At 41.9% G+C, this 112,927-nt stretch overlaps 3 protein-coding genes and 1 pseudogene across 4 annotated transcripts; 2 read left to right on the top strand and 2 right to left on the bottom strand.

Moving 5' to 3' along the window:
• Positions 1–4,659: 4,659 nt before the first annotated feature.
• On the bottom strand, positions 4,660–28,064 carry EWSR1 (EWS RNA binding protein 1). 2 transcript variants are annotated; one of them, XM_075276593.1, is made up of 17 exons: positions 27,958–28,064; positions 24,347–24,383; positions 24,189–24,240; positions 23,937–24,063; positions 18,555–18,741; positions 17,361–17,528; positions 15,735–16,033; positions 14,905–15,082; positions 12,791–12,828; positions 12,115–12,147; positions 11,390–11,508; positions 9,813–9,942; positions 9,434–9,556; positions 9,198–9,330; positions 8,297–8,394; positions 5,363–5,606; positions 4,660–5,276 (listed from the first exon to the last, which is right to left on the bottom strand). In XM_075276593.1, the coding sequence occupies exons 1-17, from the start codon at positions 28,052–28,054 to the stop codon at positions 5,237–5,239; spliced, it is 2,103 nt and encodes a 700-aa protein (XP_075132694.1). In that variant the 5' UTR covers positions 28,055–28,064; the 3' UTR covers positions 4,660–5,236. The 2 variants fall into 2 exon arrangements, with proteins under 2 accessions (XP_075132694.1, XP_075132695.1); XM_075276594.1 differs by having other exon boundaries at positions 12,791–12,825; positions 27,958–28,063.
• A 4-nt stretch (positions 28,065–28,068) lies between these two features.
• RHBDD3 (rhomboid domain containing 3) lies at positions 28,069–45,810 on the top strand. The gene is made up of 6 exons (XM_075276613.1): positions 28,069–28,195; positions 32,735–32,892; positions 33,660–34,043; positions 35,727–35,892; positions 36,001–36,246; positions 44,991–45,810. Exons 2-6 carry the CDS (start codon positions 32,757–32,759, stop codon positions 45,193–45,195), a joined length of 1,137 nt encoding a protein of 378 aa, XP_075132714.1. The 5' UTR covers positions 28,069–28,195; positions 32,735–32,756; the 3' UTR covers positions 45,196–45,810.
• Positions 45,811–51,612: 5,802 nt separating this feature from the next.
• EMID1 (EMI domain containing 1) lies at positions 51,613–111,755 on the bottom strand. Its single transcript, XM_075276610.1, has 16 exons — positions 111,184–111,755; positions 104,578–104,691; positions 102,272–102,375; positions 87,894–87,983; positions 75,315–75,376; positions 75,121–75,235; positions 74,017–74,061; positions 73,492–73,581; positions 66,315–66,434; positions 64,915–64,992; positions 64,530–64,582; positions 62,619–62,672; positions 62,496–62,540; positions 61,837–61,881; positions 56,910–56,994; positions 51,613–51,879 (listed from the first exon to the last, which is right to left on the bottom strand). The coding sequence occupies exons 1-16, from the start codon at positions 111,339–111,341 to the stop codon at positions 51,746–51,748; spliced, it is 1,392 nt and encodes a 463-aa protein (XP_075132711.1). The 5' UTR covers positions 111,342–111,755; the 3' UTR covers positions 51,613–51,745.
• LOC142189581 (stromal cell-derived factor 2-like protein 1 pseudogene) lies at positions 82,433–84,144 on the top strand (annotated as a pseudogene).
• Positions 111,756–112,927: the final 1,172 nt, after the last annotated feature.

Raw genomic sequence — 112,927 nt, 5'->3', positions numbered from 1 at the left:
TCCCCTCCAAAGCCAAATAGCGCTCTTTCCATTCCAAGCCTCCCCATGTTCCCACACAGCAGGTTATGACCACATATGGGGTATTGCCGTGTTGATGAGCAAAAAAGGTTACACTTTAAGGGTAGTCTGGTCTCTGGCCACAGCACTTTCACCTCTAAACACCAATTCATTTCAGCTGGATATTAATACAGGCCGTGCGGTTTTGCGGTTGCTGCACAGCCTGTAATGATACACATGTAAAATTAATCCGTGTTTTATTTGCACAGAAGTGAAACACCATTTGTCAGGGATGAGATACAACTGTAGACACATCTAAGGTACGCTGTGTTACCATCCTAAGGGTGCATGCACACTGAGTAACGCCGGGCGTGTATGAGAGCCGTACACGCCGGCATTACAGCAGACTGCCGAACACTTCCCATTCACTTCAATGGGAGCGCTCGTAACAGCGGCGTTTACGAGCGCTCCCATTGAAGTGAATGGGAAGTGTTCGGCAGCCCTGCTGTAACGCCGGCGTGTACGGCTCTCATACACGCCCGGCGTTACGTAGTGTGCATGCACCCTTAGTCTGCATGCACATGGAGTTTCTGTGTGCGGATTCTAACGTGACTGGTAAAAAGGAACCCATTGAAGTCAGTGGGAGGCTTTTTTCACCCCGTCAGAATCCGCGCACATCAACTTTGTGTGCATGCAGCCTAATAATGGTTACACAGGTGAAATGCATAGCAACTTACTACTCATTACTGCAATTAAAATCTGTCTGCAGTTCTTAACACCTTTCCAACGGCAGATATCAGATATTTGAATATGGCAATTTATAATAGATCCCAAATATATTTTTTATTAGCCAGAGAAAGGAGCAGTTAATGAAAGAGAAGATGGACCGTCCTCCTTGCGGAAGATGAAGGAAGATACCGCGCTCGCCCAAATGAGGTGAAAAGACTATTTCGCACAACGCGTTTCGAGCAAAAGTGCTCTTTTTCAAGCGCATACAATTTACCGCGTTGTGCGAAATAAAGTCTTTTTACTTCATTTGGGCGAGCGCGGTATCTTCCTTCATCTTCCGCAAGGAGAACGGTCTATCTTCTCTTTCATTGTCTTGACGTCCTGTGGCATTTCTTCCAGCAGCTGCCCGCACCGAATTGTTGTACCTTTTTTCTACACGCCTTAGGGTTGTTGTGTTCCACACAACCCAGTCAGGTGAGCGGCCATTTCTCTGCTCACCTTGCTCTTTCCCTGTTACTACTACACATTGGTCGGCTCGGTGCCTCTTTTTTTTGGATTTAAAGGAGCAGTTAAGTCAGTTACAGACAATGGTAATAAGCACCTGGTCTTCAGTTCTGTTCAGGTATGTTTTTTTGCTTAAAATACTTTGTCCGGGATGGGTGAACAACTTGTGCTGATCTCATTTGTATCCACCATGGGACTTGAACGATGGAGAACTTGCCCCGCTCTCTAAAACAGCAGTTACATGTTCTCCGTGCAGGACATTTCTCTCTGCGAATTTTTGGCAGAATTTGCGACGGAGACACAGATGTGAACAAAGCCTGAAGTCATCTGGTCAGCAGACTATAGTTGGGAGTTACTGAAAGGAAGTTTGGTAAGTGCAGGCGTCTGCTCTTACACACAGGATCTTTTCCATTCATACAGCCTAGCCTGTTGACAGACTGCTTATCAGCTCCTGTTACAGATTCTAGACCAGGGGTAGGGAACATACGGCTCTCCAGTTGTTGTAAAACTACAACTCCCAGCATGCATACTTGCTCTGCTGTTCTTGCAACTCCCAGGGAAGTGAATGGAGCATGATGGGAGTTGTAGTTTCACAGCAGCTGGAGAGCCGAAGGTTCCCTACCCCTGTTCTAGACACTTCAACCCCCTAAGAATAAACTTGCCAGTATTATACACTCACCGGCCACTTTATTAGGTACACCATGCTAGTAACGGGTTGGACCCCCTTTTGCCTTCAGAACTGCCTCAATTCTTCGTGGCATAGATTCAACAAGGTGCTGGAAGCATTCCTCAGAGATTTTGGTCCATATTGACATGATGGCATCACACAGTTGCCGCAGATTTGTCGGCTGCACATCCATGATGCGAATCTCCCGTTCCACCACATCCCAAAGATGCTCTATTGGATTGAGATCTGGTGACTGTGGAGGCCATTGGAGTACAGTGAACTCATTGTCATGCTCAAGAAACCAGTCTGAGATGATTCCAGCTTTATGACATGGCATTGCATTATCCTGCTGAAAGTAGCCATCAGATGTTGGGTACATTGTGGTCATTAAGGGATGGACATGGTCAGCAACAATACTCAGGCTTTGGCGTTGCAACGATGCTCAATTGGTACCAAGGGGCCCAAAGAGTGCCAAGAAAATATTCCCCACACCATGACACCACCACCACCAGCCTGAACCGTTGATACAAGGCAGGATGGATCCATGCTTTCATGTTGTTGACACCAAATTCTGACCCTACCATCCGAATGTCGCAGCAGAAATCGAGACTCATCAGACCAGGCAACGTTTTTCCAATCTTCAATTGTCCAATTTCGATGAGCTTGTGCAAATTGTAGCCTCAGTTTCCTGTTCTTAGCTGAAAGGAGTGGCACCCGGTGTGGTCTTCTGCTGCTCTAGCCCATCTGCCTCAAAGTTCGACGTACTGTGTGTTCAGAGATGCTCTTCTGGCTACCTTGGTTGTAACGGGTGGCTATTTGAGTCACTGTTGCCTTTCTATCAGCTCGAACCAGTCTGGCCATTCTCCTCTGACCTCTGGCATCAACAACGCATTTCCGCCCACAGAACTGCCGCTCACTGGATGTTTTTTCTTTTTCGGACCATTCTCTGTAAACCCTAGAGATGGTTGTGCGTGAAAATCCCAGTAGATCAGCAGTTTCTGAAATACTCAGACCAGCCCTTCTGGCACCAACAACCATGCCACGTTCAAAGGCACTCAAATCACCTTTCTTCCCCATACTGATGCTCGGTTTGAACTGCAGGAGATTGTCTTGACCATGTCTACATGCACTGAGTTGCCGCCATGTGATTGGCTGATTAGAAATTAAGTGTTAACGAGCAGTTGGACAGGTGTACCTAATAAAGTGGCCGGTGAGTGTATATGCTAGGGCTAGGTGATCATGACCCATCCCAATTCATTGAACAATTTTAGGACACTTCCCTTTTTACATGTCACTGAATTTTTCCTAACAGTTATTCACATATGAGCAATCTGTATTGGTCATGGTACAGTTAGTGACATATCCTTTAGCCAATGGCGGCGTGCGACAGCATGACAAGATACCGTATATACTTGAGTATAAGCCGACCCAAATATAAGCTGAGGCCCCTAATTTTACCACAAAAAAAACTGTGAAAACGTATTGACTCAAGTATAAGCAAGGGGGGGAATGCAGCAGCTACTGGAAAATTTTAAAAATTAAAAGTCGGAGTTTTTGGGTGCAGTAGTTGCCAGGAAAGGGGAGGGGGTGTTTTGGTCGTCTGTCGGCCCCTTCCCTGAGCTTGAGGACTGTCCCCCCCCCCCCCCCACTTGGAATTCAGCTGGCTGAGTATAGAGTATCTGCAGTGCTCCTATTAACCCCTTCCCAACGGAATAGTAGATACCCTATATTCAGTAGACCGGGCACTTTCAGACACCGGGATACCTAATGTGTATGTGTTTCACAGTCATTTTCTACTTTTATATGTATTCTAGGGAAAGGAGGGATTTACTATAATATATATATTTTTTATAACCTTGTTTTACTATTTTATGCGAGATTCTATACATTACTATTGTGGCTGGTCATAGACCCCCCCTCCCCCCAATTTTTTTTGTTGTTGTTGCTTGACTCGAGTATAAGCCGAGTAGGGCAAAAACTGTGCTCAAAAACTCTGCTTATATTGGAGTATATACAGTAATTAAAATAAATTAAGATTACAGCAGACATTCGCTTTTGGATATTTTGCAATTCATTACCTAACCCTACTACATGCACCAGCCCATGTGCAGTAGACCTACAAGATGTCTAAAGCCATGATGATATAGACCATTAACTTTTTCTACATATAAGCTATTAAATAAAAAAAGATAAAATATAAATATATTATGCTCAGCCTATCACTTGACAGGACAGGTCATATACCAAAAGGGATCAGGATGCAGATCATTGAAGAACCCATGTAGTTTTGAAATGGGAACAGTGAAGTCCTCCCCGGCTGAAATTACAGATTCAGTTTTGCAGCAATGGATCCACCAATGTGTTTGCTTATAAAACAGCCTGCTTGTGCGACTCAAATGTAAGGTGTGAATGTAAAGCCCCATAACCAGAAAAGGTTAATGCATTGACATATTCCTTCTTAATTTAGTCTCTTAATTCTGCCATGTGTTGAATGAGCATTCCTGAAATCCTCTAGGATTAAGAGGATTATGCTTCTTTAGTTAATCATGGGCAATAATCAGAACAAACTGACTGCGGTTATTTCTAGCCATTCAATACTATGAAAAGGTAAATCACGCTATAAAAACTACGCTAGACATGTCGCTCTCCATGTCAAGATAACAGAAAGACAATAGTCCTGTTGGCTTTACATAACATGTGATATTCTTCATTGATTTGCTTCTAATATATGGTGGTTTATTCCACCAAGACCAAAAACCATATCTTAGACACTGTTTTACAGAGTTTTATTATTGTAATGTGGGAGTCAACAACCGGTACAAGCCAAAGTATAAAATTCACGACATTCCCCCATTAATTCTTGCAAAAAAAAGAAAGGAAAAAAAAAGCAAACATATCAATCATACTTAAACCCTGATCTTTCCAAATGCTTGAAGGGGAAACAAGCCTGACCGTGGCCCACAAAAATGGGCCATGTATGCTGGAACAAACTGAGAAATCAGAGATATTATTGTCACAATAAATCATCATAACCACTCTCTTCAACCTTATCTCATCACGAGTTGTACATGCTGACATATCCACTTCTGTAAAACTTAGTATATTTTACAGACACAGAGCCTGGAATTATGGGTTTACAGGAAGAAAAAAAAAAAAAACATTGGTACTACCATTAAACTTCCATTTTAATATCTCCACAAATTGTGAATACTACAGACAAAGTATAGTCATAATGTAACAATGGAAGGTCTCCATGCTAGCATTATAAATATGGAATTATAAATTTAAAACATTTCTGGCTTAAAAAATAAATCTGGTAGTAAAGGAGGCCTTAAACTGCTAGTAGGGTCTGTCCCTGCGCTCCTGGCGGTGATCACTCCTAGTAAAAAGAAAACATGTTTTGTAAAACAAATTCTTTTTTAAAAAAAATTTTTTGTTAATAAAATATCAAAAACACACACTTACTTGTCCAATTTGCCTGGACCACCACGTCTACCACCACCCCCTCTTCCACCCATGGGTTCCATAAGAGGACCTGGAGGTCCAGGTGGGCCACCTCTTCTTCCTCCACCAAAACCTCTGTCCATTCCACGGCCTCTAAAGCCTCCTCTGTCTCCTCCACGGCCACCTCTGAACATTCCAGGGCCACCACGGTCCATAAGTCCTCTGCCTCCCCTCATTCCTGGTCCTCCTCTACTTCGTTCACCGCCTGAAGGTGGAAGGTGCAAGAGTTAGAGAAGGGAAACAAAAACACAACTACTAAAGTAAAACAGGATAAAGAGTGCAGACGAACATGTGCAGCAAGTATTCTATACCATCTGTAGCATACACCATATCCCAAATTACTACACAAATGATATTTTTCTCTGATTTTCCTAAATGTTTGATGCAACTGACAGTCAGTATAATGTTCAAATCTTCAACTGTAAAAATATAAAGTCAATTTTGGGGGACAAACCTCCCAATGAATTTTTTTTACCAAATTAAAAAATTTAAATCCACTGCTACAAGTTTTCAAACATTGTTAAAGGCTGTAAAGAATAGAAGGTGATCATTTGTTGAAATAACATAAATCACTTTACTGAAATCAAGAGCTATTTTAATCAAAACCATCTTGAGTCATGTTACATGTTAACATAGGACCTCCTCTTTGATATCACCTTCAGAATTTTTTTTATCCATTCAACTTGTGAGTTTTTGGATAGTTTCTGGTTGAATATATTTGCAGGATGTTGGAATAACCTCTCAGAGTTGCTCTTTTGATGTGAACTGCCTACCACCCACAGATCTTTTACTTGAGGATATACCAAAGGTTCTTATTAGGACTGAGGTCAAGGGAGGATGGTGGCCAGCCCATGAGTTTCTCTCCTCCTATGCCCATAGCAGCCAAGGTATTCTTTGTTACACAAGCTGGTGCATGGTCTTGCATGAAGATTATTTTCCTACAAAAAGCATGGCTTTTCTTTTTGTACTATGGAAGAAAGTGGTCAGAAACTCTATATACTTTGCAGAGGTCATTTCTACACCTTCATGGAACCCTAAAAGGACCTACTAGCTCTCCTCGCCATGATTACGCCCCAAAACATGACTCTGTCACCTGCTTGCAGACGTAGCAGGCTTGTTAGGACATGGTGGCTATCCAAAAACCAACCGCTACTCCATGGGTGCTCACACTTCTTCAGCATGTGAGCTACTTCCTAAACTGATTAAGGCAAAAGATCTACTACCCACTTCTTGTGGGCGGGGCCAGGTCTGTGAGCGTGGCATGTCGGTGGGGGCGGGGCCGGCTTGTGGGCAGGGCCGGCACAGCGTGAATGCAGGCGACAGTGTTCTGTGGCCGCCCAGGGATCCCAGGTGTTTGCTTTTTCACAGCGCAGGCTAAGAGTTATCTCTGGACACTGGCAGGCTGGGGCTGCGGCAGCCCCGCCTGCCACTGACCAGAGAGGACTCTCAGCCTGCACTGTCAAGAAGCAGCACCCCAGCTCCCTCCATCCCTAAGAGCGGGGAGCGCCTCATTTCCCGGAGCTGCTGCTGCCCGGCCTGCAAGTGTCTGGAGTGCTTGTTCACAGCGCAGGCTGAGACTCGACTCTCAGCCTGCGCTGTAAACAAGCAGACACCGGGGATCCCTGGCTGCATCCCGCGATCAACCCATACGTCCTTCGCGATCGACTGGTAGATTGCGATCGACGTATTGGGCACCCCTGCACTACTCCATCTGGACCATCCAAGTTCGCACTCCAAGACAGTTTCAAAATTAGTCATCTTGTATGTCTGTGCCCATTGCAACCATTTCTGCTTGCGAGCACTGTATAGACGTGGCTGAATAGTAGGTTTGTGCACAACTACAAGCCTCTGGAGGATCCTATGGGTCCGTGGGACTCCAGAGGCACCAGCAGCTTCAAATGCTGTTTTGTCTTGGGATTTTAGGAGCTGTTCTCAATACAATGAATTTGTCTGGCAGAAACAGTCCTCCTTGTGCCTTTATCAGCCAGTCTGTGCTTTGAATTGGCCACAAATCTCTTCACAGTACGATGATCACGCTTAAGTTTTTGTGAAATATCTAATAATTTCATGCTTTACAGCAGCAGAGGGGTCATTTTTCTTTCCAATATTGCTTGAAAGCTGTGGTCTGCTCAGTAATTTAAAACGTCCTTCTTAGGCTAAGGTTCCACGTTGTAGAACGCTAGGGAAGCCAAAGTCATCACTTTTATCATTGTATTTCTATCCGCAGTATTATTCCCTTATTAAAGGGGTTTTCTGAACAAAATTATTATTTTTTTTTTTAAAAGGAGTTATCAATGGGTTAAACGTGCAACCATATACTTTTAGCAGTGTTTTGAGTGATTTCTAGGTGTTTGTGGTATGTTCTGCATTTGTTTAGATGTGTGCCTTCCTACTTTGTAACTTCCTGTGTACCAGTCACTGCGACACCCCCCCCATCCTCTCTCACTGTCTTATATCCCCCTTCTTGTCTCCTTAGCTAAACTACACTAAGCTATCCTGCCCTAGCCATGCTAAGCTAGCTATCCTGCCTACTGAGAGCATGCCCAACAGTTGAAACGTGAATACGAAACAGGAAAATATCCATATAGTTATGCATAAAACAGATTACAAAATCAAGATTCTGGGCAAGCAGATACACCAGGATCTGAGCAAGTATATAAATTTATAGTTTGGCAAAAGTGTAATGTGCTCAGTAAGTCAAGACTATTGTCAACTAATGTCTACGGCTAGCAATAAGTGCAAATTCAGGATTCTTATCAGCAAGCAACATGTGCTTCCAGCAGGAGGAAACAAAACAGGAAAATGTTCATTAAATCAAAGTGGATATGAAGTGGTTTGCTAGGAAAAGATTTCTGTTCTGTTAAGCTTGTAAGAAACAGTTTAGAGTCAGACTACCTGGGGGTGGGAATGGAGGAGGAATGAAGCCTTCAGGTTTAGGTGCCTTGCATTGGTTACACTCTGTTCGCCAAGCAAAATTCTGGTTTCCACATCCCCTAAAGAGAAAAATTAGGAACGGATTAGATTTTTTGCCCCACACACCTAATTTTTCCTTAGGTAGAGTGGTTGTGGCATGACCATCATTCCAATTAAATTTTTCATTTATTTCTGTTTAAGCACACAGACCCAAGGGAAGCCGCCTAGGTTATGATGAGGCATGCACTTAGTCATAAGTCAATCACAAAATAACAATGGCAGTTATCAAAACTGGTTTGGAAGATGTTGGCCTTGATATATGAGGCCCACAGTCCATCACATTGTCCTTTGTTCCTTCCACCATATGCAATACACTAAGGTGGTGAAGCATTTCTTTTCCCTGGTCAAGGTTACTGCTGATACTTTCTCTACTGTACTGCTGAGGATGGTACAAGTGCAGCAGACTAAAAGAAGAGGTCCTATATTTGGTGAATTTGTAAATACAATAAAATTTTTTTTTTTTTTTTTTTAATAAAAAAGATAAATTCTTGTTACTCAGCAAAAGGGAGGAGGAAAAATGACGCTTAGACCTAAAGTATTGTATGCCCCATGAACTGTATATAATGCTACCATATGCTCTTATAGTTACTAAACTTTGTAAGCATAGACTACACATGCCACTTGTAATTGCTATAGATAGTTCCTAGCACACATAAAATAAATAAAGTAAAACAACGTTAGATAGAATACCTGCAATGAATAAAGAAAACACAAATTAACAGATTGCTAATATCCAAATGTAAGACAATTAATTCACAGTACATGCAACATATACAAGATTAGTGGGAAAACCCCTTTCAACAGATCAAGTTTACAGACTTACGGATTTGGACACTGCCAGTCTCCAGCTCTGTGTTGTACATTAGGGCCAACTGGACTACCCCTCGGTGCCCGTGGCCCTCTAGGCATGAATCCACCACGCTCACCACCTCTTCCACCCATTCGCCCCATGGGACCTACAGATTTAGACACAGATTAGGCACTTAAGACAACAGAAGATGTATCCTTTTATCCAAGCATTAATCGAAAAAGAGATGACTCTGGCAAGTCCTAACTTACCACCTCTAAGGAGTGGAGGCTGACCACGACCATCACGAGGCAACAATCCACCTCTCATGTTACCTAGAAGGGACTTCTTCCGAGCCAAGGACACTTTCAACTTGTTCCCCTGAAATTCTTTTCCTGTATTAAATTTAAAAAACAAAACCCCACATATGTTAAGGTCACAAGCAAATTTTCAATCAGCAGTTATATTGTCCCATAGGTAAGACTCTAACCCATGAAGCATTTATGGTATATCCTACAATATGCCATAAATGCTAGATAGGAAACCATCTGGAGTTCGTATGACAATGCTTTTAAAATTACTTCATACTGTATGAACAATGAAGAACCATTATCGTATACTATGTACAAATTAAATATGATAGATACAAACCATCGTAGAGCTCCACAGCCGTCTTAGCTGAAGGTGGATCCTCAAATGAAACTGTTCCATCACCCTTTGGTTTGCCAGTCTCCTTATCTGTAAATATATTCACTAAAGGTTGTCCTGTTCTTTTGTTTATCTACAAAAGAGAAATAAGGGAATATATGTTGATTGAAAGAGTCCATAACACAAGAATGTCATCTGTAAATATAGCTTAAGAAACTGGGAAGGAAAGTGAAATTTTAACAGTGACTTTCAAGTGCTAAATCCTAAAACATGGTCTCCTGTCAGGCACACACATCTATTACTTCAACAATCACTGCATGCTAAAAGGAAATGTCTGTTAACTCAGTAAGGACCTATTAACATTACATTTCACTATCCATTCCCCTATTGGAGGAACCAAACTTTCAGGCAATTTGTATCATTAGTATATTTTGTAATATACTTTAACAAATTGTGTCCTTTCAATGAAATGCTACACTTTTTCCCCTCTCTCTTGAGTCTGTATCGAGAGCGGTTTCTGCCTCTCTCTGAATATTATCGTGTAAATGAGGAAAGTGAAGGGTATCTTGAAATAGTTATATCTATTGAACATTATAAAACGTATAAATTTGCTTTTGGGGTCACCTGAATAAAGAGATTGCAGTTGTATCTAAGTTATTCTGTTTTCAACAAATGACATCTCAGGAAAGAATATAGATAGCACTGCAAAGCATTTTATAGCACCGAGATATCTGTTTGAAGTGACCCTCCTCTCCCCTCATTTTCTCTACACCCCCATACACAGTAACATTCAGTGAGAAGCAGAAACGGCTCTCAATACAGAAAAATCACAAAATGTATTAAAGGGCACAAATACAATACTGCCAGAAAATGAGGTGACCAAATGTTTAGCTATGATATATAGATAATATATATAGATATATATATATATATATATCAATTTTTGAGCCGTAGTACAGCCTACGGCAAATAATGGTGCACACAATTTTAAAATCTCAGCACTTATCTGTTGCATCTTCCACTTTGAGCTTTAGAAACAGTCCCCTAACTGGTGATGTAATCCACAGACAGACCGATTCACATAACCAGCCAGGAAGCATGTTGTGGAGCATAATAGAACAAAAGATGCAGCAGATTAGTGCACACCGATAAGAATGGTATAAGCACCTCTTTCCGGGGTGGCGCTTAGTTACGCCAAAATATTTTACCCTTCCTTTTCTGCAAAACAGTAGAATTCATATAAAAGTTCTAATCAGCTCACTATGCTTACAGATGCCAATCTGCTACCTGGATGCGCAGAATACAGCTTGAGCCCACTGTCCAAATCCACAAGTATTAAGATTTTTATCTTTTCTTGTGATTTCTAAATAAGCATTCCAACTTTATTTAAAATGCATCAGGTTGGTGTGTGGATGTATCTCTTACATATCTTCAATAAAGTTGGAACAATTTTTTAAATCGATCCTTGCATCCACTGAATTTCTTACCTACTTGTGAAATAATTTATGCTTCTTTTTGTTGCCAAAAACAATCTTATTTTACATCTATAAAGAGTGCAATGCTCAGTAATGACTACTCACCTTCACATCACCACACTCTTTGAAAAAGTCTACTATCTCTTCAACCGTCACATTATCGTTGAGGCCCTGCACATAGATTGTGTTGTTTTCTTGCTCCTCTTCAGGCTCCATAGGGGGAGCTAAAATATAATTTTTATTTTATTATAAATTTAGCAAACACATTAATTCAAATCTTAGAATGCCTCACTTTAAAATAAAGAGGACGTTCATTCACATAGAAAAACTTTCCAGTACGGAGACAAGTGACTGTGGGGTTAAACTGTAAATAAAGGTTAAAACAACTTGATTTTATGGCTACACGTGTGTCAATAATGAAAGTTTAATAATAATAATCATCAAACTATTAAATTGAAGCTCCTTCCTCTGGAGTCCTGTATTTCATTATTCTTTCCCTTCCTTATTTATTGAGAGGTTTACGCCAATTCTCACTGACTGCCTTGTGTGTGTAATGCAAAGGAGGGGGATGTCACATCTAACAGTTAGCTCTTGGGTATTATATAACATAGAAACATGCTTCTGGTGTCCTACTAATAAAAACACTAGTACTCCAGAGAGGATATTAGTTGAAAATAGTGTCAGTATTGGGATATTTGTACGCAGAGCAACCTTTCTCAATCCCAACTGTGTTTTCAACCAGTGTTAATATAAGTAGAACGACAAACGGTGCCAGAAAAATCTAAAAGTTGTTTCAAAGTTTTGCTACATTCATTTTACAATGTACTTACCAAAATCAAGTTCAGGTCCATCATCCAGGAGTCCTGGCAGATGAAAGTACAAAAAGAAATCACTTAACAAGAATATGCAGTCTGTACACTACACAAACATTCACATTAACGCTACAAGATACCAATGTAAGAAAGGGGCTTCAAAGGCACACAAATGGTGGGCAGGGGGGTCATAAGAACCAACTCTGGCAGATTGGTACTTTATTAATACCTTAGATTTCATAGGGATGAAAACACCCATAAACCATTAAAAAAAAAGTGCTGCAGAGTTACCGCAACCTACTGCTAAAAAGAGTATGGCAGCAGTAAAGGTGCAAGCGTTTAAGTGTTGCCATGGATCCTTAACACTTAAAACCAAGAATCTGTAAGAAAGTTTGTGTGCCCAAGTGTTTGTGTAGTCATTTTCGGTTTCCCGTGTTAAACACAATTCTGTATCCATCTGTGTAGCTTGCTACTGTGTAAACCACATAAACCATGTATACCCCTCAGTAATGCCGGCCAGAACCTTTTGCACATAAGAAATTTTACACCATGGTTTTAATGTGACCAAAAATAAAAGTAAATTAAGCTTAGATATTAAAAAATAAATTTAAAAAATAAAAATCATAAAAAAAGGGGGGGGAAGGGACATTGTTCTGTGTGTTACACTACCCATTTGTAATACTCAAAAACTTACCACCAGGCTTACTGAAGCCAGCTCGCTCTCCACCGCTGCTGGGAGAATAAAGGTGAAGATATGAAGGCCTTTTCCCTTTAAAGAGCCATAAAGCATTCTGGGCCTCGAAGGGGGTTCAAGGGTACAGAGCCGGCAGTGGCTTAACATGTCCGTACAAATCATCTGACTCAGCGCAGCACTAATCTTCTAAGTTTGTTTGTACAGTTTGAGAAATCTTTCCTATACACTTATACACTTCTAAGCCTTAATAACCAACCGTATTAAGCGTGCAATGCTCAAGACTGTAAGACATAATACTACTGCAATATGCTGAATTTACCCATGACAGAATTATTTCTACGGTACTCCAGCACCTGGGGTCATAAAGAAAACTACAATGGCACACAGTATAGCAGGATATCTTAGGATGCTAGTAGAATCAGCAATAGTAAACTTTGGTCACTGACTACATACAAGGTTGTTATGGTAGTTCCTGCCAAGCTAACATTTACAAATACACCATAACAACCTATCAGAAGCATTGCACCTTTAACACAATTTATTTGATCTTTATTATAAACATAAGTTGATAAGTTCTGCCCTTAAAACCTTACAATAAAGATTTTATACAGATCTAAAATAATATTGTACAGAATTTATTTCAACCTCGTACCATACAACTCCTTTACTCTACTTACTATACAAGATTTACATGCTACTATATTTACACTGTGTTACACTGTATTCTGATTTAACTATTGGTCAAAATTAGATATTTCCTCTCCATTTAGACATCGAGTCCCACTTTTCATTATGCTGCCGGCTGAGTGGGTACTTTTTAGAACTGAAGTGTATACAACGCTTTCACTTTGTAACCTGTGGCATATAAATTTGACAAAGCATGTTAAAATAAGGGATTTTCATGTGCATCCAAGTAAAGCAATACATATCCAAACAATCAAAGCAATACATATGATATTAATTTGGGGGCGAAGCATGTTACCTACCTTGTGATAGCTCTGAAAAACCTGCCTACTGTTAAGCAACATTTTTTCCCCCCACCATCCAAATTGTATAAATTTACTGAACATTAAAATGCTCAGTACCGCAAGTTATTCTTATTACTCCACACCAAGACAATAGTCATATGCATTAGTCTTCATTTTTTTTTAGATGGAGTATACCTTACTGAAGGGGCAGGTTTTCCAGACCATAGTAACAAAACAGGTACATCAATATGCCAATATTAAACAAACTGCAAGGAAAATAAAGAGGGCAGCACAATGAAGCTGAACAGCTCCACAAATTGTTTTTCTGCTGACTAAAGCTGCACAAAACAATACAGTGTACCCTTGCTTTAGTACAGAATACCAAGGCAGTGTGGGTAGATAAAAAATAAGATAAAGCAAATGTGGAAGTACAAAACTGGAGAGCTCTGTGCAGCTTTATAGGAAATGAATATGCATACTTACTCAAACCCTCCTCCTACTATTACTGGAGTGTAAGGGATGTGAAAAGACTGATGTGGGTGGCGCCCAAACACATGAATTATAACCCAATGAGTGTCATGGGCCAGAAAACCCAGATACCCCTAATAGTGCTGCTCTGAAAGGTAAAAAACAGAACCATTAATATTGCAGTAACTATCAAACATCCATTATGCACGGTTGCCTATAAGACTCTTCAGAACAGCACACTGGGGCCATCAATGTAGAGATACTGCATTAAAATAAAAACATTTACCTGATAAGTAATGTCAGAACTTTAACAGATGTAAATCCTGGGTTGACGATGGTTCGTAAAAAAGCACATTGTTTCAGAAAACACAGGCCACAGAAAGAAAAAACCCATATTCAACACGGACTACAGGTTACAGAAAAGCGGCAGCTTAATTTGTGTTTCTGCTTTACTGTGCAACCATTAAAATCAATCAATTCAAATGCAACTGAAAGCTGGGAAAAGGCCCAGCAACCATACCTCGACTAGCTCAAGGTGGCTAACAAAGCCATATATCATTAGCTACTTCTGCTGCACTCAAGGTCTAGTGAGTTTTGAAAAGAGACCTAAAAATTTTTTGTAATTCTCTGTAGGAAGAATAGTTAACATTAGTGAATGTATTCCAGATATAATCTTACCCCATGCCTCCACGGCCTCCCCTACCACCACGGCTCATGCCACCTCTGTCAAACATGCCCCGACCTCTGCCACGGGAATCTGAACCTCCAGAGTTGCGCCCTTCAGAGCCAGAGAAGCCTTGGTGGGGCTCCTGACTATATGGTCCTTTGCTGCTTGAGTGATCTTGACGGTAACTGCCTAAAAAGGGCAGAAAATGACTCAAAATGTGACAAGCTTTAAAGACATATTTTAACAGACTTAAGGTAAGCAGGACTGTTTACATCTCATTCCCTTTTAAGTAAATAGGGCTGAGCGGCAATGCCAAGCAGTCTCTGGATGGTGCCAATGTGGTTGGTATTCACTGAGGAAACCACAGTATTCATCTTAACAGAACTTGAAAACAACTAATTGGTGAAGATCCCAGTTTTCAGAACTCTTCTGATCTTCAACTGATGACCTCTCTTAGGCTAATGCCCCGCACTGGTTTCGGAAATTGCAGCATACCCACTGCGCTTATTTTTCCAAACAGTGGAGATAGGATTTGCTAGAATCCCATCCACTTTGCTGTGAGTGTAAAACACTGCAGCGTTTATGCTGCATAAACCCCCAGCCTCTAGGTTAGATAATCAATCTTATAAGGCCAGAAAACTCATTTAACCTACAGTCTGACAGTCACCAGATTATAATAAAAGGTGCTCCACAATAGTTACATCTTTAAAAGTACAATTCTTCAAAAAGACAGGCGACAGGCAATCTAACAAATTTTTAATACAGCTACAACTGAGTTAGCATTTTTCACATGAGGAAAGAAGGAAGGGAAAAAAAAAAAAACCAAAACCCCCACACTCACTCTGCTGACCATAACCACTGCTCGGCTGACCATATTGACTTGGGGGCTGGCTGCCATAGCTTGAAGTTGGAGGTGGGTAGCTTGTAGGGGGAGGTTGCTGCTGCTGCTGTTGTTGCTGCTGCTGCTGTTGATAGCTGCTTTGCTGACCATAGCCACTCTGCTGCTGCCCATAACTTCCTGGTTGGCTATAGTTGCTCTGTGTATAGGAGCCCTGTTGTCCATAGCTACTTTGCTGAGTATAGGAGCTGGGTTGAGAGTATGAGCTCTGTTCATAGCTCGAAGGCTGGGATGTTGAATAGCTAAAGACAAAATTTGCATTTAATACAGAAACTGCAACAATGCTGTTAAAGCATACCTCCAGTTATAAAGAACTTTTCATAAAAGAATAGAACATTTAAATATAAAAAAAAAAACCCTTTGTAATATATCTTATTGAGATCAGCTTCCCCCTACACTTATTAAGCTGTTCGCCTGCCCCTTATCTTCAGTCTGACTGTTTGTTTACATTATATCCCTCTCCATATTCAGCCTCACACAACTCTATATAGAAGGGGGAACTGCCAGTTGGTCATTTAATTTGTTTCGTTCTGCCCACTCCTAACTTTTGTGCCATTTTTGCTTTTTTAAATCTTTGTTGTAACAGCAGCAATTATTTGAATGTCTTTTTTCCTTATAGACTACTTTAAAGAAAGTAACTGCCTGAAAAATGAAGAGAACACTTCTTTAACAAAGATATATTACAAAGTTTCATATATCAGCCTGTACTATTCATTTATGAATAAGTTAAATGATGGACTTCACACAAGCTGGTGCATTCTTCTATCAATTAATTTATGAATATTTAGAACTGGAGTTACACTTTAAATATAAAAGCATACTTCAAATTCAGAGGACCTTTCACCACTCGGGGTACATGTGGTTTTAAATACCGCTGGAAAACTGACAGTGCGCTGAATTCAGCGCACTGTCGGCTTTCATGATCTGTGCACCATGTGAAGAGCTATCGGTGCCGGTACTGTAGCTCTTTACAGTCAGAAGGGAGTTCCTGACAGTCAGTCAGAAACACCCTTCCTCACAGTAGCGTCTATAGCGCTGCACTGTGAGAGTGGTGAGGAACGCCCCCTCCCCTCCTGATATTACTCGTCCATAGATGAGTACTGGAGGGTGCGTTCCTCCCCCTCTCACAGTACAGCGCTATAGGTGCTGCTGTGAAGAAGGATGTTCCTAACTGACTGTCGAACGCCCTTCTGAGCTAAATTCAGCGCACCATCGGCTTTCTAGCAGTGTATTAAACTGCATGTGCCCCAACTCATGAAAGGTCTTCTTTTTAAACAGTTATAAAGCCAAAAAATCTCTATAAAGGTCATAATAAAACAAAGAATGTTTGCTCGAGAATGGGGACAGTCACTAGGGAAATATTTTATTTAAATGCAGGCTGTTTTCTCCACTATATGGTTACATATAAGATTAAACTAAGGTTACAAGGTGTGATCAGAAAAGCTTTCAGCCGTTCTTGCTTGCCAAAGCACAATTTTATTTCATTTTACAAGTAAATATATACTCAGACATGCAACTCTGAAGTTACACCTCTGACACATTGAATGGTTATTGAAGAAAAGAGAATACCTTGTTGGTGGGTAAGATGGAGGGGCATTCACTTGCTGCATTGGGTAGCTTGATGGAACTTGGGGATAACTATAGCTGCTTTGACTATAGCCCATGTTGGTCTGAGCATAGGAAACTGAACTTTGAGGAGGCTGAGTGGTGTCTGCTGGTTTGCTTCCATCTTGAGGTCTAGAAGAAGATAGAAGATTAGCAAAAAAAAACACATAAGTAAAGCCATTAAGCTTTGCCTCTACTAGAAAAACCTTGGACTGCTTTGTAAACTATCTAAAAGCAGAGTCTATTGCAATAGCTCTGGACACCCATATGATAATATTGGATACAAGACCTAGAAAGGACAAGATACATGGAAGTGTGGAGGGAAATATAGAGGCATTTTTAAGACAATTTAAAGTGGATCTTTTACACACACAAAAAGTGCGTATGTATAGGCTAAATAGCAGGAATTATCAATATAAAACACTTCTGAATATATATATTATATATATATATATATGCAGTTTAAATTCGGCACCATTTATTTTCATATAATAAGTGACGTCATTTGCAAGCTCACTAAAGTTAGAGGACCTTTCTTTTCCTCAGGCACATGTTTTATATACTGCTAAAACGCAGACAGTGCATGGAATTCCGCACACTGTCAACTTTCCCATTATGTGCTCCAGTGGAAGAGATATCGGTGCAATTACCGAAAGCTCTTCACTGTCATAAGGGCGTTACTGACAGTCTAGCTGGGAAGGCCCCTCTTGATAGTATAGTCCGCACCGCTAAATTTGTCATGAATTTTACTATTTTAATTTTTGCCATGATCTACCATTTTTGGGCTATTCTGTAAGAAAACCCAAAAGTAAATGGCTAAACTGGGTTTAAAAAAAAAAAAAAAAAAAAAAAAAAATATTTTCACTACTTTCTATTTTTTTTTTTCTATTAAAGGATACCATCACAATGTACAGTTTGTCCCACAAACAATAAGTTCTTATCAGTAAACAGAAAAATAAGTTGTGGCTTTAGAAAGATATGGAGTAAAGAATAAACTGCTCACTGCAGTAAAGGATTAAAGAAAGGAAAGAACTGGAGGTATTAGTGGTTCTGAAAGCTCCTCTATGGGAACTAGTCAAACAGTCTAATACAGGTCTCCATACTTGATAGCTTACTATATGTAAAAGCAGTAAAATCAAGCTTTAGTCCTGCCATTACCTTGCAGGAGCAGTAGTAGCAGGCTGTTGTCCATAGGAAGGGTAAGTAGGCTGAGAACTGTAAGCAGATGGTGCAGCATATGAAGCTTGGGTAGTTGAAGTGGTCGCAGTGCTGCTATCATAGCCTGTTGTTCCATAGCCTTGGATTGGCTGACTATATGCCTGAGGTGCTGCTGGAGCAGTGTAACCTAGGGTGAAAGGGAAGAAAAAAGAAGATACAAGAAAACAATGGAAATTTCTTATTTCTGCAGAAACCAAGAAAAATAAAGTAATCAATTAAAGTAGTTCGGTACTGGATAGCAAGACAAGTTGTGCAGCTACATTCTAAAGCAGACATATTACACTGGACATTACATTTCAAAGGGAAATCTCAAGTGGGGCATTCAGAACGAGTAAGGACTCCATTTATGGTTTTAAAAGGATATGTATTTTTTTATTTTATTTGGTACATTCATTAAGAGCAGTCAGCACTGCCAATATTTTTATGACAATTTCACACACTGCATAAATACGGAAAACAATAATGCAGTGTTAACCAGAGTCATTACAGACAAGTGGCAGACTTTGAACCCCATCTCCCTATAATTGTGGCAGTCAGGCTTTGCTTAGAAAAATGGCAATGAGCAACCAAGCGGAAAAAGCATCTGCCTTTACTCACCTCCTAGCAGCCCTCTCTTCCAAGAGCTGCACCCATATCTCCACTACATTGCCAGCCTACAACTGTGTTACCAATGAAAACTACATGTCCCAGGTACACCTTGCCCCATGTGCTTTACTGGTGTGGTATGGGTCTTACCACAAGAGGGTATAAAGTGTTTCTTCTGCTGCCCTATCAAAAGGCTCTCAGAGGCCACTTTTGGGTAGGGCATGATAAATCACACACCTCAGAAAACGTAAGCTTACATTTTCTACATCAATTATACCATATATCAAGCGTAATTTAAATAAAACCTACAGGGTCGATGGCATCAAACAATGTCCCTGTATGCCCTCACCAGACCACCTTCTTGGAAAAGTGGTGACACAAATTAAATTTTTTTCCCCAAAAAAGGTATTTGTGCAAACAAAAAAAAAAACAAAAAAAAACCCACACTACTTATACAAAAGTATGCCAGTCTCCAGGCGTCCAAAGTCTGATAAATCTATCTTATTCTGACCAATTAACACACTGAGAAGGGGCATATCACTGAACTGAAAGAAGTACAACGATCATTTTGACAAGTAGCCCATCATCTAGGCCTTTTTGTTAGAGAGAATCGTTTGATTCCGAGCTGCAATAGGTAGGCCAAACTTTTTTTTCCTTTTTTTTAAATGTAGATTGTGAGCCTCATATAGGGATCACAATCTACATTTTATTTTTTTCCATTTAAGCATGTTCTTGTAGATTGGGAGGAAATTCATACAAACACAGGGAGAACATACAAACTCCTTGCAGATGATGATCCTAGCAAGATTTGCACCCAGGACTCCAGCGCTGCAAGGCTGCAGTACTAATCAATGAGCCAATGTTGCCCCAGGTAGGCCAAACTTGATAAATAGTTGACAGTCATGGACACTCAGACACTCATTAGAGAGGACCTTTCACATCATCGGCATATGTGGTTTAATACACCGCTAGAAAGCCGACAGTGCGCTGAATTCAGCGCACTGTCGGCTTTCCCATTCTGTGCCCTGGTGAAGAGCCATCGGTGCCGGTACCGTAGCTCTTCAGTGTCAGAAGGGCGTTTCTGACAGTCTGTCAGGAACGCCCCTCCTCACAGTAGCGTCTATTGCGCTGAACTGTGAGGGGGGGGGGGGGGGGGTTGTGTTCCTTACAGCCCCCTCCCCCGCCGTACTAGTCTATGGACAGAACCTGTATACCTAGAAACACAGTCGTGTCTCACCTTTCATCCAGGCTAGCAGAAACCTACCAGGGCACTAGGGCATCCTTTCAATTGTGCAGTTTTCCCAATAAATTGATATTTCGCTCTAATTCTGTAATTACACATATCACTACATTCACACATATAAAGTTTCAGATCTATTCCAACAACTCCTTAGAGAGCTACTTTTTTTTGTCAATGAGTATCAAAATTTAAGATGACTGCATCCATTAAAAACAGGACAAAATAAAAGTAAAATTAAGCACTTGCAATTATGGTAAATGAAGACTGCCAAGTGAGCCTGAAATGACGTGAGAAGATAAAAAGAAAGATGAGCTGTAATTTCTAGAATTTATACATGCAAATTGCAAACCTGTGCTGGGCCCCTCTACTGCAGGCACAAATCAAAACAAAGCATAAAAGGACACATCAGACCAACTTAACAACTATAGGAGTCAAACAATAGTGATGCCAGGTTTTCTGAGCTGCTCAACTTTCATTTTTAGAACCTTCCATGCATGGAACAGAAAGCTCAATTACAACAAAACAGTAGACAACACAAAACAAGACTGTTCACATCCGCAAGACTTCTTTTCCTTCACCTTTCCAATGTGTGTTTTGTAAAGCATAGTAAATTAGTGTGTGTGTATATGTGTGTGTACACACACCCCCCCCCCCCAAATTAAACCCTATATAACTATAGGTAGGCTAGGCATTAAGGGGGCTCTATCAGCAAAATCATGCTGATAGAGCCCCACATATGCGTGAACAGCCTTTAAACTACACCCCCCCCCCCCCGTTTTAAAATAAAACCCTACAACAGAATGTGATAAACTTACCCATTGTGCATGGTGGGCGGGCATTCAGGGTCCGCCATCTTCTTCATCCACGCCTCCTCTTAATGCGATGTCCTCGGGTCCCGTCTTCCTCCAGCGCTCGCAAACTGACATTGCTAAAAAAAAAAAAAAAAAAAAAATGGCCTGGGCGTATGCACAGTAGCCGTAGTAGAAGCGGCATGCTACTGCACATGCGCCCAGGCCATTTTTTTTTTTTTTTTTTAGCAATGTCAGTTTGCGAGTGCCGGAGGAAGACGGGACCCGAGGACATCGCAGGAAGAGGAGGCGTGGATGAAGAACACGGCGGACCCTGAATGCCCGCCCACCGGCATTCAAAACGGGGGGTAGTTTAATATAACATTTACGGTGCTTGAATAGCCTTTTTAAAGGCTATTCAAGCGTATGTGGGGCTCTATCAGCATGATTTTGCTGATAGAGCCCCTTTAAAAATGATAACCAAGACAGTAGTGTGAAGAATACCTAAGGGGAATATTCATAACAGTTGGAAGGGCTTACAATTACTAAAATTTATGCCAAAAATTGGGGTAAGTTATAAATCAAATCTATGCCCTAGCTAGCTAAGGTTTCTGACCCAAAGCAGAAAAGCTAATCAATGATGTAAATACTAAATCTGCTATTGCTAATGCTTTCACCGGTGTTCAGTACCTGTACTCTTGTCCATTTCTTGTTTATACAAAACACTGCAGATCCAATAATAAAATGCACCTTCAAAGACCTTTACACTGAGTATTGTGTCACCAAAGGACTATATAAAGATACACCAAATCCTGCTAATTGGAAAAGGTAAAGTGGACCTGCTAACCTGACAGAAGAGGGAACCAGGGGTAGGTGCAAGGATGGGGTGTTTAAAGGGAGCAGATTTGTCCCACAAACATTAAGACCTCATATGGCTCAGAGTGGAGAAATAAAAAAGTTATTTAAATATGCCGTCGGCAGGAAGGGGTTAATGTCAGTTCAGACCAGTGCTATATGATATGTATATTTATCCTTTCCCATTTGGGCTTTATATATTCCTCTTCATTGCCAGTCTATATATATTCGTACTACTGTGAAATTTAACCAACAATTTCTTCATGTGTATACATATGATGGTCACCTTATCGGACATTGTATTTTTAATGCAGTTGCAAATATTACTATACATTATGTGTGATTCTATGTAATACTGTTTTGTATACAATTAATTATATTGTAACCCCCCACCCCATTTATTCCATTAATTTCATTCTTTCAGCTTGATGAAGGCCAACGCATAGAATCGCATGGCTTTCAATAACATTGCTATGCTGACGACACCCAAATATATCTCTCTGGATCAGACATTACCTCTTTGTTGTCCAGAGTTCCAGATTGTTTAGTGGCCGTAGCCTCCTTTCTCTCCTCCCACTGTCTCAAACTCAACATGGAGAAAAAGGAGTTCATCAACTTTGCCCCACCCCATATGGCCCCTCCACGTGACCCATCTATCAAAGTTAACGGAACCACACTTACTCCTGTCCCACGGGCCCGATGCCTTGGGATAACCCTGGACTCCGACCTATCCTTCAAGTCGCACATTCAAACCCTCAACACTTCCTGCCGCCTCCAACTCAAGAACATCCATCAAATCCGCTTCTTCCTTCCCCCACAAACTACTAAGATACTAGTCCATGCCCTCAATCTCCCGCTTAGATTACTGCTACACCCTTCAACATGCACAGCGAACACCCTCTCCCCCCTCCAGTCCACCCTAAACTGTGCTGCTCACTTAATTTACCTCGTCCCCATTCCTCATCGGCTACTCCCCTCTGCCAATCCCTTCACTGGGTACCCACTGCCCAGCATATTGAGTTCAAGCTACTAACGTTAACATACAAAGCCATCCACAACCTGTCCCCTCCATATATCTCTAACCTAATCTACCGCTACGTGCCCACACGTAACCTCAGATGCTCCAAAGACCTCCTACTCCGCTCTCATCCGCTCCTCACACAATCATCTTCAAGATTTCTTCCGCGCATCCCCCACACTCTGGAATTCCTTACTAAGACACATAAGACTGACCCCCAAAATCACAGGCTTCAAGAAGGCCCTGAAGATTTACCTATTCAGGAAGGCCTACAACCTCCAATAACACTACTGTCACCACACTGCCATCTGAACAGTCTCTCCCCTCACCTTCTGTCTCTATTCCTCTTCCCTCAGACTGTAAGCCCTTGTGGGCAGGGCCCTCTATCCCACTATGCCAGTCGGTCATTGTTAGTATTATTTCTGTTTGTATATTTTGTGGACTGTATATAAACACCCAAATGTAAAGCACCATGGAATTAATGGTGCTATATAAACAAATAATAATAATGGGGTGAGTTCCCATAATGTTAACGTTGCACCTCACAACAAACTGTTAATACTTTTTGCAGAAGAAAAGTGGAGTGGAGTCACAATTTTATATATGGTTTCACTTTGGGAGTTGGCCAGTTCCTCTGTGAACATGCACCCGGACTATTTTTGAGTTAAAATTAGTCAAATCCAGATTGGAATCTTTTTTCCAGTTTTGGGCTGCCCCTTTATCATTCCAATTGAAGATTTCATATGTAAAATAGAATCCAACTAACAAGGGTTGCTTCCTGAAGTTGAACAAGTACAGTATGGATTGTGTAAAATTTGACATACGAGAGTCCTTACCTGCAGGAGGTTGCCCATAAGCAGTAGCATATGCTGACTGGCCATACGAGGCAGTGGTTTGCGCCTGTGTGTAGCTAGAATCACTAGGTTGTCCATAGGTGCCATAACTCTGCTGACCATAGCTTGCCTGTAGAACATTATTCAGATAACTAATTTACCTTGGAGTTTTTACAATGCATTTAACACTTATATTATGAAAAGTAAAATGTTAAGTTTTCATTCTCATGCTATGGAACTCAATATAATTTATACCTGAGCAGTCTGTGTGTAACCTTGAGTTGGCTGGGCAGTATAAGCACCATAGCTGAAAGAAAAAGAAAAGAAAAATCAACATGGATAATGCTGTACATTAATGTCAACTTGCAGATATGGATCACAAGCCGTAAACACAGAAAAAGACAGGCACTTACCTCTGCTGGGCACCAGCCTGGCTATAGGTGCTATAATCTGCAAGGGAAAAAAAAGCAACAACCTGATGAGAAAGGGGCAGCCATGTTGATTCAGATATTAAACACTAAAAAAATTTCTAATGTAATTTATGCAGCCTTGTAGATTTTTTTTTCAAGTTAAAATGTTCAATTAGAAATGTAAAAGCCACAAAAAAAAAAAAAAAAAAAAAAAAAATTATATATATATATATATATATATATATATATATTTATTATATTACACACGCTTGGGTATATCGCTAAACATATTTTCATACTTCTGATACCTTGTAACATTTTTTGCAACCATCTCTATCTCTTGTATAAACCAGTGTTCAGCAAGACATAACTAAATGTATCCTGCATTCCCCAAGAATGTCTCCCATTTATGTGCTGGAAAGACCAAGGATGAGGTCAAAATCAAACTTCAAACTAGAAATGTTTGATATAATAGATGGTTCTTTAGAAATGTTCCTGGGGACAGATGTCCCAGTACAAAGTCTGAACACAAACCACACTCAAAATGAAGAAACACTGTAGCAGAGTTATACTTTTTTTTTTCTTTTAATATTATATTTAATGTTGACTGCTTTTTCAATCTGAGTCTTGTAGGCAGTAAATTGGTAAGAAAACTAAACTCAGTACCTTGTCAAAGTGATTCTCTAGTTTCCAAATATGTCTGTTATTGAGCTTTGGAGTCCCAGTTTCATACAAGTTGCAGTTTTATTCATATGTAAATGATGGTTAAAGCGCTTTGCATGGAAACCCAGAGACCAAAGCCCAGACATACTAAGGCATACCACAAAGCACTTTTCCCCTTACCTAGATAGAAATAACACATGAAAATGGGGTTCCAAAGCTGAATCTAGGTATACTGAAACTCTAGAATCACCTCTACAAAGCAAACACTGTGCAATTTACAGTAACAGAAAAATGGATGAAATTAAAGGGGTTTCCGCCCTCAGACAAATGTTACTGTTTGTATGATGAAAACTTATACAGAAAGTATATTGAAATATTGTAAATTACAGTTTTCTAGATCTGTTTGCATTCTGTTTACTATCTGTGGATTAAAAAAAAACAAAACAAAAAACAATAGTCCACGGCCACGCGAAATACAGCCCACAGCCACGTGACATACGGTCATGTGATGAGTACACAGGTGCCGCTCATTACAGTCACAGCACAGTAATCAGACATCTGCCTGGTAACGAGCTGTGCACCTGTGTGCCTATCACATGACCATGGACTGATTTTTAGCCACAGAATGAATGACAGTAAGCAGAGATCTAGAAAACGGTGAGCAATTGATCGAGAAAGTATGTTGGAAAATTGTACAACTTTTTCTTATACAAACAATAACCTTTGTCTCTAAATATTAATCTGAAACTGAACCATCATTTAATAGTTAATTTAGCAAATATAAAATGAAAAGATTTTCTAGAATCATCTGGTGACAGTCCATTTTCTTGATCTGACGAGTAGGTGCCAATGGATGTGACCATTCAGGCGTTCTAAGTATCTGAAACCTAGCCATGATCTCCTTATTGTGACCGGGTTATCGGTTCATACATGAAGTTTCCTTGCCCGATAATGTAGCCACAAAAAGGAAGTCATGGCCAAACGTCAAACTATAGAAAGTCTCTGTATACACAGTTGTAATTATTGGCAACTGATAAAGGTAACAGGCTACCACCATTACCTCTACAAATTTAAATATATTTATGGGAAATCCCCTTAAGGCCACACAATGCAGAAACAATAATTGGCTGTTAAGGAAACATAACTATGGGGGAACAAATTGTTATGTGTGGTCTTTTAAAGACAGTTCAGCAGGTAAATTAGGTAAAAAGGCCTTTTTGGGGTGTTTCTTATCTACTCCAGGCTTCGCTGTCAGGTAGATTATCTTCCCCAACTCCTGCGCACCTATTCACTCAGGGTCCAAGTGACTATAACCTCCGAACCACCATATTCCCTTTACATGTTCAGCCTTATTATGCAGCATGTGACTATCTGCTTCACTAGTGAAAACTACATTTCCCAGGTGCACCTTACTCTGTGCCCTCCCTAACTGTCACACTGGCCATCCCTCCTAACAGCTAACAGACGTTATTCATGCACTGCACATGCTCCATCATTAGGATGGCACTTGCAAGGTTATATAGCCTTGATCTAATAAGCAGCTATAAGGAGGAAAAAGAGAAACTGAGCGTGCCCATCCTGGATCAAGATGGATCCCAGTGGCAACAGTTACCAAAAGAGAAAGGAGATTTGTTTAGGTTTTTTCCAGTGACATAAAATTTGCAACATCTCATTGTCCCAATAAATATTTTTATTAGAACTATTGTTGTCAGAATACCACTTTAATAAATTTCATTCTTGCACTGTACAAAAAAAAAAAACCCTGCAGCAGTCCAATGTGCTTTATCCACCATAACCAATAAAGGTGCAATGTTTCAGCTGCTCAATGCAGTCAATATGAAGCTAGATAATAGCTACATTGAGTAACTAAAGCAATGCAACTTTGTTAGATATGAACAAATGAACCATTTTGGAAGAGATCATTGGAGTGCTGCTTTACTTTGCTGTCTTACTGATGGGACTTCCAAGTTCCTGGAGGATGTACATCCCTTTTACCCTTGAGAGGTTTTCCTATAGTCCTGTTTCTACCTGTAGAGATGTGTGTGTGTGATCTCATATAATATAGATAGATATGTAGATAGTTGGGTGCTGAAGTGGACTTTCTTCTCTCTCATAAATACACCCCCCCACTAACATCTGCAATCCGGAGTTTACTCTCCACATTTTTGGGGGTAGAAACCTTGCAGGCCCTATTATAGTCTATGGAGTACATGAGTTTCTGGGTGTTTTTTTTTTTTTTTTAAAAAAAAGCAGATTGGGTTTTATGAGTTTCAAAGACTGCAGGTGTGGACCTAGTTTAAGGTAGGAAAACGGAGAGAGGGGCTGATGGGGTTTATAAGCTCAGTACTAAATGAGCACCTGGAAGGGAATGGTTACCTTACAGAGTCTACATAGGACACATAGATATTACCGGTATCCCAGGGGTATCCCTACTGTGACTGACTCCAGTAAAGATCAGCCCGTGCATCCCTAGCCTGAAATGGCTGATAACATGGAGTAATCGAGTACATAGTAGATGAGGTTGGATGAAGACATCAGTCCATCCTATAACCCTACAATCCCCTATAGTGGTGATCCAGGCTGCTACACAAGGGACGTTACTTTACAGTTTGGAGCGTGGTAACAAATTACGCGGGTACCGGCCACACACACAGATACACACACACACAATATTACATAAGATTCATTCATTGCGACACAACCAGCATCGTCTCCCAGCATACGAGCAACAAGTCGCGGTCCCAGAAGGGAAACCGCGTGTATTTGGGTGGAAGCTACGACCTATCTGACTGAGGCCTATAAGGAAACAGGCAGCCCGTGTGCTCAGTCTCCAGCCGGTAGAGCAGTGAAATAAATAGAAAAAGCACAAGAGAGCAGACACTACTATAAACAGCCAGCGCCAGCCTGACCTACAATGCAATCACGCTGGAAACGCACAGCCCGTTACTCACCGGTGGAAGCCATTTTGTGTACTCTAACCACCTCAACGTCCGTGTGGGGAAAAGCAAGGTACGCATGCGCTGTACTGACCGACCTGGGCAGTACCATTCTTTGCCGGGGTAAAGCTAGATCCGGGGACCTGGCTTTGCGTCACTTTCTGGCAAACAGTGTATAGTTCTATCGTGTATTACCGGGAAACAAAAGGATAACAGGTAGTTGGAGTCCAAGTGTACATGTAGCAACCAGAAGGTAAGCGTCTCGTCTTGCTCAGCACCCCTGGTGTACGATAGTGGTGTGATCCCTTAGACTCATCTACTGTAGGCAGAGGGGAATAGAGACACATCTAGAAAGTTGTGTTGTGGCTTTCATTTTTTGCCGCCCAATGTATTTATTATTTGCTAATTATTTCTGTGTAAGAAATGTTGTGAATATGACGGCGAGCTGTTCCCTCTGTGCAGTATCCTGCCTGGTTATTGTCTGGACACAGTGAAGGCATAGATTAGAGAACATATTCCTTGCACTCTATACTTACAGTAGAGATGATATACCGACGACAGGATAGAGGGAGAACAGTTATCTCACAACATTTGTAGCTAACATTCCCGTTTTTATAAAACCTACATTACCGTTTTAGTCCAGATGAGACCCCAAATTTAATGTAGGCTCCATGACTCTAACCCTATAAAACTCATATGCCAATATTCACCCTGTAATAGATACTCCATCATACTGGCCCCAGGCGAGAGCCCAATATTCATGTCCAGTCTATGTACTATGTCATGAAATGCGTTACCTCAGAGTTGTCCTAGGGATGTTACAGACTGCACGCTAAAGTCATTGTGAGGTCATTTTCACACGTGTATACAAAAAAATATTATACCTTGACCATGTAACCTATCAGTTTGATAGGCCCCAAGTCAATGGCTTAGTGTTCCCACACCCTCTGCATTATAGTTTTCTCAGACTATGGACTCTGCTAGCACCACCGAGGTTGAAAAGCAAGATCTGTACAAAGAATTCACTAGCCAGTGTTACTGCCAGGACAAATTGCTCCAGTATTTCAGCACCAGAGCTGCTTGCATCTACAGCACCCCATCCACCTCAAGTCACAGTTCTACCTCCCCAATTGAAGCCATGCCTGCCTGTTAGTGGTACTGGTTAGCGCCTGTTTGGCAATGAGCTAATCCTATGTCTACCAACTTGTTGGAATTCCTGGTAACCCCTTGGAGAATCTTTGAGAAACCTGGCCATATCTTCTCTAGTGCATTCTTCCTGCTATGTCTAAATCAAGGTACCATGACCAGTATTCTATCTGGTTCTGCAGCCTTACCACCCTTGATGACCTGTTTATCCTGCTATCCATATTGACCGGTGTTTTAAGGAATGTATTAAGAAATCTTGCCTGGCCCTATGGTTCCAAAAGTCTGCTAACCACGGGATCTTCATCTCTAGAGGAGCCCATACAACAGGAGCAACTAAAGCTATCAGAGGAGGAACAAAGACACAGCTTACAGCTGTACCTGCACTACGGTAGAAAGGCATAGTGGGAGGATTTATGCACCAGATTTCTGGCATAGAGGGATAAAGTTGTGCCACATTTTTGGTGTAAGTTCCTTTCTTGTGGCAAACGTATGCCACAACCCTCATTCTGCGCCTTATTTGCCACATAGTGTAAATGTGAGCGGATCACTTCAGCCTGACATATTATAACCAGAGCCTCTTCATAAATCAACCATGCCCTTCACTTGGTCCTTTATAACGATTGGTGTATATAACGTCAGTTTTAAATATTTCCCACTATATCCGGAATTGTACTATCAAATCAGGAAACTCTAATGCGTAGGGTTAGTAGGAGTGATAATCCTAGCAGGAAAAGACCTCTCCAAAATGCTTGTTCCAGCAACTTTGACCTACGGAAACATTTGATTTTCTTAACAGGCCTTGGACTCCAGTTCTGCTGATAATTTTATACATCAGGCCTTTGTTACCCTTTTCCCTATTCTTACAGTGTGTCTAGAGAAACTCCTGACTTCCAGCAATGTAAAGCCAATTCCTGAGTCCATATAGTATATTATATATCTTCAGGTAGGTTTGCTTATGGAGATCTCCTTCTTTGTCTTGCCAGAGTTTATCAGTCCTCTGCCCCTGGGATTACTGGGGTTACACCTGCACGCCTGCAGTCATCAACTGGTACACTGGCTAAGTCATCTGATGAGTATCTCAATACCGTTCCAGCTGACCACAGTTCTTCCATCATCAAAATCGCTAGCTACCTTCTTTGTTTGGAAATAAGATGGAGGGTCTCTGTGCTATCAAGTGCCTTTTGCATTTCTACATTTCTCCTTGATAGTGCCCATATCTGTACTAAGAAGGGAATTAAAGCTGATAACTGAACATCCCAGGTTGAGTCAAAAGTAACTTTTCAAAAACTAAAAAAAGTTGTGCCTTGGGGCACAACTCACTGTACAAAGTGTAGTGGTGGGTTTCAGTATTGCAGCACTGCAAATGGTACCGTAAGTGAACAGCATGGCTTCTGGCATGTAAAAAATACTGGGAGCTGTTCCTCAACAGCTGACCTGTGGGGGTCCCTGGTGTCAGACCCTCGCAGGTCTAATATTGATGACCTACCCTAGGGAGAGTCAGAATATGGTGAGGAAATTTTGCAGCATGCTATGGAGCATTTGCTCAAGCAGCTTTGTTTGGACCAAGCTCCCTTAAACAGTCCAAAGATGCAGGACATTGGCTGGGAGCATACGGCAAGGTTTATATTTTCTTAAAGGGCTCATGAAGTGACCAATACAGTCACAATAATCCATGCCACACCTAAAACACAGTGCCTATAATGTTTAAAGAAAGAATAATGTTTTAATGTTTCTAAAAAAAAAACATAGTGTCTAGGAAGTACAATGCAGTGGACAGAGGGAGAACACTAGCAAGCATAGCCAGAAAACTGGAGGAGACTGAAATACATGAGCTATGTGATCATATTGTGGATTTTATTTTTTTTTCTATAGATTTTTCAGTTTTAACTGCAGTGTGATTTAAATAGGATGAAATAATAAGAGAATGTTAAAGGGAAACACGTCATAAGGTTTGGGGACACTTTGCCATCAACATGTCCTTATATCAATGTGGTTTTGTGTTGACACCTGTTACCCCTACAGATCAGCAGTTGGAAGAGACTGCAGCATCAAAAGGCCTCTTCACTGAATACCAAACACAGTGCTGTAGATTGCATAGGAGCTGTGCTTGGTATTATAGCTCAGTCCCATTCACTTGAATGGGACTGAGCTGCAGCTGTACCACGTGACTGCTAAATGTGACATCATCACAGTGTGTATTAATTGTGCAGCTCATCTTGGTACAGACAAAAAGAAGTACAGATCATGTAGTACTGCCCTGTACTGTAGAGAGCTGCTAATAGTCAGCCGATTGGTACCTGCATGTCACTAAAATAGGGGTTTTACCAGTGAAATGACCGTGCTGAGTTGTTGGAACATTCAGCCATGCGTTTTATGTTGAGTTACAGAAAATACAACTGTATACCATTGTATGTTGAAAATATTGTATCCTGAGACCATTGTAGCTTCAGGGAAATCTGTATAAGACTTTATTTACACATTGTAGGTTTTTTTGCATCAGTGATTCTGAGCCAATACCAAGAGTGCAGTCTACACAAATGTAAGTTATAACAGAAATATTTGTACCTGCTCTGTGTTTTCAGCCTGCGTACAACTACTCACCAAAATACTAATGTGTGAAAGAGGTCTAATGATTAAAGGGGCTCTATCATTGGGAAAAGTCATTTTTAACTAAGCACATCGTTTCATAGCCTTTAGAAAGGCTATTCTACACATATTCATACGTTTTGTATGTAAATTGCCTCAGTGGTTTTTGAATGAGCTTGTTTTTATTCATTTGCTAATTAACCTCTCGGTGCACCCCGGAAGTCTCATTGTGCACTCCTATTTGCTATTCTTTCTTATGTATGTGTACAGCACAGGCTGCTGATGACTTCCTGCTTCCTGTTTGCACACGCAGATAGGAGAGAATAGCAGAGAGCAGTGCTGCTGGGAACTTCCTGTGCTGGCTGGAAGCTAATTAGCATATGAATAAAAATGGACTTATTAAAAAACCACTGAGGCAATTTACATACAAAAGGTAGGTGTGGGATAGCCTTTCTAAAGTATGTGCTTAGTTAAAAATGACTTTTCCCAATGATAGAGCCCCTTTAAGGAGGGTGTCCCTGATAATATAATATAATTTTTTAAATTAGGCTAGGGAAAGGTGAAAAAAAAACTCAAACCATACTCACCTGTACGTGGATGCTCTGATGTCTCCCACTGCGGTCCAGTCCTGCTGTTCTGTTATCTTCTTTTTTCAGAAGTCCTCGCCGGCTGTGATGTCCCGTGTCACTTTCCTTAGGCTGCTGGTTGCTCTCAGCAGTCATGTGATCACTCATGCCAATCAGTGGCCTAAGGAAAGAACGTGGGACATTAAAAGTAAACAGCAGTCATGTGCTGCGATACTTCGGCCAGAAGAAAACTGCAGAGCTGCAGGACCGGATCACGCTGGGAGGTACCGGGGACAGGCAAGTATGTTTTTGTTTGTTTTCCAGCCTAAAATAAAAATTATCCTGGACAACGGCTTTAGCTTAATTTACATCACACTGAATATCTACTAGGTCAGAACATAGTTGGTATTTTTGACATGTTATATGTAGAATGACTTTGCCTCTATTGGGTTCTTTTTTGTCCAATTTGTTACAATAACTGTTCTGTCTTGTAGGTGATTCCCAATCTCTGTCAAGATGCAAAGATTGGTGCTTAGAACAGGACCACCACTAGGAGGCCTTTTGCTGATGCTTTTGCTGGTGCTAGGGAGTATCTTTCTGTCATGCACCGACTTGGTGCTTCACCTGGAAACGTTAAAAGATATTTGGGATGGTGAGACAATTTAAAGGCATAAAACAATATTGTGATGATTATGTACAAAATGAAAGCACATGGCCACCTTCAAATGCATATAGCTTACAAGATAAGCTCAGTAAGTTTAGAAATATATTATATTACTTCTCTTACACTAACGGATTGTTCCAAGTCTTTCTACAGGTTCCCTGGCTGAAGTCACCAATAACGTTTTGTATGTGCTAGGTGACTACTGCAGCCAGTTACAGGCTTATTCACAAACGGCGCATGACTGCAGTGACATTCCATTCCAGAAGAGGTGGTGACCACTGAGGCCTGTTGTTTGGCTGCAGCAGTCACCATGCACACATAGCCAGAGGACTTGTAATATAATAGTTAATAACAATTAGTTGCATCTCTTTTTTATTTCTTTTCAAGGTTATGGATATTGTTGATCTGAATCTTGATGTTCTAGTTTTTGCTTAAATAAACTGAAAACATTCAAGTAGCTGGCACAGCAAGCAGTCAGATATATGCAGGCTTCCTTATCCTACCATTCCAATACTGACTACATAGAAGAACCTGTTAGTCATAGCGTACGGCAGAAGAAAGCCTGCATGGAATGTATATTAGACCCCAGGACAGGACTAAAACCAATTTCACAATTTATATGAAAATCTGAATTGTGCTTATTTGAAATGGTAAATAAATAAAGTCCATTTGATTAATTGCCCAGCTCTAGTTGAATGTAGATAATATAAAATACTCACAATTTATAGAACGTTTATTTCTGGTTTTTCTTTTAGGACATCGGCTATTCACACATATATTCTGTGCCACTGATAACCTGCTGCTTTTACTATCGTTGGCACTCTTCCCTTTTATATTTTGGAGGATGGAGGAACGTATTGGCACCTTTTACTTTTTGCAACTGTCCTGTCTCTGCACACTATGCTCTGCCATTCTTTACCTTCTGATTTCCTTCTTTCTTCCTCTGCCAGTTGCCCCTGCTTCTGGATACCTTGCCACACAATTGTCACTATTGGTGGCTAAGCAGAAAATTATGACATGGAGACTTGGCAAAAAGATGTCTTTTATGTTGCCATATGGAATCTTAATAATCACTCAGATACTTTTTCCAGAATCTTCTCTTCTATTTCATATCTGTGGCATAACCAGTGGACTGGCCAGTATCCTTCCAAGTGATATTGATAATGATAAGTAATAGACTATGTTACAGTATGTAAACGTATGTATTACTTAGTACTCTAAGTATTAAATATATCATCCAGAGATTTATTAGCAGCCCAAATAAGCCTGCCCTGCCCCGTTCTTTCTTGCCTTCCTAAGGTAGCTTATATGTTTGAAACTTCAACATTATGAGGTCCTGGAAACTGAATAGCTACAAGCTCTGATGTGTAATGTTAAATCTCAAGGAGTCTTGAGTTGCACAACAAAGCATGACGGAATACGCTAGTGGACTGTGAGGGCCCAGCTTCCATTTCAAAAATGGATATTTAGGATATAAAACTTAAAGTATGCTAAGATACAAAGGTAAAAAAATAAATAAATCCAAGATTTGTTTCAGAAAAGTTGATTTTAAGGCAAAGCCAGGGCACTTTAACTATAGGGTCAAGGGTGCATTTGCACTGGCTCTTATGGTAGCAGGGGCATGGTTGGCATAGCAAGACAGTCCTTCATAAGCTGTCTCGACGTCCCCGGCTGCCCCAACAGGCAGGGGAGTGAGGAGACGTATTAGTGTTTTTATTTTTGTGTGGTAAGAGAGGGACATTAAACTCTGGGGACAACTACAGGGGGTCTTTAACCCTTTCCCTGCCATCCGGCACTTAAGTTGAGAAGGATTGTATGTAATACATCTTTGCTACTGATGCCAATTTCTCAGAATCTGTTAGGGCTATGAAGATGATACAAAGATCATCATGATAGCCCTTACAGATCCAGAGTGATTCGCTAGTGAAAACGATGTTCAGCATTGAGATCCCAATGCAGACCTCAATTCCCAACAGAGTTTTTAACACCAAATTGCTCCGAATCTGTAAAGGCTATCAGGGTGATCTTGGTATAATTTTAAAGATATCATATCTCTAACAGATCCTGAAATATGGGGCTCTAAAGTGTCCTCCCCTCCATCCTCAGGAAGGAGCTGTGTGAAGAAGGGGGAAGGAGCAAAGCTGTAGACTGCACAGAATGAGAAATCAACATTGTCTATGTATAACCTGTATGTGACTCCAAGGGGAGGGGTAGCAGGGACCTCAGCCAGGTTGTCCCCTCTCCTAACAATCAGAGAGCATATTATACTTTTTATCTCTGATTGTTACATAGGGAGGGGGGTAATGTAATACTCCTCTGAGCCTAATCATAGGGACTTTCTTATGTAATACCCCTTTACATTTTTTAACTGTCCCTGTCCGGTCTATACCTGATCTTTTATACAGTAAAAAAGCAACTGCCTCTAGCAATATCCGTTACATGCTAAAATAGTAGCAATAACGATTATTATTAGAGAGTAACATATAAAACATTTCTGACAGGCGGAAACGTTCCATCAATCAGATAATACATTTTCACCCATTGACTGTCACCATATAAAATCCCAGTTTTTGGCAGCTTTCAGATGGGTATAATAGCATGTTAATAGCAGATGGTGATGGGAGGGGGGAGCTAATTATGAAACCTTTGCACTGGGCCCAACAATGTGTTAAAATGGCCCTGAAGATAACAATTATGCTATACTGCTTTTCAGACACTGGGGCTTGGTAGCAAGATTGTAATGTATACAGTATAGATTTTTTCTTCAGTTTTGCGCTGTTCTTTAATCCCTTTTTGAGATATTCCTTACAGTTAGCCTACAGCGCGTGCCGGATTACTCCGTCACCTAGAGCTGCCAATTTCAAGAAGACAGGCACTGGATAACATACACCTCTGCAATTGCTTGACATCTATTAACTTGGCACGTTTTATCCCAGCTCAAGAGGAAAATTCCTTATTACATGATGACAATTCCACAACTCAAGAGCAGTAGGTGTCACTTACATTACTACAGTATTATACTGTTATTCAGTACTAGAGATACTATACACAATGCTATTTCCTGTTTTAATCTAGTAATATTCTATTTTCCCTTAGACTTCCATTCTCCTATATGGATGCATATGAGTCAGTTCTCCCTAATGATGCCCCCATAGGAGGAGCAAGTATGTATACTTCAAGTGTTACCAATTTTAGTGAGACTCCAAGTTGGTTAGGGATCCCAGTGTCCTTGGAAGAAGAGATGTTAGAAGCAGGTATTCGGGCTTCTCTGAAGGAATATGAAGAACAAGAAAAGTTGAAGCAGGAGCTGACCCTGAACAAATCCAGTGTGTCAGCATTTAGGTAAGATGTTGATGTGACACATAATGCTGATACCCGCCACAAATGAACAATATTTCAGGTAGTTTCATAAAGGCAAACTAATAGGTCAACACTAATTCTACTAAACACATATTCTAGTCTCAGATTTCCAGTAAGTGTAAAAGACTCTTCATCTGCATTGCTGAAAGGCACAGGTGGAATTCAAGACTTTCCTCTTAAATCACAGTCCATTGCATATTCAGGGACTGGGTAGCCCAAGAAACCTTTCATTTCAGGCAAAGCAAATCTCTTGAAAATAACAATATTTTTCAAATTTATCTATATTTTCAGGTCTTTACCTGCTGAATATAATGGTAGCCATGACTTCCTCAACATTCCTATTCTTAATCTGACTACATAACAGGGTTTAAAGAGGTTTTTGGGGACTGAACTATTGATGGCCTCGCCTTAGGAAATGTCTTTAATAGCTAATTGGAGGTGTTGGGGGGGGGGGGGAAGGAGCAACACTCAGGGCCCTACAAATCAGCTGTTTGAAGAGGTCACAGCTCTCACACACAGTTAGGCTTTTTTATGTGCTGATGACCTCAGATTTATTGGTCACATGGTACAGCTGCAGCTCAGTTCCATTCAAGCGAATAGGGCTGAAATGCAGAACCAAGTACAACCCCTATGCAATGCACAGCGCCGTGCTTTGTCTTTACTCAAGACACCTCAGAGCACACCTGGATGCTACAGTCTCTTCAAACTGCTGCCCCACACCAATCTGATATTGATGACCTATCTAAAGGATAGGTCATTCATAGTTCAGTCCCAGAAAACAGCTTTATTACTTCATATATGGTTCACAAACCCCATAAGGAGGATCTGTTACCAGATCTTAAGAGGCCAGTGACCTACATCATGTGTTAGTCTCTGTCACCCTGAGTTTAGCCATTCCAAAGATATAAGCCATTTTATTGTTGAAGCAAACTAGAGGGCAATTACACTGCATGACATACAGCACACAGAGACTCTGTCCCCAGAAAAACCTCAGTGTTGCTGCCCTCTTGGCTACCATACCCTAATTTACATGATCATTAAAAGGGCTTATATCTTTGGAATAGCTGAATGGATTTGAATGCACAAAACACCAAAATGTTCAGGGAGACAGCGGCTATCAGATGATGTATGTCATCGCTTCCTCCCCTCCCTTCCTGATAATACTCGTCTATTGCCGAGCACTGTGAGCAGAGGGAGGGGGCGTTCCTCCCCGCTCACACTGTACAGCGCTATAGGCGCTGAAGAAGGAAGTGCCTGACTGACTGTCAGGAACGCCCTTCTGACTGTAAAGAGCTACAGTACCAGGACCAATAACTCTTTACCCGGGGTACAGATCGAGAAAGCTGACAGTGCACTGAACTCAGCACACTGTCGACTTTCCAGCAGTATATACTGCCTGTGCCCCGGACCATGAAAGGTCCTCTTTAAAAGAACGGACACCCAATGGATTCCATTATAGTTAATTGGGTCTGTCAGGCTTGGTGTGTGACCACTTTTGTAGCAGTACGCCTATCCATTGTTCTAGTCTTCCAGAGTGAACCTATCGTCAGCTGAGAGACTATCTACATACTATTTTGCAGCCTCTCAATGTAAATGTTGTTATTCACTGACAGAAATTACAAATAAGATTAGAAATTAGTACAAGGGATATTAGACAGTTTTGTAACTTTGCATTTATATAAGACTGGAGCAATGCTATTCTTTATATAAGATTGGAACATCCCTTTAGGCTAAACCTTTACACTGTTTACTCTCAGCAGGTTCACTACGTAGTAGAGTCTTCAGTAGATGATACTTTTTTTAATGGCTAACTCATAATGATGACAGATTATAACGTTTCGAAGCTCCCGGCTTCTTCTTCAGATATAACTAAAAACAATTTCTGAAGGCTGCATATTTATGTACAACAGGACACATAGGGATAGAATTTTAGGAGGGAGGGAGGGGGGGAAGCAGGAAGAGGTTTATTGGTATGTACACGTAAACAAATCCCCAGTTCCCAAATTCTTATCAGTTCAGAGTTTCCCCCTACGCCCAACAGCAGCACAACTGGGGTATTTCTGCCCCTATGAGCTGTTAGGACAGGTGGAATTTTTAATTACCTAACAGCTTTTGACCCCTATAAGAGGCCGGAAGACCTGCTCCTCCCTTGTGTTTTTTTCTGTCCTGTGGGACAGGACAGGTGGTCAAGGGGGGAGCAGGTGTTCTGACCTCCTATAGGGGTCCACTGCTCTCCCCCATCCGTACCTGACAGCGGAAGGTCTTTTCTTTGGACGTCCTTCTTCTTTTTTCAGCAGGGGTCCTCTTCTCCCGGCGGGGACCCTGCCGGCTCGTGCGCACTCCTGTCTGGCTGTCGCGCCGGGTCGGGGCTTTCCCCGGGCATAGGAACGCCAGACCTAGGAACCTTTCTAAGGTTCCTCGGGTCCGCCGGCTAGCAAGGTCCGCCGCGCATGCGCAGTGTGCGGGTCTCGCGGCGGACGGAAAGAGAAAGAACCCCTAGACACGAGTATTGCTGTGGTAGTTCGGGGGGGGGGGGGGTCCCCCGGTCCTTGGACCCATACCTGAGTCGGATTCCCCCCCCTCCGCCCTTTCTCCCCTCCTCTCATTGAGATTCTGGCTCCGTTGTAGCCCCTGCCCCCTGGGCGGGGCTCCGGGCAAAACCCCGCCCCCTGTCCTGTTTAAGTCCCCCTAGAGCTTCAGTTAGTGCTTGTCGCTCCGGTTACAAGCACATCAACTGCTGAAGCTCCCTGGTCATTCATTGCCTAGAAAGCTGTGCTTCGTTGACTAAGGTTTGGTGGACATGGCCGGGGGGGGGGAGGTTGGGGAGTTGTATCCCTGGGGGCAGTAAGTAGTTAGTGTATCCTTTTCTTCCTCCTCAGAATGTCTTCTTCTTCCTCCACTGTTCCTCCTAGAAGGAAGGCTGCTTCCAAAAGGAAGCATCTGGCGTGCGCCTCCTGTAGAGTGCCGCTGCCTGACGACTCCCAATATCGGTTCTGTCAGGGGTGCAGGGCCCCCTCCTCTGAAACAACTCCCATGCGAGAGATGGTTTCCTGGGTGAAGGGGTACGTCCAGGACTCCATGAAAAGGATGGAAGCCGTCTCCCTGGCCAAGAGGCCACGGCTGGATTGTGAATTGTCCCTGCCGCCTCTGGAAAAGCTGCGCCTCAGGGATGTGGAGTCATCTTCTAGTACGGAGGAGGAGAAGGAGATTTTTCCCCTGGACAAGATGTCCAGAGTATTGAAGACCCTGAGAATCAGAGACCGGGAAGGCGGGGAAGGCTCTAGCCGTAGGTCTCAAACCTTCATGCCCTCTTCGGAGATGCTCCGCCTGATGGAGGGCAAATGGAGGCACCCGGAGAGATCCTTTGCACCATCCAGTCGCTTCAAGTCACTTTTTCCCGTCTCTGAAAGCCAACTAAAGGCGTGGGGTCCTCCACCAAAGGTGGACGTCGCCGTGGCCAAGTTATCAAGGCGCTCCATCCTTCCATCAGAGGACGGCTCGGGCCTCAGGGACCCTATGGATCGCTGAGTCGAAGGATCTTTGAGGCGTGCGTATTCGTCCGCCTCTGCCCAGGCCTCTTTGGGCATGGTCGCGAATGAGGTAGCAACTGGCTTACGCGCAGAATTGTCATCCCTGGCCAAGGACATCGATTCCGGCGTGGATCGTGATGATCTCCTCGCGGCAGTGTCCGACATATCGCTGTTGGTGGATCACCTGACAGAGGCTACCCATTTTCAGACCCGTCTGGTGGCTAGATCCATGGCACTGGCTACTGTGGCTCGCCGACCCCTATGGCTGAAGCCCTGGAAGGCTGACCTCACTTCCAAAAATAGCCTCTGTGGTCTCCCCTTTGAGCCCGGACGGCTGTTCGGGAGGGAGCTCGACCACATCATGGAAGGCTGGGCCGACTCCAAGGACAAGAACCTGCCACAGCCCCTTGAAGGTCGGAGTACCTCCTTTCGAGGAAGTGGCGCCACCCGGAGAGGCACCAGAGGCCAGCGGCGATCCGGGAGAGGAAGAGGTCGGGGCTCATCTCGTGGCCGTAAGAATGCCCCCTTCTAATTCCCTCTCAGTACACCCCCCCTCCCTACCCCCCCCCCCCTCCCCTGGGGTGGGCGGTCGTCTCTCCCACTATGTGGAGGCCTGGCGGCAGAATATTCGGGACCCCTGGGTCATCCAGACGATCCAGGAAGGCTATAAAATTAATTTTGTTTCCCAGCCGCCAGAGAAGATGGTAAGAACCCGCACTCTTCAGGGCCCCAAACAACTTCATCTGGAGAGATTGATTCAGGAGTACGTGGACAAGGCCGCGCTAGAGGTGGTTCCTCGCGCAGAGCAAGGCACAGGCGTCTACTCTCCAGTCTTCTTGGTCCCCAAGCCATCAGGCGAGTGGCGTATGATCATCGATCTCAGGTATCTCAATCACTTCATCCGCAGGCTGCGGTTTCGCATGGAAACCATAAGGTCAGTACTACCTTTCATGCACCCTGGAGATCACTTCGTCACTCTGGACCTGAAGGACGCCTACCTCCACGTACCCATCTTTCTGGCACACCGAAGGTTCCTAAGGATTGCCGTAGAGATACAAGGGAAAGAGGCGCACTTCCAGTTTGCAGCCCTCCCGTTCGGCATATCCTCCGCCCCCCACACCTTCACAAAGGTCATAGCTCCGGTCGCTGCCGCCCTGCGCCTTCAAGGCATATTCATAGTCCCGTACCTGGACGACTGGCTTCTGAAGGCTCATTCAAAGGAGGTTCTTACCATGCAGGTGCAGACCGTCGTAGCTCTACTAGACAAGCTGGGGTGGCTGGTAAACTGGCAGAAGTCAGTGATGGTGCCATCAACACGAGTTCAGTTCCTGGGACTTATTCTAGACTCTCTCACCATGACGGTCTCTCTACCCTCTCCTCGCAAAAGGAAAATTGCTCGGGCAGCACATCATTTGTCTTCTACACGGAAGGTCACCATCAGGACGGCTATGAAGGTCCTTGGATTGATGTCTGCTACCCTAGATGCAGTTCCTTGGGCCCTATGGCATATGCGCCCTCTACAGAGCGAGATCTTGAGAGTCTGGAATCACAGTCCTTCAGGTTTACAGAAGCCAATCCAGTTAACCATCAGCACCCGGCAAACCTTGCCCTGGTGGACCCATCTGCAAGATGGGAAGTCCTCGGTCCAGCCCGTCTGGACCCTGTTGACTACAGATGCCTCCCTCACAGGCTGGGGAGCCCATCTGGGGGAGACCCTGGTTCAAGGTACATGGAAGCAGCGGGAGAGGACGCACTTATCCAACTGGCGAGAGCTTACCGCAGTTCATCGAGCCCTTCTGTCATTGGCACCATTTCTACAAGGGAAAGCGGTCAAAGTAAGATCAGACAATCTGACGACAGTCCACTATATCAACAAGCAGGGAGGAACCAGGTCCCCCTCGCTCATGCAAGTCACCAACCTGATCTTCTCCTGGGCAGAACAAAACCTCTCCCAGCTGGCCGCGGTACATATCCAGGGCCGCCTGAACATCCTAGCGGATCAACTCAGCAGAGGTCGGCCGACCGCAGGCGAATGGTCCCTGAATCAGGACATCTTCCTCTACCTGACCAGGAGGTGGGGTCTCCCCGAGGTGGATCTGATGGCCACCCAACACAATGCCAAAGTAGAAAGGTTTTGCTCCCTGTACCGGGAAGACAACCCTTTGGCTGTGGATGCCCTGTCAATACCATGGAGGTTCGAACTGGCATACGTGTTCCCTCCCATCCCGATGATACCGAAGGTATTGGCGAAACTCAGGCAGGACCAGACTTCGGCAATAGTGATCATGCCGTTCTGGCCAAAAAGGGCATGGTTCACCGACCTTATCTTGGTGACCTTTCTGTTGGCAATAACCTCCACCAAGAGGGTTGGCGAATTGCAGGCTCTAGCAACCTCCGAACCTTTCATAACTTTCTTCCCTGACAGAGTACAGCTAAGGTTCGTCCCAGGATTCTTGCCGAAGGTACCCACACTTCAGAACACCAATCAAGTGATCACCCTACCGGGCTTCTTTCCCTCCCCTGCCACTGAGCAGGAGGAGAAGCTACACACACTGGATCTGGTAAGAGCACTACGTATCTACCTAGACCGTACAGCATCGTTCCGAAGATCAGAGAATCTTCTGGTTAATGTGTTTGGCCACAATAGAGGCGCTAAAGCATCAAAGGTAACCCTGTCTAGATGGATCAGAGAAGCTATCAGATGTTCCCTACGGGCTCAGAATCTTCCTGTTCCAGATTTCCTATGAGCCCATGCCACCCGATCAGTGGCGACATCATGGGCAGAGACATGGTTCCTCTCTCTAGAGCAGATATGTGCTGCAGCCTCTTGGAGCTCACAGTCTTGGCATCAGCCTGCCAGGAGGTCCCGCCCTAGGGGAGACAATACTTGCTAAATCCCCAGTTGTGCTGCTGTTGGGCGTAGGGGGGAAGAAAGATTATGAATGATAATCTGTTTTCCCTTAGCCCAAACAGCAGCACAAGGCTCCCTCCCTAAGAGGTGCTATTGTACAATATGTGATGTATATGTGTGCGTCACCTTTATAAATTGCTGTGTAGATCATACTTGTTACTAACACAAGGGAGGAGCAGGTCTTCCGGCCTGTTATAGGGGTCAAAAGCTGTTAGGTAATTAAAAATTCCACCTGTCCTAACAGCTCATAGGGGCAGAAATACCCCAGTTGTGCTGCTGTTTGGGCTAAGGGAAAACAGATTATCATTAGAGATGAGTGAACACTAAAATGTTCGAGGTTCGAAATTCGATTCGAACAGCCGCTCACTGTTCGAGTGTTCGAATGGGTTTCGAACCCCATTATAGTCTATGGGGAACATAAACTCGTTAAGGGGGAAACCCAAATTCGTGTCTGGAGGGTCACCAAGTCCACTATGACACCCCAGGAAATGATACCAACACCCTGGAATGACACTGGGACAGCAGGGGAAGCATGTCTGGGGGCATAAAAGTCACTTTATTTCATGGAAATCCCTGTCAGTTTGCGATTTTCGCAAGCTAACTTTTCCCCATAGAAATGCATTGGCCAGTGCTGATTGGCCAGAGTACGGAACTCGACCAACCAGCGCTGGCTCTGCTGGAGAAGGCGGAGTCTAAGATCGCTCCACACCAGTCTCCATTCAGGTCCGACCTTAGACTCCGCCTCCTCCGGCAGAGCCAGCGCTGATTGGCCGAAGGCTGGCCAATGCATTCCTATGCGAATGCAGAGACTTAGCAGTGCTGAGTCAGTTTTGCTCAACTACACATCTGATGCACACTCGGCACTGCTACATCAGATGTAGCAATCTGATGTAGCAGAGCCGAGGGTGCACTAGAACCCCTGTGCAAACTCAGTTCACGCTAATAGAATGCATTGGTCAGCGCTGATTGGCCAATGCATTCTATTAGCCCGATGAAGAGCCGAGGGTGCGCTTGAACCCTTGTGCAGCCTCGGCTCTGCTACATCAGAGCCGAGGATGCGCTTGAACCCTTGTGCACACTCTGCTTCATCAAGCTAATAGAATGCATTGGCCAGCGCTGATTGGCCAATGCATTCTATTAGCCCGATGAAGTAGAGCTGAATGTGTGTGCTAAGCACACACATTCAGCACTGCTTCATCACGCCAATACAATGCATTAGCCAGTGCTGATTGGCCAGAGTACGGAATTCGGCCAATCAGCGCTGGCTCTGCTGGAGGAGGCGGAGTCTAAGGTCGGACCTGAATGGAGACTGGTGTGGAGCGATCTTAGACTCCGCCTCCTCCAGCAGAGCCAGCGCTGATTGGTCGAGTTCCGTACTCTGGCCAATCAGCGCTGGCCAATGCATCCCTATGGGAAAAAGTTTATCTCACAAAAATCACAATTACACACCCGATAGAGCCCCAAAAAGTTATTTTTAATAACATTCCCCCCTAAATAAAGGTTATCCCTAGCTATCCCTGCCTGTACAGCTATCCCTGTCTCATAGTCACAAAGTTCACATTCTCATATGACCCGGATTTGAAATCCACTATTCGTCTAAAATGGAGGTCACCTGATTTCGGCAGCCAATGACTTTTTCCAATTTTTTTCAATGCCCCCGGTGTCGTAGTTCCTGTCCCACCTCCCCTGCGCTGTTATTGGTGCAAAAAAGGCGCCAGGGAAGGTGGGAGGGGAATCGAATTTTGGCGCACTTTACCACGCGGTGTTCGATTCGATTCGAACATGGCGAACACCCTGATATCCGATCGAACATGTGTTCGATAGAACACTGTTCGCTCATCTCTAATTATCATTCATAATCTTTCTGTCTTTATGGCTGTCTCAGGTCAGTGATTTCTGTAGGATGCCATGAACCCATGTGAAAGGATCAATCCATTCTCCAGAGTGTTAAATAGAGTCATGCACTTGTACTCCTAAAACAGTCTGTTCTTCTTGGATTTAAAATTCCCTCTTAAAATCAAAATTTTCATGTCATTGGTGATATTATGATCTTCGTTGCAGAAATGTTTTGACACAGGAAGGTCCATTCTTTGATCTCTAATTGTATGGTGATGTGCGTTCATTCTCATTCTGAGGTTCTGACCGGTCTCTCCAACATATAGATTTTCAGTGGAACATTTGGTGCATATTATTAAATACACTATATTAGGTGTGTTCAACAGAACAATATATTTGTACATGTGTTTGTTTGTTTTTTCACCGGTATATTTCACTTCCTTTTTTAGGCTACAGCAGTTGGAACGCATGGGATTTCCCACAGGTCCTGCAGTTGTTGCATTAGCTGCCACAGGAAAAGTGGAGGGAGCTGTGTCCCTTCTTGTGGAAGGAGAGGTTGGTGGCGACATTACAGTTGCTAATGAAAGACAGACTTTCCGTGGACAGCTAAACTCAGTCGATATAGAACACTTGAACCCAAGAACAGGAACCTAGAATACCTTAACATAATTGTAAAACAGATACATAACATGATTTTTAAGTATTACAACATTCTTAAAGATGGGTTGGTAACTTTAAAGGTTATCCCCCAATCACTTAGTGATTGGTGGGGTTGCAGCCACTGGGACTCCCAGTAATCACAAGAATGGGGGTCCTGTTGCCAACTGGCTGGATTTTCAAGTCAATCATTCATGCTGCAAATCATCATTGTTTACAGTATTGAATGTTGAAAGTTATTTTAAGATACAATAAGTCATTATATGCTGGAAATATTGTTAAGGGACCGTTGTATTATATGGTTTGCCATTCAACTGCAGCAGAGGTGTTTAGCAGGCAGCAGCTTTACATGGGGGCTCTAGTTTTAGCTGGCTGTGATTTATCTGGTGGCTTTAAACAGAAAAGGTTATGTTTCGGTAAGTTAGCCCCTGTAAAGTGAAACTCCACATGACCGTCAAGTGCAATTACCTGTATTTTGTTCAGCGGGGAAAGAGATGTGCTGCTGCCAAACAAGGGATCGGGTATGTTGAAATCCAATATGCTCAATCATTGATTCTGCTTTCCCACAGGGAATTCCCTGGTCACTCCTTTGGAGTAGTCTCCATTTGCAGCTGCTGAACACATAAACAGACTGAAGTTCCCTATGGGAAGAATATGCAAATCCGCCTTCCATGATGTAATTAGGAAGACAGTTGCTGCCTCATTGTTGCAAACCAATAGAGGGCGCTCACTGGAATGTGCAAGCCTGTCTTAAGACAGGATTCCAGTGAAATAACCCAATAATGGCTGCTCCCTTTAGCCTCATGCCCGACCTTCCAAGAGGCCTTTGTTTAGCAATGACGCTGGGATTATTACCAGGTTATAGTCTCTCAATCGAGGACAGCTGTTTCGATCTGGTTGGATCTCATCAGCCCGATGTAGAGAGGACTATAACCTGGTAGAGGTGAGAGGCTTAGACAGGGTTCGACAGGGTTCGGGGGATATTGTCACTCCTTAGGGAGAGACCACCATATAGGTGTGTGGAGACTTGTTAAGCCTTTAGCACTCCACTTTGCAAGGAACTATGGGAAGAATATGCAAATCCGCCTTCCATGATGTAATTAGGAAGACAGTTGCTGCCTCATTGTTGCAAACCAATAGAGGGCGCTCACTGGAATGTGCAAGCCTGTCTTAAGACAGGATTCCAGTGAAATAACCCAATAATGGCTGCTCCCTTTAGCCTCATGCCCGACCTTCCAAGAGGCCTTTGTTTAGCAATGACGCTGGGATTATTACCAGGTTATAGTCTCTCAATCGAGGACAGCTGTTTCGATCTGGTTGGATCTCATCAGCCCGATGTAGAGAGGACTATAACCTGGTAGAGGTGAGAGGCTTAGACAGGGTTCGGGGGATATTGTCACTCCTTAGGGAGAGACCACCATATAGGTGTGTGGAGACTTGTTAAGCCTTTAGCACTCCACTTTGCAAGGAACTATGGGAAGAATATGCAAATCCGCCTTCCATGATGTAATTAGGAAGACAGTTGCTGCCTCATTGTTGCAAACCAATAGAGGGCGCTCACTGGAATGTGCAAGCCTGTCTTAAGACAGGATTCCAGTGAAATAACCCAATAATGGCTGCTCCCTTTAGCCTCATGCCCGACCTTCCAAGAGGCCTTTGTTTAGCAATGACGCTGGGATTATTACCAGGTTATAGTCTCTCAATCGAGGACAGCTGTTTCGATCTGGTTGGATCTCATCAGCCCGATGTAGAGAGGACTATAACCTGGTAGAGGTGAGAGGCTTAGACAGGGTTCGGGGGATATTGTCACTCCTTAGGGAGAGACCACCATATAGGTGTGTGGAGACTTGTTAAGCCTTTAGCACTCCACTTTGCAAGGAACTATGGGAAGAATATGCAAATCCGCCTTCCATGATGTAATTAGGAAGACAGTTGCTGCCCTAGTCACAGTACAGTGGTGATAAGCGGGAATTGTGGTGAAATGGAAGAAGAATTATGGCTGTCAGAATTTAGTTAGAACTGTAGGTCAGGGTAGGCAGCAGGCAAAACAATGAGGTCAAGAAACAAACAAAATTGTAAGGCAAATTAGAAGCAGGTAGACCATATTGGTGAGGATCAAAATGATGTTAGAAAGTCCTTTATGGGAACAATTTCAAACCTGGAAAGGTATGAGACCGGGTTGTCCTTTACTTCTGCGTATTTATTTTAGTAATGGAACATTTTAATTCTAGATGTGGAAATCCAAGGGTAAAGGATATTGGCATTGGGGACAATGAGTTCAAACAGTCTACATAAGTAGATGACTTAATGACCCATATACATTGTTGGCCAAAAGTATTGGCACCCCTGCAATTCTGTCAGATAATAGTTTCTTCCAGAATGATTGCAAGCACAAACTCTTTGGTATTAGTATCTTCATTTATTTTGCTTGCAATGAAAAAACACAAAAGAGAAGGGAAAAAAAGTCAAATCATTGATCCTTTTACACAAAACTCCAAAAACAGGCAGGACAAAAGTATTAGCACCTTCAGCCTAATACTTGGTAGCACAACCTTTAGACAAAATAACTGCGAACAACCGCTTCTGGTAACCATCAATGCGTTTCTTACAATGCTCTGCTGGAATTTTAGACCATTCTCCTTTGGCAAACTGCTCCAGGTCCCTGAGATTTGTAGGGTGCCTTCTCCAAACTGCCATTTTGAGATCTCTCCACAGGTGTTCTATGAGATTCAGGTCTGGACTCATTGCTGGCCATTTTAGAATTCTCCAGTACTTTCTCTCAAGCCATTTTCTAGTGCTTTTTGAAGTGTGTTTTGGGTCATTGTCCTGCTGGAAGACCCATGACCTCTGAGGGAGACCCAGCTTTCTCACACTGTGCCCTATATTATGCTGCAAAAATCTGATGGTAGTCTTCAGACTTCATAATGCCATGCACACGGTCAAGCAGTCCAGTGTCAGAGGCAGCAAAGCAACCCCAAAACATCAGGGAACCTCCGCCATCTTTGACTGTAGGGACCGTGTTCTTTTCTTTGAAGGCCTCTTTTTTTTTTTTTCCTGTAAACTCTATGTTGATGCCTCTTCCCAAAAAGCTCTACTTTTGTCTCATCTGACCAGAGAACATTCTTCCAAAACGGTTTTGGCTTTCTCAGGTAAGTTTTGGCAAACTCCAGCCTGGCTTTTTTTATGTCTCTGGGTAAGAAGTGGGGTCTTCCTGGGTATCCTACCATACAGTCCCTTTTCATTCAGATGCCAACGGATAGTACGGGTTGACACTGTTGTACGCTCGGACTGCAGGGCAGCTTGAACTTGTTTGGATGTTAGTCGAGGTTCTTTATCTACCATCTGCACAATCTTGCGTTGAAATCTCTTGTCAATTTTTCTTTTCCGTCCACATCTAGGGAGGCTAGCCACAGTGCCATGGACTTTAAACTTCTTGATGACACTACGCACAGTAGACACAGGGATATTCAGGTCTTTGGAGATGGACTTGTAGCCTTGAGATTGCTCATGCTTCCTCACAATTTTGCTTCTCAAGTCCTCAGACAGTTCTTTGGTCTTCTTTCAACTGGCTTCAAGTGTGATTTAGTTATTGCCACCACCTGTTAGGTGCCTCAGGTAAGTAACAGGTGCTGTTAATTACACAACTTAGAGAAGCATCACATGTGACATGTGACAGTGCCAATACTTTTGTCCACCACCTTTTTTATGTTAGGTGTGGAATTATATCCAATTTGGCTTTTTGACAATTCTTTTTGTGGTTTTCCATTGAAGACAAATTAAAATGAAGATAATAATACCAAAGAATTTGTGATTGCATCCATTTTCTGGAACAAAATGAGTATTATCTGACAGAATTGCAGGGGTGCCAATACTTTTGGCAAACACTGTATCTACACAAGAAACCTCTATCCTGACTCTTTTGGGAATTTAAACTTTCTGGTGAGGTCAGTAAATTTAAAGTTAATATGCTGAAATATGAGGAGTTATATATTTCTCTCACGTATAAAAAAAATCTATACTCTGGTTTGGTTTTGGTGCTGGCTGCATAAAAAGGTACTTAGAGGAGTTTGACTACTATTAGATCAATATGCGGTAGTATGTTTAATTTAAACTTTTTCTCAGTGTTTCTTCAAAATGGTTATGGTTTGGACGTGCAAACATAATTGAAATATCTGTTCTATGTGGTCCCTAATAAAGTAACTTCCTGTCCTTAGACACATGGACGTTATTTGAGGCACAGAAAACCTGGGGGAAAAAAATTGAGAACCAAAAATGAAGTAGGTTTGGGAAGTCCAGATTTTCATTCATGAATGACAACATTAGTGAGCCATTGGTTGCATAGTATACATTATTGTATTTTGGTTACACACGGGTCCACTTGCATATTATAGGACATCTCTTTCCACCAACTGGCTGCAGTAATAAGAGGTTATTTCTTAAGTGATTTGTGTCAGTTTTATGGCATACAAAGTTTGCAAATTTTGGGGCAGGATACAATGAATCCTAAAAATTTGCAACTAAACACTAACTGATACTATTGAAAAGTGGTGATTAAATATGCTATGGATGTCTGCAAAGGCCTTGATGTCCGCATTCATGGCACGTGACGCTGCAGTATTCATGTGTGCGTGTACGGCTCATGATTGCTTTGTTCATTAACTTCATTCTGTTAATTGACAACAATAAATTATTAACACTTCTATTTTTGAAAATATTCTTATTTTTGCAGGATTTTTTTCCCCACACCTACCTAAACCTTTTGCACAATACTCTATACACACACATTAATTTCCCCATCCATGTAGAACAAATACTGTTCTAAGATATTGTTGGCAGTATGGAGAACATGTGGTTACCTTGTTACATTCCAAGTGATTCAACAATTTAGGTCTTTGAAGATAGAAACCATAAATAATTGAATGAATCTGAATATACCATGTCATGTGATTATGGACTTAAAAAATACTGTGAACTCAACAAATAAAGACTTAGGGGGCGTTCACACTAGTGTCGGTGTCCGACAGCTGGTGTCCGGTGCTAATGTCCGCGGAAGATTTTAGCATCGGACACTAGCTGCGTCTGTTGCAATTTGAATTATTTTAAATGGGACATCATGTAGTGTTCTTTAGTGTCCGTGGGTTTCCTTAAGTGTCCGTTTACAAAGATGTCCGATTTTTCACGCGGACAGCTAAATCCTACATGTACGATTTAGCTGTCCACTTGAAAAATCGGACATCTTTGTAAACGGACACTTAAGGACACCCACAGACACTAAAGGACATTACATGATGTCCCATTTAAAATCATGCAAATTTCAAACGGATGCAGCTAGTGTCCGATGCTAAAATCTTGCGCGGACATTAGCATTGGACACTAGCTGTCGGACACCGACGCTAGTGTGAACCCTGCTATAGCATTTATTTCTATTTCCAAGGGAAATTTTGTTTGTATTAAGGAATGACGTGTATGTCTTTTTATTATTTGCGCTTTACTGTATATTAGTAATTATGGAATAAAGAGAGCAATAACTAGAATAGAAGACTGGGATACATGAACCTCACCATCTTAGGATAACTATTGCTATGTCCGAGGAACTTTGCCAACTAATATTCAATAAAAAATGATTTATTTTGTTGATACAATTCGTTCTTCCTATTGTGGTTTTCAAATAATACACGTGTACACAAGAAATAATATTACACAACGTCTTATCAACAGTGTCACACCAATATGTTTTTTAAATCCTCGCTCCATCCTTCCATAGCCTTCTATTGTTTTCTTTCATGCTAAGTGGGTTATTATACTAACCCAACTTCAGGTATGGTGGCAGCTGCCATGATACTCTATTATTAATAGTGACTGCTTGCTCATAACCTGGAGTAAATATGAATTCTTTATTGTCCCACTTCACGTCGACCAGGTAAGTTACTGGCTGTGACTTTTATGTAGCGGTTTTATCGCCATTTAGATAGCTGGAACAGCTAAGTAATAGAAAGTAAATTGAGCCATCGAGTAACCTTTCTGAAAAAACTGAATGAAACTCTTACAAGTTGGTGCCCCTGTTGAAAATACCAATATTAGCTACGATTTTTTTGTGGGCAATAATTTAGGTACCATGCCCATACTCTTCAGTGATTTCCCTATATAGTCACACAAGACATATTCTGCAAAAGCAATGAAGTAGTATCCATTTTTTTCTGTTGTAACTCACAAATTGAAATATTAATGCTTTTGAGTTTCTAAATTAATGTCTTCAATTCAGTATGCAGGGAGACATCCCAAGATATATATATATATATATATATATATATATATATATATATATATATATATATCCTATTGCATGGATTCAGTAAAATCACATACATAGATACTTCATGTGAATTCTTTCAGTAATATCCTTAAATAGGGACCTTGAACATGTCTCCAGAAAACCAAAAACCCTTGAAGTTGCCCTTTCCTCTTTAAGAGTATGAAAACAAGGTACAAACACAACCCACAGCAGATATAAAAACCTAGTAAGGTTGTCAATGGCATAATGAAATAATTAATAGTTCTCATCTTCTTCCTCATCATTTTGTGATAGTCGATTTCTGGGAAACAATGGGCCATTCCGTCTTCCTCGGTAGAATCCACTAGCGCCGGTTGGCGGGGGTTCTGTTCCGGACCCTGGGTCTGTTTCTAATTCAGGGGAAATAGAAGGTAATAAAGACAAACTCGAAATGGGATACAATAGAAAGCGTATTATTCTAGTACTTTACAACATACCTCCTAATCTTATGGCACTCATGCACCCAATTGACACTGACTATATAGAGTACATGAGGAAAGACTTCACAATGTAAAATCTTTATCAATATATCTAAAGACTACAGAGTTTATATATTGGAAATTTACAACAAGAAAAGATTGAGCCACAAAATGTTACTACAAACAGGATGATGTTGGTATCTAATTTTTCGGGAATAATCATATATGGATTATACTTCCTTACAAAGATATAGCACCTAGGCCTGCCATGGATTTGCTATGCACAATGTAAATGATAGAGGTTTTCAGGCTTTTTTTTTGATGGTCTATTATCATGATAGGTCATCAACATCTGAGCGGCGGGAAAGAGGGGATGAATCCCCACACTGATCAGCAGTTTGGGACTGCTACTTGACCCAGTATGGTGTAGGAAGCCAGTGGCATGGGGCTCCATACATAGTATAGTGGCAATGAAACATTACTGCAGCACAGCTCCTATTCACTTCATAGTGGGGCTGAACTAAATTACATTGCACAATACTGGATCTGGCAGAAGGCCACAACAACTGGTTAGTGATGGAACAGCATCTCACCGATTAGATATCAATGACCTACCCTGGCGACAGGTCATTTAAAAAAAAATCACCTGCAAAACCCCTTTAAATGTATTGATCTATTCTAAAACAAGCCAAACTCAGGGGCGTGCAATTGTCTTTACACACATGCCTCGTGCATAGTTGCAGCACATGCACCAAGACTGTACAGTCCACATGCACACTTGGTGATCTACCTAATTCCAAGGGCTGTAATGCCAGCTATACACCTTCTGTGCAAAGAGTTGTATTATTGATATGGTAGCGTTTCAATTATAATATATAATACTGAAATTGTTTAGAATTTGAGATCATTTGCATATATGTATATATCATATGAACAATTTACAATTTTGCTCCAGACATGACATACTTGGCCCAGCTGCATTTACAGCCCATGGATACAAAGGGTGAGCAGGGAATGTTTGCAAGCATTCCATCAGCAAGGAGCAGTACATGGCTATTGTTACCTGGCCACATTATGTACTCAAGCAGAGTGACCCTTTTAACCAGCAGCTCCAGCTGCTCTTGAAGCTGGAGAAAGGAGGCTAAGCTGACCACCTGCCAGACCGAAAAAAGAATGGGACAATGGACCAAGGTGATGGAGGTTAGGAGAAATGCTCAGGGAGTGTGAAGTCAATTGCAAGATGCTGTGTCGGAGGAAGTGAAGGATGGTGAAAGACATTTGAAATAAATGAATTCATAGAATACAGAAAAATGCATGAAAGAAATAAAAAGTAAGATGTAGGAACAATAAAAGCAAATAAAATAGAATGATATAAAGGACAAATGAAAATACTGCTTCTTGGAAACATTATTATTAACCTGCATGAGCTATGCTGATGGTTTGCACAAAGGACAACGCAATTTGTTAAAACTGGAATCTTCAAAGAATATCTTTAGACTTTTCAAAAATATGATACAGATATCCATCAGGGGGCAGTGCAAAAAAACTAAAGTGCCATCTAAGGCTAAGGCCCCATGTAGCAGGGCACAGCCATAAAGTGTTGTGGGAAAAACCACGACGGAAATGCATCACGGTTTTCCCCACATCACTTTTCATTGAAAGACTGCAGAGTTTTCCCTTACAGGCTTTCTGCTTCAATTACACCTATATGGGAAAGAAATACTCAAAAATCTAAATTCCAAAAGGTCTAAAACTTTACATTTATTAGTATCACTATAAAATGATACCCAGATATCACTAGTACAAAGCCTTTGTGACATCCGATGCAATAGCACTACTGTAATGCTAAAGACAGTATTTTACCTCCGGCAGGTTTTGCAGGCTAATAATAACTGTCTATACCTTTGTACCTATTGCCTGCATCTGATAATAAATACACAGGAGTTGTTGGCTGTCGATTCCGTGTGAAAAGATCTATCAATCAAGTGGTCACACCTTTCTCCCTTCCCAGAGACAAATAATGTACATCCCACGCCTGAATAAGATATACCTATAGCACCTCGACATACCACTCCCCATAACCTGTGTTCAATAGAAAAATAGGGGCTATGATACTTGAGCTGGAGGTCCTATTGCAGTATATGCATATCAGGATTCTGACATTAAATATACCATCCTAACTTCTGTGGTTGTACATGCTAGGGCTCATTAATTAGATCAGGGAAACCCTGCTAGCTCGCGTGGCTGGCCACTGGGCAGTATAGGTATCAGCCACTCTCATATCTGCGATTCTCCAGTAGCCAGCTGTAAACCTAGCATCTCACCAGCCTATCTTGCTGAATATTCCTGTTTCCTACCGACTTATCTTGTTACTGCCCTATGCTGACGCCATATGGAGTAAAAACATTACTGTTAGTCCTCAAAAAAGGCACAAACCAGAGTACTACTCATTAATGGACATAAGCAATGTGTACCATGTCCCTATCTACGGCAGGCCTGGTTAGCGCTGCCACTATTGTCCTCCCTATCCGTTTCGATTGACTATAAGTCTCATCGGGGGAATTCACTTAGCATTTGTCAATTTCAGACGCAGACAGCCTAGGTGATCGCTGACTTGCGATAAAACACTAGTACCTCCCTATGTCAAAAAACAATCAATCTACAAGCTTATAAAATATTTTTTCCATATGGTAAATGCTGATGCAGGAAAAAAATTCAAAATAGCCAAGTTGCTGTTTTTCTCGAGACATTTACCAAAATGAAAAAGAAAAAGCCTTATGAATACCCATACAAGAACATAAAAACAACTCTTTAAGGGCGGGTTCACACCTGCACCCTAACTCCGTTTTCAGGTTTCCATCTTCTGCCAACAGAAGACGGAAACCTGGCAGACAGTGTCCGGCCGTGAGCGCCTGTGAGCGTTTTGTGTTCTCTGCGGTGAAACCATATTTTTTTTAACCGGACACAAAGTCCTGCATATCCGACTTTGTGTGCAGTTATAAAAAAAAAACGGCTTCAACGCAGAAAGCACAAAACGCTCACTGGTGCTCACGGCTGGACACTTTCCAAACCCATTCAAATGAATGGGTTTGAAATCTGCCTGCAGGTTTCCGTCTCTTGCCCAGTTTCTCGGGCAGGTAACCGAAACCTGCAAAACTGAGATTGGGCGCTGGTGTGAACCCACCCTAAATTTGGTATCACTATAATCCTACAAAAAAATTAAAAAAATTCTGTAAGAAAGTCACACACACACATTTTTTTTCACACACACTATTTCCATTTTTTCTCTATTTATGAATTTTTTTCCAGCTGCCCAGTACTATGGAATATGGAATATTAAATTGTACAATTTGTCCTGCAAAAATGAAGCTTTGAACTGAATTGAAGCTGTGAACAGAAAGATAAAAAGTTATTGCCTTTGGAAGGTGGGGAGTAAGATATTTAAATCAAAAAATGGCTGTGGTGGGAAGGGGTTAAAGGCCCCTTGTAGCTAAACTCTTTTGCGCCCAGATTAATCAAGGAATTGAAAAACTGCTCTCAAGTCCGTAAGCGACCTCCTTTCCTCCGCATCTTCACTACGTTTTTCCACTCACCATAGTGGATTGTAGAGGATGGCTTTCTTATCATTAGTTTGTTCATTTAGAAAATCACAATCCAGCATAAGTGAAAGTGGATGTGTCTCTTATGCCATCCGGTCAGAAAATAAGACTGGGAAAAAGTGGAGGATGCTGAGCTCTGGGATATATAGTTTTTATTATTTCATTCAGTGTTTCCTATAAAAAGCTATTGAAATGATGCCATAACTTGGAGAAAGCTTGTCAGTCCAGCTTTCCTTGCCCACCTACACTGACTGAAGGGTTTCCCTGTATATGTTTGCATGCCGGAAGAGTTGGCAGTCACTACAAGTAGAATTGGAATTCAGGACTCACAAACATTGTCTACAAGCCCTGGCATCATTTCAATAGCTTTTGACAGTAAATACTGTATGATATAATAGAAAACGATATATCACAGAGCTTAGCATCTCCCAATCTTTCACTAGCTTTTTACTAGAGATGAGCAAGTATATTCGATCGAATACCTCGGCCACATAGCTCCCGGCGCCGGGGAAGGTGGGAGGGGCAGTAAAAATTTGATGCCCCGGAAGTGTTTTTGCACCGGGAGCTACGCGACGGAGGTATTCGATCGAATCTACTCGTCAGGTCTACTTTGTACACAAAGATTGCAGCAAAGAACCATATCAAGTACTATACTGTGGACCACTTAATTCCATGTTTCATTCTACAGCACAAGGTTTCTTACAAAAATAAATCTGAATTCAGTGCTTTTAGAAGAAAACACAAAATATATATGGCTTCTGTTACAGCCTACTGCATTTTAATTAAAAAAATCTGCACATAATATTATACATTTAAGCCAGGGCCCCACGTGATGTAAACGCCACAGAAAAAAGCAGCGTTTTACAATCCCTGCAGGGGAAAAATATGCACGGTGTACCTGCTGTGATTTCCAAAACTGGCACGGTTTTGGAAATGGCAGCTCGTCAATCATAGCTACAAAAATGCTGGTAGTTTCCCTGTAGTCAGTTTCCCTATAGGTATAATAGAAGCAGAACGTCCGCAGAGGAAACGTTATCCCTGCAGTTTTTCCTGCATTGCCCTTCTTGCTGTGGCTCGCTACGTGGGGCCTTAGTCTTATATGGCGTACACTAAGGCTAGGGTCACACTTACGCTGGGCTCTCCACTGTTTGGGTCCACCAGGGGGGACGCGAACGATGGAGAGCCCATCCGCTAAATCAACATGTGGCCTTAAATAGACATGACAAACTCCTTGCACCTTGGCTAGTAAAGTCTATACCTCAGACATTTCACTGCAGTATGACCTCCTCTTCCATTGTCATGGGATCTATGTACCCCTTTTATTATTGTCATTTCCTCCACCCCACAACTTCTCATACTCACCGTGTATTCCAATCATTGTCTCCAATATTAAAACTCTCTCTGCTAAAATCTTCAAAGCTTCTCTGATCTGCAGCATCCTTTCCCCCTGTACAAGCAAGAGACAGATACAGCTGTGAGGGATTAACCCCCTCCCACCCAGATTGAGCCATTTTAGCATTTTCACTTCAGTGTTTAAAAAGTAGCCATTGTTACAATTTTTTTGGTACATGAATCGTTCAGTTGAATATAAGAAGCTTTGTCATATATCTTATAAAGGAAATGTCTTCTTTTATCCATCTAATGCCTACTAGACTTCTCAGTCACTGTCAGTGCTGTCTTTACTGAGGATGAGCAGGAGACGAAGGAATGAGTGAAGGCACCAATGTCCTGGAGCAGATTGCAGTAAGATTTCTGTCTCACCGGCTTTGTACACATCTATATTGTTCAGTACTACTAAAACAGCAAGAAATCTGCACTTAGAGTAATTTTACGCATGGTGTCTATGCTTCTTTCTCCCACTCCCTGCTCTCTCTCCTCCATTCCTCTCTCCTCTGCAGAGACTTATATGAATTTCAACCTGCCTTCAATGCAGAGGGATCTGTCAGTGAATTAAGAAGGTTAGCTGACAGGAGAGGAGCTGATAACAAGAGATAGGAGCATTGTTCTCTGATAAGCTATACTACAAAGCTTCTTACACCACAATAGTTCACCTGAACTAGTCATTTACGGAAAAAAAAGTTTGAAACAAGTTACCCTTTAAGGTGGCCGTTTCTATTTGCCATTTTCTAAGAAAAAGTGGGAAGGCATCCCAGATATAGAAGGAAAGTGGGTTTTTTTGGGAAACCTAAACAAGTGTGTGTGTGTGTGTGTGTATATATATATATATATATATATATATATACATACAAATATATAATATGTATATATATATATATATATATATATATATATATATATATATATATATATATATACATACATATAATATGTGCAACCAAGTAGCTGCACGAGGGCCTGAGCTAAAGAATTTCATACTGTAGCTCACACTTACATGTAGACCCCTGAGATAGAAGATTTACTATGGTGTTTTTTTCTGTCTTAAAGTACTGAAAGATGAAGTAACAGACCTTGCATCTTTATTTTACCATTAAAGTCAATCAGAACAGATACAAATGGAATATACTCTGTTTATATCCATCAATCTGGGAAACATTGTTCATTGTTCACTGTTCATTGTTCTGATCCTAGTGGGTCAGAACAGGGGAGAAATGTCGTTAATGAGTGACAGCAGTGTGAACTTAGCCATAGTGAGATTTACAGGGGTTTTCCAATATAAGTTATTAGGGAGCAGAGGGCCTATATACTGTTGCTGTATAGGAGCCCTCTGTTTTTTGGATCTACCCTTTCATCAATGATATTTCTTAGAAAAGTGCAAGCTGAAACTGCACACTAAACCACTAATGTGAACAAGCTCTTTGGGATTAATACATTTTGCAGTTGCAATTATAGTTAAGACAGAAAATGTAAAGAGTTAACCATTCCAGGGATTAATGAATTATGCATTATATATGTAATGGAGAAGATCGCATAAAAGAATTAAGGCAATAATTTCTACTTGGATATATACTACTGATATATATTATGGTCAATATATATATTATTGCTACAATTTTTTTCTGTGAAATAACCAAGAATGAGAAGTTTTCCTATACACTTCTTATAACACTTAGGTTCTTAGGTTCCAAACCACTGGCACCCCAATGTGTATTAGAACCTGGCTCTGATGCCCCTTCCTCTTCTGCACTGAATCTAAAGCCTAATGTACCACCCTAGTAACAATACTTTACTTGCATTTAGTGAATTCAAATGTTGCCAGGGCTTTAAAGAATGAACCTAACAGAATTTTGGGAGAGTAACTCTGCGACATCACTTGATATTTCTTAACAAGCTGTTTTTCGATTCTATTTGGATCTACATTTTATTTTCTACAAATCTTATTGTGTAGTGTCTCAATTTACTGCTTTGCAGATCTGCAGCATAACAATTAATGTTAGCAAAGAACACGCGCCATTAGTACTGAGCAAGCGGCATATTAGTGACCATGATCATGGAAATGCATGCATCTAATGTATTATTCTAATGCATATACCATTAACACCTTCACTCCTGGAGTAAGAAAAGTGTTCATATTCACTTTCTCAGAACTCGATTATGCTAATGCATTCATTTATATGAACCAAACATTATTTACATGTATCATTTTAATATGCATTGCTACCATTCAGTTTATTTCAATAACAGTATGGAACCAGTATAGCAAATATAAGCCATAATACACAGTCCAGTCATATTAATGTGACCACTGCCTACATTTGACGTCAACATTAAATAACCAATCGCAGAAGGCACGTGTCATCAGCCATCTGGGTGCACTCATCATTGTGGAAGGCACGATGGATAAACAAAAGTATGCATCTATCCTTGCAGACCATGTTCACCTCTACATGCGAATTCTTTTTCCTCAGGATGATGGCATCTACCAGCAGGACAATGCGACGGGTCATAAAGCTCGCAGCGTACGTGTGTGGTTCGAGGAGCACCAGGATGAGTTTACCGTACTCCCTTGGCCAGCAAATTCCCCGGACTTGAACCCATTTGAGAATCTGTGGGACCACCTCAATCGGCTTGTTCGCGCCATGGATGCTCAACCACGTAACCTAGCGCAGCTGGCCACGGCACTGGAGTCGGCATGGCTCAACATCCCAGTGAACATCATCACAACATCCCCTCTCTTCCTGCACGTCTCACAACGGTCCGCTCTCCGAAAGGTGGTTATTCTGGATTTTGACAGATGGTCACATTAATATGACTGGACTGTGCAAAATGCACTTGTAGTTATCATATCTTCAAATTTGCAGTTCTCCACAAGAGAAATGGTTACAGGTAAAAAGGGTTAATAGCAGTGGGTTAGAGGAGTGGGAAAGATAAAGGAAATCCCCGCAGCTGTATCAGTCTTTGTCGAGGGTCCCAGCACCCCAGAACACAATTAAGCTGAGCAACATGGTATAAGGAGGGTATATGTATAACTGACTTATTAACTTAGTAAAAGCCCTCAAATTCTAACCTTTGTGCCAGATATCAGTTTCTAATGGTTATAAAGTAAACTATTTGTCTACTATAGTGAACTATGTTAATATAACCCGTGTTTCAGTTATTATTTACCTAGTTTTTATATGGTTCACTAAACAGATTTATAGAGGTGACTAAAGAAGTGAAAAAGAAATGCAAGCCGAGTGAGGAGAGAAAGTAGGTATATCTCAAAAGACTAAATCTATCCGTCTGCTATCGCAAGTCCTTCCTTCCAACCACAATCAGGCTGTATAATCTACATCAGACCAAGTGAAGATCACTCCGCACAGAAAACTGAAGGAATATGACTTTGAAGTCTTCCTTCTTTCTTCTTCTGTTCCTTAGCTGCTATGGACTCCTAGTATATCTTCTCTTCTCAGCTTATGTGTGTCTGCTTCCGTATTATATTACTGTGTATTATCCTGTATTTGTATTACTATGCTGCTGTAACATACTGAAATTTCCCCACTGTGGGGCTATTAAAGGATTATCTTATCTTATCTCTTCTAGGTGATAGATCTAAGACCTAGCACAGAACATTTTTTAGGCTAGAGTTACACAGTGACTTTGGCCACAATAACCTAAAAGCTTCATGTAGCTCTACAACATCACGACAGATGAAAGTGAATGGAATCACAAAACAACCCTGAAGTTGCTGTGACTGACCATTTTTTTCCATCGTAGTCATAGTCCGGTAGTCATAGTGCCGACAGGCTCACTGTTGCAATGTGACCCCACTCACTTGCATTAGTCGCACAGTTGCTGAGTGATGGCTAACACACCCAAAGTTCTATGGAGCCCTGACCTTAAGATCTCACCTCTATAACTCCAACGTTAACTAAATGTCATACATTGTACAAATCTACTGTATATAAAATAAATGAGAAGACTTACGATCATTCTACTACTTTTGTTCTGAGTTACACTATGTCCTTATTTAATTTACATTACAGTTACTGTCTAGATTCTGCTTGTTGCCCTGGGAAATTGACTATGGTTTAGTTCAATAGACTAGTCATATACTGGAAAACTTATCTTCTTGTCATCTGAGGTCTTATTTTGGTAACTGACCATCAGAAGATTTATGATTTTTTGTGGCTCTTAACTAAAAGCATGTACATTTTTCTGCAAATCTAATAAAGGATTTACAGATTTCTAAAAAATAAAACTTCAAACAACTTTATGAGATTTGATTCTCACTGCAAATGTCTGAGCAAGACATAGGATGCTTCTAGGCAGAAATGCTACTAAACCAAGGGAAGAAAAGATGCAATGGTCCCTTATACTATTCTCTATCCCTTAGTGCCATATTAGGCAGAAATGCTACTAAACCAAGGGAAGAAAAGATGCAATGGTCCCTTATACTATTCTCTATCCCTTAGTGCCATAAGGATCCAGAGCAGAACATGAAGCTCCTGGGCCTCAATGTAAAATCTGTAACAGGCCCTATCTACCATATACCACATAGTAGTGATATCTTCTTATAAAGCAAAGGCCCCCACTTATGTACCATCAACCATAACTATAAATACTACTTCCACCATAGAGATTGTTGGCACTGGCTACTTTTAGATTGTGTTGAATGAAATAGACTGTCATCACTTACTGATGTGCCAGCCTGCTTCATTCTGCTTCTAAATGTAAAATAGGCACTAGGTAAGGGAGATATATAGAAATCTGTGTAGATCTTGGATTGCAGTTGCTAAGATATGATCTGGTAAAATTCACTGTACAGCATATGTCAGGGTTCACCAGTGGTGGTTAGGTGGTATGAAAATGGAGCAAGGTTGAAAGTGGCATGGGATAAAGCGATTCTTACCGGCTCCCCTTTTTCCCCAGGTTCACCCTTCTGCCCAGGAGGGCCCTGTGAAGATATAGAGAGGAAGAAAACACATTTATGGTATATATATGTATATATATTTAGAGAGAGAGCTAGACAAAGAGGTTTTTATCATTTAAAGGTGTTGTCTCATCTGAAACATGCCCATTCCTGGGCCCATGCCCATTCTCCAACTCAGACAAACCAAACTACAGCTAAGGAAATGTAGTATTACAAAGTGGCCCTTCAGATGAATGACTATCTACATGATACAGACATGATTTGAGTCCAATAAATTGGAAGCAGCTCTCTATTCTGGCTCATAGAGGGGAAGAGAGTTCTCTCAATGTTGTGCATATGCCATAATAGGGTATATGGATAGAGGTATTCTTCATACAACAACCTCCTTTAAATCTAAAGGGGCAAATTTTGTGTGCATGAAATATCTGCTGGTGACAGAAAGGTTGTATCACAGAGAAACAGATGCGTGAACCATGCTGTTACATGTACAATGTAGACGATTATATTTTTATATTGATGATATTATATTATTGTTTTATTTCCTTATGTGAGATATGGAAAGTTACAATTACAACGGCCATAGTTCCATAAACTGACTGAGATAAGTGAAAGGGAATGATGATATTAGAAATGCTTACCATTTCCCCTTTTGGCCCAGACTCTCCTGGCAGGCCCGGTGCCCCCTACATTGAAGGACAGGTCTATAAGTCATAGATACCACCATGAACCTATGCATTGTGCTAGTTTCCTCTCATACTCACGCTGTCTCCTTTCTCCCCTCTTGGACCATCTCTTCCAGGTGGGCCAGGTAACCCCTGTATAGTCACACAAACTTGGTGAGCCACAGTTTATCTTTATCACAATCCCTTTAATTCTTTTCACACCAAAATTTTTCTTTACATTATTTGGAACATGTAACATATTTACCAGATCCATGAAATGTTATTTCACAGACAACTATGGGATATTTGTTCAAGTCAATAGTTTTAAAAGATCGTTTCCTCAATAAAAGCACAAGCCACAAACCAGTCTAGATAAATGCATGCTATCAGATACGGATATCCTACATCTTATTGACTCAGATCTATGAATCATTTACAATGACTTAATGGATAGATACACATTGTTGGAGGAGCTTTTACATATGTAAGGCTGGATTAATGTCTGCGTACACTGCAGATTCCGCCTAAAATTGGCATTGAGACCAGGTTGCAGAACATGTCTGGCTGAGTGGTGGCAGTGGTGATAGCTGCAGCATCATGAGTGACAATACACTCTTAAAAGGACCTATTCTTTCTTAATAAATGTGCAGTATTACATATTGCTAGAAAGCCAATAGTGCGCAAAAATTCAGCACACGGTCAGATTTCTAGGCATGCGCCCAGTGCTGGATATATCAGTGTCGTTAGTTTCAGCACCGATTTCTCTCCACTGTCAGAAAGGTTTGCCTTATGGCCTAGCATCATCGCTGAGCTGTGAGGAATACACCCCATGACAGTACAAGGCTTCCAGCGCAGTGTCGACTTTCTAGCACATCTCTGAGGACATAAAAGGTCATTATGAAAACTGGTTCAAAGTTGATTCTCTCAGCAGGAAGATGCCAGCACCAACCCCTACAACAACATATAGGTGGTTTAAAAGAGATTTTGGTTGTAGTGGCGGACTTCCATTAAAAATCATATTGCAGTTCACCAATGATAATAACAGATTTGTTTAAAACATAATATAGCAGTAAAATACCAGTTTCACTGTAATGGTTTACAACCCTAAAGGACTTGTCTTTTTTATACCAATATTCTCTTAAACCCTTTTTCATAATCTAAAGGAGTTTTTCTGTTTCAAAATATGAAGCCTATTCTTTACTTAATAAAAAGTTATATACCAGTAATTCTCTAATACACTTTCTGTGTCAATTCTTTGTGGATTTCAAGTTCTCTGTCGTCATTAAATAGGCACTTTTAATTCTTACCCCTAGTGGGTGAAAATCTGCCTTGGCCATGTGATGGTGACACAGTCCTCCACCTGCTTGTCCATCAGATGACCAGGACAGATTGTTATTGAATGGAAAAAATCAATGATGGTTCCTACTAAATAAAAGCAAGCATAAGTCCTGAAATCGTTAAGGAATTAACAAATAAAACTACACAAAGAATAACCTTTAATTGCTGCAGTCAGAATACACTATCTAATCTAAGGAGGGTCACTGCTTGGTTGCTTGGTTTAGCTAATGCCGAATCCTCAGCATATAATGACCCCTTTTGCCCCCATACACAGGTTAATAGTCCCATTTGCCCCAACACACAGTATAATGGACCCCTTTTGCCCCCACACACCATAACATGGCATGCGAGGGCACCACAACAGTCATACTAGTGGGTTGTTTTATTGTATTATATATTGCATGTTTTATATGTGTTAGGCACTAATTATATGATCATTATTTGGTTGCTTTATTTCATTATTTTCTATATATTTGCTGTCTTGTTAATCCCCTGAATAATATTTGAAAAGAAAACTAATTATAAAGTGTCCTGGTTGTGAGAGATTTTCATATTTGTATTTTCTTTGTGGATACTGGAGATAATACTGTAGATCTTCACTTCTTCTTTCATCCTTTGGTGTATCTGAGCTGCCGTATTTAGTTTATTGAAAAAAAATTAGATTATACTTACATTTTGTCCCATTGGTCCTGGTGGTCCAGATTGCCCCTGAGGTCCTGGTGGCCCTTTTAATTAAAAAATATTATTAACCATATGTGCTCAATTGATCAAGTGAGAGGGCTTGAGAAGAAATGATAGAAAACTTAGTCCATCCCATGACATATCTGAGTGACATCACTGGTCCGTCATCAGCGACTGCTGAGGTCACTAATTGGTCTCAGTGGTCACATGAGTCTTTCTACTTCCAGCCCAATGAGTACAGGCAAGGGAGGGAAAGGGATCTGGTACCATACAACAGAGTGCTGTCTAACTTTTTTGTTTGACAGCCACCTCTGAATTTCCAATAATTCCTGGAGAAGCCCTTTAAACGAATGAAACATAATGTGGTTATATTTACCTGATGGACCTGGGGGCCCCCTTGGTCCCTGAATGGGATGTCTTCCATTTTCAGTAAAACGATTTGAATTAAACAGATCTAAAAAAAATAAATTAGTACAATTTGACATTCTAAGATGTACAGAAAGATGTGAAACTTATTCCTAATTTTATTAGTGGGTGACGACAAAAAAAAAAACAAGCGCATAACATAGTACCAAACATTTTTTCTTCTAATGGTCTAGAGAAATACAAGAGTCCTATACACTTGGCTCTGATCGCACCCCATCGAAAACCTTTGGATGAACTGGCGTTCACTTTTGTTCTCTTGAATGAATGGGCACAAACTTGAACAGACACAGCCCAAAATTTGGTGAAAAGCTTCTAGGAAGAGAGAAAACACAAAAGGGGGCCCACTTCCATATTTACGCCTTTGGTTTTGTTATGGAATTTCTAACAAGCTTATATACTGTATAATAATAATAATAACAATAATAATAAATATACAGTATATATATATATATATATATATATATATATATATATATCACATATGACCATATAGTGTACATAGGTTTTGATTTTAAATCTGTAGGACTTAGCTGTTCGGTTCAGAAAAAAGCAGAACAAACTCCCCTAGATGACAGTAGGAAGAAACACGCAGGAAAAAGATCTTTCATGACCACCCCCCCACCCCCCCCAGATAATTCCATTGGATCAACTGAACACCATCCATCAATATATTAATAATACCTCTCACTACCGTTAGTTCTAAGAAATAGAATGCTTTAATTTGCTACCAGAAGTCTTGTACCCCAATGCCTTAGAGAAAACTTTCCAAAGGATGTACTCCACTTCTATTATCATGCATACAAAATGGGTGTTAGACATTAACATTATAATACCAAGAAACATTGAGGAACAGAAACATTTTATGATATGTTAAATGTTCATTCCAACCCATAACTGATTGCGGCAACAGTAAAGGAATAAAAAAGAATTGAGGATTGTAAAATCAGTATAGACTGCCATCTACTGGTAAGAGAAGAGAAAACAGGTGCCAGATAAAATCCTATTTGTGCTACTGAAGTTCTTTTTGGGAAATACTTTTAAGTCTCGGGTACCCTTTTAATCACATTATTGTTATGAATGATTAGCAAAACCCTTCTTTTAAAAACAAAACAAAAAAGCAAACAAGTAAGAATTACTAAACTGGAAGATTTTTAAGCACCTGAAAATGTCAATTTAACGTTAGCTGCATTATAATATTAAAGACATTAAAAGTTAATATAAAGTTTGCTATCTCTGTACATAGATGTGGAGCTTTCAGGTGTCATTCCTTCATTTAGGTAGGGCAGAAAATACAGTTTAGATGTACTAAAACAGATTTTCAGACATGAAGGGCTTAATAGTAATATTTACCCTGATCCACAAGTCTCTGCATAGCTGGAGTAGGAGGGCCCGATGGCCCAGGGGGGCCTCTCTCTCCTGGAGCACCTGTTGGACCATCCCTTCCTGGGGGTCCTGGAGCACCAGGGGGTCCTAGTGTGTGAGAATGATAAGACTGTTGAAGGTGGTCTATAGGTCAGTTTAATGTCACGTATACAGCTCTACAAAAAAGTAATTGAAATGGAAAGATATCTAAAATATGAAGACAAAGAAAAAGAAAATTAGAATACAGGCCATGCTCCTGGTAACACAGCAGTCAGAAATATTTCTTTTTGTCTGTTACCTGAGAGGTCTGACTAACAGGAATATACATAGCAATCCTATCCACCACTGGAGGGAGCTCATAAGCATAAACAGCATATTGGCCAAAAATAACAATAGCCAGCATCAAAGTCTGAAAATGCAACAGATTTATCACAGTGGCCATGCCACCTACCCACCATCACTCAGGGTTGTATTCTCCCTTTCTCAGCAGCCAATCAAATACAATTAGGAGAGGGAATGGCTAAAACAGTGTTTGTAGCCCCCACCTTACAAGCCTACTTTATGCCTGTTCTTGGCAAGAATTTTGCCACATAATGTCACAATGCAAGTCATGTAATATTTTGACTGAGAAATGCACCAAATTGGGGCATGTGTTATGCTACATTCTAGGAGCAAACACATTAGTAAGTAGTAATGCAGTAGCAGGGGCATAACAACCGAGGTAGAAGCAGTAGCGAACAATAAAGTGAGGCGGTGGGCCTGCAAACCCCACAATTATTATCATTACACTCAGGCAAGTATAATGATCGGAGGCCTAGGAAAGGTGAAGGAACATAAAAATCTCTGTTATTTACCTATCCTACGCTTTGTGCGACACAGGCCTGACTCATGTGACGTCTGGTCCATCATTGAAGATGGCTGACATCACCCAGCAGTGCGCCAGAGCCAGGGAGAGGTAAGCAAGTGTTTTTTTATGTTTGTATCCTTCCCTGGGTCTCTGATTACTCAGGGGTCTGATAAGAGACCACAGTAAAATCTGGAACACAAAAGCTCAGGGGCCTCAGCTTTAAAGGGAGGACCTTTCTCCCCGTGGACATTCAGCCAGATCGTAGCCAGGATGAATGTGGACGTGATTGCTGGTGGAAGCCAGAAGCTATGTCCTTTGTTCTTTGTGTGATGGCCAAACTGGGATGCTACAGATCAGTTCACATTCACTTGAATAGGTCTGCAGTGATTCATGAAGGCCAGAAGGGGCAGTGTCTCTTATTAGGAAGAGACTGGTACAGGGACTTTTTAGGCCATGAATGCCTTGCTAAGAATTCTGGGTGAGAAATTATAGGCGGTGCTAATAGCAAATTCTTCTTTGCCACTAATGATGTCTTATTTCCATATGTATTTAGGCCAGTTACATTCTTTGTGTATTGGCTGCTATGGATAGGCCATCAATATATTTAGCCCAGAAAACCCCTTTAAGACTGGAGTCCCACATAGCGTAAATGCTACTATTTATAAATTTATCATTTATTTATCATTTATAAATGATACTATTATAAAAAAAAAAAAAAAAAAAAAAAATTGTTGTGGTTTACAGTACCTGCAAAGTGGATGGGATTCTGGCTAATATGTTTTCCCACAGAACTTTTTGGCTGCGTCTCGCTACATGGGGCCTTAGTCTTAGGAGGTTGTCCCATTATATACACTTATCCTCTTTCTTGTGGAGAGAGGATAAGTGTCCAACCACTGGGGCCTGATCGCTGAATACTCCAGTGACCAGGAGGAATGGGAACCAAAAGTCCCCCAAAGACCTCCTTTTGAAAGGAGCACCAGCATGCTTGTGTGATCGATACGACATTCACTTCTATGAGACTGCAGACGCTGCCAGAGATTGCTGTCCCAGCAGCCCCGTGAAGTGCCCCATCCTTCTGATGACTGGGAGACCTAGGCATTCAGGAATTAGGTATAATAATAAAGGGCAATAAGTGTCCATAACGAGACAAACCCTTTAAGGACTCCAACATAATAAATAAAAATATTTGAACAACATGTTTGTAATATGTATGTAATAGTTTGAAATATGCAGGTTGTCACTTTCTTTTATCATTTTCAACACCTTTACAAAGCAGATGTTACAGATTTCACGAGTATATTGCAGGCCAGAAGCTAACTTATGCATTGAGCAGATACCACATGTATAAATTGACATGCAATGGTCTTGTTTCCGCACGGGGTCCGCACAGTCTGATTTGCTTGAGTACATGAATACACTTTAGTAATCACCAACAGAATGACATTGAGCTGAATGGGGTTGTTTTCACAGAATGTGCAAATCCCACTCAGAATGGAATATTTCCAGAAATATCGGCAAAAAATATGTAATTTGCGGATATACCTTAACTGTTAGACGTGGTAGGCACACGTGTTTGCCACATGTTCTGTTGAATAAACTTCCAAAGCCTGTACAAATGCCATTCCGTCACCAAACAAAATTTCTGAATTCTCACAACTTCCTTACGATATGAGTATGAACAGGCAAAATCAAGTAATGTATGAATACAGCATCTCAACCTTCAAAGTGTGCACAGCGCAGGAAATTAACATATCGTAATCCCCAACCCTTTGTCCCCACCCAATATTACACAAAATATTGTCCCTTTATTGGTCCTGACATGGCATAATGACCCCTTAGTGCCCCCCAATATCATCCCCCCTGTAGCTAACAGACAATATAATGTGACATTGTAAACATTGTTAGTTTATGCCATGTATTTACGATGGGGGTCACTGATCACTTTATAAGATGTTACTTCAATAATAAGTTATATAAGAGGTTAAAGGGGTTGTCCGGGATAAAATAGGTATTAAGTCCTATACTAAGCCACTCCCCCCACTTCTAATTTACTTCTATTAAAAAAAAAAAAAATCTATAATTACCCATATCCCAGGGACACTTTCTAATAATCCAGTGATTATTAGACCCATCAACCCCATCAACACATACATGTCTTCCTTTCCAGGAACGGCTCCTCCCCTCTTTCTCTCTGTGTAAGTGCTTGCGGTGTGATGGAGTGAGAGAAGAGGGGGGGGGGGCAGTGAGAGCAAGGTAGTGCAGAAGGTACACAGGAAGCCGCACAGCAGGAAGATACACCGTATAAACAGAGGCAGAAGGCCAGGTGCTCCCAGAGACACCCAGAAATCACTTGAATCACTGCTAAAGATATATGGGTGTACTTATTAACCTATCACTAGCACTAACAACTTTTTTTTTTTTTTTTTTTTAATTTTGTCTGGAAAACCCCTTTAAAGAGGTATTCCCACGTCGCATACTCACCAGTCTTCACTCATGTAAAATCTTCTTTCTTCCTGGTTTCTTGCATCATTTGGTGGGCGGGGTTTCACATGCAACCTGCCGTTTAGCTCCGCCCCCAAATTCGCATGTAGCTCCGCCCACCCATATTGGACTATGAAGTACAGGCAGCAGCAATTCCATTCTGTGTTACATACAGAGACTGCCTGTCTCTGCCATAATGAACACAGTTGAATTAGCTAGCCTGATAACTGGGAGAACAGAAGACGTTCAGAAATGAAAGCAGCTCCTCTATCTGAGTGCAGGGAGCTAGGTCACGTGGTGTAGACACAGGAATAGCTAGAAACACAGGCTCGCTCCCGTGCACTTAGCCCCTCCTCCCTCCCCCCTGACAGCAGGCAGATACATCACTTGACTTTTGAGCAGATAAGTCAAGGGCTGTGTCAACAATGAATTGAATAAAGTAAGATAATGGACAAACAAAGCAGTTTTGCTGAAGCAATGTATTTAGGAAAAGTCTTACATCCACATTAACAAGCAGTATAGATAGGATCCTTGTGATGGGACAACCCCTTTAAGCATCTCTTTATTGTAAACCAACTAATGTGATACAAGATGCAAATTACTACCTATATATACCTAACAAATAGCCTCAGTGTTTGCTAGAGTAGATGAGCTTGTCTAGGACATGTGCTTCCACATGGAGAGCGTAACATGTAAACACTTCTTCGTTCTTATATGGAGAGAATCTGTGCCATAATTACATAGGGGTAAAAGATTAGGATTTGTGTGCACCGTGAGCACGTACTTGGAACTGAAGTTCCTTTTTATTGCCACACATTTGCCATTTGTTCCCCAAGGCACAGAGCACAAGTATGGTAATAACAAAGTCCTAATGTTGACCACTCTATAGCCATTTATTCTGCAAACAGTCATGTCCTTTGTTGTAAGTCAGGGTTTTCTAAACCACAGAGAGGTTGGGTTAATAAAGTAATGGGAAAATGTTTTTGTGGGACTTTAGATGAGTAAGGAATATTGAAAATGTGTTATATAAATGAAGTTCCTTTATACCATTGGGACAGAGTTGTGCTGACTATAATGCTATACCATACAGGATCTGCTTACTTCATTCACTAGGATTTTCCACTGCAGTGCTGTATTTACTCCTTAGAATTATAAGTTTTTGGTTCTGCATAAGGCTTATTCTCTCTACCTTATGTTTGTCACTTGAACCACAGTTTTTCTCTGGGCCACTCTGCTGATTTAGGTGCATTTAGCCAAACAAATATAGGAAAAACTCCTGACAGACATAGCAATGTATTTATAGGCAGAAGACTGCATTTTCCTATAAATGGGGCCCTATGCATGACAGACACCATTCTGTTCATTGTCCTGGGACCACTATGGAATACCCTGAAACTACTCAAGAGCACTTTTGACTGGGCTCTTTCCTTTGACAATCCTGTTCCAGGATTTGTCCCAGCAAAATTGGGACCGTTGGCATGTGTATGCACTGAGCATATAACTCCTGATGGTAGCCTTACTCCTTCCAACCTCTCACTAATATAAACAAGATTTAAAAAAAAAACAAAAAAAACAAACACCATACCTTGGAAATGCAGTTACTCATTCTCTAAAATGAAGTTACTCATTTTCTATATTTCCCTTTACCATAATTGTGCCTTAACCTGTAGCCATGTCTTAGGGCCCCTTCACACGGAGGATATGCTGGCTGATTTTGAACATGTAAACGTTCCGAAACAGCAGAGTTTAAAACAGGTCCCATTGCTTTCTATGGGAGCTGGCATACGTGCGCTCCCCATAAAAATGAATGGGCTGCTTTTTCCCATTCATTTCTATGGGGAGCGCGCGTATGCCGGCTCCCATAGAAAGCAATGGGACCTGTTTTAAACGCTGCTGATTCGGAACGTTTACACGTTCAAAATCAGCCAGCGTATCCTCCATGTGAAGGGGCCCTTAGCCCCATCTTGGCACTCAGCACCTGAAGCACATGACTCACTAGCTTTTTCTTCAATGCTATAATGCTGTTAATTCTTTATGTATCAGTTTCTTATATTGGGTGTCCAATATACCATCCTTTGCCTTCAAAACAGCGTCAATTCTTCTAAGTACACTGACACACAGTTTTTGAGGGAACTTTCTCCAAACATCTTGGAGAACTGACCACAGATATTCTGTGGATGCAGACCTGCTCAAATCCTTCTATCTCTTCATATAATCCCAGACAGACTCAATGATGTTGAGATGATGGCTCTGTAAGGACTATATCATCACTTTCAGATGTCCTTGTTGTTCTTTACGCTGACAATAGTTCCTAATGACATTGGTTGTATATTTGGGGTCACGGTCCTGGTGTAGAATACATTTGGAGCCAGTCAGATGCCTCCATGATGGTAATGCATGATTGATAAGTATCTGCCTGTATTTCTCAATATTGAAGACACCATCAATCCTGACCAAATCCCCAACTCCATTTGATGAAATGCAGTCGAAACTTGCAAGCAACTTCCACCATGTGTCACTGTTTCCTGCAGACACTCACCACTCTCCAGTCTTTGGATGAACTATCTTCTGTTACAACCAAATATTTTAAATTTGCCTAATCAGTCCAGAGTGCCTGCTGCCATTTTTCTGCACCCAAGTCCCTACATTTTTGTGTATAGTTGAGTCACTTGGCCTTGTTTTTTCTTTAAAAGTATGCCTTTCTGGCCCCAGTACTTCCATAAAGACCACTTCCATCCAGACTTCTCTGAACACTACATGGGTGTGTACCTGAGTCCCATTGGTTTCTGCCAATTCTGAGCTTATGGCACTGCTGGACATCTTCTGATGTCAAAAGTAGGTAAGAATTATGTGTCCTTCATCTGCTGCACCAAGTTTCTTTGGCCAACCACTGCTTATCGATCTCAACATGCCCATTTCTTGGAGCTTCTTCAAATTTGGCTGTAACAGATGGAAGGTGGTAACAGAAGGAAGCTGGTAGGAGTCTGATTGTCTCCAAAGTTATTCTGCAGCAAAGCAATGATCCCAAACATATAGTCATTAAGAATTGACTCCCTCTGTGTCTGTTCTCATTGACTCTAATGTAAACAAAATGAAGGACACTTTCTTCTGTCATGTTTGTTTACCCTTGTAATGGAAGAAAACTAAAAAACATAATGGAAGAAAGCTTCTGTGCTGATTTTGTACATGGGTTGAATTCAGGCTTTATCTGCATCTGTCAATTAATGTTGGTTGGTCTCATCAGACCAAAGGACATTAAATAATGGTGTGAACCTACCCTTACCCCTGCATTCCTTGTCAAAGGCAATATTTCTAATGCTAATAGAGAAATGGAACAGAAAATGGACCATAGGATTTCACAGAAAGGAGCAATAATCTGTGAATAATGTATATTACAGATTTTATTAATGATACAAATGCTGCGAGAAAAACAAAAGTTTTGAAAAAATTTAGGTACACTTTACACTTTTTTCACAAAATCCATTTAACTGATTATTTAGTCATTTGTGTTTTCAAGAGGTAAGCAAATCCATGGACATTCAGATTGGATATCTGCCAAAGACCAACTGGATCTATATCCAATTTAGATGCTTACATCAAACTTGCATGAACACAAACATATTCAGACAAATACAGAAAAGTCAGATAATAAATAGTGATTTACAGACTCTGAAAATGTACAGACTATGAGAAGCAAAGACTAACTATATAGAAATAAATGAATATGCAGATCTAACAATAACATAAACATTAATAAGACTTATAAGAAAAATGTTAAAGACAGTGTTTAGTAGAAAAGTAAAGAGATAAGAGTGTTCTCATTGACAACTTTCCTACCTGGAGGTCCAACTGGACCCTTCACTCCTGGAGACCACTGATTTCCTGGAGTACCCATTGGACCTATAGGACCCTTCCTAGTATTTATACCTAAATATAAAAAAATCCAATCTATTAGTCATTTTAAGTATTTGTACATGAATACTATAAGATCACTTTAGGATGTACATATGTTGCTATTCCATTTTTTTTCTTGTGGGGTTTTCCAAGGAAATAGTAATATGTTGAAAACAGCTAACCACGTGGTTCTAACCTAAAAATGTTACACCTCTCATTGATCACTTGCTGTTCTGGATTCGCGTCACTGCTGGTCTTTACTTGACCCACTTCAGTCAACTAATGTCTAAGCATGCAATGCCAGGCATCCTGTGAGTGCTGAGATACTAGGAAGTAAAAACCAGCACGGGGAGAAAAGGAACCAGGGAAATTATTGAAATATCATCTCATTTCCCTAGAAAACCCTTTTCCTAAGTAAGTCATATCTCATGCTCATATTTTTTAAATAAGATCTTGCATGTTGCTCACCTTCCTGGGCTAAAAAGGAACCTTTTTCTTGGCGCAACATAGCCCCTGCAAAAGGAAGATATCAACAAGTGATGGATATTACCACAGAACAGGAGAATGTAGAGATTGTATCTGCCCAATGGGAAGTCAGAAGACTGTGAATAATGGTCAGAAGTCAGATGCACACAGCTGTGTAGGCGACACTTGTAAAAAGTGAATGAATTAGATTTATTAGTATGGAAGTGAAGTCACAGGATGTAAAACAACCTCTCCTGTTACTGGTTCCTTCCTATATCCTGTGAGACATACAGTAATGGAATGTGTCATAATGTCATATGAGTAAAGAAGGTACAGGAGGATAACTGCAATATTAAAGGGATACTGTGTCCGTAAAGAAGGTGGCTTAATTTATACCTTTACTCTTCAGCATCACGATCTTGTGGTCCTTTCTAGTTTTAATTTACATATATTTTGCATAAACATATAACATATCATAATCAACATCACTGCAGTAAATAGAGACTAGAGCGGGATCACTGGACTGTCTGTTTTGGGATCAAATGAAGCTTTAATAAGTGAGTAGATGATGTAAGCTTTGGCTTTTTCTATCTGGGGCTACAGTTTGTATGGTGAATGACCAGCATGGCTTGTGATATATAAAAAATACTGCAATCCGTGCTGTCTCGGTACCAGTGATCTGTGGGACCCCCCTGATCTAATATTGATAGCTTATCCCATGAGCCGGAATCAGTAAGTGAATAGGGCCCGTTATCTGTTACTCTAAGGTAGTGGCTTCACAGGTCCTGTAGCAGCCACAGCCAGCACTTGCCAGGGTGAGCCCTACATTAGCCCTACAGCAGGTAACTGCTTCAGAAAGTCAAATGCATCAGAACATGTCCAGTTAATGACTGACATAGAAAATCTATCCATCAGTCACTAAAGGGTTAATAATTCTGGTACATCTAATGCCAGTGGCACTATGCATCAGTCATAATAAGTCTCACCCATTGTATCTTTGTAGAAATATTGTATGAAAATGGAAAGTACAAATCAAGAAAAAGTCATAGGAAATCAAAAAAGAATTAATGATAGCACTGGAAGAATACAATATTATTTAAGTCCTACCCTTCAAGCCCACCTCCCCAGGACTACCATGTGCTGGTGGGCTTCCCAAGAGCCCGGACACTTCAGGAGGTGATCCATTGCTTTGTGCAGTATCAGATGCGAAGATGATTGCAACCTATGAATACCAATAGTTAGCAAATCTGAATAATGTACAATATACAGTAAATGTCAAAAACTGTGACAGGTGAAATTACCTTTGCTTCCAGGGAGCTGAGGCGCTCATTGAGCTCTGGAATCTGACTGCAGTTTAAGCATCCTAGTTAGAGAGTAAATACAAAGAAATAGAGGGATCAAAATATAACAACATAAACATATTCCAATGTTATTCTGATATTGTAGCAAATTACATAGAACAATAGAAAAAAAACGTCTCCTATTTCAAACTATCAGCACTATTGTCTCCTTTAGGCTAAAGCCCCACGTTGCAGAAATGCAGCTTGTTTTGTTGCAGATTTTGTTGCGGTTTTTTGAGCCAAAGTCAAGAATGGCTATAGACGGAATAGGAAATATATGAAGTTCTTATACTTCTTCCACCTGCTCAATCCACTCCTGGTTTTGCATCAAAAACTACAACAAAATCTGCAACAAGAAACGCTGTGTTTCCGCAATGTGGGGCTTTAGCCTTAGGGTGAGGCTCCACGTTGCGGAAACGTAACTTTTTTGTTGCAGATTTTGTTGCGGTATTTTGAGCCAAAGCCAGGAGTTGATTGAGCAGAAAGTAGAAGTATAAGAGCTTCCTATATACTAACATTCCTTTTGTAGCCATTCTTGGCTTTGGCTCCAAAAAACATATCAAAATCTGCAACAAAAAAAGCTGCGTTTCCGCAATGTGGGGCCTCAGGCTAAGGCTTCACGGCACAATACGCAGCGCTAAAGTGCTGCAGGAAAAACCGCGGCGGGAACACATTGTGGTTCTTCAAGCAGCTGTAAACAGAAAAGGAGGTTTCCTCCACTAACTCTCTGTTACCATTACATCTACAGGGAAGCCACCGGCATTTCCGTAGATATAATTGACATGCTGCAATTTCCAAATCTATGCAGGTTTTGGAAATCGCAGTGTTTCAGCGCTGCAGTTTTAACTGCAAAGTGGGTATGAGATTCGGATGAATCCCATCCACTTTATCTGTACTGTATAACGCCGCAATTTTTCCCGCGGTGAAAAATCACGGCATTTCTGGCCCGTGGGGCCTTAAAGAAGGTAGTTACCCAGGATCTAGAAGCAAGCGTATAGGTCACAGCTATTGTTGTTGTCTATCACATAAATGTATACTCTTGCTTGGCTGATCCTGCATGTTTATAACCAGGAGAGTGGCAATGTAGATCTTGAACCCCAAATCTAAGAGGAAACATTCACAGATAACCAATGTGAACTGAAAGTAAATTACTGTTTTTTTGCTAGAGTTGTATGTTTATTCTTTAAAAGCCTTTCATTTATATATGTAATAGTGATGAGTATAATTTACTGTAAATATGATTGCATGGAACATGTTTTGGGCTTAATTCACACCACCATATTTTTGGCCCATGTGCTGTCTGTGCTTACTATGGACTGCACATAGACAGCACACAGACCCATAAAGGTTGCACACACACATATATATAGAAACTGCTCAGTTGGTGGATTGGATACTTTTGTGCATAAAAATACTTTTGCTTTTAGAAGAATGAGATTTTCACTGAGCATGGCAATTCTATCCATATGCATTCAGCTGCTCAGTTCAAGCTACTTACAGACTGTAGAGGACACTAAAAATACAGTATTTCAGCAATAAATAATTCATGTTCATTAAAATATTAAAACAATTTCTGTTGCGAGTCTTATTATGTGGTGAACAACATGCTGGATTGTGGATCTCACTGTGTTCTGAATTTTCCTCAAGGTGCTGCTTCCCTTGTCTACATGGAAGTCAATGATCTCACAGCAGCCGCGCAGCAAGGATGCTTGCTGCCTGCCCTGGATGATAGAAAATCTGCTGCTCTACTGGATAGAGTTTCATATATGAAGTACAAAAATGAAAACTAAGATTTATCAAGTTCTGCAAAATAAAAAATGCAAACCTGTAACTGTAGGGCAGGACATTAATATCCAGCCATACAACTTCAGACTCCTGGTTTAGATGCTTACTAGAGATGAGCGAACAGTGTTCTATCGAACACATGTTCGATCGGATATCAGGGTGTTCGCCATGTTCCAATCGAATCGAACACCGCGTGGTAAAGTGCACCAAAATTCGATTCCCCTCCCACCTTCCCTGGCTCCTTTTTTGCACCAATAACAGCGCAGGGGAGGTGGGACAGGAACTACGACACCGGGGGCATTGAAAAAAATTGGAAAAAGTCATTGGCTGCCGAAATCAGGTGACCTCCATTTTAGACGAATAGTGGATTTCAAATCCGGGTCATATGAGAATGTGAACTTTGTGACTATGAGACAGGGATAGCTGTACAGGCAGGGATAGCTAGGGATAACCTTTATTTAGGGGGGAATGTTATTAAAAATAACTTTTTGGGGCTCTATCGGGTGTGTAATTATGATTTTTGTGAGATAAACTTTTTCCCATAGGAATGCATTGGCCAGCGCTGATTGGCCGAATTCCGTACTCTGGCCAATCAGCGCTGGCCAATGCACTCTATTAGCTTGATGAAGCAGAGTGTGCACAAGGGTTCAAGCGCACCCTCGGCTCTGATGTAGGAGAGCCGAGGGTGCACTTGAACCCTTGTGCACCCTCGGCTCTGCTACATCAGAGCCGAGGGTGCGCTTGAACCCTTGTGCACACTCTGCTTCATCAAGCTAATAGAGTGCATTGGCCAGCGCTGATTGGCCAGAGTACGGAATTCGGCCAATCAGCGCTGGCTCTGCTGGAGGAGGCGGAGTCTAAGATCGCTCCACACCAGTCTCCATTCAGGTCCGACCTTAGACTCCGCCTCCTCCAGCAGAGCCAGCGCTGATTGGCCGAATTCCGTACTCTGGCCAATCAGCACTGGCTAATGCATTGTATTGGCGTGATGAAGCAGTGCTGAATGTGTGTGCTTAGCACACACATTCAGCTCTACTTCATCGGGCTAATAGAATGCATTGGCCAGCGCTGATTGGCCAGAGTACGGAATTCGGCCAATCAGCGCTGGCTCTGCTGGAGGAGGCGGAGTCTAAGATCGCTCCACACCAGTCTCCATTCAGGTCCGACCTTAGACTCCGCCTCCTCCAGCAGAGCCAGCGCTGATTGGCCGAATTCCGTACTCTGGCCAATCAGCACTGGCTAATGCATTGTATTGGCATGATGAAGCAGTGCTGAATGTGTGTGCTTAGCACACACATTCAGCTCTACTTCATCAGGCTAATAGAATGCATTGGCCAGCGCTGATTGGCCAGAGTACGGAATTCGGCCAATCAGCGCTGGCTCTGCTGGAGGAGGCGGAGTCTAAGATCGCTCCACACCAGTCTCCATTCAGGTCCGACCTTAGACTCCGCCTCCTCCAGCAGAGCCAGCGCTGATTGGCCGAATTCCGTACTCTGGCCAATCAGCACTGGCTAATGCATTGTATTGGCATGATGAAGCAGTGCTGAATGTGTGTGCTTAGCACACACATTCAGCTCTACTTCATCGGGCTAATAGAATGCATTGGCCAATCAGCGCTGGCCAATGCATTCTATTAGCGTGAACTGAGATTGCACAGGGGTTCTAGTGCACCCTCGGCTCTGCTACATCAGATTGCTACATCTGATGTAGCAGTGCCGAGTGTGCATCAGATGTGTAGTTGAGCAAAACTGACTCAGCACTGCTAAGTCTCTGCATTCGCATAGGAATGCATAGGCCAGCCTTCGGCCAATCAGCGCTGGCTCTGCGGGAGGAGGCGGAGTCTAAGGTCGGACCTGAATGGAGACTGGTGTGGAGCGATCTTAGACTCCGCCTCCTCCAGCAGAGCCAGCGCTGATTGGTCGAGTTCCGTACTCTGGCCAATCAGCACTGGCCAATGCATTTCTATGGGGAAAAGTTAGCTTGCGAAAATCGCAAACTGACAGGGATTTCCATGAAATAAAGTGACTTTTATGCCCCCAGACATGCTTCCCCTGCTGTCCCAGTGTCATTCCAGGGTGTTGGTATCATTTCCTGGGGTGTCATAGTGGACTTGGTGACCCTCCAGACACGAATTTGGGTTTCCCCCTTAACGAGTTTATGTTCCCCATAGACTATAATGGGGTTCGAAACCCATTCGAACACTCGAACAGTGAGCGGCTGTTCGAATCGAATTTCGAACCTCGAACATTTTAGTGTTCGCTCATCTCTAATGCTTACAACTTGAATTAGATCCGTTGTAAGCATTGCAGGCAATGGTGCGTGTTGAGAAGTATTAAATATTCATAGTATAACATGTAATAGAAACCATATCAATGCAATATGAGATGTTTATTCTAGATCTAAGGGGTGAAACATTATACTAATATGTTGCAACACTCATTTAAATAATCTGCATATACTATACTGTAACATGTTGTGTATATGTTACCGGCAATGTATGAAAAGCAGGCAGTCTATAGAATTTCTAGGCATTGTATAGAATGCCTGGCGTTTTTAGGCAATGTATGAAATTTGAGAATCGTTACATACCTTCCCTAGGCGTGACAAATACTATTTACGCTGGGTTCACACTAGCGCCCAGACTCCGTTCTGAGCTTTCCGTCTTCTGCATGCAGAAGACGGAAAGCTGTCAGACCGGGTCCGGCCATGAGCGCCGGTGAGCGCTTTATGCTCTTCACCGCGAAACAGTTTTTTTTAAAACCGGACACAAAGTACTGCATGTCTGACACTGTGTCCGGTTTGAAAAAAAACGGTTTTGCGGCGGACAGCATAAAATGCTCACCGGCGCTCACGGTTTGAAAGAGTCCTGCAGCTTTCCGTCTCCTGCTCTGTTTTGTGAGGAAACGGAAACCTGTATGAACGGAGACCGGGCGCAGATGTGAACGAGCCCTTAGGCAAAGTATGAAGAACAAAAATAGAATGAGAGTACCTTTCTACTGGTGTTTTTTTTCTGGCAAGAAGGTTTCCAAAGGTGGATGTACAGTTCAATATCATGACATGTAAGGGGTCATTCATACGGAGTAACGCCGGGCGTGTATTACAGCCGTACACGCCGGCGTTACGGCAGACTGCCGAACACTTCCCATTCACTTCAATGGGAGCGCTCGTAACAGCGGCGTTTACGAGCGCTCCCATTGAAGTGAATGGGAAGTGTTCGGCAGTCTGCCGTAATGCCGGCGTGTACGGCTGTAATACACGCCCGGCCTTACTCCGTGTGAATGACCCCTAACGGTGTTTTATATTTAGTTAAAAACTATTTCAACATTCTATCATCATGTCCTCTGTGTCCAATAGCCAAATGAGCTTCATGAAGTATGTGAAATAACTTGGAGTCCGTGACATAATACTGGATAGTACTGACGCCTTCTTTAACAGGATAAATGAGTTTACTTTTGTTTTCTACAATCATCACATCATAGCGATTCAGCAACCAATATTCCCTGGGTTCCTTCTTAGTAGTCATTTTGGTGTTTTTGTAACTTCTTGTACATAATTTTGCTTAAAGCGATCCTATCATTGGATACCCTTTTTTTTTCTGACTAACACGTAGGATTAGCCTTAAGAAAGGCTATTCTTCTACTACCTTTCCACTACCTTTAGATGTCTTCTCTGCGCCACCGTTCGGTAGAAATCTTGGTTTTCTTCTGAATGAAAATGAGTGGGGCGTCTCCAATGCTGAGAGAGAAATTTCCAGAGATGGCTACATCTTCTGGAACGGCCTCTCCCTGTGTCTTCTTCCTTCCTGGGTTTCAATCTTCTAGGCATGCGCAGTTGGTTCTGCCAAGAAGACACAGGGAGAGGCCGTTCCAGAAGAAGATGGATGCTGCCTAGTGCTGCGAGAGCTCATTTGCATACCGAAGAAAACCTGGATTTCTACTGATCAGCGCCATGGAGAAGACATCTAAAGGTATGAGAAGAATAGCCTTTGTTAAAGGGGTTGTCCCATTACAAGGATCCTATCTATACTGCTTGTTAATGTGAATGTAAGACTTTTTCTAAATACATTGCTTCAGCAAAACTGCTTTGTTTGTCCACTATCTTACTTTATTCAATTATTTTTTACACATCCCTTGACTTATCTGGTCAAAAGTCCAGTGACATAGCTGCCTGCTGTGAGGGAGGAGGGGCTAAGTTCCTGCGTCTCTCTATTTTATTAGTCCCCCCCTCCCTTGGGGGCTTGAACCTGCAGTCATTTGATTGCAGTTCCCATAGATGTCAATACAACTGTATTGCCGTCTATGGGACTTTCTCTATATTACTATTACGGCTGGTCATAGACCCAGCCGCAATACTAATATAGCCGTGACAGGCCTGGGAGCCTTCAGTAGGCTCTCGGCTGTCACCGGAACAGGTCGGCTCCTGCGATATCGCCGCGCAGGAGCCGGCCTGCAACTGTACAGGTATGGGGTCGGTGGGGACTGGCCCTGGGGGAGGGGGTATTATACACCTTGGGGGGGAAGGGGCCGCCAATACAGACCCGGCATCCGCTGTAATAGAAAGGCGGATGCTGGGGAGGGTTAGACGCCGGCACAGACGTCGGAGGTGCGGAAAAGCAGCATCGCTCCTGCCGCTGCTGGCTTCATGCAGGGCAGGAGCATAGCGATGTGCCGGCGTCTAACCCCCCGGCATCTGCCTTTCTATTACAGCGGATGCCGGGTCTGTATTGGCATTGTGAAGGCTGGGGAAATGAGTGGTCTTCACAATGCTGCATCGGGAGCGCGCACGCAGAAAAAGCCGCTGGCTTTACATATGTAACCCCGCCCACCAATGACGCAACAAAGCAGGAAGAAAGAAGATTTTCCAGTAGCGAAGAGTGGTGAGTATGCGACGTGGGAATACCCCTTTAAGTCTATTTCTACGTGTTATTCAGAAAAAAGGGTATCCAAAGATAGGATCCCTTTAAGAAAATACTGTTTTTGGCAGCGTTCACTCGAATTTTGGACAGCTCATTGTCGAATCATTGTTTCATGTCCTTCTCCAACACTACAGGACACTCAAGTACAACAAATTTGTTTCTAAGCCTGAGGCGACCAGAACAAACTAATTCTAAGCCTGAGGCAGCGACCTTCGTATAGCACGGTGGGTTCAAAGTCACGTGCCTTGCTTGCCGGAACGAAGAACAATCGGAGATGTCAGCTATTTCATGCTTTGCCGCCGGAACAAAGCGATCAGAGATGTCACCTATTTCAAACTTTGCCGCTTTCTCATTTAGCATTCTATAGAATGCCTAGGCAATGTGTGAAATTTCATACTTTGCCGGTAACATATATATTGTGTCAGTGGCGTAACTAGGAATGGCGGGGCCCTGTGGCGAACTTTTGGCATGCCCCCCTCCCCCAAAGACCTCGACCGACCCCCTCCTACGCATTCCTGTGCGCTCTATTATGCCCCATAATGCCCCCTGCACACAGTGTTATACCCCATAGTGGCCCCTGCACACACTATTATGTCCCTCAGTGGCCCCTCCACACAGCATTATCCCCCATAGTGGCCCCTCCACACAGTATTATCTCCCATAGTGGCCACTCCACACAGTATTATCCCCCATAGTGGCCCCTGCACACAGTATTGTACCCCATAGTGGCCCCTGCACACAGTATTATGTCCCGCTGTGGACACCCATAAACAATTATTATACTCTGGGGTCTTTTCAGACCCCAGAGTATAATAATCGGAGACCCAGGGGGTAGTCCATCTTCAATGACGTCAGACGTCACATGACCTGAGACGCAATGAATGGGAGGCGTTTTGTGAGGCAGATTTTGATGCAGATTCCACCTTGAAATCAGTTTGGAAAAATTCTGTGTGAACATACCCTAAGGCCCCACGTAGTGAAAAAGTTCTGTGGGATAAATTGCGGCAGATATGCATCACAGTTTTTCCTGCAGCACTTTCACAGAAAGTCTGCAGAGGTTACCTCTACAGACTTTCTGATTCAAACATACCTATAGGGAAACCGCCGGTGTTTCCATATGTATAATTGTCATGCTGCAATGTCCAAAACCACAACAGTTTTTGGAAATTGCAGAAATTCCACTGCCTATATTTTTCTGCAATCTGTGGATGGGATTTGCAGGGACTGTAAAACATTGCGGTTTTTGCCATGGTTTTCACGCCATGTGGGACCACGGGCCCAACTCTACCAGAGTGCTGGGAGATCACCCTGTTCTGCTGGAGCCTCCAACATCCCATTTGTCCAATCAGATAAAAAACAGAACTTGTCGGGTGCCGGGGTAGCGATCTTGCGGGCGGGATTCGGGCTTCTGGTGCTTGCTCTCTGCTGCACCTGGTGTCCGGGACAGGGGAGTGAGGATGCGGAGTATGATGTGCGACTCTGTGGTGAAGCTCTCTGAATACCCGACATAATGTGCAGCTGCACTCCCACAATGTCAAGTACGGCTCAGGGAGTGGACAACAGTCTGTCAATCGAATGGAGGCTTCTCATGATGCAAACAGTTACTGGAGGATAAAACGCAAAAAAGATGGAGACTGTTCTCGTGGAGAACCTATAAAGTGTGGTCAAATTATTCGCCTTACTCATGTGAACACAGGGAAGAACCTCCATTCACATCACTTCTCCTCTCCCCTATCCAACAACCAGGAAGTTAGTGCCTTCGGGGATAACAGGGATTCGGGGAAGGAGATGACCTAGACAAATGGACTGTTCAGTGCAGTGACACACTATGGGAGCGTGAAGATCCAGTGCGCTTCAAGCATGTTGGGACCAGTGTTTACCTCCCTGTTACTGGTGAGCAGTACAGCCACCCAATCAGAGGGCAAAGCGAAGTGCATGGTATGACAAGTGCCAATGCCCATAACTACTGGAAAATAATGGAAGGAGTATTCATCAAACCAAGCCTTCCTCCTAGTGCAGGCAGACATGATGAATTGTGAGAAGATGGGTCGAGGTCATACAAGAATTGTGTTCAACAAAAGAACTAAAGGATAAGTGGCACTTGGATCCCAAGATTGAAATAGGGAGACAGTGCCTCAGTTATGCTGCCCACTAGGGGGAGACAGATTCGCATATTCTTTCCATGATTCCCCACAGTGGAGCAACAATGGCTTAGCAAGACTCCACACACCTACATGGTGGTTTCTCCCTAAGGAGTGACAATATCCCCTAATCTGGTCTAGAAGCCTCTCACCTCTGCCAAGTCAGTCTTCTCTACGCTGGGCTGAAGAGATCCAATCAGATCGAAACAGCTGCTGTCCTCAGCTGAGAGACTGACTTGGTAAAATCCCACATCTTTGCAGCAAAGGCCTCTGGGAAGGTCGGGCATGATGTTAAAGGGTGCTCCCCCTAGTGGGCAGCATAACTGAGGCACTGTCTCCCTATTTAAACCTTGGGAGACAGATCTGCATATTCTTCCCGTGAACACGATTGTGTTAATAAATACTTGCACATGGTATGAGATCACAGTGATCTATGGTTTTGTGGTGATGTACACTATGTCATGTATTTTACATTGTGTATTTATGCAATGTTTTTAATTTAGGTAAACCCCATCCACTACTCTGTTACTTCATATTGCAGCAGTGAGCTGCTACATATAGCCCCTGCCTTAGGATAAGGCCCCAGGTAGCGAGCCACAGCAAAAAAGCTGTGGAAAAGATCACATCGGAAATGCTTTCCGTATTTTTCAACAGCGTATTTCACAGAAAGTCGACAGAGTTTTCCCTAATATGCCTATACGGAAAATGCCAGTTTATGGAAATATAAATAATAGAGATGAGCGAGTACTGTTCGGATCAGCCGATCCGAACAGCACGCTTGCATAGAAATGTATGGACGTAGCCGGCACGCGGGGGGTTAAGCGGCCGGCGTCAAAGCGGAAGTACCACGTGCATCCATTCATTTCTATGGAGCGTACTGTTCGGATCGGCTGATCCGAACAGTACTCACTCATCTCTAATAAATAACTCAATGGTTTTTGAAATCGCTGCATTTCCACTGCAGATACTTTTCTGCAAAGTGTGGATGGGATTAGCCAGAATCCCATCCATTTTGCAGGTACTGAAAAATGCGGCTTTTCTGCAGCGGTCAAAGCGCGTTTTTTGCAACATGGGCCCCAGTCCTAAAGAGATATTCTTGTCCCAGACATTTCTATATACATCTACTAGATAGGTGATAAATGTCTACCTCTGGGACTGATGCTGCTCCTGACAATGGAGAGGCAGGTTTGTGTGTGCAGAACAGCTGAGCTCACATGCTACACTATCCAGAACTGAGAAAAACCTTAATGCTAAAGTCATAAGGTACACATTATACGTATGACTGTATGGACTTGGTTTTTATCTAAGAACAAAAAAAAAAAGCATGTTTTCTGTATATTTTAACAGCTCACATGTGGACAGAGCCATAAATGAAATGCAGGTTTCCAATATTTTCAGCATGTGTGTGGAGAGTATGTGTTTGCTTGCTCAATCCGCACATCATTACAGAGCGGTGTGTCAGCCTCTCCACCATATTACAACAGATGGTTTTAATTCAATCTTTCTCGTCCTGGTTGCTTCCACTCCTTTCTCATACCCCCTCCCTTCTCGCTCATGAAATCACTACTCCAAGACTGCCGTGCCATCCATTCTGTCTGCAGTCATTTCTCATCCCTGACCTATTCTCTTATTCTGTCCTTGGTTTCTAGCCTGTTCACTTTTACTAATCTTGTTTTCTGCACTCCATTTATCACTCCTTCGCTGTTCTTCACGTCTGTATTGCTTTGCATTTTGTACAATATATACCTTACATAGACACGCTTTTTGTACCGTGATGGCTGGATTCTTGTGTCCTTTATGGGGATCTTCCCATTACTAATGTGCCAGTGTTCTATATCTTTCACTCTCTTCTTGCCTTTTTATAATCATCTCATTTCCTGGCCACATTTCAGTGGTTGCTCTGGCAACAAGTGGATAGCACTGTGCGGCTCCTGGAAGGTTATGGGTAAGAGCCAAAACCAAGACCTATTATACACTGTGATGTCATCAGGCCTCTCAGACAGGAACCTTACACAGCCACCTAAACCTTTCATGGTACAGATGGAGCCTTTGCTCCCAGGCAAACTGAAGGAGAAGAGAAGAACTTAGAAGTGCCATGTTGTATGTAGCTGTGAATGGGTTAAGTACGTTTCCCTGAAGCCGCTGATTCTCTCACAGCTGCCCACTCTGTCCCAGCTGGCTTGGCAGAGTTTGTGAACTCTGCTTTTAACCCCATCTAACCCCAGGAGTAGTCTGGAAAACAGGAAGGTTAAAAGCAGGACAGACTCCTGTGCCCCACAATAAGCATCAGCAAATACGAGACTATAGGCATTACTCTCATGCCATGTTATATGCACAATGAGCTGTGTGCACCAGAGCACTAAAATATTGCCTATGAAAATCCTTTGGTCGGAGTCAACATTTGTCCATACTATTTTTTGTTAGGGGGCGTTCACACTAGCGTTGATGTCCGACAGCTAGTGTCCAATGCTAATATCCGCGCAAAATCTTGCACGGACATTATCATCGGACACTAGCTGTGTCTGCTACATCTTGTATTGATTTAAATGGGACATCATGTGCGTTCTTTACAGTCCGTGTCTGTCCTTAAGTGTCCGTTCCCAAAGATGTCCGATTTTTCAAGCGGACAGCAAAAACCTACATGTAGGGTTTTGCTGTCCGCTTGAAAAATCGACATCTTTGTGAACGGACACTTAAGGACAGACACGGACTGTAAAGAACGCATATGATGTCCCATTTAAATCAATGCAAAATGTAACGGACACTAGCAGTCGGATACCGTATCACATTGAAAGCAATAGGTAAAAAAGCTTCCCATTGATTTCAACGGGTAGCGCGCGTATGCCGGCACCCATTCAAGTCAATGGGATCTGTTTTTTACACCACTCTCTCTGAACGAGTTTAGTTCAGAATGAGCGGAGCGTACACTCCGTGTGAAGTCTCCCTTACACTGGGGCATTACCGCCTTTCATCGGAAGAAAGTACTCCCTCCCACGGGGTCTGAGTTAGTTGCCCACATGAAAGATGTTGTTTGCTGTACTTTTGTTTCTTGTATTTTTTTTATGTGTTTTGTATTGTTGAATTGTTATGCTACATGTTGTGGCACTTTCTTCCCTTTTGTTGATGTATATTTTATTGTAAAATTCTTCAATAAAAACTATAGTTTTAAAAAAAAACTAGGACATTATCTCATGAAAATGTTATCAGGTCAGTATGAGATCACATCACCAAACTAAAGATAAAGTTCTCATGAATTTTTAGATACTCACTGAATTATATATATGGCAGGCAGGGTACATAATAATTGAAATAAAATGACTGGACTGCTTTCTGAGGTTAGGTTCACACCTGCGCCTTTTCTATATTCTATCCCTGAATCCACGTAAAAAACAGGACTTTTCTCTTCGCATTTTTCCGCATTTTTGGGGCAGAAACCAGGTGGAAACCCAGTGGACACCATTATAGTCTGTAGTCTCTCCGCATTTGTCTGCATTTTTTTGAGCAGAAACCTGGTGGTCACCATTATAATCTATAGCCTCTCCGCATTTTTCTATGTCTTTTGGGTAGATTAGTTTTCCGTCCTCCGGGTTTCCAAACGGATCCAAAGAACGGAAAGCGAGGCACATGTATGAACCTAGCATCAGCCTTCCCCTTATCGCTGTAAAAAATGAAAAATACTTCATAAATAATGTCAGTTACCTGAGAAGCTAGAGCCTTCCCTAGAAGGCAATTTTCGAACGACAGTACTGGTGCGGGGAGAATCCTGTACCTCACCCACAGAGACAGGACCTAAAAACACAGAAATAATATATTTTATGTATAGCAGTTGAGTGCCCTACTTTCATACGTAGTAGAGATTACTTTGTTGTGTCTATTAACATTAATAGGTTATGTACACAGAGGTTTAACCCCCTTTTGTAAGTGGTTTGATAACAGTTGTTACTTGCTGTGCACCTCTTAGACAGTCTCAATACCATATTTATGAGTGAAACTGCTACTTAATACATTTTCAGCATTTCACCATAGCAGATCGGTTGCCTCCCAACAAGTATATCAACGCTTCAATAATTGCAAAATTATATGAAATGCTTAGTTCATGGAGTGTGGAGGCAGTCTCATATAGTTACTGTCTAGTAATAGTTTACATGCCTGTGGTTATAATTCATGTAGGAATGTAGAAGAGTAGGAGGCATCTAAGCAGACATAAGTAGGCTGAGGGCAAAGATCACAAGTGGTCCCCCAGCCAGCATTGTAAAACATAATGAAATGCTTGTGGCCATCAAAAACTACATTGTGCCAGGTTCCCTGGAAAGCAAAAATGTTGTCAATGATAAAGTATTGTGTGTTCGATTCTATAAAGGGTTACATCGATAGAACGCTTAAACAAGATGTCAGTCAGAGAGTTAGTGGAATGCCATAGAAAGGACAGGGCCGCATACCAAAGTTTACTCTAAGCGCCCCATTATGGTGCCAGAATGTTGCTATCCAAGACGAAAGGGCCTGTTGCCAACCCCCAACCCCACTATCTTTTCATGACCAATGAACCAATTCCCCATCTTCTTGTTAGCAGTACAGTTCATCTGTACAGGAAAATCTTGCACAGCTTCTTGCTTCCCAACAGACAAGGGTATGGGCCCAAGCTGAGTAGCCCACATCTCCAAGGAGCTCCACAATAGCTGCATTTGCTGCCTCTTTGGTTCATATGCCATTGTATAGAGCTTGAGCAAAGTTTGGATTTACAACTTAAAATTTGCTGTGTGAGTTTTACATTAGAAAAATTAGCCTGATGTATAGTTTGTCCATATGTAGAATCATGGATAGCAGCTTGCCAAACGCATAAAAAAATTCATAGTAAGTATGAAGCATGCAAATAGAAAATTAGATAATTTGGTTACAGCCGTTTTTACTACTACCGTCATACGATGCTGACATATAATATACAATAACCCCTTGAAGAGTTAGGAAATTTTCCATATTGTTATATAGACTGGACATGTTCAATCAATTAGACTAGACATGGAAAACATGCCCAAATGGGGCAGTAAATATAAAATCTGATAAATATGAAACAAACTTAGAGCTCCCATTAAACAAAAAGGATAAATAAGTACAATAGTAAAAATAACTTATATATTGGACCAATTGCTTTACATTGCAGCTGTACTGTTGCCTATATATCTTCAGAAGCCTCATCCTAAATGTTTTCTCATGTTTCAGTTTAGTTCCTCAATTTGTCTTTCATGCTTAAAGGGATTCTACCACTAAAACACATTATTTTCTAGTTACCACGTCGGAATAGCCTTTAAAAAGGCTATTCGTCCCTTACCTTTGGAAGTGCTCTCCGCCGCGCCGTTCGTTCAAAATACCGGTTTGTACCGGTATGCTAATTAGTTCTCTCGCAGCGATGGGGGCGTCCCCATCGCAGGAGCAGCAATGGGGGCGTCCCCATTGCAGCTCGAAAACTGACCGCAGCGCCGCCTCTCTGGTCTTCGGTGTCCTCCCCTTGCTTCTTCAGCGTACTGTCGGACGCCTGTGCAGTACGCTCTGTTCGGCGAAGATTGCCGAACGTACTGCGCATGCGTGAAATTGTGGTCCCAGCCATAGTGCGGGCACCACAATTTCGCGCATGCGCAGTACGTTCGGCAATCTTCGCCGAACAGAGCGTACTGCGCAGGCGTCCGACAGACGCTGAAGAAGCAAGGGGAGGACACCAAAGACCAGAGAGGCGGTGCTGCGGTCGGTTTTCGAGCTGCAATGGGGACGCCCCCATCGCTGCGAGAGAACTAATTAGCATACCGGTACAAACCGGTATTTTGAACGAACGGCGCGGCGGAGAGCACTTCCACAGGTAAGAGACGAATAGCCTTTTTATAGGCTATTCCGACGTGGTAACTAGATAAAAATGTGTTTTAGTGGTAGAATCCCTTTAAGTTTATTTTATTTTTATACATAAGTGTTTACCTCTTACTCACTTATGAAAGAACTTTATAAATTCTGGGCAGTATGGTGGCTCAGTGGTTAGTACTACAGCCTTGCAGTGCTGGAGTCCTGGGTTCAAATCCTGCCAAGGACAAGATCTGCAAGGAGTTTGTATATTCTTCCCGTGTTTGCGTGGGTTTCCTCCCACACTCCAAAAAGACAAACTGACAAACTATCCTATATGGGATAGCAACTGACAATATCTGTAAAGTGTGTGGACTATGATGGCTATATAAGTAAGCAAATACAACAATTTAGTGGACAGCTTCACTGAAAAATAACAAGACTATCATCTAGTGCAGGGGTGCCCAATACGTCGATCGCGATCTACCGGTTGATCGCAATGGACGAATGGGTCGATCGCGGGATGCAGCCAGGGATCCCCGATGTCTGCTTGTTCACAGTGCAGGCTGAGAGTCGACTCTCAGCCTGCGCTGTGAACAAGCACTCCGGACACCTGCAGGCCGCTCTTAGGGATGGAAGGAGCCGGGGTGCTGCTTGTTCACAGCGCAGGCTGAGAGTCATCTACGGACACTGGCAGGCGGGTCTGCTGCAGATAACTCTTAGCCTGCGCTGTGAACAAGCAGACAGCGGGGATCCCTGGGCGGCCACAGAACGCCGCTGTCTCCTTCTCTCATGCTCCGCCTGCCCACATGCCCAGCCCTGCCCACAGACACACCCGGCCATGCCCACAGTCTCACCCCCGGCCCCACCCACAAGAAGTGGGTAGATCTTTCGACTTGGTCATATAATAAAGTAGCTCACATGCTGACAAAGTGTGAGCACCCCTGATCTAGTGTGTTAAGTCTATTCTAACACAACGTAGTTTCTAAACTGATGCAGTTCATGGTTATTATATATGGTGGCATAGCTGAAAGAAAAGTCATAAAAATCCACTGACCTGCTCACTCTGCCCTGATGGCAGAGGAAAGAAGAAAGCACATGTAGAATTTTAACATGGCTAATCCATAGTTCCTGTGGGAGGTGAACCACTGCCACAGGTGTATAGTACTGGCTTATTTCCCTCTCCCCATTGCAGGGGAGAACCTGCCCCGTTCGCCGCCCCCCCCCCCCCCCCCCCCGGAGGAGGGGGCGGGGCGGAGTGCGAAGGTGGCGGGGCAAAGCAAAGGGGCGGGGCTTAGAGGCGTTCACAGGCAGGGAGATGACCTGCTCTCTGCCTGAGCGTGAGGGGAGGCTGCTGGAGCAGCGCTGCTTCAACGGCCTCCCCAATCCACCGCTCGGTGCCAAGCCAGTCCAGGACAACTTGTCCTGGACTGGCTTAGGTAATCAAAAATGCTGCCCTCCCTGGGGCCCTGACATAGCGCCGCCTGAAGCGGTCGCTTCAGGTCGCCTCATGGGAGGTGCGGCGCTGCCCCATTGAAACAAACAAGTACACTTGGCCAAACCAAGCATGTATGCTATTGGAGACATGAGGAATGGTTGCAAGTCAAACTGTAATCTTTATTTGTAGTTATTTTTCACAATATATATATAAAAAAAATATTTCAACTGTATTTCTTGTTATCAGAATCACTTACATTAATTGCAAGAACAGGTTCCTTACAGGATTTGTCTTGCTGCTATTTTTTAAGCAATCTAAGAATGCTGTAAAAAAAGCCACCAATATCTCACCAATCCAATGCTGCTCACAGTTCTATGCTTCTCAAGTACCCATCTTTGCTTCCTGGTTCTTCCAGGGAGCAAGCCAGATGTCAGTAAGCAAACAGGTATTCACAAAGAAGATAGCGAACCAAAATAGGAAGCAAACTAATTAGTTGGCACCTGTATCAGAAAGGAGTGGTCTTATATTGGCCTCTTCAGCTACTAATTGGCCAAGACATAGAAGTATACAACACAAAAGCTTCCCCAGGTTGTCATGGCAATCTAAAAAAAGCAGGAACTGAAGTGACACTCTTGACATGACCAGGGGGAACTTTTGTTTGTGATGGGGGGACAATTCAAATTTTTGCCTAAGGCAATAGAAAAGCCTGAGTCAGCCCTGATTCCTACAACAGCATCTCATCATCAGGTATGTCAGTCTATACATAGTATTAATATATCATCATCTAATCATCATGTCTAGGATAGAGGACACTGTTGAACAGTATAACAACTCATAGTTCACTTGCAGAAATGTAGGAAACAACAATCTTCCATGAACCAATAGGATTATGTTGAAGCTTGATGATGGTACTCCCTGGGCTCAGTCAGTCAGTCTTGCTTGGGCATTGTTTCCTCCACAAAAAGCGTGCTCAACCTGGCCTGAGGGTCATAGATTGGATCGTAGATAGTGAGGTCTGCCCATTTCCCAACTTCAACAATGACATCTTGGACTTGTCTCCTTCCCCTAACTGCTTCCCATTAAGTTGAGTGCTTATGTTTAGGCTCATGTTTAGCTTAAATGGTTTACTCCACCTAAAGTGATGCAGGTCAGACACATCAATGACATATTTAAAAGTTAAAAATCACACAACATAATAACAAGCAAGTTCAAATGAGTCAATTCTTCTACTTGTATTCCACAGGAATGCTACATATCTAACCCAGTTGCTTTCTGAATGCCAGGGGATCACATGATTTGACATTTGACCAACTTTGTATTTAGTCCTATTCTATTAGCCCACACATACATTACAAAAGAATACTCCATAAACTATACCATTCTACTGTACATGTATATTAGACGATTGCTGGATTTCTTATTATATAGACAAACACAATGTAGAAAACCATAGTGCATTATAAGAGCTCAGCAAAACTGTTAGGAAATTGTAATGCAACTCTGCAGAGTAAGACTCGAGCCACACATATCAGTTGTGTCCAGCCTATTGTTTTATGTATAATGACGAAGTTGTGCAATTTGTGTCACAGCTACATGGCAACTGATGCCACCAAACACAAAACATTTCTGTTGAAAAACTATGGGATGGGTTTCATCATCAGCTTCCTTCTGGCATCTTTGTAGTACATCAGAGAGACTTGTGATGGGAGGGACAGACATTACTTTAACTCAGGTTCAGTGCAAGTCAGGGTAAGTTCACACAGGGTTTTTGGATCGGTACCTGAGGCAGAGGCCGCGACTGAAAGCCGGTGCACTGCAGTGGCATCCAGCTTACGACGCTACACATTGAAATCAATGGGTTAAAAAGCATCCCATTATTTTCAATGTGTAGCGCCCGTAAGCAGACGCACATTGAAGTAAATGGGATCTGTTTTGAGCACTCACACTCTGACATGTGTATACGTATCTGAATGTGCGGCACGTTACTCCGTGGGAACGGAGCCTAAGCCGTTGCCAGTTATGATTTATAAGAGCCATGTCCAATGAAGCTTTTCAAATTGGAGGCCTGTTCTACCATGTCAACTGTTTTTAGCTGGTGGTCCCATGGCCAGGAAACCCACAAAATGAGATGGAATTGAAAATGGTACAAAGATTTTGCTAAAAAAATATAATTTTATAAGCACACTGGTGTTGCAAAGTCTATATGATTTTTATGCTGTGCTAATGGCTCATTACATTGTGGTCTAATACTAAACATATACGTTTTGACAACACTTATAAAAATAATCTAAAAAAGTACATAAAACCCCATAAATGTATAGAGATGGTAGCAACTTTTAAAGCATGGGAAGAACTCTTGTTAGTGTACACCAAGTGCAATTGTGCATATGTTGTATGTTGACCCTTAGTGTTACTGGGAGACAGGTACAAATCTTTACCTAATCCCTGTGAAACACACAAAATCCTCAGTAATCTTCTAGTATATGGCGTAATCCTTTGCAGGAGATTTGATGTTGTTCCATATGCATATATGGACATCCCCCTCCTTCGTGCTAGACTCATGTGAAAAGCAGTACTCTACAGCCAACACGATCAGTTTGTTACTCACATGTTTTCCATTTTCTGCATTGGTGTTTCCCATTAGAATTCCCCAGCCCTCCAGCCTGCAAAGCCTGCTGTAAAATATGACTCAAAGGAATATGCACTGGAATTGGTTATTTTAAATATAGTTTCTATAAAGGAAAAGAAAGGAAATTTCTCTGAATTTGTAGCCATATGGAGGAAACAGAGCTTGTTGAGTTGGTAGTAAGGATATATTAGGAAATTGCTGTGCATGCAGTTACCTAATATGTAAATATAGGAAAATGTAGTAAAAGGTCAACGTACGAAAACCTAATTTGTCTTCTGACAAATTAATAAAACTTGAGCCTTTATTTGTATCTGCAAAAATGCTAAAATGAAAGTGACATTTATGAGGGGTAACTACTGACACTTTTATTTATGGGGTTGCTCTGCTGACAGGATATAGTAGTGCTCTGCTGACAGGATATAGCAGTGCTCTGCTGACACTGTAAAACTGTGGCACTCTGCTGATACTATTTATCTATTTTATTCAAATGCACTATAAACACTATAAATACCATATACACAGTACTGAGCAGAATGTGAGGAAAGTAAGTAATGCCGCAAAGTAAGGCCTGGTTCACATCTGCGTTCGGTATTCCATTCGGAGAGTCCACATGGGGACCCCTGAACGGAATACTGAACACACTGCCAAGTGATGAGCACTGAAAGCACACAGACCCCATAGACTATAATGGGGTCTGTGTGTTTTCTGCGCGGTCTCTGCACGATTCATTCGGAGAGAAAAGTACTTCATGAACTACTTTTCTCTCCGCATGACTCGTGCGGAGACTGCGCGGAAAACACACAGACCCCATTATAGTCTATGGGGTCCATGTGCTTTCAGTGCTCACGGCTTGTCAATACGTTCGGTATTCCATTTGGATGGTCCCATGCAGACTTCTCAAATGGAATACAGAACGCAGATGTGAACCAGGCCTAAGAATGATTTCAAACATAAAAATGTGTTACTAGTTTTTTTTTTGTTAATTAATAGAGTTGAGCAAGTACTATTCGAAACGGCCGTTTCGAAAAGCACACACCCATAGGAATGAATGGAAGTGGCCGGCACGCCAACTTTGCTGCTTTAACCCCTTGCGTTCCAGCTGCGTCCATTCATTCCTATGGGTGCATGCTATTCGAAATGGGAGTTTCGAATAGTACTCACTCATCTCTATTAATTAACTAAATGCAAAGTGAATGAATGAATGAATGAATGAAAGAGAAATGTAAATCACAACAGTATTTGGTTTAACACTCCCTTTGAATTCAAAACAGAAAAAATTCTTCTAGGTATACTTGTTAAAAGAATTTGAATGAACTCAGCATGGAGGTTGCTCTGATCATCTTGGAGAACTAACCACAGATCTAATGTGGATGTAGGCATGCTTTAAAGGGGCTCTATCATTGGGAAAAGTCATTTAGAACTAATCACATCTTTGCATAGCCCTTAGAAAGGCTATTCCACACACACATACCTTTAGTATGTAGATTGCCTCAGTGGTTTCTGAATAAGTCTGTTTTATTTATATGCTAATTAGACTGGTGCACGATGCATCGTGCACCCCCTTTGCTATTGTTTCCTATGAGAGGCTGCTGCTGATGATGACTCAGCTTCGTGTTTGCATACAAACATAGAAAATAATAGAAGAGAGGAGTGCTGCTGGGAACTTCCTGTGCTGGCTGGAAGCTCATTAGCATATGAATAAAAACAGACTTATTCAGAAACCAGTGAGGCAATCTAGATACTAAAGGTAGGCGTGGAATAGACTTTCTAAAGCCTATGCAAGGATGTGATTAGTTAAAAATGACTTTTCCCAGTGATAGAGCCCCTTTAATCTTTCTGTCTATTCATGTAATTCCAGACAAACTCTATGCTGCTGAGATGAGGGCTCTGTGGATTCCAGACCATCAGTTTCAGTACTCCTTGTTCTTCTTTATGCTGAAAATAGTTCCTAATGACATTGTCTGCATGTTTGGAGTCATTGTCCTGCTGTAGAATAAATTTGAAGCTTGTCAGATACTTCCCTGGTAATGCATGATGGATAAGGATTTACCTGTATTTCTCTAGACTGAGGATACTCCGTTTGCTGATCTGCAATCCCAAAGTCAGGAATCTCAGTTTAGCTGCTGTTGCCTTAAGGTTACTGTGCTACTATGAAGCTTCTGCAGGTTTCAGTGCTCTTCTATGCTGACCAAATTAGCAGGTGAGGAGGGATAATTAAACCCTATTCCTTTTCATCCAGGTGCCTGTTATTTGGTTGTACTTTAGTGAGGCTTCCATACTCCAGTTTTGTGCTGGGCTGCTCTGATATTGACCTTGGCTTGTTATTGGAATTTCGCTTGTGTTCTGATTTTGGCTCTGACGTTAACTCTCGGACTGACCTTTGGCTTGGACAGTTTCAATCTTCTGATTCAGCCTCCTGAGTTTGATCTGCCTTGTGAGTTTATAGTGGGTTTTGGTTAGATTTCAGTTTATGGATGTTTATTTCTTATACCAGTTTTTGTGGTGATAATATGGGCCCCAAATTCAGCACAAGCCCATCTGGCTTTGAAGATGGTGGAGACATTGGGTGCTCAGGATCTCTCTCTCTCTCTCTGCACTGTGTGAGATTTAAGCAGCTTGTTCTACTGCTCTCTCCAGTCAGCCAATTCCTGCAATTTCTGATAATTGTCCAGAGATACTATCATAACAGAATAGAAAGGCCTAAAATAGTTATTTTCTCCGTTATGGGAACATATGTAAAAAGTCAGAGACCAGATGCAAGGTACTACCCAGTTTCTCCAGGATTTGGCTGAGAAGGTTCAACAACAGGAGAGATAACAACCTAAAATTCCATTTGCATCCACATCCATCTGCAACCCCATTCTTCATGTGATGAACAGCTACGACTTGGCATCCTTATTTCTCTTCTGCTGGTAGACCCTTAGGCATGGGCATTTGCATTAAAAGTCCATGCTCTGGTACTACTCTATGACAAACTTAATCTTACAACCATCACTGAATTCAATATGCTTTCTCTCCGCCAAGGCTGCCGTATTGATGATGACCACTGGTCTGAGTTCAGAAGCTGGTCAGCTCATTCCTAGTAGAATGATCCAGCTTTCTGCTGTCAGATTCATCGGGTCTATCTGACGCTATAAAGGCCTTGTTAGTCAACTATCCACAACCCTCATCTTTGGATGAAACTATCACACTAGTTATTCATTTGGGCTGGTATTTACGTGAACACAAGAAGGAACAATCTACTCCAGAGTCACATGCAGAACCTATGCAACTAGGTTCCTATCTCAAATCTCCTGTCAATTCGTAACAGGAGATTATTCCAGGAACAATGGGGTCTGTATTTTTATTGCAAAGATGTTATGTCATGTTCTTAAAAACTATTAAAGGACGTTAAAGGGATTCTATCATTGGAACCCCTTTTTGAACTAAGGACACGTTGGAATAGCCTTAAAGGGATTCTACCACTAAAACACTTTTTTTTCTAGTTACCACGTCGGAATAGCCTTTAAAAAGGCTATTCGTCTCTTACCTGTGGAAGTGCTCTCCGCCGCGCCGTTCGTTCAAAATACCGGTTTGTACCGGTATGCTAATGAGTTCTCTCGCAGCGATGGGGGCGTCCCCATCGCAGGAGCAGCGATGGGGGCGTCCCCATTGCAGCTCGAAAACTCACCGCAGCGCCGCCTCTCCGGTCTTCGGTGTCCTCCCCTTGCTTCTTCAGCGTACTGTCGGACGCCTGCGCAGTACGCTCTGTTCGACGAAGATTGCCGAACGTACTGCGCATGCGCGAAATTGCGATCCCAGCCATAGTGCGGGCACCGAACTTTCGCGCATGCGCAGTACGTTCGGCAATCTTCGCCGAACAGAGAGCATACTGCGCAGGCGTCCGACAGACGCTGAAGAGGCAAGGGGAGGACACCGAAGACCGGAGAGGCGGCGCTGCGGTGAGTTTTCGAGCTGCAATGGGGACGCCCCCATCGCTGCTCCTGCGATGGGGACGCCCCCATCGCTGCGAGAGAACTCATTAGCATACCGGTACAAACCGGTATTTTGAACGATTTAAAGGCTATTCCGACGTGGTAACTAGAAAAAAAAGTGTTTTAGTGGTAGAATCCCTTTAAGAAAGGTTATTCTTCTCCTACCTTTATTATTCTGATCTGCACCGCCGTTCCTGAGGAATTTCTTATTTCTTCCTTATTTAAATGAGTCTTCAGAAAGCACAGGGGAATTTCCACTTTGCTCAAAAAGCACAGGAGGCATCCCCTGTACTATCCAGAGACTCTCCAGCGACACGCCTCCATCGTCTACTCCCGACCGCCTTTTTGCCGCGTCATCAGCTGCATCTTCAGCTGAAAGAGCCGACTGTGCATGTCCTTCAGCCATTTATCTGTGGCCAAACGGACGCTCATGTAAGAGGCCACAGGAAAATGGCCAATGAAAATGTGCAGTTGGTTTCTTTCGGCTGAAGACAAGGCCGATGATGGGGCGAAGAGAAGAAGATGGAGGTGTCGCTGGAGAGTCTTTGGACAGGACATGGGATGCTCCCTGTGCTTTTTGAGCAAAAGGGAACAACCCCTATGCTGTCTGAAAACTCAGTTACATAAGGAAGAAATAAGAAATTCCTCAGGAACGGCGGCGTGGATCAGAATAATAAAGGTAGGAGAAGAATAGCCTTTCTTAAGGCTATTCCAACGTGTTCTTAGATCAAAAAGGGATTCTAATGATAAAATCCCTTTAAATTTTTCAATTATGAAAGCATACTGTATATGTGGTGGTGCTATTCATATATATATATATATATATATATATATATATATATATGTTTATTTGGAAGTACATCACTTTGTCATGGTTTATTTATACCTTAGATTTTCTATTTAAATAAGCAAGCAGTGGAAGTTCCTGTTTGTCATTTATCATGCCATCTTTCCTGCACCCTTCACTCGCTGTTCCCCTGGGGAGATGCTAATGTTGTATATTGTGCTATGTTAAGAACTGTGTGAGATCTAGTAAGAGGGGCACAGGTCACAGAGACTGAAATAATCTTAGATCTGCTGTAGATTTACATCTTCCTTCTGTCGCAGTCAGGAAGAGACACAGCTGTTTTGGGAAACAGAACAACGTCCATAATACACACAGTATGGTGGATTGCAAGCTTTTGTTTACCCCTTAGACCTTTAAGAGCAAATGATCTTATATACATGGAGACAGAAAACTCTACTAACCTTAAAGTGAACTATCATTTTTTAACATATCAAAACGGTTGAATATTAACATTAGTTTATTACTATTGGATGGCACCTAAAGCATTGTTTACAGATACTATTTCAAGCTTATTCAGACATTGACAATGCACCAGAAAATGTGAAAATGTAACTATGAAAACATGCACGTAAGTCTTGAGTCTTTCTTCTATAATTTTCCTCACTATACTAGATTTTTGGAAGCATACCACCCTTTGGAAATGCCGAATTGAAGCGCTCCTTGTAATTGTAAGATTAAACTGTAATTTTATATTGATAATTTACAGAGTGATAGTAAAGTTTTCAGCAATAATGCCTTCATCAGACTCTAGGACAATGATACATAATATGTACAAGAGACTGTTACAGACGAGAAGTCAGTCAACAGTAGTACATGCTCTTTTCAAGAGATCCACTTTGTGGGAGAAGTCTCCTTGGATAACATGCAAATACAAAATTACCATGAGAGGTGCTTGTAAACGGAGTTAATCACTTCTGTGTTCAGTATATTTTGTAATCTGCGGTGTTCCCCACTGATGGCTACCATCCCTTGGTTTCGGTAGCCAATATGGGTTACTGTCAAACATTGTTATGGTCACATGATTGCAAGGCCCTCATCCACCATGACCACACTCTGTAGCAAGTGAGTTTGGGACATGAAAACCTATATGAAAAGTTTCTATTTCCTTGGTCTACTCATGATCTCTCTTTCACTCTCCCACTTCTACCATCCAATCCTATAACTACCAATAGCAGTTCTTATTACCCCAGGAACCACATACACAAATAATGTGCAGTTTGTATAGAAATGAATTGATGAGTGGAACAAATAGATACTTGTACAGTAAGAAATGCCTTTGTAACAATGTTAAAAATAAAAACAAAAACATTTATTTCACAGATGAACCCTTTACAACTTTAACCCCAATACCCTCTGCTTTCACCTGACACTCACACAGACCCTGAAACTCAAGGAAAGTGGAATTGTTTCTGATTTCTTTAGTGTCTCTCTATGACATTGAAACAAGAAGAAAAGAGGACAGGGCACCGAGACGACCCTAGGGTAGTATATTAAGGCACAACCATCGGTATAAAGGCAAGCTTTTAATGGCTGCTCACCTAAAGGGTTGTGTAGAACACAACAACCAAATACCCATAGACAAGTGTGGAGACCAATAGGGCAGCAGCTGGAGTAACCGTCACAGGGACATAAAGATATCAACAAGCTAGGACCAACCTCTTCAGAGGAACAGGCACCAACGTACATGATATAAGGGATACCGTATTGATCAGATCAATTATCATATATTGTATTTTTTAATTTTTGAATTGTATTCCTATTTATTTATGAGTTCATGTTGTATTTATTTTAAAGGTGATTTTATTGCACTTGAGAAAGGGCCCAAGGAGCCCGAAACGCGTCGTGCCTAATAAACATCCTCTTGTATCTATTTGGGTGAGCGCTTCATCTTGCCTGTTCCTCTGAAGAGGTTGGTCCTAGCTTGTTGATCTCTATGACATTGAGGTACTTATTTGTGATTTGCTGATTTGTTAATGTGGGAAGAAAAAAAAAGGAAAAAAAAAAAAAATCGCTGAATTCCCAGATAATTTTTTTTATTTTAAGTGATTTTTTTTAATGCTCTGAATGCCTCTCGATACAAGCAGCTGTACACTATATGCCAACAATTGGCTACTGTTAAAAATATATATATGTATAGATATTGTGAGAGAGTGAAGGGTGTGGTCTGGGAGGACAGGTATATTCCAGGCAGGCGGCTAAAGTGTGTATGGTAAAGATTCACACCAGGGAGGTCAGCTGGGTAATCAAGGCCTGATAATAGTCTGTGTGTGAGGACTAGGAGGGTGGCACCACACTGACAGAGCTGACCTGTCCAGACCGAACCTACAAAGCAGGTACTGTGCCACCTGTTGTTGTTGCCAAGGCGGGAGTCTGGTAGCCAGACTCCTGTATAGTCAGGGAAAAGATTTCTTATGTTTAGTTAGTTCTCAGCCAAGAAGGGGTTTGTTTTGGTTATTTGTGCCTTTGCAAAGGCAGTTAAAACACTGCAAGTGAACAAAGCCTGAACTTGTGTGCAACCCAGTCTGTGTCCCTGTTTCCTGCACTTCTACGAGCATCTACCTGAGCAATTCCTCACAATATATAGATATATATTACACACACAGAAATACTGTATATATATATATATATATATGAAGAGCTCAACGGAAAAATGGCCTAAGTCCAAAAATCAATATTGTGAGAAAAACGAAATTTAAAGTTTTAGCCTAAAGCAAACGGGCATTATTGTGGAATATATCTATCCAATGTAATCAGCTAATGAACACCGTTAATCCTAATAATAAATTGTATTATTTATTAAAAAAAATTGCAGCTTCATGTATAAATATTATTTATTTAATATTATTAATTAATTACTACTATTATTAAACGATGAAGAATAATAATTACCTGCCTCCCTTTTTGGCGCTAAATATGTGCAAAAGTCGATTTAGAGCCTTTTAAACAATAAGACAAAGTTTTTACACTAATATAAACAACAGACCGGAAGTCACAATTTCAATGAAAAAATGACCAACGAGAGTGAAGTAAGTAAGTTTGTATTGGACTTAGGCCATTATTCCATTGAATGTAAATTCTTCTGCATTGAAATATATGGACTTAGGTCATTAATCCTAGGTACCTTGTAAACCCAATGCATAGAACGAGGTACAAAGAAGCTTTCTAGGTAATAATTTGAAATATGACAAAATGTGGACTTAGGCCATTTTTCCGTTGAGCTCTTCATATATATATATATATATATATATATATATATATATATATATATATATATTCTTGGAAAAACATTTTTGTGGTGGTGCCTAAAACACTGTATTTCATTTGTCACAACTCACATACAACATACAGGAAAGTCAGATTTGTTACCCTCTTCACAGCTTGGTCCTCTGTATCCTGGACAGCATCTCCACTCCAGTGTGCTCACCGTCTTATAGCTGAGTCTATAGGTTGGTCGGACAACTGTCCTATAACTAGAAATCAGATAATATATTAATGCCTACAAGAGACAGAAAATAACATACTGGTTAAGAAGAGAATCTGGACTGATAAAAGGGGTGACTGGAGGTAGGTGGTAGCTCCTGACCTAAAGGAGGGGCACAGTCAGTCATGCACTTCAGCACAGCAATGGCCTGCATATATATGGGCATGTGGGGAATTTTGTATATTGCAGTTTAACCACAAAAACATAATATGCCATGATAGTGCAAAAAAATAGAAAAAAATCAGGGCACTCATCAGCCAGTAGTAAAATTCACCAAACTTTAATAATCTTCCATAAAAATAGGTACTTGAACAGCATTTACAGACGGGAGTAGGGTAGATGGAATGTAGAAGAAATGAAGCGACGACCGTTTCGTGCTAAATGCCCTGATTTTTTTCTATTTTTTTGCACTATATTGGACTATTTGTTTAACAGGGAGCACCACCTGAATGCCAGATCATCTAGTTTGAGATCCAGTGATTTGGTGTATGTTCACACCCACAGAACGGTGCCGCTGCTTTTGAACTTTTTTGCATAATATGCCATGATCCCCACATACACATGTATATGCAGGTGATGCATGTCTGTAGTCTTCATCTTCGTTTGGCTGGAAAACCTTTAGACCAAGTGTGCATGTGAGGTGAGGCCGATTTTGCAGTGGAATGCACTCAGTTAACGCTTGAAGTGACATCTGAGTGTCAACAGAGTCTTTTCTGTGATTCATTTGCTTCTATGTGGTCTTCTGATCTGTTATGTTTCGTGACATGGAGCAAAATAGGACCTGCTCTATTTTCATCAGAACGTAATAGGCCATTGGACACCCTTCGGATAGCGCACTCGGACTTGGAGCTTTACAAAGATCATTTGATGACATCACATGACAGTAATCTCTCCCAGCCACAGCAACAAGACTCCAGACAAGAAGCTCAAGGAAGGAATTTATATTCTGTGTGTCTGTGATTGTGTGTGTGTGTTTGAGATATATGATGTATATGCTGTACCTCTCCTGACCTGCATAGGCACTGGCCAGTACTACTGTTCTTTCCCTGTAAAATCTCTGCCCAGTGCCATTTCTCCTGCCCTGTAAACACACCTCCTGGTACTACAGTTTTTACCCTGTCTAGACATTGGCCAGTACCATTTCTTTTGCTCTGTATAGATTGTACTCAGTATCACTTCTATTACCCTGTATAGCCATTTCTCTTGTCCTGTATATACACTGTACAGTACATTTTATCTTGCTCTGTATAGTCACTGCACAGTACCCTTTCTCTTGCTTTGTATATGTAGATTTTGCACATTACCATTTGCCCTGCAATGAGGCCCCTTGCCCTTCCGATACAGACACTGAACAGTATAGTTTCTCTTGCCTTGTGTACATAGACAGTGCACATTACCATTAGCCCTGCATGAGCTGGAGTTTATATACACAGAACAGTATTACGTCTCTTGTTCTGTTTTCTGGGTATAAATCTTAGCATTTCATCTCATTCTGCATAAATAGACACTGCACAGGACCAATTCTATTGTCCTGTATACTGGGTATAATTCTCAGTATTTGCTCCTATCCTGTATACATGGACATGCACAGTAACACTTCTCTTGTCAGTATGCTGTCTGTAATTTTCAGTATCTGTTCTTATTCTATATGTATGGGCACTGCACAGTACTACTTCTCATGTTGCTTATATGTGTTACTCTAGTCTAATACATTCAAGGAGAGATGACTATAGTCAGGAGAGTCGGCTTCTAAGTTAGCAGTTGGGCTATATCTATCAGGAGAGCATGTGAGGGGCCCGGACCACTGCAAAGAATCATGATGCTTTATAATGATGTATTATAAGCTTTGACAGCATTGAAACAAATTCTCTGCATGTGCTTCTCTGAATATCCCAGATGTTAGTAGGCCAAAGTAACAAACAGAATAGGTTCTCTTTTTTTAATTATTGGATGACTACCCATATGCATCCATTTTCATCAGTTTTTGGCATGTTTTAAACTGATTTGCTACATAAATGCTAAAACATAACCAAGTATGGTGTACATTAATATGTGTGTGTATGTTGTATATCTGTGTGTACATGCTGTACATTTTAACTGTCTAGGTCATGGAAATGGCTTGTGTCCTATGCAGTAGGGGACAAAGGACAAGAAGTGACAAAGCACCATATCCTATTATCTGTATTCTCACCTTCCTCCGGAGCAGCCTGCTGCCCAGTGACAGTTCTGGTACACCCTCTGCAGGAAAGTGCCATTCTGAACTTGGCAAGATACAGTGCGAGTGATAGGTACAGAGCACCAGTTTCTAAAATGAACAGAAAGGACACAAATGTAAAGTAAGTAAAGATATAAAAAATGTATTAGGTGACGTCTTTTCTATTCAGCTTCAGTTTATGTTACCTGTGTTGCCTAAGGGTATGTTCACATGGCAGAAAAAGAATGGACTTCTGCCTCAAATTCATCTTCAGTTTTATCTCCCTGCCTTCCCATGCTGGAAAGCTGACGCTAAGCTTTGGTTTTCTGCTGTGACTTTTACTTCCTGACTAGGCTCAGATGAATGGGTCTATTCAGCAAAGTGGCCTTGCCACGGGTTCTGTGGCTGAATCAGCAGTGAAATCCATGGCAAGATGAAGCAGTGTCATGAATCGCTCTCTACCACATTATAGTCGTCAGATTATAATATGTGTAAGATGGGTGATTGCATGGGGCCTGAGGCTGTAAAGGGCCCTACAGCAACTAAATGACCTAGTAATCCTTTGTATTTGCATCCACTGATACAGTTGATTGCTGTGGCGGGGCATGGGAGTCTAGTGAATGTCAGAGATCACTGAGGACTGTGCTTGGACCTCAGCGGTCACAAAGATCACACCAGTGTAATGACACACAGACACACGCATCATTGAGACCCACCTGACCCACCAATGCGACTCACCTGAGATTTGGCCTCAGTGGTCCCTGATGTCATTCAGGAGGCGCAAACAGAGGACACACCAAAGCCCAAGGGAGGTGAATAAGACTCTGAAGAGACCCCAAAATATAATCGTAGTTTGTGGGTGGGGAACCCCCAAAATTTTAATCTGTTCAGATAACCCTTTTAGTCAACCCTATATTTGTGCCATTATGGCACATCATGCTGTGTGGAGAGGCTGCTGTGTGAAAAGGTCATTATGAGACATTAAACTGTGTGGCGGGCCACTGGGTCTTTGGCATGAAGGGGCCGGAAACTGAGCCATGGTACCCATAATCCTGTCCCTGCTGCCTCCTATTGAAATCTGCCTCAAAATCAGTGACAAATTCTGCCATGTGAACATACCCATACTGTTTGAGTGAAAACCTTATATCCATGGCAATACTGTGCATATAAAATTTGTAACACGGCGTTTTACAAAGTCTGACAAGGCCCTGTTCACATGAGAGCCAGAGATTGCAACAGAAAGTTGAGAAAATAAGGGTTTGTTTACCTGGCGGAATTTTTACAAGCTGTAAAATTCAGCTTCAGTAATCTAAGGGCTCATTCACACGGAGTAAACGCCAGCTTATTCTGAACGTAAAACATGTTCAGAATCAGCGGCGTATAAAGCAGTTCCATTCATTTCTATGGGAGGCGGCATACGAGCGCTCCCCATAGAAATGAATGGGCTGCTTTTTTCACTACGAGCAGTCCCATTGAAGTGAATGGGAAGTGCTTGCGTGTACGCTCCGGCATGAGCAGAGCTTGCCGTACACACGGGCACTTTCCATTCACTTCAGTGGTACTGCTCGTAGTGAAAAAAGCAGCCCATTCATTTCTATGGGGAGCGCTCGTATGCCGGCTCCCATAGAAATGAATGGAACTGCTTTATACGCCGCTGATTCTGAACGTGTTTTACGTTCAGAATAAGCTGGCGTTTACTCCGTGTTAATGAGCCCTAAAGCTGAATTTTTCTGCTTGACCAAATTCTGCATTGGAACCTGCCATGGAATTTTCAAATTCTGTGCCAGCGAAGCAAAATTTTTCGGCCTCTCATTCACTTCAAAGTGAGTTGTCAGGAGGTATTTGTCATGATGTTTATTTCTTCTGCTAGCTGAAAAAATTAGCTAGAGGAAACTATCTGCGTCTTCTTCCCTTTGAAATGAATGGGATGCAGATTTCAGGCAGAATTTGGAGACAATTTTGAGGCAGAATCTGTGAACATATCCTAAGTATCCTGCTCAATCTTACCATGGCTCAAGACTCCCTGCTCCAGGGGGTCAGAAAATGAAAATGAATTCAAGTTGCATGTCAATCTTAAATTCCTTTCCATTTTCAACCGTATGAACATACCCGTAGGATGACCCGTAGGATGTTGCGAAAACACTGCATTTTATAGTGCCTGCAAAGTGGATGGGATTATGACTGGTGTATACTTTGCAGGTTTTGCGATTCTGTTCTCCTCTCTGCATTTTTCATTTTGAGCGGAAACCACACAGACCCAATTATAGTCTATGAGGCTCATAGGATTCCTAACGTAACCTTTTTTTTATGTGGATTAAGTTTCCATTCGAGGGTCCCCAACCGGACCCCTGAATGGAAACCCTAGCACAGCCTTATTTATGCAATCAAACATCATTTTCTGCATTTAAAGAATAATAGAAGAGCAGAAATGTTAGATGTATGTTGACAAAAATAAGCCTATTTTTATAAGTGTATACTGTATCTGCTGTATCTGCATAATACTCACACACATACCACTAGAGGCACTGTGAATGCTCAGCTACTATTCATTGCTCCAGGGTAGTATGGCTCCTTTCATGGGGCTGAGGGAGTGTCAAAGACAGATTGAGACTGCTCCAGGGGTAAACATAAAGCTTTTCCCATAAACTTTATGCCAGAGACCCCTCCAGTTACAATATATGAACGTGTTTAAGGTGTGTGTAGGTGGAGGTAAGGCGTGAGCTCTTGAATCAAAAAGGAACTGCAAGAACCTTTGCATACAAAGCAATTCCAATGACAAAACATAATAACTTCAACAAATCACTGAAGTTTTATTTATCACTGATCCATTACTTACCACTCTACAGAAGAGTCAGAGCAAGTGCAAGGAGATGAGACTTCTCCCTGCAGTCTCTGAAAAGTCAATAGTGTGAATGTGTGCAGTGGAAAAGCCAAGGGTATTTGTGATCCCCTCCTTAGTTTTACACACACACAAATATATACACACTCATACACACACATAGATGTGAAGCTGTATCATAGAAGTATACTGGAAGTTGACATCTTTCAAAGGATTCACAAAGCTTTATTAAAATAAGATTATGATAATGTGTTAGCCTTGTTCACATCTGCGTTTGGTAATCCGTTCGGGGAGTCCGCATGGGGCCCCCCCGAATGGACTACCAAACGCACTGGCAAGTGGTGTGCAGTGACATTATAGTCTATGGGGTCCGTGTGCTTTCTGCGTGCTGCCCGCATGAATCATGTGAACATTAAAGTAGATCACGAAGTACTTTTATATCCGCATGATTCGTGTGGACAGCTTGCGAAGATCACACAGAACCCATTGTAGTCTATGGGCTTTGTGTGCTTTCACTGCACACACCGCTTGCCAGTGCATTTGATATTCCGTTCGGGGGGTCCCCATGCGGACTCCCCCAAACAGATTACCAATGCAAATGTGAACAAGGTCTGACCTTTGATTCACATCTGCATTTGGTAATCCGTTCAGGGAGTCCGCATCGGGAACTCCTGAATGGACTATCGGATGCATTTGCAAGCAGTGTGCAGTGAAAGCACATGGATCCCCACAGACTATAATGGGGTCCGTGTGCTTGCCACGAGATCTCCGCATGAGTCATGCGGACAGGAAAGTAGATTGTGAAGTACTTTCCTGTCCGCATGTTCCCTTGGTAGTCTGTTCGGGATGGGGGGGGGGGGGTCCCCATGCGGACTCTTCGAACGGATTACCATATTGACTCAAGTATAAGCCTAGGGGGGGAAGAAATGCAGCAGCTACTGGAAAATTTCAAAAATTAAAATAGATACCAATAAAATTACATTAACTGAGAAATCTTGGTCATGTGCATTACAGCTTAGTAACTCCATGTGCCTCATAGTAATAGCAGTTAACCCCATCATGTCCCTCACATTAACTCCCTGTGTGCCTCACATAAGAGTTACTGATATGTGGGACATATGGAGGTAATAATTAGGTATCTTCATTATTAAAGTCCTTTATTAGTCCCCCCCATGTGTCTCACATATTTGTAAACTTATATTGGGCATACAGGGGTTAATATAAGGGACATGATGGAGTTAACTGCTATTACTGTGAGCCACATAGAGTTACTGAAACTAAATTAATAACCCCAAATGCCTGACATTAATAGGAATAGTAATGCCAGCATATACCCGTGTGTTTTACTTTCACTTTATTCTACCTTCCTCTTCTCCATGCAGGGCAGCAGCAGAGGCCTCTCGGTCTTTCATCTCTTCGTTTAATTTATGTAGGTCCTTGCCAGTCCGACCCTGAGTTGGACCCTGACTCGATTACTGTATATACTTAGGGGGGTTTTTCCAGCATAAAAACTGTGCTGAAAAAGTCAGCTTATACTCCAGTATATAAGGGTACCAACGCAGATGTGAACGAGGCCTTACAGGTTAAAACATCTTCACACCACACTGTCATGATGGCTTGATTTCAGTGTGGTCTTAAGTTCAAACTCCAAAACGCATTACCCTTACCTGATTTGAATAAAGCTTTGCAAACCCTATTAAGTTGGCATCACCTGTGTTTGTGTGGAACTAAGGAAAGGGAGTGCGAATAAGCTTGGCTTTTCCATTGCACCCATTGGCACTGTTGACTTTCCTGGTATACCTCCATAATGTTTCTCAAGTGACTATACCTGTTGTGGCTTACACAGCAACATAAGGTACTAACCCACCCACAAAGGAAGATTGTCTTCTCCCAATTCTGTGTTCTTACGAAAATGTACGAGGAAGTGCCTTGTGCATTTTTCTCAGAGACATATAGAAGAACATTGGCCATGTGCATGGGCTCCACTTTAAGTTTAGATACATATGCCTGCTGCCCCAACTGATGAATATACAGGATAGAAGAAAAACACTTGCAGGAAAGTTTCTCTGAGCTCCTCTCCAGGAAAATACAGACCCCAGCAATTCTGTGGATAGCAGAAATAGGGTGACTGTGGGCATGAGCCTTGCATCTCCCTCTATTATCAGATGGTAGGTACCGTATTGTCTCCATCAGATCTGAGCTGTTCTTACTATTCACATAATAGTATAAGGAAAATGTTTGTTCTCGTATCGTGTTAGCCAGTGGGTTGGAAATATAATCACATAATATGTATATTTAAGGGAATCACTTTATTACAGTAGCGCTATCCTGTAAATTGAGAGACATTTAAGGGGCCCTGATTCATTCTATATAATATGTTGTACTATGAAAAAATAGCAATTGTAATATTGGCTATATATTACACATGAATTTGAGAGGTAAAAATGTACAATTTCTGTAAACACATTACTGGAAATCAGGATAGCAGTTTATGACAATGGTGCATCCCACTGCTTGCAATTGCAGTAATAAAACAAGGTCAATGTAATTGGCTTCAATTGTACTTAAGAATCTAAACAAAGTGCCCAAAATCTAAAAAGACAGAATCAGAAAGGCAGAAATCATGCAAGATGAGGAGATTAATGGCATCATCGGTGAAGCAAGTAGTACATGTTATCGTAAGGCTATGTACTCAGTACTCTCTAATAAGTTCTGTGTGCATTGGCAAAATAAATCCATGATGAGAAAACGCTGGGATTGCAGTATAATGCTCACCGAGGGGCCTGTTCTGTTGACAAATTGTTTATCTCTGCTTTTCCTCTGTTGATTTTTCTCATATAAATTGTTAGTGTTTCCTTTCCAGCATCCCTAGGTCACGATCACTCCGCCAGCAATCTCTGTCTGAAGCCACAATGGACAAAACAATGTGTCCCACAGGCAGTAACATTCACGTAAAAACTGAAGTGCAAGGGTGAATATGTGCTGTAAGACTTACCGGGTCATTTCACAAATTACACCCTATTAAACCGGATTGTAAATAGCATAATGGGCAATTCTATAAAAAGTTGCTGACTGGTCAACCCTGAATGACCCTTAGAAATCATCTCAGCTGGCACAGAACAGACACAAGGAGCTCTATCTGCAGCTGAACTAAATACCATGACATTGGCCAACTCTTCTTGCCTTCAGTTATTTGAAAAGCACAGCGTGATGGCTTTGGCAGTGAAGGGGTTACATTGCCGGAGCTTGTCAGCTACCAGAGGCCCTGTATTGTCTGTACATATAGCAATTCCTTAATCCTAAAATAACCTTTAAAAATAACTGCATCTGTAAATTTCCCAGGCAGCCAGAGGGGCGGGCAAGCAGAAACACATTTTTTTTTTCATAGCAAGAAAAAAAAAAAAGAAATTAAAACCATTCCATCAATGACATGACACAGAATCTCTGTCAAGTCCATGTTTTGTATCTAAGATTGCAAGCTCATATGACAGACTCAAGCTTGTTCTTTGTTTAACTATTCAGATCCAAAAAGTAGAAGTGGTATATGCTTCCTTAGGGAACAGCTGTACTGTCTGTCATACGGGAAGAAACACCTGAAATAGTCACACCTATCTCTAGAATTCCAGGCAAGCACGCATGTATAAAGATCTAAAAGTCATGAGATTTTGCCTTCATTAGTGGAATACCTTAAGCAAGTACAAACATTCTTTAAATGCAATGTATTATACAGTTCTATATCCAGATGTCAACAAATTTTTGGTTACCTTTTAGAACCTGTGAGGGACTCTCTGGTTTTGACTTGCAATGCCGGTGAATATCGGTACTGAGCACTGGATGTCCACGTGCAACAACCTTTGTCGAGCAGGGCACAGAGGCAAAGAAGTACATGCCAACAGGAACAGCAGGGCATTGACAATTGCATGGTTCATCCACTCTGACAATCACTCTTTGTGCTCCGCAAGGACAGATTTGCCAATATAGAAATACTTCTGAGTGAAACGTTACCTAGGGATGCTTACTCCATGTATACAGGTAACAGGTAGCATGTGCCCAAGTGCTGTGTTGGGAAATTGTCTGGTGATCCTTGATAAACCCACCTCAAAGTCACTAAGGACAAATCCGGCCTTCAGACAGCCCCTAAGTGAGAAGTCTCACCCCCCTTACCTCCTGCCTTTCATAGAATGTGCCCCCCACGCTGCAGAGAGAAGAGAAAAAAAACTCTGTACAGCCTACTTTCCATGAACCGGCTTAGAAATGCCTAACAATTGAGTTTTTAAATCACTGGAATAGCATCTCCCCCTCCCTCCTTCACAAACTCTCCTCCTTCCTCACCTACCCTCTCTTCCTTCCCCTCCTCTCTTCACTTCCTAGCTGCGGCACTCTATCTTCCTCCCTCTTTCTTTTGCTCTTTTTCTCCTTCAGTCTCCTACCCCTCTCTCCTTTCCTCCACCCCCTGCACTTTTTTATTCCTCACTCAGACATGGAGACAATTTGTGTCTTTTGTGTGCTGCTTTGAAATTCACAGACTCAGCTTGTCTGTCTGTCCTATTTCTTCTCCTTACTTTTTTTTACCATCTACTTCTGCTTTTCCTGGCTCACGCCGTAGTATATTTAACCCCAGGCCCTGGAATTAAGATTGTTCACATAACAGGTCAATCCACTACGGAGTAAACTGTGATTTTAATCACTATATAGGTCTTGATGTAAAATATTCGACCCACCGACAGCGTCAAACATACAAATTGACAGTCCAAATATATAGTATGCAATTATTATATACGTTATGTACAGTCTACATAGATTTCTCTTTTATTAGACTCAGCCTGCTTTGGGATTTTCACATAAAACATCAGAATAATAAGGAAACACTTTTTTATGATTCACTTAGCAGATCTGCTTGGCATCCGTTTGCATTCGATTTTAGAGTATCCATTAAATGGATATGGTAAGGAGATTATAACTACATGATGTGAAAATGTTGTTTTTTAACGTTAAAGTCTATGGGTAACGGACAGTAATGGACGGGTGTCCATTATACTTTCCATTATTACTGTCTGTTTTTTTCTGTGCATGCTCAGAAAGCAGAAACAAAAAATAGCAAAAAACCCCCAGACTATAAAAACATACACTAAGGGCCCCTTCACATGGCGTAAGCGCTCGGCTCATTCCGAGCCCTATACGCGAGCGCTTCTAAACACTTCCCATTCCCTTCAATGGGAACGCTCGTAAAGCCGGCTTTACGCGCGCTCCCATTGAAGTGAATGGGAAGTGTTTAGAAGCGCTCGCGTGCACGGCTCAGAATGAGCATAATGCTTACGCCATGTGAAGGGGCCCTAACAGATACTAACTGATGCTAATGTGTTCATTTATTTTAAATGATCCATAAAAAAATTATGGTATATGCTGCAACTATGGAGGAGAGTCCGTTTTTACTTATATCAGCTGCACTATCTCTATTTCATAACCCTCTCTTCCCTCCTTGCCAACCCCCCAAGGTGTTTGTTTGGT

Source organism: Leptodactylus fuscus, chromosome 1 (assembly GCF_031893055.1).
Source record: "Leptodactylus fuscus isolate aLepFus1 chromosome 1, aLepFus1.hap2, whole genome shotgun sequence".
NCBI classification, from domain to species: Eukaryota; Metazoa; Chordata; class Amphibia; order Anura; family Leptodactylidae; genus Leptodactylus; species Leptodactylus fuscus.
This window is presented reverse-complemented; position numbering and strand designations above follow the sequence as displayed.

What these genes read in the sequence shown, in the direction of transcription:
- EWSR1 (XM_075276593.1), bottom strand. Translation starts at nt 28,054, where the DNA reads ATGGTACTGCCCAGGTCGGTCAGTACAGCGCATGCGTACCTTGCTTTT. An exon ending in CCATCTTACCCACCAACAAG is followed by an intron (nt 16,034 to 17,360) that starts GTATTCTCTTTT and finishes TTTTGTCTTTAG; the next exon opens with CTATTCAACATCCCAGCCTT. An exon ending in AAGAGTGTGGTGATGTGAAG is followed by an intron (nt 9,943 to 11,389) that starts GTGAGTAGTCAT and finishes TCTCTTTTGTAG; the next exon opens with ATAAACAAAAGAACAGGACA.
- RHBDD3 (XM_075276613.1), top strand. Translation starts at nt 32,757, where the DNA reads ATGCAAAGATTGGTGCTTAGAACAGGACCACCACTAGGAGGCCTTTTG. An exon ending in CATAACCAGTGGACTGGCCA is followed by an intron (nt 34,044 to 35,726) that starts GTATCCTTCCAA and finishes GTTAGCCTACAG; the next exon opens with CGCGTGCCGGATTACTCCGT. An exon ending in TCCAGTGTGTCAGCATTTAG is followed by an intron (nt 36,247 to 44,990) that starts GTAAGATGTTGA and finishes TTCCTTTTTTAG; the next exon opens with GCTACAGCAGTTGGAACGCA.
- EMID1 (XM_075276610.1), bottom strand. Translation starts at nt 111,341, where the DNA reads ATGCAATTGTCAATGCCCTGCTGTTCCTGTTGGCATGTACTTCTTTGC. An exon ending in CAGGACCAATGGGACAAAAT is followed by an intron (nt 62,673 to 64,529) that starts GTAAGTATAATC and finishes GTGACTATACAG; the next exon opens with GGGTTACCTGGCCCACCTGG. An exon ending in GAGGGGAGAAAGGAGACAGC is followed by an intron (nt 62,541 to 62,618) that starts GTGAGTATGAGA and finishes CCTTCAATGTAG; the next exon opens with GGGGCACCGGGCCTGCCAGG.